Here is a 119168-nt window from a genome sequence, read left to right as displayed (position 1 = left end):
AGGGACAGAATGAAAACACATACTTCATATGTGAAGACAACACATTGTCATGCAAGAAACCAAGAGGATTTGCTGGCTGCACGGGGCTTGTAATTTAAAAGAGCGAGATGGTGCCCAAGTCACTACATTTAGTTTGGGTTTTTGCAGCTCCAGAGGTGTTGTGTATAGACTTGTACCCACCTGCAGGAGTGGAGAAAGGTGGAATGCCTCTGGGACCTGGATCCTGATGGCCCAGCAAGTTCTGTCCCCAGGACTGGAGAGACTGCTGGGTTTACATAGTAAATGATGTGTCTGGACCAAGTCCACAGCTACCTGGAACAGCATTAATCCCTTCATGCTGCAAAACAAGCTTTGATGGCCCAGGGAGAGTTTCCTGCTGTGCTCCCTCCCTTGCTGGGGTGAGGCAGAATACCTGCTCAGCTGCTGGCTTTTTGGGGTGTCTGCCACTCTCCCATCCACTGGCACAGGACAACAAATCTGGCCCTGAATCATTAAAGGAAGCTGCAGTGTTCAGTCCATCATATGGCAATCTTCTGCTCCCCAGCTGCTGGCATGAGGTAAAACTCAGTTCCTATTAGCACGAGCACTGCCTGGCCATGGGGCTTGATGGCCCCAGGGCTGATGTGTTTGCCACATCTTCTGATTAACAATCAAAATGCATTTGTCCAAGTTAATTTATTTGTGCAGACACCTGTAGAAAAGCCAGAAATGCTGATTCTTCTGCTCTGCAGCTGTTACTAACACTCTCAATGTTTCTCAACGTTTTCTTTTCCAGCACTCATTGCTCTCCAGATGACAATTCTGACCTGATGTAACTGACAGCAGCTGCCCGAGAGTGCTGCTTTGCTGAATAACTGAGGTACAGTTGTGTGATTAAAGCTCCCAGATGCTGCTTTTGCCCATCTGATCTGTGCCATATGCTTTCAGGAACCAACTGACCCTGGGGAAATTCAGACAAACTCCAAGGGCGCCAGGGATCAGATATAAAATGGTGCCACTACCCTTGCTCTGTGTTTGGCAGGAGTGCAAAAGCCAACTAAAAAGAAAGGTCAAAAGAATAATTCCTAACAAGTGCAGCAATTATTTCTGGAGCATAGGTTTGCTCAAACGTTTCTCTGGTAGGAGATCCTGGGGTGTGAAGTTGGAGTGAAAAGTTCGTGAGTTAAGTTCCCATGTTCAGCCCCCCCAAAACATCAGATCAAGAAGGCAAATACCAGTGAGTGAAGTGCTGTCTACAGACTGACACTGACTTTGGGGTTAGACCTTGGGGCCCTAAAGAGTTGCAGTGCAGACATCTGTGCTCTGAGCCTTTTGTCTGCTGTCACTTTGAGCCCACTTCAGCCAAAGGAGGAATGGGAGCAGCCAGACCTCTGAAAACCTCAGGGTTTGTGGAAATCAGGAAGGGGTTAAAGAGACCCAAACTGGGGTGGGCTTGGGAAAGGCAGTAGACTGTGTAATAGTCTTCTCAGGGGTTATCAGAGATTGATACTGAGAGTTAAACTGAGACTTGCAGCAGAGCTGTAAGGATAGAAAGCAGAAAACCCTGAGGAATAAGGGCTTGCTTGGTTCATGTGAAAATCTGGTTTTTTTCAGCAGAGGCATAAAGGGATCTCTGGTGTCCTGGTGCTTCCCCCAAACTGAGGGTAGTTTTTGCAGTGTTGTGGGGTTCACATGCTGTCCTTTCCTCCTGAAATTCCTTGCTATGCCAGTGGTGGTGCAGCCCCCTACCCCACACTGGTCTAAACTGGGCTCAGCACCAGCCAGCATTGTTCTCCTGTCGATGGCAAGTGCAGGGAGCTGAGACCTCAACCTGGCACTTCCTGACCTTGCTCCTGGGGCAGTGAGTGGGAACAGCTGGGCACCTACACTGCAAACACAGTGCTTTGGGGTGATCAGGCTCTCCCCAACCTCACCCAGGATTCTGGTGCCTGGGAAATGAACCCCAGACCCCTCCTGCTGGGGTGACATCCTGCTCTGAAAGGTGCCACAGGTCACCTGCCTCCACTTGTGGCCACCATGGAAAAACACCAACCCAAGCCAATCATCTTGTGACCCTATAAAGACAGATCCTGCAACGAGGCCCTTTGGAGCTCTCTGGGACTGCAGCTGACTGCTACCCCGTGTCTCATGAAGGGAGTTGGGATACAATGGGAATGAGTGAGTAGTCTTCTACTTCTCATTTTGCAGCAGAAAGAGTGAATTATAGGCATTTACCATAATTCCTATTCACAGATCACTTGCAACAATATTTCTGCAACTTTTTTGTGCAGCTGGACAATCATTAAGCACCAAAATTTAACCTCTTACTGTAGGTTAACCCCTATATCTCTGTGTGTGTGAGCAATTGATTTTAGAAACTCTGTAAACTCTTTAATTGAACTGCTGTACCTGATTATAAACAACTGTTGACCATTGATTAAGTGTTGCCAGAAAACTATAGAACCTAATTTTGTGATTTGTTATAATAATATCAATCAACCTCAAATTGCTGCTGTTCCAAATCACACCAGACCCATAATTACATCTTAAAGCACTACACTAAAATCCCTACACCTAAACCCTTTAGTCATCAAGCATTGACCAAGTCCAGGACTAGGAGTAGATGTAGCTGCACCCAGACTCCTCTGCAAAGCAGTTTAGAAAGCAAGGGGCTCTACTCTGACCCTCATGACTCCACGGGAGGGCTTTCCTCCTTCTTTTCCCTGATTCCTGAGTAAATCACCCTAACCCCATCCTGACTTGGTCTCCCCTTTCCCTGTACAAATCCTGTCCTCCAATTCCTAAGTCACTCCAATCCAATCCTGCTACACATCACTTCCACTTAGCATGTCGCAGAGTGAACCTTGCCAACAAGTTCCATTCAGCTGCACTTCCATAAATCAACATTAAATCCACTTTTTCCCTGCTTTCTTTCTCAGTGATTCTTCAAGTGACCTTCAGACCTTCCACTCCCTTCCATGGCAGCTCGTGAGCTGGTACCACCATGCAGAGGGGGCTGAAGCACAGACACTGAAGCACGGGAGCAGCTCAACCCTCTGAACTTTGAGCATCTCCTGAGCAGTTGCAGTACCTGAGGGCTGAGTGGTACCTGAGTGGTGCTGCAGGGGATGGGGAAGTGCTGGCTGGTCCACACAGCCAGAGCCAATGCTGCCCTGGAGAGGACTGCAGCTTGCATGGCCTCAAGTGCAGATCTGGATGGAGCCAAAAAGGTGACAGAGCTGTTGCTGGGAGCTTCTCCCCATGGCTCCCATTGCCTACACGGAGCTCCCACACTGATCATTTAGGGGATGAATGCAACCCCGAGCTGTTGCATCACAGAACTTTCATAAATCCCTCTGTTTAAGACTGAGCCAACTCAGGGGTGATTCATCTTTGTTCCTGCACACAGATGCTGGTTTGGGCACTTTTTGTGTGCCCTCTTGGAACGATGCCATTGGGACATTTTTCTTGGTAAACAAGCCACTCCTTTTCTAGCTTCACTGTGTAAAATGGGTGTTCTTAGTCTGTAGGCACCTGACAGTCCTTCCTGGCAGCTCTTCCCATCTTATTCAGTCTTTTAGCACTTGGGAGACCGTGACTATAAGAATTATTTTACCTGTGTATTATTTCACCCCGTGAAATGTTGTTCATAGCTCGAAGATGATTCCTCTTCCTGTGGGATCTATTCCACTCCATCCCCATGACCCAGAGGGATGATTTTCACTTACCATTTGTTTTGGCCAAGCTGTCATGTATTATTTCCTTTTAGTGAACCACGTCACACATGGTGTTCTCTTCTCCTGCCTTCTCTCCTGCAGAGCTCACACAGCAATAGCTGCAATGGAGTCAGTTCTGCTCCTTGGTGCTTTGGGCTTTCCTCTGAAGTCTTCTTTTATATATTCTATCTTATCACAGAATCACAGGATGGTTGGGTTGGAAGGGACCTTTCAAGATCATCTAGTCCAACGCTCCTGCAGTGAGCAGGGATGTTATCAACTCCAGCAGGGTGGTCCAAGTCCCATCCAACCCGTCCTGGAACGTGTCCAGGGATGAGGCAGCCACAGCTTCTGTGGCCAATCTGGGCCAATATTTCACCACCCTCACAGGAAAGATTTTCTTCCTAATGTCGAATCTAAATACCCCCTTTTTCAGCTTGAAACTTCTCCCCCTCATCCCATCCCTCCAGCCCCTTGTCCCAGGTCCCTCCCCAGCTTTCCTGGAGCCCCTTTAGGCACTGCAAGGTGCTCTAAGGTCTCCTCAGAGCCTTCTCTTCTCCAGCCTGAACACTCCCAGCTCTCATCTTGTCTCCAGAGCTGCTCCATGTCCATCTGAGCATCCCTGGCCTCCTCTGGCCTCACTCCAACAGCTCTGTGCTCTCTTGTGTTAGGGACTTACACACCAGGACCCTTCATTGATAAAACACATCAGTTGCTTTTGCCTCTTCTAAGTTATCTCCTGTGGTGGCTTCTGGGCTGGAACACCAGCCAGCTTTTGGGTTTGCCAATGAGAAAATACCCACTTCCCAGTTGATATGCACCTAATTTGTGTGGGCTACAGGAGTTCCCATCACTTTTCTTCAGGATTCTTGGGTAAAATCTGCTGTTGAATTGAAGGGTGTTGCTATTTTAATAAACCCCTGGGAGAAAGGTGCTTCCTCTTTGTTTACTAGCTTAGAAAACCACAGATTTTCCTAGCAGGCTGGATTACTGTGGGTATCTTTCAGTCTTTCTGCTGCTGACTGGCAGAAGACAGCTTGAGCTTTCTGGTCTTTTATGGAAGTCAGCAGCAATCTGCATCAAAAATGGAGCCATCCCAGATCCTCCTCTTTGGCTTCAGAGGGAGGAGGGAATAAACTGCACTTCAGATTTCTCTGAATGGCTTCATATGTCAGAAACTTGCTTTACAGGGAAGACAGATCTCTTTCTGACAAAGGAAATTAGCTTTTCTCAGCTCATTGAAAGATTATATTCCTGCTGCCAGCCACAGCAAACACTTTCCAGAGAGAGTTTTAAATGGAAACGTTAAAAAAAAAACCAAAAAACAACCCAAAGAGAAAAGCTGTAATTCCTGCCAGCCAACTTAAGCCAATGAATCATCTATTGGAAGCTCACAGTATACACAAGGGAGAGATGGGCTCATCCAGGGAGCTACAAACTTGCTTCACACTTCTCTCCTAAGTGCAGAAGGACCAGAAGCTGATGATGTGGGATGAACAATGAAACTCTTGACAACTGGAGTTGGGCAACGTGAATGTAGAGGGTCTGACAAACAGCACTGCCCTGATTTTGGGCTTTGTCTGAGCAGAGCATTGCAAACTACTCACCTTGACAGCAGCATCTTAAACAATGGGCTTGCCTCATCAGCTGGTGTTGACTTTGCTGTCATCTCACTCAGCATCCCCAGGGCTGTGCCATGTGAGCAGCTCCCAGTAGGAACCTGGTGATGGATCTGGCATCTTTCTGGGAGGGGCCCTGATCACAATCTCTTGCTGGTTGGTGCTGGATGGCTGCCAGGAGCCCCCCAGCTACTCCATCACTGCCCCTCTTCAGCTCCTCACTCCCCCTGGGGAAGAGAAAATACAAGAAAAAGCTGATGAGTTGAGATGAGGGCAGGGAGATCACTCAGCAGTTACTGTTATGGGCAAAAGAAGTTCAGTTTGGGGAAAAGAATTTAGTCTATTACCAATCAAATCAGAGTAGGATAATGCAAAAGAAAACAAAATCTTAAAAGTCTGTCTCCCCACCCCTCACTTCTTCCTGAGCTCAGCTTCCTGGCTGGAAAAGGGGAAGCATAACCCTAATTTTCACAACTGGAAAAAAGAAGACCCAGGGAACTATAGGGCACTCAGTTTCACCTCTGCCTGGCAAGATCATGGAGCAGATCCTCCTGAAGTCTTTGTTCAAGCATGTGGACACCAAAGGGTAATTTGTGACAGCCAGCACAGCTTCACTAAGGGCAAATCCTGCCTGATTTGGTGGCCTTTTCATGGTAGGGTCACAGCCTCAATGTACAAAGGCAGGGCAACAGATGTTATCTACCTGGAGCTGTGCAAAGCATCCAGCACTGTCCCACACAACATCCTGATCTCTGAACTGCAATGATATGGATTTGAGGGATGGGGCACCCACTGGATAAGGAACTGGCTGGATGGCTGCACCCAAAGGGTTGTGATCAACAGCTCTATGTCCAAATGGAGACGTGTGATGAGGGGGGTTCCTCAGGGGTTGGTACTGGGACCAGTGCTGTTTTACATCCTTGTTGGTGACATGGACAGTGGAATGGGGAGCACCCTCAGGAAGTTTGCTGATGACCCCACTGTGGTGAAGTCAACACACTGGAGGGAAGGGATGGCATCCAGAGGGACCTTGACAGGCTTGAGAAGTGGGTTCATGCAAACTGCATGAAGTTCAGCAAGGCCAAATGCAAGGTTCTGCACCTGGGTTGAGGCAATTTCATGCATGAATACAGGTTGGGAAGAGAAAGGAGTGAGGAGAAGGACTCGGGGGTGGTGGTGGACCAAAAGCTCAACATGAGCTGTCAGTGTGTGCTTGTAGCCCAGAAAGCCAGGCTGAGGGATTGGGGTTGTTCAGCCTGGAGAAGAGGAGGCTCCCAGGTGAGCTCAGAGCAACCTTCCAATACCTGAAGGGGCTACAAGAAAGCTGGGGGAGGGCTTTGGACACGGGGGGGGGGGGGGGGGAGGGAGAGGACAAGGGAAATGGGTTAAAACTTGAAGAGGGGAGATTTATGTAAGGCATTATGAAAAATTCTTTCCTGTGAGGTTGGTGAGACACTGAGCAGGTGGCTGCCCCATCCCTGGCAGTGTTCCAGCCCAGGTTGGATGGGGCTTGGAGCACCCTGGGCTGTGGGAGGTGTCCCTGAGCATGGCAGGGGTGGCACTGGGGGAGCTTTAAGGTCCCTTCCAACCCAAACCATTCTATGATTCTGTGAACTTCAATCCCAACTTCTTCTCCCCCAAGTGGTGCAGGGGACAAGGAATGGGGGTTGGGGTCACCTCCTGACACCTGGTCTCTGCTGCTCCTTCCTCAGGGGAAGGACTCCTCACACTGCTCCTCCTCCAGTCTGGGGTCCCTCCCACAGGAGACAGTTCTTCCCAAACTTCTCCAACTGCTCCAGCAGTTGCTCCAGATCCCTTCCCAAGGGATCACAGTCTCCCCCAGGCCTTCACCAGCTCCAGCATGGGGTCCCCATGGACTGCAGGGAGGTATCTGCCCCACCATGGACCTCCAGTGGCTGCTGGGGAACAACCTTCTTCACCCTCCTCTTCATCACAGGCTGCAAGGGGAAATCTGCTCCAGTGCCTGCAGCATCCCCTCCTGCACTGAGCTTGCTGTCTGCAAAGTTGTTTCTCTCACATATCCTCACTCCTCTCTCTGCTGCTGTTGCTGTGTAGCAGTTTTTTCCCCCTTTTTAAATCTGTTATCACAGAGGCACTGCCACCATTGCTGATGGGGCTCAGCCCTGGCTCCCTCTGGGTCCCTCTGCCTTTGGCTTGGTCAGGCATGGGGGAAGTTTTGGGCAGCTTCTCACAGAATCATAGAATGGGCTGGGCTGGAAGGGACCTCAGAGAGCATCAAGTCCAACCCTTGATCCACTCCCCCCGTGGTTCCCAGCCCATGGCACTCAGTGCCACATCCAGGCTCTTTGGAAAGATCTCCAGACACAGAGAATCCACTACTTCCCTGGGCAGCCCATTCCAATGCCTGATCACCCTCTCCAGAAAGAAATTCTTTCTCATCTCCAACCTAAACCTCCCCTGGCACAACTTGAGACCCTGCCCTCTTGTCTTGCTGAGAGTTGCCTGGGAAAAGAGCCCAACCCCCCCCTGGCTCCAACCTCCTTTCAGGGAGTTGGAGAGAGTGATGAGGTCTCCCCTGAGCCTCCTCTTCTACAGGCTGAAGACAGCTCTGCAGCCCACTATCAAAACCCTGCCATGCAAACCCAGCAGTATTGCAATGAGGATTGTTTGTATCAGCCTTGGGGAAGTTCATGGATTTTGATGTTGGTTTCACTTCTCAGCCTTGTAGCTGCCTGATGGAGTCATCTGCTTTGCACTTTGTTGGCAAGTCTGAGGAAAGACCACAGAGTAAATGTGATCTTGCAGTGAATCCCAGACTGTTAGGTTGGAAATGACCTCAAGGATCCTCTGTTCCAACCCTTCTAATATTATTGTTTCTCTGAGATGTCTCAGCACCCCATTGAGCTGAGACTTCAAACTTTCCAAAGTGGGGGAATCCACCACTTCCCCTGGGAGAACATCCCAAGGTCTGACTGTCCTCATGGGGAAAAATGTCCCTCTTGTGTTCAGTTGGGATCTCCCCAGGAGCACCTTGTGCCCATTGCCCCTTGTCCATGGGATTCCTGGTAAACAGGGAGTCTCCATCCTCTTTGTAGCCACCTTTACATACTGAAACATGGTGATAAGGTCTTCCTTAAGCCTTCTCTTCTCAAGGCTGATCAGACCCAGTTTTCTCAGCCTCTCCTCAGTGGGTGCTGTAGGGCTGTTTAATAGTGTAGCAGGAGGAGCCTTTCTTGCTCCTGAGGCTCCAGAGCTGCTGGCCTCTCCATTGCCTTGCACAGAGTGAGCTCCTCTCTGTGGGTGTGTGTCCCACCTTTATTGGCCCCTGGTAACAGGGGGCCTGCCCTAACCAGGCACAGGTGGACTCACACCCACTCTTTGGCAACTCGAGACACCTGGTTTATCTTGTTTCTCTACATAATAGGATGAGGAGCACTGCAAGTGTGATGAGTTCCTGGGTCTGTAGGGCAGCAGGTCAGAGTATTTCTGTCCCAGCACTTCTGCAGGGCTTTGCTTTTCCACAGTCTGCACATTCAAAGGGTTTGTGAGGGGTCTGTAACCCCCACTGGCCAAGCAGCCAAGGACTCCACATGGTCTGTACCAACCTGTGCCATGATCTGTGCCACTGAGGCAGGAGCAGAAACCCTGCTGAGGGGGGTGGGTGTCCAGCAGCTGGGCTGGAGAACAGGAGGAGAGGATGCAGGGGATGCACTGCTAATGGGCAGTACACACTTCCAAATCTGTGTGATTTTCTTACTCTGTGATGGACTCGGTGAGGTGATTGAAGCCAGTGGGGTGTGATGGATGGAGAGGGGTTTGTTGAAACTGGATGTGCTTTTTGCTTTGCCTCCTTCACCCCACATGAGGAAAGGGAACAGGAAGAGGAGGGCAGGCAGAGAACACACTGTGAACCTGGGAGCTTGTCAGCTTTTTCTGGTTAGATCTAACCCAACTTATTCACCTCCATCTGGCATCTGCCACACAATCAGATGGGCAAGAAGTGAAAAGGGATCAGTCTGGGCATTACCAAGTCTCTTTGCAAACCACACTTTACCCAGGTCACTGCCCTCTACCCTCCTCTGATTTTCTTGTCTGTCTCACTTGATCATTACAGGAGCAGTCTCTTTTCCCCTATCAGACCTGTGCCATGCTGCCTGGCTCACCTTTTCCAGCTCTTGTGCTTTGCCAGAGCACAAACAACCCCACTGCAATGGGGAATCACAGGCAGGGTGTTTGCTGTTAGCAAGTTTGAATGAATTCTGTGTAGTTGTTTTGTCTCTTTTCAGCTTTGGGAACAGTCCAACCAGAAGGAAATTATTAAGCATTGGGAAAGAGAATTCAAGTGTTTAAAATGTGGCTGTTTACTGGGATGGGCTGTCTGCAGCATCTGTGCCAGGGACACTGCAGCTCTGCCTTCTGATGGAGGAGTTTTCATGGAAAGCTGCCTGAGAGCTGCCACAGGGCCCAGGGACAACACGTGAGCAGTTGCAGAACCCACTCCAGTTTGTCCCCAGCAGCTCCCAGGCTGCGTGTCTGGAGCAGTGTCACATCCTCTGGTTTGTGCAGAGCCATCCAAAGCCTTGAGCTGTAGGTGACTGTTCCAAGTACAATCTGACTGCTGCTCCAGAGGTTGTGTGACTGTGAAATGGAGGCATTTGAACAATTACATTTGCACAGAAATACCAGGAATTAAAGATTTTCTTTTTAAACAATTAATATAAAAGTGCTGAGCCCACAAACCTCATCTCTGTTGTCTCCTCAGCTAGCAAAAATTAGGCTATGAAGGGACCCTTTTTACACAGCACCTCTCAAGTCATCAGTTCAAACTCAGCCTCAGCCTTGAAGCATAGAAGAGAAGGTAACAGGAACACACCAGGGTCCTAAAATAGCAGTGGGAATACTGAGCATTCCTTGATAACCTTGTGGTGCAAGGAAAAAGATGGATACTTCTCTAGTGGAGAACTTCAGTGGGCAAAGGGATCATGTTATCCAGATGTTATAATGCTGGTTAGCAGGGAGAAACCCATCCCATGGACTTACTCCTGTCTCCCCTTCTTTGCATGGGGGCACTGACTCAGAAGTCAGTAAAGATGGTATTGAGGCTTTTCCATCTCCAGCTGGTCACCCATTCCTGATATAAGTCCAGGTCAACCACCTTCACTGATGGGCCCTTCCAAGACTGGAGAGGCTCTGATAATTCTCAGACTGCAGGCAAAAATGAAAGCAACTCAGATTTTGTGATCCAGTCTTGGCAAGGGTGTCTTTGGAACAAGGCTTGGTGAATAATAACACCAACCTGAAACAGAGACCAACCCAAGCACTCAGTGTAGAGGGATTAGTCCAAATGCAACAGCTCCAGGTCACCAGGAAGCCAAAAACCAGAGAGAATTTCTCCAAGGACAGCTCAGACCCTTTCTTTCAAGAGTTAAGACAAATTCCCACACGGGAAGGATCAAGGAGCTGAGCTGCCTCAAGATACACATCACCTTTTTGTAGTTTAAATAAAAGAAAAAGAAAGCTGTGAAAAGAAACAAGAGCAGTGAGACTGCTGTGGATGTAGGTGACTGCAGGAGCCAGTGATGAAGATGTTGGCCAAGTTTTTCATCAGAGCAGGGGGTTCCATGCAGTCCCTGCCCCTTTCCATCCCCACCCCAGAAGCTCTGCAGTGATTGAGCCAATCTTGGTTAGAAAGTGACCTCTCAAGAGCTCTCTGGGGTTCACAGACTCCTGGAATAACTGGCACTTTAACATTTTTTTTCAAGTTGCTGCTCTGTTATATCTAGAGAAGCCCTGAAGCTGTTAATGCTTTTGCCAGCAAGGGGGTCACACATTTGGACATGACATTGGATGCAGATTAACCTGGCTAATGAACCACTAATGAACCATGTTGCTATTGACCCCTCCCCCTCTCCTTGCTGTGGGCAATCACTTTGTCTTTGCTCTTTGACTTCTGCATAGCTCTCTGGTTTTCCAAGAGCCTCACAGCAGTTTGAATGTGGCAGAAAATTGACAGGAAGATCTGCATTATTCTGGACAATATTTTTGCAACTGCAACAATATAATACTATATTGTATTATATTAGATAATTATATTATAATATAATATATATTATATATTATAGTATATATAACTATATATAGTTATATAATTATATAATTATATAAATATGTTATGTTATATTATATTATATATAATAGATAATAACTTGTTGTTATTCTAGATTCACTCATTTGCAACAAACACATGGGGTTTATTCTGATCAAATGGAATATTGACTTTCAAATCCTTTATATCAAAAGGCTGAGGCAGATCCAGGAGGCTGAGGGGACAGGCTGAGCATTCACACCCAGCAGCCCTGGTTCCTTCTTCCTTTTCAAGCAAAAGAAAACCAGGCAGGTTGGAAACAGCTGCTGCAAGGAGAGGCTGGAAAGACAAACTGGGCTTTGAAAAGCAGCTCTGTGTGTCACACTCTCTTTTATTGTCCATTTTCTCCTCTGTGGGGGGCCAGAGGTACCACAGAGCTTGGGTCAAGCTTGGGTCTGAGGGGGTTCTGTACCCCTCAGCACTGCCCCAGCTGAGGGAGGAGCTGCTGGTGAGAGCATGGAAGGAAAGCAGAAACACAGATGGGCTCAGATGGGCTCCTTCCAGCCCCCTGGTCACCTTTGGAGTGCAGGAGATGCTGCTCAGCCCTGTGCCCTCCCTGGCACTGCCCCTGCCCCTCTCCTGGCTGTGCACAGGCAGCTCTGGGGGAGCACTGCTGGTGTTTGACACACATGGATTGTGCCTTTAGCTGCCAGGGTGATAAAGCAGTGGGTGTGGATGATGGATGCTCCCTCTCCTTGTGTGTTACAGGGAGTGCCACGGTGTTTTAAGAAAACAAAGCTGAGTTTTGGCCTGCAGCTGCTGACCTTGTGCTGTTCCTCTGTGTGCTGTGGGGAGTGCTAGAGCAGAGTATGTTTTTAGCAGTTTCATTTTGTTGCTTTCAAGGCAAGTGCGTGTTTTCAGGCCCTATGAACAGCCCCACTCTGGCCCAGGTGCTGGGAACCCATTCCCATTCCATCCTTGAGCAACCAATCCCCCCCTGCACCACTCACACCCTTCTCCTGGACTAAAATTCCTCCAGGCTCAAGGACCAGCTTGCACATCAGGATTTCCAGCAGAGGGGTGGAAAAAAAACCTGTGCCCCCTCTCTGCTGACAGGGGCCTTGACCTTGGTGGGATTGCTGTGTGGTCTGTGTGTGTCTTGGTCCCCTAGAGCACCCAACCAGATCTTCCCTGCATCAGGTCCCCTCAGTCCTCTGCCAGCATCAGCTTCTCATGCCCAATTCAGCCCCAGGGCACTGTGGTAGAGATGGATGAGAGTTTCTCCTGGTTTTCTCCTTATCTTTCATCAGGAACATGGAAAAAAGGACGTGGTGTTGCACAGTGCTGCCCACCTCAGACACTGCAGAGGTTTCCTGTTCCGTGGGCCAGTGTGGAGGGTGATGGGGGCTTCAGGCCCACGGGGAGTGGAGTGGCAGAGCCTGATGCCGAATTTTGCCCCAGAAGGCGAGAATAAACTGCCTCAAAGACTTGGTTTGAGTCAAATAGGCAGGAGGTATTTTATTAACGACACGCGTCGGAGAAATCGCAAAGGGATTTCTGAATTCCCGTGACAAATGCAAGCCTTTTTATACATTTTGATTACAGAATTACATCATAGTACATACATAATCATACATATGTATATAGAGGCGTGGTATAGGCGGGGCGTAGGGCGGGGCCTTTCTTTTGAGGAGCATCTTGGTGGTCGTTCCGGTTGCCTTCATCATTGGCAGGGGGCGTCCCGTGAGTCTTCCTCCTTTAAACTTTTGAACTCCTTCCTAATTTGGGCAATCTCCGATGTACTTGGCTTGGCCCCCATAGCTTGGCAGAGGCCTTTGGGTCAAGCCGACCTTGTTGGCTCTGAAATGCGCTGAGCTCTATCACTGCCTGTTCCTATCTCTCTTCCCTGCCATTGTGTTCCATTCCTTAACCAATTTATTGCTCTATGTGGTTTCCTAAATGCTGAGCTTTCTCCAGATGCTCTATATCCTATGCTTTAACCCATTATCTCTTGAAAGTAACTGTTTTAGGGGCTTCATTTCCCTCCTTTTCTTATAACTTACGAATTCTTTCATCAAGTTCTAATCCTAAGGGGCGTTGATACGCCTGTACCATCGCCCAAATCATTTGGATCCTTTTCATCATGGATTTTAGCTTCCACCACAAGCATCCCCTTATATGCTAGTATGCTGGGCTGATGCCATACTTCTCTCGCGTATGGCTGATTATTACGTAGGGCATAAACCTCAAAATATGGTCCTTTCGGGTCCCTGTCCAACTCCGGATGGATACACTGGTGTGTGTTAGACCATGGGTCCATTGGGGCAGGGTTTTGGGGAAGAACTATACTTATCAAGAGTCCAATGATCAGGATGGTAGAGGTCTGAAGTGGAGTCCGGGTCATGGTGTCTACTCCTCTTGTTTACTCTCTGGTGCTTTCTTGACCCGTGAGTAATGGATCCACGTAGGTCGCTCCTTGATCCAAACCGCGGTGAAGGTGGTCAGCAGCACTTGGAAAGGTCCCTCCCACTTCTCTTGTAGGGGTTTTCCTAAGAGATTCTTAACATATACGCAATCACCGGGATTAAACGGATGCAACTTACAGTCAGGTTGTTTAGGTTGGTGATCAATCACCACCGTAGCATTTTTGTCGAATTGCTTCCCCACCATAATCGCATAGTCATAAATATACTGATTACCTATTTGATCTACAGCGTCCCCATTTACAGTTTGCATAGCGTAAGGTCTGCCATATAGAATTTCAAATGGGCTTAACCTTTCTTTTGACCTTGGTTTGACTCTCAGCCTAAGCAGAGCAATAGGCAAAGCTTGATACCACTGCCAATTAGTCTCCTGGCATATTTTGGCAATCTGCTGTTTGATAAGATGATTCATCTTTTCCACTTGCCCACTAGCCTGTGGACGGTAAGGCGTATGTAATTGCCATTTAATCTGTAACGCTTTGCTTATCGCTCTTACCACTTTTGCACAGAAATGTGTACCTCTATCCGAGGAAATACTCTTCGGTACCCCAAACCGTGGAATAATTTCATTCAATAGCACTTTAGTTACTTCTCTTTCCTTGTTCGTTCTGCAAGGGAATGCTTCAGGCCACCCAGAAAATGTATCAGTTAACACTAACAAATATCGAAACCCTCCTTTTCTTGGGAGTTCAGAGAAGTCAATTTGCCATACCTCACCTGGGAATTTACCTCGATTTATGGCTCCTTGGTGTATCTTAGTTCCTGTGTTCGGGTTGTTCTTCAGGCATCTTTCACACTGGGATGTGACATGTTTTACAGTGGTAAACAATTTTGGTCCCGCTACCCGAGCCTGCAGATACTGATATAGCGGGTCTAAACCCCAATGGGCTTTCTCGTGTTCTGCTTTCACAAACTGCCACATCATATTCCCTGGTATTATTAACTGTCCTGTTTCCAATTGACCCCAACCATTTTCTAACATTCTACCTTTATTTTTCTGGATCCACTTGTGATCTGACTCCTGATATTCTGGCCAGAGGTTAGTGTCTAACTCACCTGGTATTAGAGCTGTTATTTTTATTTCCTCAGTTCTTGCAGCGGCTAATTTAGCCTCCGCATCCGCTTTTCGGTTCCCTATCTCCGGGGTAGTGTTTCCCTTTAGGTGTCCCTTACAATGCATTATGGCCACCTGTACTGGGAGTTGGACTACCTTTAGCAGTCGCAGGACCTCCTTTGCATGTTTGACTGCTTTCCCTTGAGCAGTCAACAGTCCTCTTTCTTTCCAGATGGCTCCATGAGCATGTACGATGGAAAAGGCGTACTTGGAGTCTGTCCATATGTTAATCTGCATGTTCTCCGCCAATTCCAGGGCTCGGATCAAAGCTATCAGCTCTGCCTTCTGGGCTGAAGTCCCTGCAGGCAAAGGATTCGACTCAATTACCTTTTCTGCGGTGGTAATTGCATAACCAGCCATTCTTACTCCCTGCCTCACGAAACTACTTCCATCCGTGAACCAGTTGTCCGCATCTTCGAACGGTTCTTCTTTGAGGTCCGGGCGACTGGAGTAGACGGCTTCAATTGTTTTCAGGCAGTCGTGCTCGATTGGTTCTGCTGGGGCTCTCCCTTCTAGGAATGAAGCTGGGTTCACAATGTTAGTCACCTGAATAGTTACGTCATCTGATTCAGCCAAGATGGCCTGGTATTTTAGGAATCTGGAAGGTGACAGCCAGTGGTTACCTTTCTGCTCTAACACAGCTGAGACGGTGTGAGACACTAGCACCATTACCTTTTGGCCCAGCGTGAGCTTCCTGGCCTCTTCTATATTGATAATCACTGCGGCCACCGCTCTCAGGCAGCCAGGCCATCCTTTGCTTACTTCATCCAACTGTTTGGAGAAATAGGCCACAGCTCTTTATGTGGCCCTAACTGCTGTGCTAGGACTCCTAGGGCCATCCCCTGTCGCTCATGGGAGAACAGCCAGAATGGTTTTGATACATCTGGGAGACCTAAGGCTGGTGCCCTCATTAACTCCTGTTTCAGCTTTCTGAAGGCCCCCTCTGCTTCGGGAGTCCAAACTAGGACACTCTTGGTCTCCTTCAACAAATCATACAGTGGTTTAGCGAGTATCCCATACTGGTAAATCCATAGCCGACACCAACCTGTCATCCCCAAAAAGGCGCGCAGACCTCTTACTGTCTCTGGTTTAGGCATCTGGCAAATAGCTTCTTTTCTGGCTGCTCCCAGGGATCGTTGTCCTCGGGAAATTTCATATCCCAGGTAAACCACTTCCGTCTGCACCAGCTGTGCTTTCTGTTGAGAGACTCGATATCCACTTAAACCCAGAAAGTTTAACAGGGAAATAGTCCATTCAATGCATTCTTCCTTTGTCACTGTTGCTATCAGGAGGTCGTCTACGTACTGCAGAAGAGTGCCATCTCCCAGTGGCCTTTCCCACTGCTCTAACTCTTTGGCTAACTGATTCCCAAAAATCGTGGGGGAATTACACCATCCTTGGGGCAATACTGTCCAGGTAAGTTGGGTCTTTCTTCCTCTTTCTACAAATTCCCATTCAAAGGCAAAAGTCTTTTGACTCTCGGGAGCTAAGGGAAGGCAGAAGAATGCATCTTTTAAATCTAATACGGTGAACCATGCCAAATTATCTTTCAATTTGGTTAAAAGGGTGTATGGGTTAGCAACTACCGGGTGTAGTGTCTTGGTTATTTCGTTTACTGCTCTCAGATCCTGAACTAGCCTATAAGCCCCATTGGGTTTCCTTACTGGCAGGATGGGTGTGTTGAAATCCGATTCGCATTCTACTAGTAACCCCAACTCCAAAAACTTTTTGATTATGGGCTCAATCCCCTCCCTGTCTTCTATCCTCAGAGGGTATTGTTTTCTTACCACCGGCCTTGCCCCAGCTTTCAGTCCGACAATAATGGGTGCTGCCTGTTTTGATTTCCCAGGTACATCAGTAGCCCATACTAATGGGTATGCTTCGCTCAGGATTCGCTCGATGTTGTGATTCTCAGGCTTTGGTTCCACACAGCTGATCGTCAGGCTTAGAGCCGCGATCAGTTGTTCCTCGTTTACTTGGAATTCCAATTTATCTTTGTTAAACTTTATTATGGCTCCCAAGTTTTCTAGCAGGTCTCTTCCTAATAAGGGCTTTGGCGAATTTGGTAAATATAGGAACTGATGGATCCCCATCTGCTTCCCAATTTTATATCTAATGGGTTTCAAAAAGTAAGCCTTTTCTGGTTGGCCTGTTGCTCCCACGACTTGTACAAATTCATCACTCCTAGGTACCAATTCCCGATTCAAAACTGAAAAGGTTGCTCCCGTATCAGTCAAAAAGTCCATTTCCTTTTTACCTTCCCCTAGCTCCATTCTAACCAGTGGGTCTGCTAGGGAGCGGCCCACCGGTCCCCCTCATTCGCTATCCTGACGTGTGGTAGTAGCAGTGCCCATTAGTTTTTCCCTTAGCTGGGGGCATTCTCGCTTCCAGTGTCCCATTTTCAGGCAGTACGCACACTGGTTTGGCCCTACTCTGGCTGGGTGGGGTTGGAGCCTCCCTCCCCCTTTTGCTGGGATGCCTCTACCTCTTCCCCTGATCTCTGGTTCCGAGTGGTTTGTATTTTGGGCCGCTACTGCTACTGCCACCACTCGAGCTATCCTCCTATCCTCTTTTTTCTTTTCCTCTATCTCTCTATTATTATATACGTTCCATGCCTCATTCAGCAACGTCTCTAGATTTTTATTTTCTGGATGTTTAAGCTTTTGCAATTTCTTCCTGATGTCTGGATTACTCTGTTCCATCATCAATCCTAACAACTGTTGTTTCCCTTCTTCTGTTGCCGGGTCTAGGGGTGTGTATTGTCTCATGGCTGCCCTAAGTCTATCCAGGAACTCTGATGGGGTCTCATCCTTTCCCTGTCTAATATCGTATAGCATTGACCAGTTAATGGCCTTGGGGATTGCATTACGCAAGCCCGCCGCTATCAGCCTTCTATACTGTTCCAGCAGGTTATAGTGATCTCTGTTACTTGGGTCCCATTCTGGTTTACTGCTGGGGAATATATCTTCTATCCTTCTCCCTGGTGAGGTTAATAATTCTGCATGTCGCCTCCCTGTTTCCAACACGAGCTCCCTTTCTGTATCTGTCAATTCCGACAACATTACTTCTATGTCCTCCCAGTCAATGTCCAAATTCTTTGCCATCAGCTCAAACCTCCTCGCTACTCCCTCTGGATTCCTCCTGAAGCTCCTCGCTTCATCCCTCCAGTTGTTCAGATCACTCGTTGAAAACGGCACCTTGATTCTACCCTTTTCCCCTACTATCGGCATAACTTGTCGGAGAGGAGCTATCGTATGGTTCCCTTCCTCTTTTTCCTCTGCTTCTCTCCGTGCCACAGATCTGGTGTAGTACGAGTGACTGGTCCCTTCCCCAGGATCTTCCTGGCCCTCAATGTCTTCCCGATTCTTTCTCTTCTCTTTTCTTTTTCCCTTCTCCTGCTCTTCACTTTCACCATCTGTTTCTATTAGCTCTTTCCCCACTATTTCCCTTCCACCTCTCTCATCCTTTATCTGAATTACTATATTCAGCCTTTGTGAGCTGTTCTCTGCCTCTCTCATGCATGTCTCATTGTTATCCTTCTCACTATACCCCAGCTTAGAGACGTCATCTCCCAGTGGGTTACTTCTATCTCCAGTCCTTGGTGTGCTGGTTTCCCTTTTACAGCCACCTCCATTCCTGGGTGTGCTACCATCCCCATATGGGCTTAGTTTGGGTAGGCTACGCGTCTTCCCTCGGCTCTCTGCTCCCGGCGGACTGCCTCCCTCTCTCTCAATTTCTAGTCTAAGTGGGCTTCCAGCATCCCTGTCACTCCCCGATCCCTGCGGATTATCCAATCCCTGTGGGCTACCTTTTCCCCCGTCGTTCCTCGACCTTAATGGGCTAACCCCCCCCCAACTCTTGTCTAACTTATCAGGGCTACACCCAAACTTAGATTTCCAAAATCGCTCCAGTTCCTTTAATGGGCTAGCTTCCCCTTGCTCTTCTTCTGGCCTGGGAAGAGGCCCTTCCCGTCCAGGGGCAAACGGATGGTACTCCCATAGGCTTATTTCGCTCTCCCTTCCACTATCCTTCCTTGTTAACTTAAGACACTGCTGCCCAATGCTACATGCATCACAGCAACGTTCCTTAGGCTTTGAACCTTTTTTATCTTTCTCCAGGGCTAGTACTAGGGGGTCCTGAGGGGCTACATTGATTCCGCACTCTTTTTGCCATTCTGGTTTATTCCTCAGAGTAAAAAACATATCTGCATACGTCACCTCATCCCATTTATTGAGCCGGCGGAGGAAAAGCATCAGTTGTAAGACTGTATTATAATTAATTGTCCCCTCCGGTGGCCATTTTTCACCATCATCCAATTTATACAACGGCCACCATTGCGTACAGTATTTAAGGAGTGTCTTTTTACTTATACTTCCCCCCGGAACCCCCCCCAAGTCCTTCCAGTGTTTTAAGATACATCCTAAGGGGGTTTTCATATTTATATCTTTACTTGGTTGATTCCCCATTGCTATTTCCTGGGTCCGTGTTTTCTATTCAACTGAGTCAATCTCCTTCCCGCAAGCACTGTATGTCAGTCTATTTTAGCACTTCATTCATACGATATCCAATCGCTTCGTCCTTTTCTGACCTGGCCTCTCGCGAGGAACAGGAACTGCAGAGCCGGACTCCTCTTTCGCTTCGCAGCAATGCTGCGTCTCATGCACACTCACCCATACGCAGTGCTAGTTTATTTAAACTGTCCTACCTTTCCGGTCTATCAGAATACACTGCTTTACCGCGAGATGCCGCTGGCAGACCGTAAGGTACCGATACTGGTCGGCTTCGGGCTGTCACACACCCGCAAAACAGCTGTAAACCAAGGTACGGTTTTGCAGATAATATCACAACAAATTATAGACAACACAAAAACACTAAATTCGTCTCTTTGCAAAATTCCTACAATCAGTACGACAAAGTCAAATAAAAGCATACGACAGAGTTAGACAAAGGCATAAAACGTATGTATCCTTTCAAAGTTCCTCCAAGGGAGTGGAGAAAATTGGACAGAGTCCCGGGCTTTGTTGAACGTGCTGCCGGTCAGCCTGGAACTATTCCCAGGTTTTGGTTCAGAAAAGAAACAAAAGACCAACCGCTCTTTTTAACCCTTAGATCATAGTTTTAAACACAGTTATAAGAGAAAAACAAGTACCCTTAAGCAAGGTAGCAACATCAAGACTGTGGCAAAAACAGATACCACTTCTTAGCAGGACTCTAACCTGCCTGCAGGACTCTCAACCTGCCTTTGCCTGGGCGTCCCCACGGCTTCTTTTCAGGCGGTCACGTCTGACCCCGGTTCCTAAACAAAGCTCTTTATCCAAAACCTATAGACAATAATAAATACCTCTTAATTTGAAGCAGGAGATGCAGAGAAGCCTTCGTCCACCAAAGAGCGCTGTTCCGGGGGGGGGTCCCTCCTTCCGACAGAAATTCGTCAGGGGTGCCCAGAGGGTCCCGTTCCCCGGACCCGGCTCGGGAGGACCCCCTTAGGGTCTGGATCTCCTGTCTGGTCCCATCTGGGTCGCCAGAAATGATGCCGAATTTTGCCCCAAAAGGCGAGAATAAACTGCCTCAAAGACTTGGTTTGAGTCAAATAGGCAGGAGGTATTTTATTAACGACGCGCGTCGGAGAAATCGCAAAGGGATTTCTGAATTCCCGTGACAAATGCAAGCCTTTTTATACATTTTGATTACAGAATTACATCATAGTACATACATAATCATACATATGTATATAGAGGCGTGGTATAGGCGGGGCGTAGGGCGGGGCCTTTCTTTTGAGGAGCATCTTGGTGGTCGTTCCGGTTGCCTTCATCATTGGCAGGGGGCGTCCCGTGAGTCTTCCTCCTTTAAACTTTTGAACTCCTTCCTAATTTGGGCAATCTCCGATGTACTTGGCTTGGCCCCCATAGCTTGGCAGAGGCCTTTGGGTCAAGCCGACCTTGTTGGCTCTGAAATGCGCTGAGCTCTATCACTGCCTGTTCCTATCTCTCTTCCCTGCCATTGTGTTCCATTCCTTAACCAATTTATTGCTCTATGTGGTTTCCTAAACGCTGAGCTTTCTCCAGATGCTCTATATCCTATGCTTTAACCCATTATCTCTTGAAAGTAACTGTTTTAGGGGCTTCAAGCCTGTGGGCATCCATGTGCCGAGTCTTGCTGATCTTTTGCCTCATAGAAGCTCAGTGTTGTTTTAAACCACTGAAGTATGAATTTAGTTTCTGAGTTCCTTGGCAATAAAGGCAGGAACAGCACAGAATCCACCTTGCCGTGTGCAGTTCCAGTTGCACTGAACACACTTCCTGGTTTAAAGCAGTGGAATTGCATTTCCAGCCTGGCACAAGTTTTCTGTCCATCCCTGCTGTGTAACACAAGACATCAGTGCTGTCCTTGGAGCAGGGAGCAGCCCTCTCCTGGAACTCCAGTGCTGAGTTGAACCCAGCTAAGAGTCTGCAGCAGTATTTTTCCAGTTATTCCTCAAAACGGCTGGGAAGGAACAGGCTACACCACAACCTAAAAGATTTAGGCAGGTGAGTTGCAACCTTCTCCACAAAACTTCAACCAAACCTGTGGACAGGTTGTTCCTGATCAAGCCCAATGCAGCAAGCCCAGCTCCAGTGAGTGCAGCAAACGGGGTCCTCTCCACTGTTTCCTAACCCTGGGTGACACCCAGAAGTTCTGCTTTTCCTCCTCCACTGCCCCTGGGGGGCTTCATTCCCATGGAGGACACACTGCCTCTCCCTGGGGGTTCCCCACAGAAAGCTGATTTGGGGGCTGATTCCTGGGAAGGGTCATTTACCCACCTGGGCTTCCAGCTGCAGGGATTAGATCCAGCATGAGGAACAAAGAAGGCCAGAGGTAAAAACATATAAAAGGAGATGTAAAGCCTGGCTTACTCTGCAGTTGTATTTCCATGTCCCCAAGGGGCTGAACTGCTGGGGGGCCTGTGGTAGAGGGGACAGGGAGAGGTGTGTGGCAGGGACTGGTCACCCATCAGCTGGGATGGGCATGGGCTGGGGCAAGGAGAAACAAACAGAAGAGATCTTTCACAAAGGGTTGTAGAGCTCTGCTTAACTGTCAAACAGCTTGTTTTCAACAGTAAACTTTTTGAATTATGGATTTATTTGTCTTTTAAAATGTGTGCCTCTTTTTTTCAGGCTTGAGGAAGACTCAGAAGGGCCAAAACCTGATTTTTTCCTCTTCAACCAAGGTATTACCTGTCTCTGAAACCCCACCTCTCCTGCTTCCATATAGATCTGCTGAAATTCCCACTGATTACATGCCTGTCACAACCACAACACTTAATACCTCTTATTTTGTGGGCTAAGATGGACTGTACATCTCTCCCATGTATTAAAGTTATCTGTTCCATATATTCTACATATTTCTTCTGAAGCCCAAGTACACCAGTGTCCTACTTCTGTCCTCTCTGGAAAGGGGAAGCAAAGGAGTGTCCCCAAAACTATGTTCCCACATAAAGAATCCTTCACTGGGGATACTTCTGTCTTCTTCCTCCTGGAGGAAAGGGCTGCCCCTGGCTTGGAAATACACTAATTTTTTAATTAGAAAAGTTTGCAGGCCAGGCTATGGCTGGGCTGGCACTTCCCTCTGCCCAGGCCACCCTGACATGCCAGAGGGTGGAAGTTTGGTCCAGGTGGGCCAGTGGCAGCAGGAGGGCAATGCCTCAGGGAGCAGGGCTGGTGCTGAGGACCTGGTGCTCAGCCCTACAGTGACTCAGCTGCTCCCCTCTGCTCCTCCCTGGGCCTGACCCTGAGGCCATTCCAGGTCATGCACCAAGCCTTCGGGATGCATCACTTGCCCGGCCATGACTCTGTCCCCACTCCAGAGGCTCAGCATGGCTGCTGGGTCCTTCAGAGAGGAGTCACCCCTGGGCTGTTGGTCCTGCAGGACCCTGCTCTTTGGAGTCCTCACCCTGTCCCCTGCTGTGTGTCTTGAATGCCCCTGGGACCCTTCCCTCGTGTCCATCACTCCTTGGTCTGAGCTGCTGTCCACAGCCCCCCCTGTGCTCCCCTCACCCCATGTTGGGGCTGCAGGGGCAGGACCTGGGGTGCTCAGCCAGGCAGGTGGCTCTGCTGCTGCCTCCCAAGGAGGTGATGTCCCTGAGGACAAGGCCCTGACATTGTGCCCTGAGTGAAGGGAGTGTTGGGCATCTCTGACTGCATGGGGGTCTCACCACCCGTGAGCACCTCTGGGGAAGCAAGGAGGCACCTACAGACAAACATCTGGAAAACTGTGTCCTACTGATCACCACCATGCCTGAGCATCCCTGCACCCAGAGCTGCTGTGCTCCAGCCCTGCCCTGCAGCCCAACCCTGGCCCCACCAACCCTGTGGAGGATGAGAGCACTGGGGTGCACCATGTCCCTGTCTCATTGGGGTACACCCTGTCCTGTTGGGGTGCACCCTGTCTGATTGGGGTGCACCCTGTCCCCTCAGAGTGCACCCTGTGCTGTTGGGGTGCCCTCTGTCCATCTAGGCTGGGCCATGCCCCATTGGGGTGCACCCCCTGCCCATCTTTACCCACAATGGCTGCTCCTGTCCTCACAGGGAGGGACTCTGGGGGGAGCAGAGCATCATCCCCCCCAGGGTCAGGGCACAAAGCCTTCCCCAGAGGATGTCCCAGACTGTGCCAGTGCCACCCCAGCCCCTCTGCCACCCCCCAGTGCCATGCTCCAGAGATGGCTGGGATGTCCCCCAGTTAGCCATGGTGGTTTGAGGGGGCCCAGGGAGGATGGAAGCAATCTGGGCACTGGACCCCCAGCCTGGTACCTCTGTGTCCCCCAAGTGGACTCTCCCCACATGTTGCAAATGGCAGGTGGGGACTGTGCTGGGCAACACAGCAGGAGGACAGATGGACAAAACCCCTGGGTGTCCCCATTGCACCTCTCACTTTGCTGCTCCCCGTCAGCACTGGGTGTTTGGTGGCCGTGGTGGGGAGGCACATCCAGTGACCTGGCCATCAAGGGATGTGCAGGGTGTTGGAGGAAGTTCTGAGGAAGTGCTGTCCCCCTCCCAAACCTGTCTCTCCAGCTCCTCACCACCCCTGGCTCTACCTGCCCAGCCGGATTGCTCAGACCGCCTCTCCCCAGTTTCTGTCCCCAGGCTGATCCCTGCTGTTTGGCCACTGCCCATCCTGGTTTTGCTGCCTGCTCTCATGAGAAGAACTGCTGGACACAGTCCTTGGTGTCACCCTGCTGTGCCCGTGTCACCCTGCTGTGCTGGTGTCACCCTGCTCTGGCAATGCCACCCCACCATGCGGGTACCATCTTGTAGACCTGGTGTCACCCTGCTGTGCCAGTGTCACCCTGCTGTGTCGGTGTCACCCTGCTGTGTTGGTGTCACCCTGCCATGCTGGTGTCACCCTGCCATGCCCACCGTGGATGGGAGCAGAGGGGATTTGGATTCAGGTGCTGCCCTGCTCGCTCACTTTGCCCTGGTTGAGCTCAGGGAAGCCAGGCAGGGGTGCACTGCCCTCCTCCAGGTTGGTGAAATGAATTCATCTTTGTTCTGCTCCAGCTTTGTTTCTTCAGATCACTGACAGGAAGAGGCAGCAATGAAAACATCACCTTTAGTTTCTTGGTTTTGTGGTGGCAGAGGAGCAGGTGGAGTCTCACAGACTTTGGAGGCTTCCCCAAGAGGAGCTCATCCTGGAGCAGCAGCAGCCTCTTGATGATGCCAGCCCTGGTGGTGGGATTATGATATTTTGGCTCCATCCCAATTTGGGAAGCTGAACCAAGCACTTTGTGACAACCCAGAGCATGGTTTCTGCCCTCCCAGCTGCTTCTCAGTTCTCTCCTCACCACAGGGATGCCAGGCCTGGCAGGTGGCTCCATCTCCAGCTTTACCTTCACCCCAGTTTGGTAGATGCCCTCTCGCACAACACCCCGGGCAGGAGAGGGAAACTGACCCTGTCCTGCCTGCAATCCCAGCTGCTCTTGCATCAGCTCCTCCCTGGCTTTGGTGTCAGGAGAGCAGGAAGTGGAAAGGGTGTCACAGTCCCGTGCAGGGCAGGTGAGGATGGGAATGCCTGACACGGTTTGTGGAGCTTATCTGTACCGTGCCATGACACAGCTGTTGTGAAATAAGTCATTAGGAAGGTCCTTGGCATCAGGGAAGATGTGGTCATAGACCTTGGAGGTGTGTTTGTGTTTCTGCTGTTGCAAAAACCACCTTCCCCAGTGGCAGCAGCTGGGTGGCTGCTGGGAGCAGGAGCCCCAGGGAAGCACTTGAGCTCTGAGGGCAAACGCCGTGGGGAGCAGAGCCTCTTCCCATGCCCCTGTGCTGGGCCAGCTGTGTCAGACGTGCCTGGCAAAGTGTGTGCTTACCCAAAAAGCCATTAATAAAATTCATCTGCATCACCTGGTGGAGCCAGCCTCATGCTCCAGGCCTGACTTTGTTCCCCAGAGAGACTCAGGTGCCGCAGGTGAGGCTGTTTCTTGGCAGCTTGGATCTGCTGCCAGCACCTTCCTCCTGGGCTGCAGTCAGGGGCCTGTGAGGACTTCAGAGGATCTTGGACCTTTTCCAAGGAGACTTTCCTAGCACATCTCAAAAAGATAGCAAAGCTTGGCCCAATCAGACACATTTGATGAGTTTCGTTCTGCCTTTCTCTCAGTCCTCATGCTGAGGGGAGAGATATTTTTAATCCCAGGTGCTGGTGAGCAAAAATCACTACATCTCAGATACATGCACAGCTGCTGGATCTGCTTCAGTGCCTGTCCAGAGCTCTGGAGAGCTTCTCCTGGGAGACCAGTGTCTGGGAGCCGCCTGCATGGGCAAAATTTCCTTGGTCCCCCCTTCTGCCCAGCAGTGTTCACCTCTGCTCCTCCTGGCCCTGCTTGTCCTCCTTGGCAACTCACGTGCCTGCACCAAAATGGGCAGAGGTGGCACCTCAGTGGACCAGAAGATGGAGAAGCTGGGTATTTCTCAGGCCACGATGCCAGCAGGGGTCTGGCAGGCTGCAGGAGAAAAACAGCCCCCCTCGGACATGGCTTCACAGCCCCAACCTGGGCAAGCATTGACCCAGTGGTGACCACTCACCTGCAAAGTGGTGAAGGCAGCAGCACTGCTGGGTGTGGGGGCTGCTGCTGGGCTGCTCCCTGCCCACAGAAGGTTTTGCAGCAGGTTGCAGGGATGAGGGCAGGAGGAGGCTGTAATGCACCAAAAACCTGGAAGGTTTCCCACTTTGCTCTGTAAACAGAGCAGACTGACCTCAGGTGGAAGGAGCCCTTGCCTGCTCTGTCCCCACCCAGTTAAACCAGCAGCAAAGCCTTCTCTGAAGTTCAGGGTGATTTGGGCAATCAGGGGAGATGAATCTTGTGCAAACTGCTGTCACCTGGCAGTGGCAGCAGCAGGGCCAGGCTGATGTCACTCCCAGCAGGGTCACCAAGCCCCTGTGCCTTCAAAAAGCCAGTGTAGATTTGCTGTGGAAATCTCTGCCACAGGAAACATGTTCCCCTGAGACTGGGGCTGTACAGAGCCTGGGCTGGTGCCTCTGCTCTGCAGGCAGAACTTCTGCCCCAGGAGCATCTGCAGAGACAAGGATCTTGGTCACCACTTCTGGAACACCCCCAGGGCTGTGGCAGAGTGACGTGGAGCTGTGTCCCACCAAAGTATCTCTCCAGGCTGAGCTGAAGTTCTTGAGTCAGGGTTCTGAGCCTGGAGAAGAGGAGGCTCTGGGGAGACCTTAGAGCACCTTCCAGTGCCTGAAGGGGCTCCAGGAAAGCTGGGGAGGGACCTAGGACAAGGGCCTGGAGGGATGGGATGAGGGGGAATAGTCTTGAGCTGAAAGAGGGGAGATTGAGATGAGATCTTAGGAAGCAATTCTTTGTTGTGAGGGTGCTGAGCCCCTGTCCCAGGGTGCCCCCAGAAGCTGTGGCTGCCCCATCCCTGGCAGTGTTCCAGCCCAGGTTGGATGGGGCTTGGAGCACCCTGGGCTGTGGGAGGTGTCCCTGACCATGGCAGGGGTGGCACTGGATGATCCTGAAGGCTCTTTCCAACACAAACAATGGGATCTATGAACATGCTCTGAGCACATTAGCTGGGACAGATGTGGACCTTTAAAAGGTCTGTCTGTGATGACACAGCTATGTGCTGGGCTGGCCAGAACTGCAGCTGGGGGATGAAACTGTTTTGTTTATACTTAGTACATTTTTCAGATAACCCTCTCATTCTATTTTTGGGACATGTAGTGACTTAGGGCCCCTTTTTTCTCACACTCAGCTGTATCAAAGTCTTTCTGATTTTGGGTTCCTCAGATACTCAAATGTTTTGAAAGGGTTTGAGAACGAGGTAGGAAAATGGACTTTTTTTATTCTTTATTAATACCCTAAAAAAAATTAGAAAATAATTTTTGAAGCATTTTGGCAGAGCAGTTACTTTGGGAAACCATGATAGGCCTTGGCCACTTTCCTTCCAATGAGATCTTCAGAGGAACAGAAATCTGAACTTCATGTGTGAGAGAAGGGGAGAAGATGTCAGGGCCATCTTCTGCCTTGGGTGGGTACTGAAGGCTTCATCTCCACGTGCATCATGGAGTGAGCAGAGGGTTCTGCGAATGGTTTCAGTGCTGGGTCCTTATAAGGTTACTACAAGGCTTGATGAGAGCTGCCCTTCTACTGGGACAGCTTGGCCACAAGGACCAGGGCACCTGCCAAGACCTGGTGGAGATGCCTATGAGCAGAAACTTTCAAAGCATCCTGTGTTTTGCTCTTTTTAAGGTCAGCTTCTTGGAAAGCACCATGCTTGGGAAGGCCACCATCTGAGGAGCAAAGTGACAGGGACATGTGTCCCCCTTAGACCCGTGCGGGTGCCGTGGGTCCCCGTGGCTGGGCCAGAGCATGGAGCTGGGTGCTGGGGAGCTCCAGCCCCTCGAAAGCACATTGTGCTCTCCCTCCTACGTCAGAGCTCTCTAAATTTAGTTTCAAAAAGCAGCTCTGGCTCCTGGGGCTGTGGGGAGCAGAGCCACCACACTGTGGTGTGGGGTCAGGCACAGCCAGGGCTGTGTCAAACCAGAGCAAGTCCCACCAGGGGCTGGAGCCAGGGGATGCAAATCCTGCTGAGCCAGGTATTGCTGTGTTTCCCACCACACTCTGTGTTTCATCTGCAGCTGGGACCTTGACAGCATGATTCAGAGGCACTGGCTCAGGGACTGGATGTATTTTAGACTCCTCTGTGTGTCAAAGGCTTTGGGCTGGTGGCCAAAGAGCAAAAGAAAAACTTTCCCCTTGTCCTCTCCTCAGATTTGGAGTCCCATCTCCAATGTCACTCTGATCCCACCTCCTCTCCCAGCTCTGGGGAGGGTGACACAGTTCTCCAGCAAGGTGCCAAGGTGCACACAGCAAGACTCCAGGGGATGATTTTTACAACACCGAGTCCTTGAAGTCCCTCCAGTGCTCTGTCCCCGAGCTCTGCAGTGTTTATTGCCACCCCAGCCACCCAACTGAGGTCAGCCCAGGGCTGTTGTCTCTCTCCTCTGATGTGGGGGTGACCTCGGTCCCAGCCTGCAGCACCCAACCCCGGTGGCAGAGCCCAAGGGAGGTAGGACCCCTGTCCCAGAGGGTCCCTGCCAGCATGGCCATGGCAGCACCCAGAGCAAACACAGCTGCTAGAGCTGCCCACCCAGGACTGCAGGAGGGTGGAGGTGGCTCATGCCCAGGCTGTCAGGAATCTGCTGCTTGTGAGGGGCAGCCCTGTGTGGAGGGGCTCGCTCGTGGTCCTGCAGATGGCAGCAAGGATTTGAGGAGGTGGTTGGTGGCAGAGCCCAGCCATGGGAAAGGTGCAGCAGGAGAACCAGAGCCACAACCACAGCCAAGCTAAGAGCAGGACTCAGCCTTTCTGCTGGCCCTGAATGTCCTTCTCTTTTGCCAATTCATCTGGGACCTCTAGGGCTCACAGCCCAATGCCCCTCGGGTCCTCTCAGGTCAGGTTCTACGTTCACAGCAGAGGGCTGGGAAGTTTTTCTGTGATGGCCCCAGTGTGGCTGTGCCCTTGGTGCTGCTTCCCCTGGTCCCACGCAGGTGGCTGTAGCTCAGCTCAGCTGACTCTTCAAACCCCAAACATCCCAGGGAGCACAGGAAAGGGAGCATGGCCCCTCACAGCCCCTCTCTCCAGGTGCCCATCCTATTTCTGGCTGTCCCGAGTTTCAACCAGTCCCCAGTTTCCCCAGTGTGGGAGCTGTGTCCCTTCCCTGGGCGGTGGCCATGGTCATGGCACTGGTGTTCCCACCCAGCACTGCTGCTGTTCTGGCTGTAAATAGCTGGAGCTAATTTTAACCTGGGAGGTGTTATGTTTTTGAGGTTGCTGGGATGGGGGTGGGAGGATGGGGCAGGACATGCAGGGACACGAGCACCCCAGGGCTTGCAGAGACATCAGAACTCAGGGGTGGCCCCCGGGTATGGTAACAGGGGATCTGTTCCCATTGCCTCAGCACAAAACCAGACTGTGGATTAAGAGGAGACTTTAGTGTTCCCTTCCTCCCCTCAATATAGCGAAATCTGCCCAGGGCAGGACATTTATAGCTGCCCTCCCTTCTCTGGAGCATTCTTGGGTTTCACTCTGGGTGACACCTGGGACTGTCCTGGTGCTGCACAAGGCAGCTGAAAGGAAGTGGCAGAGTCCTGCCCAGCACAGCTCTGGGTCCTTGTGGTCTGGAGCAGGTGTCGTGCTAAGTGAGGAGTGTCACTGTGGTACCAGGGTCACACAGCACCCACATGCTCCTCAGGGCCACCCCATTTCTCTGGGAGCATCAGGCAGGGGACATCTCTCAGCCTGGTATCACGGTGCTTCTGGTGGTATCTGTGCCATGAGACTCTACAGACTTTGTTCAGTTCTAATGTCACCTTTACTGCAGGCAAATGAGCTTCACAAGGAGGAAAATCCCTCCTTTGAAGAGATGCCACATGCAAATTGGGCAACCTGCTCCAGGATTTCCATCAGCTCCCCAGGTCCCTCTTCTGTATTTTTCTCTCCCAACTTTACAATTTTGCTTCAAGAAGGAGATAAACAGCTGCTCAACAGGGTCCTAAGAGCAAAGGGCTCTCTGAGGAGAGACTCTGAGCCCAAATGCCAAGTGGGCAGGGTCCTGGGGGTCAGGAACCCTCCCAGCATCACAGACCAGCTCATGGGCAGTACTTGAGAAAAACTACAGGCAGCCAGGTATAGAATCCTAGCATGGTTTGGGTTGGGAGAGATCTTAAAGATTATCCAGTTCCAACCCCCTGCATGGGCAGGGACACCTCCTACTAGACCAGGTTGTTCCAAACCTCATCCAACCTGTCCTCGGGATGCCCCCCAGGGATGGGGCACCCACAGCTTCTCTGGGCATCCTTGGGCCAGGGGCTCATCACCCTCACAGGAAAGAATTTCTTCCTAATATCTCATCTCAGTTTCTCCTCTTTCCTCCTCCCAGAGAGAGCCATCCCAGGGCTCAGGGCTGCAGCAGCAGCAAGGTCCTTTCTTGCCCCAGCTGCAGAGAGCAGATCCCTGCCTGGTCAAGGACAAGGACAAGGAGTCCTGGGTGCTGAGACACCGTGGTGGGAGCTGCTCTCTCTCCTAGCTGGCCTGTCATGGTCTGAAGAGACCATAAAAAGGGTTGAGGTTACTGATCACAGGGACATCTGTCAACACAGCTGAGACACTGCTGGAACAGATCCTCCAAGACTGGTATTTAAGGCTGAGCATCACACTGAGTGCTGGGTAAACCCATCCTTGTCCCAGGGATCCTGCTCTGGCACAAACTCCTTAGGTTGTAGAAAACTCACCAATGAGAAAAGAGAAAGCAGAGCAGAGCTGATGAAATCCAGCTGCCTGGGGCACCTGAGTGCAGGGTGGCAATCCCAAAGCTGAGTCCTTTGGCTACTAATGGCACAAGGCTCCCAACCCCTTCCTGGGATGCTCTGGGGCCCTTTCTGTCCACAACAGGACAAAACCAAACTGCAGGACAGGAAAATCCTCCAGGGGGGGTGATGGGTTCACTTTTCCCCATTTTACTTGGACTCATCCTCTGGGATGAGGATGCTTGTGGTGAGGCTTTGACCATGCAGTTTGGATGGGAGCAGCCAGAGGAAGGCCCAAGGGAGCAGCTTTGTCACCAGAATTGGACTGGCATGTCAGCAGCTGCTAGGGAAGGTGTGGTGTGACCCTGTACCAGGAAGCACAGGGACCAAAGGGAAGGGGCATCCATGTCTGGATGGCACCAGCAAAGAGCAGGAGAGTTGATCTGCCTGGGACATACTGCTCTGACCCCTCTCCAAAAAGCAAGCAAAGCTGGGCACCCATGGAAGAGTGACTTTCTCTCCTATAATTTTCCCATCCCCTGAAATGGATGACCTGGGTGTTATTTTATTTGCTCATAACTGTCCTGGCTTGAATTTGAGTGTAGGAAGTTCCTGCCTCTTGTCCTCGGGGGTGATTGAAGACAAACTGATATAAATCAGTGTGCCATGAGCAGACCAAGCTGATGCAGGGTGGAGGCTGCTGTGCTGCTGCTGCCCACCCTGGGCTGGATGGGTGCTGCTGCATCCCCCATGGTCACTGCTGCATCCCCCATGGTCACTGCTGCTCTGAGCCTTGGCCCAGCTGGGTTTCCCATGGAAGTGTGGGCACCCCTGGGTCTCCAGTTCAACCAAATCCACCCTGAACCATGGAGCAGTCTGGCTGGGCAATGGAGAACAGAAGAGCAGTTTTTCCATCATCATTATTTGATCTTTTATTCACCTGCAGCCCAGCTCCAGGGTACCCACCACAGGAAGGACATGGAGCTGTTGGAATGAGTTCAGAGTCCTCCAGAACTCCTCCAGAGTTCAGAGGAGGCCACGAAGATACTGGGAGGGCTGGAGCAGCTCTGGAGCCAGGCTGAGAGTTGGGGTTGTTCAGCCTGAAAGAAGAGAAGGGAGCAATGGGGAGACCTTAGAGCACCTTCCAGTGCCTGAAGGGGCTCCAGGAAAGCTGGTGGCAGAGTTTTTAATAGGGCCTGTACAGATAGAACAAGGGGTGGTGGTTGCAAACTGTAAGAGGGGAGATTTAGACTTAGTATTAGCAAAAGATTTTTTACAATGAGGTGTGAGACAGTGGCCCAGGGTGCCCAGATGCCCCATCCCTGGAAATACGCCAGGTCAGGTTGGATGGAGCTCCGAGCAACCTGATCCAGTTGGAGATGTCCCTGCTTACTGCAGGGGCACTTGGGCTAGATGACCTTTAAAGGTTCCTTCAAACCCAAATCATCCTGTGATCCTCTGATCACTTTTCACCCTTGCCAAGGGAGGGTTGAGCCTTCCCTGCCCAGATGGATGCCCAGGGCTCAGTGCTGTTCTTATGCAGGAGTGGCAGCCCAGACCTCATCTTGCACAAGACAAATATGTGCTAGGAGTCAAAAGAGACAGAGATCCCCTTGTGTGAGAGCTGCCAGGTTGCAGGTTCCTCTTGGGCAGCATTTAACCCTGAACTTAAAGAGACCCTGAATGCTGATTCAAATGCTCATCCTCCTTTTGGAACACATGGCTGAGTTCAAGGACTTGAAGGCAACCAGGGAGACCCTTGAGTCTGGGCAGAGCACTGGCCACCTCATGACCCCCATCTGGAGGGGGCAACTTCCAACACAGGAGCAGGCAGAAGAGCCAGAGCCAGAGGTGATCCAATCCGTGGAAAATTCAACTGCCCTACAAGTTTGTGTCATTGCTGAAGGTGCTCAAGGGTGTCAGATATCTTGGAGGGGGGTTGCTCTACAGTCCCAAGACACCAAGTGGCCTCCAGGCTCCTTGTCCAGACTGGCTGGGGTCAGTGGGACCAGAAGAAGAGCAAGCCCTGAGCTGGGGTCCAAATCTCACCTCCCTCGCACCAGGTGCCCTCTGGGACATCACCCTCCACTGCACACTCACCCTGTGGAGTACATATTCTCCTCTATGGAGAACAGCCACCCCTATGGAGCACTTCCCACCCCTGTGGAGTACTCCTAGGGAGCACCCACCAGTGCTGTGGAGCACATCCCACTCCTCTGGAGCACCCACCAGCCCTGGGAAGCACATCCCTTACAGCACGAGCCCTTTGGTGGTCCAGGGGGTCCTGCAGGAAGCAGGGTGCTGGCTCAGGGGGTGCAGATCCCCTTGGGGCAGGAGGGGCTGGACACCAGGTCCTTCTCCTGGCACCCTGGGGAAGGTGGGTGCTGGATGCCAGCCACGTTTGAGGGGATCCAGCCCTGAGACATCACTGGGGAGGAGATGACTCAGGGCTGGCCCTTGCCTGCTCTCCCTGCCTGTGCAAGCTGCCAGCTTCAGGCTCAGGGACTGGGGTGGTGGCTGTGTCAGGGGTGACAGGGCACTGCAGGGACAGTGACCCTGGCTGCCTGCACCCAGGCTGCTGAGGTTACTCCCTGCTGAGACACACACCCCAAAATCGCCCAGGGTCAAATTACTGTGCTCATCTCCCCTGATGCCATTTCCTTCTGTCCCAAAGCCAAGCCAGGAGCTTGTAGAAAACAAGAAGTTGTCAGTCAAAGGGTGCAGTGAGTCAGGGAGCTGCTGGGCTTGGGTCATGGGTGGCAGATGATGGCAATGGGCTCTCACAGCGTCCCCAGCTGGGAGGGACACCCCATCCAGGCTGGGTGCTGCTGGGGAAGGCAGCCAACTGATGACTCCCCCAAAGTATCTGCCTCCCCGGGCAGCCTTCCCAATGGGACATCACTGCCTGGCCAAAAGCCAGCTTGCAACCCTTGTTTTCCAAAGATGTTTTGGTGTCTCCTGGCAGAAAGCTGCCGGTGACCCAAATTCTAAATATAGAAGTCCATTTTTTCATAATGAATGTAAAATGTCCATACCACGAACATCTTGGGGAAACTGGTCTTTTTTTTTTTTTTTTTTCTTTTGTCAGAGAAGCATAAATATAACACCCAGATTTCTTTCAGGTGAGGTCACCTCCTGGCTGTGGTCATTCTTGGAGTGCTCCCACAGTTATTTGCTCCAGGTAATTTCCCCCTTGCTCCTTCACTGCTGGAAAGTCAGGCTCTGAGTCTCTGACAAACCTCAGGCCTGGGGTTGCAGCTCTTCATGTGAAGAGCTCTTCATGTGCTGGCCCAGCCCTGCCTCAGGTGATGGGCAGCACAGGTTGAAGTCTCTGCCCTGCACCCTTGTGTGGCACGTGGGCTGTGGGCATCTACTGGTGGCACAAGGAGATTTCTTGGAGCTGGAGAGCTGTGGGTGTCCTGTAGGCATGATCAGCACCCATCCCCTCTGCATCTCTCTCAGCCTGGAATCCTTTTGCCCAGCTCCTGCTCACTGCAGAGTGCATCAAAGTCCCCATCCCACAGACACACGAGGTGCCCCCAAGGAAGGATGTGTCCCCAGCATTGAAATAAACACAGATTTTTGGAGTGTCCTGTGCCTCAGAGAGTCTAAGGAGCCTCAGAGCTCTTCCCTGGGGGGAGGCTGGGTGAGTGAAGGTCTCCAGACCATGGGGAATGGGGGTGTCAGTGGAGCACAGGCAAAGCCCCATGCTGAGAGCAGAGGGGTTTCAGCCACCTGGCAACAACCTCCAGGAAGACTCCACTGACGTTTCTCAGGGGCTGGTAATTTTGTCCACCTTAAGTGAATTTTGACAAAACTGAGTAGAGGCAGAGCTGACACCCACAGGCAACACCTCCTGTCCCTGGTGCCACCATGTGAGGGGACAGCACTGCTCACCAGGGGAGCAATGAAGATTTCTAATGATGCAAAACAGCACGTTGCCTTTTCTTGGTCTAGGACACAGAAAACCAAGTTCAGGCAGGTGCTCACTGGCAAATCCATCCCAAGGGACAGGCAGCAGGAAAACAGTAGCCAGAGGAGATGAAGCTGGAGATGGTGGTTATTAGTGGCACCTCCCTGGAGCTGGGCAGGTTTCAGGGCTTCTGGGACCATCCCTGAAGTCAGGATTCCAAATGCTGGCAGTGGGTTGAGGGTCTCTGGGACAGGGTGTCCTGGGGAAGGAGAAAGAGCAGCTGCTGCTCATTTTGTTGTCCTATTCTCTGTTGCTTTGCTCAGAGTGGGTATTTCAGGACTGTCTGTATACCCTTCACATTCAGTTCCCCACTCACTGCTTTTCTCAGCATGATGGATGAACACAACAACTCACAAAGTGGCAGCAAGACACAAGGCTCCAGCAGGAGCTCCTGCAGACACCTGGGAGCTGCAAGGACTTCAGCCTGCTCCTGACCCACACCCTCAGGGCATCCAAAGCCATGGCTGTGAAATGCTTCCTCACGTTGCTCAGCACTTACCTGTGTCACCCCAGCACCCCCCATGACCAGCCACCCCTCATGACCAGTGCTCCCCATGACCAGTGCTCCCACGCTGCTCATGCCAGGGATGTCAAGAGCAGCATCTGCTGGGGATGCAGTGAGGGAACCCTGCAGGGAAAACCAGAGCAGAAAGCTGGGCCTGGGAGGATCCTTTGGGACATCCTTGCTCGGGCCAGTCTGAATGCTGCAGACATGCTCTTGGGGGGCTCTGCAAAAGATCTGGTCATACTGTATTTCTGGATCAGCATCCTTTTCTTTAAAATAAGGGATGGATGAGAGCCCTGGTTGATTTGCATGTCACTTGTTGGGTGAAAGAAAGGCTGTGCATTGCATGGCAGCTCTGCACCTCGCCAGGAGCTATCAGTGCTACTTTCCAAACCCTCCTGGGTGAAGCAGAAGCCAGTGTGATCACCAGCCTATTTCCCACAGTCACCCAAACACATGGAGTGCTCCTGGTTATGCAGCTGAGCAGCAGAGCCCCAGGTACCCACTGGTGCAGACTCATGCAGTGACACACCAAGGCCACAGGTAACTCCATCCCCTGTGGGCAGTGATGTGCAGTCAGCTGCCTGCTCACCCTCTCCAGGGACAACCCCCCGGGGCCTTGTGGGTCAACAAACTGTGCTGTGACTTCCCCCAGTGACCTGATGGCCAGGGCCATCCAGGACCCAAAGCCAAGGACATCCCCTTTGTTAGGATGGGTGTCCCTGACACAGAGAAGTCCTCTGGTTTCCTTTCCCCTAACTTAATGAAGTTCAATCACGACAAGTGTGGAGCCCTCCCTCTGGGTAGGAGTAACACCAGGCACCAGCACAGATTTGGGGTCGTCCTGCTGGAAAGCAGCTCCATGGAGAAAGTCCTTGGGGTCCCAGTGGACAATCAGTTTTCCATGGGTCACAATGTGCCCTTGTGGCCAAGAGGGCCAATGGTGTCCTGGGGGGCATCAGGAAAAGTGTGTCCAGCAGATCTAGGGAGGTTCTCCTCCGCCTCTACTCTGCCCTGGGGAGACCACACCTGGAATACTGGATCCAGTTTGGGCCTCCCCAGTTCAAGAGAGACAGGGATCTACTGGAGAGAGGCCAAGGGAAAGCTATGAAGGTGATGAAGGGACTTGAGCATCTCTCCTATGAAGAAAGTCAGAGCCCTGGGGCTGTTTAGCCTTGAGAAAAGCAGGCTGAGAGGGGATCTTATGAATATCTCTAAATATCTGAGGGGTGGGTCAGTCAGGTGAGGAATAATGAGTATAAGGTAGAGCACAGGAAGCTCCACCTCAACACGAGGAGAAACTTCTTGACTGGGAGGCTGAGGGAGCCCTGGCCCAGGATGCCCAGAGAGATTCTGGAGTCTCCTTCTCTGGAGCCTTTCCAACCCCCCTGGATGTGTTCTGTGTGCCCTGCCCTGGGGGATCCTGCTGGGACAGGGGTTGGACTGGATGAGCTCCAGAGGTCCCTTCCAACCCCTGACATTGTGTGGTTCTCTGACTCAGTGCCAACAGACACTGCTGTCCCTGGGGACCAGAGGGAGGGTCCCTCCTCCCCCCACAGCCTCTGGCTGTCCCTGCAGCAGGGACAGGAGGCAGAATGATGCAGAGCCCAGGGCAGCAGCTCGGTCACTGCAGACTTGAGGCACACAGGAGTTGGGTGACCACAGCTTCCTGACAGCTGCTGCCCGTGCTGCCAAGATTAAGTTCCTTCGGTGCTGTCAGGCAGGCTCAGCTGTCACCCACCCCTGGAACCCTCCGACCACTGCCCCCAGGGCCAAGCCCAGCAGCTGCTCCGGGATGCTGCACAGCTCACTCCTCTGCTTTGTGGTGTTTGCAGCATCTTAATACCAGCAATAAATCACTAAAAACTGCCCCAAAAGTGGGGCTGCCTCCCTTTTGTTGCAGTAAAAGACCAAGGCAGGGTGCAGCAGCAACCAAAGCATTTCCCATCCCAATGGGGACAGAGGCACCAGCCCATTAAATTATCCCTGTGGGGGACATGCCAGTGCAAATGGGACGAGTTACCCTGGGATAAGTGTGACTCTAGTGAGCTTTCTTCTAACGCATTTATTTATATCTGCTCCTGGTCAGCAGAGGGATTAATTTCTTCACTTCTGCTGCAGCTGGTAAGAGCCACATTGCAATCACTCCATAAGAAATAAGAACCAATAAAACCAGCAAAATGAAACCCAGCAGCAGCAGCAGCTGCTGCCTTCAAGCAGGGACCAGGCTGGGGTCAAGCTTGAGTTGGGTGCTGAGGTCTGGGTGTCTCCTGCAGAGACTCCACTTTGTGGCACGAAGTGAAATTGTCATTGGCAGCTGGAAATGTCCTCCATGGACAACCCAAACCAGTGGATTTTCTGCTTAGAAACATTTCAAGCTCCTGCTTCCCTCCCAGCAAAGCGGGTAAGAGCTCTGCCAGGTGGCAGCTCTCCTCCTGAAATGGTTTCACACCCTTCTGAAAGACCCATTACAGAGGACTAAATGTTATTTAATTTGTGACTGTGGGTTGAATAAGACTCAATTGAATTCTGTCTCTTGTGAATTTGCAGCAGGGAATTCTCACCTGTGATGCCAGATGAGTCCTAACTGTACCATGTGTGAGTCAGACACTTCAACTGCTCCATTAATGACTGTTTTTAAAAAAAAATGTTCCACCTTTATACGGACAATTTCCTGCCGTGTGACAAGCTTGGCACGATGTCAAACCAAACCTTGGTGCCATGGCCAGCCCGTGCTGAGGATGAAGGCGAACCTGGTGCTGCCTTGCATGCCGCGGGGCGGTGTGTGGGGCTGCACCACTCCCGGGGGGTGCCCGGTTTGGGATGGGGGGTGCGGGGTGCATCGGCCGGGGGGGTTCGGATGTTCTCTGACATCCAAGCCCTCTGTCCTCTCTGTCCCACCAAAGTTTCTCTTGGAACGAAGGACAAGGACGAGAGTGTCCAGCAGGAGCCGGGCCGCTCCTTGCTCCCCCAGGTCCTGCTCCGGAGCTGACGCCTCCCGGCACACCCGGGGCTCAGGGCAGGGGGTTCCGCCCGGGCCACTCGTGTCCCCTCAGTTCCGGACTCAAGGCTACCCCGCAGCGGGACCCCCGCCCGCAGCCGGACCCCTGCCCCGGCCCCCCCTCCGGTTCGGGGCCGCCCCTTCCAGGGCCATGGGGGGGAGGACAAGGACGGAGCCCCCCGGGGGTCCCACGCCACCCCCCGCGGGATCCCGCGCGCACGGGGGCGGGGCCATCCCCCCCTCCCACCGGCCCCGCCCTCCCGTCACCTCCTCCCATTGGCCGGGCCGGGCCGGGCAGGCGGGATGCTTTGTGACGTCACGATCAGCTGTCGGAAGGTCCCGATTTGTGCGGGGGAGCGGCGGGTGCGCGGCACAATCGCCCGATTGGCACCGGCACGGGCACCGCCCCGGCCCTGCACCGCCAGGCACTACCTCAGCGCCCGCCGCCACCTCAGCGCCCGCCGCCGCACTGGGACAGGTGAGTCTCGGTCTCGGTCTCTCCCAGCGGGGTCGGGATGCGACCTCGGCGAGGACTCAGGGTCCTCCGGTGAGGGGGGGTACGGAGGGGTGGGCGGTGGTGGTGTCGGGGGGGGCCCCGCGAACCCCCCCTCGGCTGTTGTTTGTTTCTTCATCACCGGATTAAGATCCGAGGTTGGTCTCCGCGCCCATTGGCTCCTCTAGAGTGACGTCAATTAATTTGCATATGACATTGAGACGTCATACGGTTGCTTCCCCCCCCCCCCCTCCTTCCCCGGGTTCCCCCCGCGGGTTCCGGTCGCCCTGTCCTGCCCTGACCCCGCCGAGCGCAACCGGGCCCGGGGACTTTGGGGCTCCGGGGGGGTAACACGAGGGCAGAGCCGCCTGCCCGGCCCTCCGTGTCCCTGCCGTGTCCCTGCCGTGTCCCTGCCGTGTCCCTGCCGCTGCTCGGCCCGTCCCGTCGCGCCGTGACTGTCCCCAGGCAAGCAGCGAACGCGGACGCGTCTGCCAAGTGTTTGTTAGAAGCTGTTTGGGTGAGAAACGTGGCTGTTTGGAAAGGGTAAAAGTAGACTAAAGGGTATCTGTGCCACAGAAATAGCTACAGCCGTATTTTGTGTTTAAATTATTTGCCCAGCAAGTCCTTGAGGCGTTTGAGTGCCTCCATGTTTAGACCTCGGTTTATTTGGTCAGTCCCAGCGGGTTTAATGAGAGTTGGGCGTGGACGGAGATGTTTTTATGGAGTTTTACTCTGGTGGGAGGGAGGGAGCCGGGGGCTCACCCTGCGAGCAGGTGAAGGATGCTGGCAGTGCCAGGGTGAGGTGCATCTGATGGCATCCCGTGGTGGCATCCCGTGGTGGCATCCCGCAGCATCACCGTGTCCCGGGATGCTGAGTCGGGTACCACGTGTAAGGGCTGCTTTTGTTATTAGTGGTCTAAGTGCTCCTGCTTGGGGACAGCTCAGGAGTGTCCTGAAAGGTCAACTTCCCTATGGATTTCATGCCTCTTGGCCTCGGGATCTCAGCAGCTTGGCTGAGCCTGGAGGGCTCTGAATCTGCTCTCATCTGAGGGGATCATCAGCTGATAAACTTAATGGGGTGTAGAAATGTCTTAAAAATCCATAAGCCTCTTGTGTGCAGGGAGCCTGAGGGAAGGCACTGGCACCCTGGGGTCCCACAGCTTAAAATGCCTCTCGTGGGACCAGCAAAGCAACCCCCTTCTGACAGCAGCACCAGGCAGGGCTGAGCTGGGTGGCTGCCAAGGGCTGTAATTTGGCCAAAGCTTTGCTGGGCTAGGAAACCATCCCAGAAACAGGTGTTGGGCTGCAGTACAGGGCTGTGCTGTACCTTCCTTCCCACCTGGCTTAGGCTACAGAGTGCTAGGAGGAAATATTTTGTTGTTGGTTTTTTTTTTTCCTATAAAATAAATATTTTATATTCTCCTCCCCCCCAAAAAAAAAAATTGAAAACAAACAAACAAACAAAAAAACCCAACTCAACCCCCCCCCCAAAAAAAAAAAAAACAAACAACAAACCAACCAAACAAAAAGCCACAAAAAGCTTTCTGCTGGAGCTCACTGTCTCCATCAGGAACCCGTTGCACCAAATTGGTTCTTATCTGGCTGAACACAAAAGGAAAAATATAATGGGAGTTTTACCCCTTGAGAATAAACCGATATCAGCTGCTTGTCACCAAACTGGAAAAACCTGAGATGTGAACTCTTAGATAAGAGCTTTTTAGTGCTAATTGCACAGCAAATGTTGCAAGTCTCTCCCTGGCACACATGTGGCCCCAGGGGGGATGGAGCTGGTGGGGAGCGTGGGGCTCCTGTGGTACCAAAGTCCAAGCTGGGGGTTAGTTCTGAGCCTTCTGTATTTAATGGTAGATGTCCTGGTGGGGCTGCTCCCCTCTCCCTGCACATGCTCCTGGGAATGTTGCATCTAATGCATCCCAGGTAGGAAACTTCAAATATGTCACAGGACAGCTCACGGCAAAGCTCAAGCTTTCCTGTTTGCTCAGGTCCTGCCAGCCACTGACAGGTTTTCCAGGGCTCTTTGAGATGACACCAAACAGCAGAAGGTTGGGTTTGTCCTTGGGCAAGGACCTTCCTGCAGCAGTTACACAAGGGAGCTGGTGCAGATGGGGACACCAACTCCAGGAAGAACACCCTGCCTCCCCTGTTCTGTCACCCGAGTCCACTCCTTCAGGTGGGACTTGGAGGAGCACTTGGGGACTTCAGCCCATGCTGAGCTCCTGGGCTGGCCAAGGAAAGGGCTTCCAGGGCTGGCTTGGGCTGTCATTACAAGCCTCACAATAAAAAGGGTTTTAGTCTGTCCATGCCAGCAGCAGCTCTGCCCCTGTGCCCAATGCTCCCCCCAGACACAAGGCTGCTGGAGAGGCAAAGGGGTCAGCAGGAGCTGTTGTGCCATTGGTGAGTGACCAAATGCATTAATCCAGCCCTAAAAACTGTCCTGGGCAAGCCCTGCCAGCTCTGTTCCCTTCCTCTCTGGGAGAGGTAGAGGACAACACAGGAATGCTTCAGTGCTCATTTTTTTCAGGGTGATGAGCAGCCCTATCCCTACCCCCATCCCCCCCAGAGCTTCCCAGCTGATGGACCCTCTTCCTCACCTTGTGTTTCTGTATTGGGTTTAGGATTTTGGGACTTTGAGCACGGTGAGAGCAGCCTGTGAAATGCTTTTCTAATTTAAGTGAAATGAAGTGAAAATAACATTTCCTAAGCGGGTCTGGAGGAAGGCACCTGATTTGTACCTCCAACGCCTGCTGTGCTGACTGCATTGGGGTATTCTTAGCTCTGCTGAGGAAGGACCTCTTCTGCCACTTGTCAGCAGCATCCCTCCTGCTGCTGAGTATTTATGGAAAGTTTCAGGGAGCCTGTTGCCATTTCCAAGCAGAGTTGCTGTTGTTCTTGCAAACTGACTTCTGGGAGCTGCCAGCCCTACCAAGCTGCAGCTCCCAGCTCCTGGCACATCCCAGGGCTTCACTGCCAATCCTTTTGCCTATTCTTAGCTCCCTGGGGTTATTTGTAGTGATGGTGACTCAGAAAACTAATTATTGTGTTGAGGTTTCTGAAAAAAAAAAAAAAATGCCTGGCTGTGTTTATGGTTTCCTTACTTTCCTGCTTTAACTTTTAATATTTAATACCATCTGGCTGCTGAGCTTTTTGGAAGGGTTCTGATAAACTTCATTCCTCTATCCCCAAGTGAATGTCACCCATGGGCTGTCCCCTGGTGCTGGCAGGTGGCCTGGGATGGGGTTGACATGCCCAGAAAGGGGGTTTGTGGAAGGTGTCCTGGGGTGGTGACCCTGGCTCTGGTAGGGGACAGGGGACTGTGGGTGGGTCTGTGACTCCTGGGGCAGCTCAGCCTAAAGGATGTGGGCATGGGCAGTCAATCCCCTTGTGGCCCAGGGCTGGCCATGCCTCCTCCATGGTTGTGGGATGTCTGGCAGATACAGGTGGGCTGGAAGAAGGCACCAGACCCCTCACCATCCCTGGCTCCTGGAGCCAACGTCCCAGACCAGCCCACTCCTCTGGTGACAATGTTCTGCTTGGGCAGCAGTGACTCAAATCCTCAGGCAGGGACACATTTGGGTCCCTTCCATCCCACAGTTCCTGCTGGCCCCAGTTCCCCAGGTGTAAATAGGACAAGTGTTTGCTGTAGGGGAAGTGCAGCCTTTCAGGAAATCTGTAGAAATTCTGAAGTGTGGTCTGCCAAGAAGCTGTCCCAGACAGAGAGGAGCTTGGTGGAAACTGCAGGAACTGAGGTGGCCTCTGGGTGCTGTTGGTAGGAGCTAACCAAGGAGCCTTTTGCCTCATGAAGTGTTGAGACAGTCACCTCATTGCTCCATGATGGTGATAAAGGAGGTGATATTCCTGCTGGCTTGAAGGGAGAGTCTAGAGGGACCCGAGGATTAATCAATGATCACGTTGGCCAGGAGCCAGTTTACCATCTAGGGGAAATGGGAGATCCCAGATCACGACTTCACTGATGTTTCAGTACTTAAAGGTGGCTACAAAGGAGATGGAGACTCCCTGTTTACCAGGAATCCCATGAACAAGACAAGGGGCAGTGGGCACAAGGTGCTCCTGGGAAGATTCTGATGGAACACAAGAGGGACGTTTTTCCCCATGAGGACAGTCAGACCTTGGAATGGTCTCCCAGGGGAAGTGGTGGATTCCCCCACTTTGGAAAGTTTTAAGTCTCAGCTCGACAGTGTCCTGAGACATCTCATAGAAACAATAATATTAGAGGGGTTGGACCAGAGGATCCTTGAGGTCCCTTCCACCCTGACAGTCTGGGATTCTATTATTCACAGAATGGTTTGGGTTGGAGGGGACCTTCAGAGACTGCCTTAATCCACCCCTCTTGCTAGGGGCAGGGACATCCTTCACTAGATCAGGTTGCTTCTAGCCCCATCCAACCTGCCCTTCAACACTTCCAGGGATGGGGCAGCCACAGCTTCTCTGGGTTCCCTGGTTCCCTGTCTCACCACCCTCACTGTAAAACACTTTTTCTAACCCTGCCCTCTTTCAGTTTAAAACCCTTGCCCCTTGTCACTACAGTCCCTGGTAAAATGTCTTCTTTCTCATAAGCCTTTTTAAGTATTGAAGTGCCACAGTAACATCTCCCCAGAACCTTTATCTCCAGCCTGGCTCCAAGGTGCTGCTCCAGCCCTCTGATCCCCACTGCACCCGCTCCAACAGCTCCGTGTCCTGATGGGGACCCCAGCCCTGGACCCAGCACTGCAGGGGGGCTCAGCAGGACAGAAGGGAGAAGGGGACAATCCCCTCCCTTGCCCTGCTGGTCAGGCTGCTGGGATGCAGCTCAGGACACTGTTGGCTTTCTGGGCTGTGAGCACACATTGCTGCTTTGTCACCCACCCATATCCCCTGCTCTCAGCCCCCAACTCCCCCACTCTGTGCTGCTGCTGGGGATTGCCCTGACCCAGGGGGACCTTTCCCTTGGCCTGGTTGAACTTCGTAAGGTTGACCCGGGCTGACTCCAGGCCTGCCAAGGTCCCTGTGGTGACATCCATCCCTCTGGGGAACCAGCCACACCACACACCTCCGTGTCCTTCAGACCCGCTGAGGGTGCAGCTTGGGGATCAAGAGCCTGATCCCACCTCTTTAAACCACTGCTGCTGAGGATTTGGGAGCAGACAGGATAATGTGAGGGTGAGGATTAAAGCTTGCTGGGCTCTGGCTCCTGCCTCCACCCTGCAGGTTTGATCCGGGAGGCTTCGTGCAGGATCTGCCCAGCAGCTCCCTAAGCATGGCCAGGGCTGACCCCATAGTTTTGAGCAAGGAACTGGCATCCCCAGGTCCTGTTTGGGATCGAGGTGCCCTGGCAGCAGGAGCTTACAGGGTGAGGCTTGTGTTCCCTGAGGGGCTGATCCTGCCTGCACAGCCCACCCCAGGGCAGTGCCAACCCCCTGGACCACACTCCCCCTCCCCAGGTGTGGAGAGGGGGATAGCTGGGGGCTGGATTAAATTCCTAGGGGAGTGATCCATTGATGTGATCCATCACTACTTATGCTTTTGGGGGAGATTTCCCACTGCCCTTGGAGCTATCGCTGTCCCCAGCCCTCCCTGCCCTGCTGTCCCCTTCCTTTCCCTCTGTTTTCCCAGCACACCAGGAGTTTTTCTGGAGCAGGACAGCCCCTGGCAGCCCCTCTCATGGTGTTGGCTCTGCCTGACAGGACCATGGTTACCTCAGGGCTTTTCTTCATAGAGATGAGGACAGTGAAGCTAAATTTCAGTGAGGGCAAAAATGAAATGAAGAGAATCTGCTGGGTCTTGTGTCTTCCTGAAAGGAAAGTAATTGGATAATGTTGTCATTGGAAAGTTCTCTGCTGTGGTTGGAAAAAAGGGGGAAAAAAGGCTGAAATTGGCAGGTAGGGGCCAGTGACCATGGCAGGCCAGGAGCATTGCCAGTGTCCTCCCTAGACAGTCCCCAGCCCCTGTCTGTCACCCTGGGAAGCTGCAGGGTGATGCTGGAATCAGTCTTGGCTCAGCACTTCCATAAGCCTGGGAATGCTGCAGGCAGAGCTGTCCCAGCTCAAAAAGGGCATTAACCTTCTTCTGGCCTTCTGCTGGGCCAGGGCCATGATGGCCTCAGGGACTGGAGCCTCCTGTCTTACCAGAATGAAAGAGATGCAGAGGAATTTAAAATATGCACTCTCTTCATTTCTGTGTGGTTTATTTTTCATTATCAAATTTTTAAAATGCAGGCAAACAAGCAAACAAAAAGAAAACAAATCCCACCTGGCTTCTCTGCCTTCACTGGTGTACTGAGATATGGACTTGATGAATTAGAATGTTAATATAATTTTTTTATATATATATTTTTTTTTAACAGCATCAGAGTTACCTGCCACTGTCTTAATATATAAGGAGCTGGTTCCTCCTTTCTTAAAACTACTATCTCAAGCCTGGAGGGCTGCCAGGGTTCCCTGTCCCCATCCCTCCTGCCTGGGAGCCCAAAGACATCCCCACCTGGATGGTGGGGAAAAATATATCTGAGAGCAAAGAGGTTTGTGCTGCATTCAGTGCATATCCAATGCACTTGTTAAAGAAATGATACTATATAATATTAAAAGATATTTAGACAAAAGGCAAGTGCTCCAGGCAGCCAGAGAACTGTACCAGAGGCAGGGCTGTGTGCTGTGCTGGGTGGACTCTCCTGGGTGCTCTCTGCCAGCCTGGGAGAGGATGGGTGCCCAGGGGAGGATGGGTGCGCAGGGGAGGATGGGTGCACAGGGTGGTCCCATGGTAGGGAAACCTCCACTGTGCTCAGCACCCGAGGGAGCCCAATGGACCCACTGCCATTCACTGCCCTTTTCATGGTGTTTCCTTGACTTACATGGTTATGCTTTAATGCTCCAGGAAAGGGAGGATCTGGATAATTTGAGTGCCCTGTAGGGTAAGAGAGAGGCTGTGGATTTGTTGCAGTGTATGGGAGCTGCCTTAGCTGAGAGAGTTGGAGGGGGTGACTCTGCCAGCACCCCAAACCCTCCCCTCTGCTCCAGGAACCCTCACAGGGCACAAAGCAGTGGATCCTCACTGACCTCTGATTTGTGGTGAGAGGCTCCTTGAGCCTCAGCCAGGTCTGTCCCAGGCAGCACCCAGCTGCAGCCACTCCCCAGGGCTGGGGCTGGGCAGAGGGATGTGGGTGGAAGGGGTGAACCCCATGGTGGGGGGAGCAGGAAAGGGGGAGCAGGGTCTGGAGCCAGGCACAGATGTAGCCCCATGGTCTGCCCTGCACCTCTGGAGTTGTTCCCTTCAGAGCTGCTCAAGGGCCATGGCTGGGGGCAGAGCTGGGGGGTATGGAGCTGCTTCATAGGATCACAGGATCACAGATAGTGAGGGGTTGGGAGGGACCTCAAGAGATCATCCAGTCTAACCCTCTGCCAGAGCAGGGTCCCCTCTGGCAGGGCACACAGGGACACATCCAGGTGGGGTTTGAATGTCTCCAGGGAAGGAGACTCCACACCCTCCCTGGGCAGCCCGGGCCAGGGCTCTGTCACCCTCACAGGGAAAAACTTCTTCCTAATATTTACATGGAACCATCTATGCTTCAGTTTATAACCATTGCCCCTTGTCCTAGTGTCAGTCACCCCTGGGAAAAGCTTCACTCCATCCTCCTGGCACTCACCCCTTACATATTTATAAGCATTGCTGAGCTCAGCCCTCAGTCTCCTCCTCTCCAAGCTGCAGAGCCCCTCAGCTCCCTCAGCCTTTCCTCACCAGGAGATGTTCCACTCCCTCCATCATCTTGATCACTCTGTGCTGGGTTCTTAAGCAGGTCCCTGTCCTTCTGGAACTGGGGGGCCCAGAACTGGACACAATATTCCAGATGCAGCTTCACCAGGGCAGTGTAGAGGAGGAGGAGAACTTCTCTTGACCTACTGACCACCCCCTTCTAATGCCCCCCAGGAGCCATAGGCCTTCTTGGACACCAGGACACATTGTTGGCTCATGGTCATCCTTCCATCCACCAGCACCCTCAGGTCCCTTTCCCCTGTGCTGCTCTCCAGCAGCTCAGTCCCCACCCTGTCCTGGTACCTGGGATGGTTCTTTCCCAGATGAAATATGCTCCAGCACTCCCCCCCTGCACCCCACGGCAGCAGAGACACAGGATGAGTCCCTAAAGCCCAGGGAATCCCACCCATGGGGAAAGGCTCCCATGGTGTTTTTATAATTCTCTGCCTTGTGGAGCAGCTGTTGTATCTCCTGAGGCACCTAAGAGAGGGCAAATGGCACAGTGACCCCTCGAGTGTGCCTGAGCCCCAGAACTGCAGCAAGTGCCCTGGCCAGCACCCTTCCCTTCAATGGTGAGGCTGGGGAGGGCCCTTCCCTGGGGCTCTGAGCTCTTGTGCACTGTTGGAGAACTGGCAGGTGCCTGGAGCAAGGCTTGGACACCTTGTGCCTCCCTGTGCCTTCCCTTTCCATCTTGCCCTGAGCAGATGGGGTTTCATCAGGGTCCGTTGCAGGCTCTGCCCCCACTTGGTTGACAGAGCTGTGAACTGGGGGGGTTGTCAGCAAAATGCACTCACAGCCATGTGCCAGGTGAGGCAGTGCCTGGCTGTCCCCTCTTCCTGCATCCAGCTCTTAATGCTGGATCAGTATCTCTGGACCAAAAAGCATTTTCTCTGCACAAGCATCACTGTGCACCTTGTGGGGGTATCTGTCTGTGCATCTCTGGGAGCTTTGCAGTCATTAATCAAATCAGTGAGTCCCAACCTCTCCCTGAGCTGTGAGGAATGTGTTTCCTCAGGGATAAATAAACAAGGAGTGTAGATGGAGCAAAGACTCTCCCAGGGCTACTATAACTCCATCCTTGTCCTACCCTGCTGCTAGGAGGTGGCAGCTCACTGCCCTTCCCTCCTGCACACTGACCAAGACACAGCCTGGAGCCAAGCACTTTGTCCCATGGCTCCCTATGAGGTCCTTGTAAAGGTGACACAGGTGACAGTGGCATCTTTGGGGCCCTGGGGGTAGCAGTGAAGTGTGTCTGCATCAGAAGAGCATCCCTGCAGGTACACACACATGGTGAGAGTCACAGTAATGACTTCCAGAGTGAAACCAACCTCAAGCAGGTATTGGCACAGGCAGGGCTGGAGCAGAGTGCTAGTGAGGGCTTCTTGAGAGCCAGCTCAAGGAAGGGGTGGCCTGGCCATCACTGGGCTGGTGGAGGACTTTATGGATGGCTCGTGCCATCAGACCTCAGGACAGCAGCATCACCCTCTTTGCCCCTGCTGCAAAGCTGCTCATTCAGTGCCAGGGAGACAGGTCTGAATTTGGGACAGTGACTCTGTACCTGAAGGGGTTCTACAAGAAAGCTGGGGAGGGAGATTTTACAAGAGCAAGTCTTGATCAGAACAAGGGGTGATGGCTTTAAACAGGCAGAGGGACATTGTTGGACATTAGGAAGAAATTTTTCACTATGAAGGTGCTGAGCCCCTGTCCCAGGGTGCCCAGAGAAGCTGTGGCTGCCCCATCCCTGGCAGTGTTCCAGCCCAGGTTGGATGGGGCTTGGAGCACCCTGGGCTGTGGGAGGTGCCCAGTTCCCTAGAGGGGTGGATGGATGGATGGATGGATGATCTTTAAGGTTCCTTCCAATGCAAACCAGTCTGGGATTCTGCCATTCTGCCCCTGCCAGCTCCAGGAGATGGGTCCCCCAGGACACACCCCCTGTGAGGAAGGGGACACGACATGGGGCTCTGTGCAGGTGGGAGGGTGTGGGCACCCCACCCTTCACTGCAGCTTTTGGACACTGTGCATGGTGTCTTTGCAGACGCCAGCATCTGGGACAACATATGGCACAGATCAGTGCTGGAGCCACCTTTCCAGCATCCCCTCCATCCCTGGGACAAAGGAGGGTGACACTACCAGCCAGTTCCAATGCTTTATTCTTTTTCCTTTCCCTTTTACAGGCCTTTGCACTGAAGCCAAGTGAAGAACCTCAGAATTGCACTGCACACCATTTAACTCAGCTCTGGTGTCACTAGCAGTAAAGCATCTCCACCACCACTGACACCTCAAGTGCTGTTGTTTCTCTTCCTGCCTGTTTCTCCCATCTCCATACCTGGAATCCAGTCCTCAGCAGTTGCTCTGCCTCACCACCCATCCTGCTGGACTGCTCCCCACCATGTTTCAACGTATCACCAGCCTCTTTTTCAGTGACAGTACCGCTCCAGAGGGTCTGGAGGAGCCCAAACCCTTTGTTGAGGAGGCGGAGGAGGAGGATGGGTGGCTCATCATTGATCTTGCAGGTGAGAAAAACAGAAGAGACTGGTTTCCCACAGTCCCTGTTGTACCTTAGCTCTCCAGAGCTGAGCAAACCCTGTGACTTGACATCAGATAAGCTTCCAGCATATATATCAGCTCTGCTCTCCATCCCTCCTCCCCTGGCCCCCCTGTCCTGCCCATGGTGCCCAATCCTGTGGTCACCACAGCCCCTGATATGCTCTTCCTCTTTCCCTTTCCTGTCCCAGTGGTGGTTCCCAACCACAGCAGCAGCAGTTGTGTTCCTGGCTGGGACTGCTGCCTGAGAGGCTCCAGGTGCCTCCACAGTGGTTTGGGACCCTGGCACATCACCAGCTTGGGGAGGTCACCCAGGGTTTTGGTGCCCTCCTGCCCACTGGGGCTCAGTGGGGAACACCACTCCACCAGCAGTGGTGTGGCTGTGACCAAGCTGTGCCATGGGCAGCACTTTGCCTGCAGTAGGAGGATTTGGCCACTCCCCACTGTGTCCCTTTTCCCCTGGGAAGCTCCAGTCCCCTGGTTTTCCCTAGGTGTGGGCAGGCAGTGGTGGTGCCTGCCTGTCCCAGCTGGTGACATGCCACCAGCAGTCTGGCCGTGGTTGGGTCATTTGAGTCCCTCAGGGGAGCAAATCTCAGCTCCAGAGAACTTCTCTTTCCAAGTTGTTCCCAGTGCCCACTCCAACAGCACTCAGACAAGGGATGTTTGGATGTTTGGTGCAAAGTCCCTGTGTCTAGAGAGAGAACCCTCATGGGTTCCCCATTCCCAGGGGTGGAGACAATCCTCTGGAGCCCTGTTTGACTCCAACCAGGCGGGTCAAATTCCTTCTGTGCCAAGAGCTTCTCCAGTTCCATTTAGATCTTGGCATTGCTATTGTGGAGTGGATGACTCAACCAATTGCAATGATAATTTTATGACCTTTTGCTTGCAAACAGAGCAGCAAACTCAAACAAGCCTGCCTGTCCAGTCCAGGAGCTCCTCTGTGGCCATGATCTGTTTTTCCAACCCCTGGTTAACTCTGATGGCACAGCCCACGGGACCACAAATGTGTCCTGCAGGTTTAGGAGGAGGTTTTGTCCTCCTTCTTGCAGGCATCTGTTCTTTAAGCATGTACTGAACAGAGCTCATTTTCATTATGTGAGTCATTCATTAGGGCTTTTCCTCCATGCAGTGAGCTGGGGAGGGGACAGAAGCATGGGCAAGCCTGGGATGGGGGACAGGAACAACCCCGTGCCTGGTGGGAGCACTATGGATGTGGATGGGGTGTGTGGGGATGTGCAGCCATGGAGGATTCCCTGTCCTTGGGGCTCTCTGGTGATTACCTGGGGAGGGTGACAGCAGTGACATGGGAGGGGGCCAAGAGCAGGGGTGTCTCTGGAGCAAAGGACATGGAGCTGCCATGTGTTGGTGCCAGCGGGTGGCAGCTGCAGCATGCCCATGGCAGGAGCCAGGAGTTTCCTCAGACAGAAACTCTGGGCAGTGCCCTGATCCCTGGGTCTGAGACTGCAGCTGACCCAGGGATAACTTTGGTACAAAACACCCATTTTTTTTTCTGATCAAGCAGGCAGGCTCTGGGTGCAGAGCCAGCTTTCAGCAACGTGTCTGCCTGGAGCCTGCCACCCTGCAGCTAATCCTCACTGGCCCTACTGCTCCTTTTTCCATAACATTCCCTGGCCAGTGAGGGACTGATTTATTTCAGCCCTATTTCTGAGGCTGGAGTTATGCAAAGCACTTTAAAAATGAAACTGGCTCCCATCCTTCACCTTCAAGCCACAGCAGCTGGCAAGCATCTCACAGCCTGGCTCCCTCCCAGCAGTGAGGCAGCCAAACCAGCCTCCAAAATTGTTCCCTCTCAGCCAGACCTTTGAGCCACACATTGCAAAATACACCTGAATTTACCACTTCTCCCAGGAGTGTTCCAGATTCCCCTTTTTCCCCATCACTCAGCCAGGCTCTGCTGAGCACCTGGAGAGGGAGCAAAAAGAATATTTCCTTGTGGTTGGTGATACAGCTGGAAGTCACCCCAGGCTTTGGGGTCCTGGAAATATTCCTTGTGACTTTAAAAACCACCTTTGGCAGAGGCTGGGGACAGGAAACCATGGGTGGCTGGGACAGGGTTCAGCAGCTCTGTTGTGGGAGTGCTGCTGGAGCAGGAATGCTCCAGCCAGGCTCAATGGCTGTCTCCAGGCTGACAAATGATGTCCAGCCCAGCATGTCAACAACTATAAATAGCTTGATATCTACTGACCTGAAGAAAGATGGTCTTCTGTTTGCAAGGCTAATTGTGGCCTGCCCTAAGCCCTGGGCTGGGGCAGCCTCTGCAGGAGGAAAACAGTGCTGGTTTTCTCCACTTCTGATTTCTCCTGCACCCTCAGCTGCTGGGTCACATAGAATCATCATAGAATCATGGAATTGCAAGGAGGGACCTTAAAGCTCCCCCAGTGCCACCACTGCCATGCTCAGGGACACCTCCCACAGCCCAGGGTGCTCCAAGCCCCATCCAACCTGGGCTGGAACACTGCCAGGGATGGGGCAGCCACAGCTTCTCTGGGCACCCTGGGACAGGGGCTCACACGTGTCCATACAGACACTGTACTGCATCCCAACCACCCTGAGACCACATCCCTTGAATCCCCCTGATGAGGCTGGGAGCAGATCCGAGTTATCCCCATGAGCCCAATGTTAGGGGCTCTTGTAATACAGCCAATAATTCCAGCTTGGGTGGCCCAGAAAGGCATCAGCCCAAGTGCTGCTGCTGGGTGGAAGTGAGGCAAGGAAGGTGAGAAATGCTGGGATGTTGGAGAAGTGTGGAGGGCAGCTCCTGGAACCCCCACCCAAAACTCAGCCTCTAATGGACTGAAGCTGAAAGTGCAGCAAAAACCTTTGCTGGAGAATTTATTCCCCTGGTTTCTTCCAGGGAAAAAAAAAAAGGAAAGAAAAAAGAAGGTGTGAACTGTTTGGTGGGTGGTTTTTTGGTTTGGTTTTGTTTTGCTTTTTTTCCCTGTGTCCTTGGTTTCGATGTTTGCAAAGTGCCGGGTGGGGTTTGGGGTTGCTGCCGTTCTTCCGGAGGGGCTCGGCTCGGCTCAGGTGCCCTAAGAAGAGGCAAGAGCAGCGTTTCTTGCTGCCTCAATTTATTTCTTCGTTTTGAGAAGAAAAAAAAAAACACCCCAAAACCCCGATGGTTTACCCCCCCCGCCCTTTTTGTTTAAACTGCTTAACCAGGGCCATTTCCATCTCTTGCTGGCTCGGCAAGGCCAGAGCTGCCCCGGCAGCCGCCCCAGTGTGTAGGGTGCTGGTGGGGGTGCAGCTCGGGGGGTTTCTCCCTTTCAGGTCCCTCCGGGGCCGTTCCCGTCTCCGGTGATGGTGGTGGGGGGTGTCTCTCGCACTAATGATGCCCCTTTCTCTCCCCCCTCCCCTCCCCACTGTACATGGTATGTGTGTGTCCCCGCTGCTGTGCCCCGCATGGCTCTGTACCCCCCCGCCACCCCCAGGCAGCCGTGCCCGTCCCAGCCCAGCCCGGCGAGCGGCTCCTGGTGGTACCGGGCGTTCGGCGCGATCCCGCCCGGCACCCCCCGGTTCCCCACCGCCGCCCGCCGCTTCCCCAGCTCCGGCTGGTCCCTGCTTGATGGATGAGAGTTGGTTTGTCACCCCTCCCCCCTGTTTTACTGCAGAGGAACCAGGCCCCGGCGATGTGGGGAGCAGCCCCATGGAGGACCTGCTCATCGAGCACCCCAGCATGTCTGTCTATGTCACCAGCACCCTCGAGGTGGACGGGGAGGGCCCCGAGGATGATGCTGCCGGGTGAGTATGGTTGGGGATGCTTATCAGGGGCACCCGCTGGGGGACCAGTGTGGAGGGTCAGTCCCCCCATCCCAGATCACTGCCTCTGTGTCTGGGAGTGTTTTGCCCATGGACAGAGAGGGGCTGTGGGGGACCTCGGTGTCACCATGTACCACCTCAGGGACCATCCGGGGGGGTGCCCTGGCCAGTGTCCTGCAGGGGTGGCAACCTCCGTGGGATGAAATGCTCTGCCAAGGGGATCTCAGTGCCGTGGTGAGAGCCATGTGTGTAGGGCCCTGAGCTGGGCTGAAGTGGGAGATGGCTGCATCCCCCTGCCTGGCCCTGAGCAGGCAAGGCCGTGTCCCCCAACCCTGCTGTGACCACTGTGATGATGTTTCCTGTCACCTGTCCAGGGGGGTTGTGCAGGTATGGTCCAAGCCAAGCAAAGCAGCAGCATAAAGTGGATTTTGGCCACAGTGATCCCCCCAAGACCCCTGGCTCTCCCAGGCAGGAGGGTGCAGCAGCCACTCCGCCTCCTCTCTTGGCTCCATGCTGGCCCAGCACAAGGGGGTCCCAGTATTGTGGGGGAGTGGGATGCCACCTGCCATGGATGCAGACAGTTCTCCCTGCCCCAAAATCCATCTTAGTGTGGGAAGAGGTTGAACAGAAATGCCCCACGTGGCCCCACTCTCATCTCCTAGCCCAGGAGCTGTGGTTTGTAGCCCCGGCTTCTCCTCCCCATGGCTACAGCTGTCCAGGGAGCTCTGCCTCCTCCCTTGGCTGCCCCACACTGCCCCACAGCACTGGGAAAACTCTGGCTTCGTGTCTGCTCAGCCCTGCTGGTGCCAGCTGAGCATCAGGTCCCACCCTGCCCCAGGTCCCAGCTGCCCCCCAGCGTCTCCTCTGGGAGCCCCACACTGGGGCAAGGGAGGAGGAATTGCCTCCCTCCCTGGTGCAGCATGGATATTCACACAAGAATTTGGGGTTAACCTCCCCATGGGCTAGAGAACACCCTTCTTCCAGGGCTTGTGTCTTTGCAAAGTCTCCTTGATAGCCATAGCTTGATCCAAGACAAGAGGGCACGGGCTCAAGTTGTGCCAGGGGAGGTTTAGGTTGGACAGTAGAAAGAATTTCTTTATGGAGAGGGTGATCAGGCATTGGGATGGGCTGCCCAGGGAAGTAGTGGATTCTCCGTGTCTGGAGATATTTAAAAAGAGCCTGGATGTGGCACTGAGTGCCATGGGCTGGGAACCACGGGGGGAGTGGATCAAGGGTTGGGTTTGATGATCTCTGAGGTCCCTTCCAACCCAGCCAATTCTGTGATTCAAGAGCTGCAGAGGAATCTCAGCACTGGAGAGTGCAGGAGAGAGGACAGTTAGGAAAGTTAGGAGTGGGCTGGGAGACCAAATGGGTCCCAAGCGGGATGGAAACGGGGCTAAGCTTGGGTTTCCCTCACTGGGGGGGTCTGCAGGGACAGGGGTGCCTGGATTCACCCTGGGTGCCCTGGAGCCACCCATGGCAGAGCCTGGTGGGGTGGGAGGGAGCTGGGGCCCTTCTGGTGGAACAGCATTGATGAGGAGGAGGGGGTTTGGAGACCTCTGTCCCCTTCCCACCAGGGTGGCCAAGGGGCACTGACAGCCGCTCTCTCCGCAGGGAGGTGCCGGAGCCGCAGCTGGAGCGGCACATGGGGCACCACAACCGCTCCCTCTCGGTGAAGGCCGCCATCCTGGAGAAGGTGGGGCAGGCGCGGCGGGTCCAGCGGGCCCGGCAGCGGGCAGAGAGGCCGCGGCTGAGCCAGAAGGCCCTGCAGAGGCAGAACCGGGCCCTGCAGCGCCCAGCACGCCGGGCTGGGCAGCACCCCGGCACCTTCCTCCATCAGCCCTGCCAGCGCCACTGCAACTACTGACCCAGCGCCGGCCCCCAACACCGCCGGGCACGCCGGGCTGCGGGCTCACCCCACACCCCCACACCCGCACCCCCGGCCCCCCGCTCCCCATCGCCCGTCCCCCCTCATCCCTGCTCCCTTTGCCCCCAGCGCCGGCCAGGCCGAGATCCCTTCGGAGCTGCCGGCATGGAGGGGGCCACATTGCCCCCCTCGGCCCTCTCAGCCATGCCAGCCTTCACGTGGGAATGTTGGTTATTCCTGGTGAAATCACCCGTTTCCGAAAGCCAGAGCTGAGCCTGTTTGTCCTGACGAGCCTGTGACATCAGTGCCTTTCTTCCCGTGACGCCGTGACTCCAGGTACAGCCAGACTGGGATGTCAGACGCAGAGACACTGAGCGGGTGTGGGGAGAGCAATGAAGCAAAAAGCTTTGGGACTTGTAGGAAAATCTCATCCACGACACTAAATAATGCTTCCTCCCCCCAAAACCAGCAGAAACCCCCTTCCCCCTCTCTCCTTGATTTCTTAATCCCATTTTTACCATAATAGGACAAAAAAAAAACCCCACTGGCAGTCCCGAAAGGGCTTGCTGTGGAGGCGAGAGCTGGTGGAAACCTTGGTGGCAGAGTCAGCTCTGTGGCTTGTGGTGGCTCGTGGTGGCTCGTGGTGTTTTTTTTTAAAACCTTCAAAGCAAATCTCAGGAAACAAAGCACCGTCCAGCCAGACCCCCTGGCAGTGTCCACCCTGGAGCCAGCACAGTGTCACCACCACCCAGCTGAGCCCTCCTGGAGCCACAGGTCTGCCCAAGCCCCACCTGCACATACGTATGTACATAAATATGGCTGTGTATGTATGTATCATCCTATGTACCCCTGTGCTTGGGAGAGGCACCTCTGTTGAAGCCAAGAAGCATCATCTGCCTGGTGTGAACCTCAGGAGGGGAGTGGATGCAAGGAGCTGAGCAGCTCCTCTGAGCTGGCAAAAAGGATGTTGGAGCTGGTGGTGAAGGGATGGCAAAGAGGAGGCTGGAGGGAAGAGGCTGAAGAAAAAGCAAAGGTGGAGCTGAGAGCAGATGTGAAGGGGCAGGGCCGGGCAAGAGGATCACTGGCAGTGGAGCTGTGATGGGACTGCCTTCTTCCCCCACTACAAATTGCACCCTTTCCTCTGAAGAGCCAGATTCTGTTATCAGCAAAGCTGAGTTTTAATACTGTTCCCTCCCCATGATGAATTTGCTCTGCCTGTCAAGGGACATACTCCAGACTTTCACTGGCCCCACCGCCAGACAAGGTGGCTCCAAACCCAGAAGAAATTTGCTGATTTTCCCCTCAGTTCCCTCCACTTAGGGACAGGTTTTACACCTTGTGCCCCAGAGGCATCCTGCTTGTGCCAACCCCAAGCCTGGATTCCCACCCTCTGAGACAAGAAATACCCTCACGCTTCCTCTAGAAAAATGCTGATTTCACAGGAGTTTCTTCCATTCATCTTGTTACATCCCTTAACATCAGCTTGGGACCTAGGTGGAAGGAATCATGGTAAACCCAACCTCAAAACAGCTGATACTGATTTAATTTTTTTTTTTTTAATGAGATTTAAAACAAAACAAACCCTCTTAAGAGCACCAGCTGGGGAGCTTGGGCTGCAGCGTGGATCTTTCACTCCAACAGCACGGCGCTCCAAACAAAAGATGGAGGATGAGTTCCCACAGAATGAGGGAAGAAGTAATTTCAAATACCTCTTTTCAGTTTTTTCCTTTCAGTTCTTCCAGGCTGGTTGCTTGTTTCAAGTCCTCCCAAGACCTGGTGCCCTCATCACCTGAGGGATGTGACATGAGCGCGGTGGTGGCTGCTGTGCTGGTGGCAGTTTCAGGCTGTGTTCTGCCACACTGGTTTGTCCCAATGCTTCTTCAGCCTTTTGGTGAATCTGGTGGCACCAGAGCTGGTGTTTCACAGCTGGTGGTTTATCAGCAAAGAATGTCCTGAGGAATCCCTTGGCATCATCTCCCACCACTCCTTGGGCCTCACTGCTGAACCCAGGACCATGCTGGAGATTGTTCTGCTTCATCTCTGGTGTCTGCTTGGTGAAGAGGCTGATGACTTCCTGACTCCAGGGGAATGGTTACATCCTTTGGCTTCCTGGGCTTCACGTGAAATGCCTTTTTCCCACCTTGAAGTGCTGCCTGGTGCAAATTGGGAGCGTGGTAATCTTAGGGAAGCTGGCAAAGGCAGGGGCTGTGCCCAAGCTCTCGGGTGCCCAGTGGGTGGCTGATGCTGTGCTGCCTTCCCTCTGCTGCTCTTTTCCACGTTGCTGGGTGTTGTGCACTGTGACCAACACCATTAGAAGTATTTTCTCTCTCCCCCAAACACATATCAAGAAGTGGACAAGCAATGTCCTCCCAGCCCATGCTCCATTGCAGATTCTCCTTCAGCACATCTGAGGTGCTGCCTGTCCCTCCAGAGCACTCCTGAAGTCAGAGTCTGGCTGTGACAGTCCCACCCCTCCACAGCTCCTGGGAGAAGATGGGCTGAGAACAGCATCCCTGGGGCACATCCTGACACCTCTCACCTACCAGCCCCCTCAGGCTCACACGGTACCCCTGGAGGAGAAACCCTCAGTGAAATCCCCTTCTGTGTCCCACTCCTCCCTCAGGAGCCTGAAGCCCTTGGCCCTGCTCCCAAGGGGCTCAGCACCCATTTCAAATGGCTGATTCCATCCCAGTTTTCAGAAGTGAATGCAAACTGTTTCCTTTTTCTGTCTTCTTTCCGTGCCAGTCTGAGACATCTTTCACCACACTGTGCCCAGCCAGCACAGGACATGAAGCAGAACTATTATCACACTTCATATAAAGAGTATGTTTATAAAAGATTAATAAATTATTAATAATGTTTTCATGAAGAGGTTAATCCCGAGTCCTAGCATCCCACAGGTCCATGGAGCACACTTACCACAGCTTATGTGCTCCTGTGACCCCTGCTCTGTTGTTTGCACACTTGCTTGTGTATTAACATCTAATAATCACCTATTAACCCCCTGCAAAGCCACTGTCACCCCACCAGCGTGACCAACCCTTCTTGTGCAAACTGTGCTTGCAGCAGCTCTGCAATGCTCCTCTCCTGCCCAGCCCTGAGCACAAGACCTGGCCTGATACCAAATCTCCTGCCCAGTGTTACCAGAGCAAGAAAACCTTTACACCAAGGTCCTGAACCTCCTTGAATCTTAAAACAAATGAAAGGTGCTTAAAAACTGACAACTTTTTCTATGTGTGCACGCATGTGCATGTGTAGATATTTTGCAATGTGCCGTGGGTGTTTGGTAGGTTGTTTTGGGGTGTGGGGGGTTTAGTTTTTTAAAGGCATGTTGGGATTTTGTTGGGTTTTTTTTGCACCCAGTTACTTCACTCTGTGAGTAGCTGTGTGATGCTCTGGGTGGAAAGGTGAAGCAAACCCGGCCCTGCCTGGCAGGGAGGCCCCGGGCTCTGTCCTGCTTGGATTCCTGGGATGAGGCTTGCTTTCTTTTCCTTGCTTGTGTGGGGAGATATTACAGCACGGACTCAGGGACAAACAAATATGCTGGGGTCTTTAAAAATGTGTATTTTCTGGGCTTCCCTCTTTGGCTGTTGGGTTTGTTTCTGCCTGTGAGTTTGCTGGTGCTGAAGGATGCTGCAGGGAGGTGTCTGAAGGCTTTGGTGAGGGGCTGTGCAGGCTGCTGCTTCTTGGTAGAGCTGCAGGATTTGATGCTCCAACAAAATGCCTGCCTGGAAAAGGAGCTGAGGCCACTTGGAGTGAAACCATCCCTGAGCAGCAGCCCCTCTTCATCTGCCATGTCCTGAAAATTCACCTTACAGCTGCAAGAATGTGGCTGGTCCCTCTTTGGGCTTGTCTGTGAACGACCAGGTACAGATTTTAAGCACTGATTCCCTGAGGATTTGGGAAGTGAAGTAGAGCTGTGTGTTCTGCATCAGCCACAGCCAGACTGGCTCCCACCACATCCCTGGGATCAGAAGGCAGCCAGGATGGACAAAGCTGTCAGAGCAATCACATGGAGAAATGCTGATGCAGGCACCAGGCAGACTTGTGGGAGGAAATTTTTGTTTTTCTTGCAATGAAAGCAGAAAAAAAAAAAAAGAAGAAAAAAAAAAGGAAAAAAGGAAAAAAAAAAAAAAAAAAGGAAAAATTCCCTGATGGAGAGACCTGGGCAAGTCTCTGCTCAGAGACCACCAGCTGGGCCAGGCAGCTCCCCAGCCCTGCCCTGGAATCACAGCAAGGAGTGGGCAGGGATGGGCAGGCTGGGGGCCGTGGGACAAGGCTGGACAAGGCAGGAAAGATCCTTCCCAGTGCTCAAAGTCTCCTTGGTGCAGGGGATCTCTGAGCAAGGCAGGAGAGCACTGCATCCCACGGGGCAGCTTGGTTCCCTGCCAGCACAGTGGATGAATCCCTGCAGTGAAGCCTCCCCAGCCATCAGGACAAGAGCAGGAGAAGCAGCCCCATGAAGAGGTCTCTGCTCAGGAGATGGAACCCAGATGACACCTGGACATGTCTAAAGCCCCTGTGTCCCCCCTGCCACCCACCTCCTGGGGCAGCTCCCCACCAGTTGGTGGCCTTGGTGTAGCCACAGCACATGCAGGAACCTCTCCAGCAGCCACAGCAAATCCTTTCACCCAAGTTTGGCTCTTGCCTGCACTGCAGGGCTGGAGGGAGCTGCCAGGGGAGGTGGGGCAAAAGTCCTTGTCACCTGAGGCTGATACCTGCACCCAAAAATGTGATTTCAAAAAACCCCTCTGCTGTAACAGCTCTAGCTGGAAGGAAACTGATTCTTTCCATGGGAATCAGCTTTTCTTTTTCATAACATGAAAGTGTGGCTCATCCCAAAGATCACCACCATGGCAGTCCTCACTCTTCCTTTAGGCATGTTTCTAATCAGCAGATAATTTTACATTTACATCTTACTGATACCTTTTCCTATTCCAGCCAATCTCACTGGGGAGAAAAAACCCCAACCCTCTAGGTGTCGTCATATCAGTCAGAACAAAAAAAAAAAAAAAGAAAAAAATATGAAAAAATATTCCAGTGAGGTTCTGGACTTGAAGCCCACAGCTTTTCAATTACTTCTGGGGAGGATAAATGTCAGTTCCAGTGCCCTGCATAATGTGGAAATGAAATTTCAGGTGAATTTATTGAAAAATAAGTGAGTCCCCAAAGATCAAATCAAATAGCAATCAGAAAATGGCCATTAAAAGGTGACAGGACACCTGGAGTCAAGAAAAAGGGTTCTCAGTATCTGCCTGTTGGTGCCTGGCAGTGCTGAGCCCCCTTCCTTTGTGCTGGGGATGGGGTGATGGCAGCTCCTGAGTCTTCCCCCTGTGTCCAGGTTTAAAACAAGAGGCCACTTGTGTCCAGCTGGTGCCACGGGGACATTTTGGCCACGAGGGATTCTCAGCATCCACTGTGTCCACAGCTGGCCCAGCAGCACCTCCAGTTTGCTGTTCCTCCTCTGCTGTCTGCACTCAGCTGCTGGTGCTGGGAGGGACATGGCAGCACCCCAGCTTCCCACCAAGTCCTGGTGACCTCCTAGCCAAAGCTGCCCACAGGGACCAGAGCCCCAGGACAGACACCACACTGGTGGCCTCTCCACCATCAGGCCAGCTGGTGACATTAAAGGGCCTTAAATGAGGTTGATAGACTCGGGGCTTATCTTCTTCAGGTGGAGCTTTCCATCTCTGCCCATTTCTCTCAGATTTGCTCAATGCAACAGCAAAGTCATCAATAATTTCCTGGCATCCTCAAGGGCTCAGTCCCCATCCCACTGACAGGACCAGAGCAGCTGCCACAGGTTGTGTGAACATGGAGGCAGAAGCTGGGGGAAGTGGTGGGAGAGGCTCTGCCTGGTTGGCAAGTCCCTTTTTTGGCCAGAGGTGTTCTCAGACCTGGTGGAGACTCCTTCTTGACTCCAGGATGCCAGTGGCAGTGGGACACCCATCAGCCATGAGTTCCAGACACAGCTTGGGCAGGGAATGTCCCCATGGCTGCCCCTTTTCACTGACGCATCATCCAACAGCCTTTCCTTTTCCTCCTTAACAGAGATCCACGTTGTTAACTAAACCCATGCCTCCCTTAGAAGGATGAGGATGACCAAGATGAGCAGCTCCATGTAATGACAAGGATGGCTCTTACATGTGGTAGTTTTAAAAATCCTTTTTTACAGAGAGGTGACACATAGGTCTGTCCCCCTTCACTGGCTCTGAGCTAACCCCTCCTGGGGTTGATTTTCCAGCCCTGTACTCCCAGCACACCCAAAGCTCCATTTAAAGGATGCTGCCACGTGCCCCAGAGCATGAACACTCTTGCAAAGCAGCACAGCAAACTGGAAGTGTAGTTTAAAAATGAGCTGCCTAGGAGAGCCCATGGCTTCTCTGCTCTGCCACATTCACCTTGTGCATCCCCGTCAGAGAAGCAGGGAGCAGCTGTGCCCAAATCTCACTGAAATCTTCCTCTCGGTTTGGTATCGGCACAGTTATGGTTTTGGGAAATCTAGGGATGAGGGGAGAGCACAGATGTTACAGTAAAATAGTAATATTTTGTCTTGTATCATAAACATATCCTTAGGGAAGCACTGAGCACTGCAATATTTTATTTGTATGTATCAACCCGAGGTATTCTGCTTGTCAGACATTCAGGCCCATAATCCACTTCCATGCTGGACTGACTGTACATGTGCCTTTCACCCTTTGTCATGGTTTTTTCATCTTTTTTTAACACAACTGCAGAACTTGAATCAATCAGTGAACTATACAGCTACAAGTCCTATGCAAGTGATGACTGGGGAGTCAGTTTTTGGTATTTCTGTGTTTCTGTGTTGCTTTTGAAGTAGCCACTAGGATTTCCAGAGAAACCTAACAGGATTAATGACCTGAAAAGCATTTAGCTTTTTTTTTTTTTAAGCTAAAAATCCTTTAACATTTTAGCTGTTAAACCTCTTAGGCAGCTTTGGAAAGCCCAGCCTAACCCCCAGCTCCTCACTGGTGTGTGTGTAGAGACTCAGCAGCAGCAAAGCTTGGCAAGGACAGGAGGCCTGTTTGATAGCTGGTGTGTCCTTTCCAGAGAAAAGGAGAAAAGTGGAAAAGGTTGCCTTAAGCCTGCCCTAAAACCGTGAGGGAGCAGGATACTGCCCCAGCACCACCGGGGCAGAGCAGCCCCTGGTTTGCCCAGCCCGGTGTTGCAGAGACCCCACGGCCCCAGTGCCCACCAGCAGTTCCAGTGCTGCTGGATGCCTTACAGCAGTGGGACACCAAACCCCCAGGAGATTGAGAAGAGGGGTAAAAAAAGAAAAAAAATAAATAAAAGAAAGAAAGAAAGCCCCACATTTTTCTACATCACTTCCTATGCTGTAGGACTGAATCCTCGTCCAAACCTCGAAGTAACAAAATGAGTCTTTGTTTTCATGTGTGTGTGTTATGTGTTCAGTGGGTATAAGCAAGGTTAGTAGGGAAAGGGTGTCTACTTGTAGGAAGTTGTTTAAACATTTGCTGTGTGTCAACAGACTGAAGGACATGACTGCCTGGAATATGTTATGTGGTGTGGGTGTGTGTATGTGACCTGGTTTTGGTTGTTAGGTTGTAATGCTGTCTTTTGACTGAGAAAAAAAAAACTAATATAAAGAAAAAACCACAAGAAATAAAAAGAAAATATATTTAAACTCCTATTTTATGTGTACTCTTCTAAAGCCTGCAAGTAAACTTGTTTGCAAAAAGCCTGGGTGTTTAAAATAGGCTTTTAAATTGATGCTGAAGAGACAGAGGCCTCTTCATTCCAGAGGCAGGATGAGAGGCACAAATTGAAGTGAAAACAGACCAGAAATCCCACTTAAATGTAAGAAAACTCTTTTTACTAGGAGGGTAATTGCCTGCAGGAGCAGGTTGCCCAGTGAGGCTGAGGAGTCTCCATCCTCAGAGGTACCTGTAGCAGGAGGAGCCTTTCTTGCTCCTGAGGCTCCTTGAGCTGCTGGCCTCTCCATTGCCTCGCACCAGAGTGAGCTCCTCTCTGTGGGTGTGTGTCCCACCTTTATTGGCCCCCTGGTAATAGGGGGCCTGCCCTAACCAGGATCAGGTGGACTCACACCCACTCTTTGGCAACTCGAGGCACCTGGTTTATCTTGTTTCTCTACAGGTACCCAAAATAAAAGTGGGCAGGGATGTGAGGATGGGACAGGGCTCAGCCCAGTGGCAGCTCCCCCAGCAGAGCAAACCCCTGGGAGTTCTGGTGTTCACTCAGCTGGTGGGAGAAGCACTTGAAGGAATCATTAGGTGAGATTTCAAGAATAAAGAAATAGGTTAAGACTGAGCTTTGACAGCCCTTTGCATGGGAACACCCGAGTTTCAAGTGGGAAACAAAGTCCAGGGTCACTTGGGCTGGGCTGGACCTCAGGAGGTTTTCAGTCCAACCTCCTGCTCACAGAAAGGTAAATACTGAATCCAGACCATGTTGTACAGGGCTTTGTCCATCTGATTCTTTAAAATCTCAGAGAGCTTTTCAATCTCTGAACCCTGGTCTAGTGCCCAGTTGTTCCCAGGGAGTATTTTTTTTTATTTTTTCCTACCAGAACCTCCTCTCTTTCCATCTCAATGGTGTCTCCTCCTTCCAGTACCCACTTCCTTAAGAGCCTGGCTCCACCTCCTTCTCCATCCAGTACCTGAAAGGATGAGGAACCCATCTCCCACAGCCATCACAGTGCCCCTCTACATTATCAACATCATTCTTGCACAAGGGGGGGGACTAGTGGAAAACAGGTGATAATATTACAGATGTGGTCTACCAAGTGCCAAGAAACAAGGACCAGTGACTTGGCTCAGCACAGGCATGGCCTGGGGCAGCAGTGAGCCCAGGCTGTGTGCTCAGGCTGCAGAGCTGCCAAGTGCATCAGTACAAGGGTCCTTGGCTCCTCTCAAGGCTCCTTCCCAGCTGTAGCATCTTGCACTTGTCCTTTTCTAAGGTCCATGTCCCTGGGAGCAGTGACCTTGTCCTCAGGCTTAGCCACTTCCCCCAGCATAGGGGAAAACCTGAGTGCATCCCCTCCCTGCCCCTGGGTTACTGGTACAAGGACCTTGAATGTGAAGATGACTTCTCAGTTTTGTCCCAAGCAGGGATCCTAAAAGCCCTTCCCAGCTGAGCACACACAGCAGTGATGGGGCCATGCAGTGAGGAGGGTCTTGACCCAGTTGTAGGACACCAAAGAGCAAGAGCACAGCGGGGCCTCTCCCCCCAGCCCATCATGGCCTTGGCAGGCAGCTCTGCCTTGTCCTCAGCACAAACTGGCACAGAGAATAAAACTCATTTTGTGAACTGGCCACCTAACAACCTGGGTTAAAAACCACAAGGTGAATGGAGCAGCAAACCCAGGCAGTGTCAGAAACCCCATCCCAGTGACTGTGTTGGTCTGTGAGAACAGAACCAGTCACCATCTGTAGTCCCACATGTCTGCAAATGTCCTGGTTTGGACCCATGCTCCTCCAGGAGTGCAGATTGTGCAGAAACCAACCCCATCCTGACCCCCAGAGCACAAGAGGTGTGAGCCCTGGGGGCTGCAGAGGGGACAGGAGGAGGTGGCTGTCCCCTACCAGCAGCAAACTGCTCCCCTGCAAAAGACAGAATGTCCCAGCTCTGTCAGGGAGGACTGCAGGCATCTTCCCCTGAGCACAGATTGGTGATTTATGTCATTAGGGGACAATTTATCACAAAACCCCACTGTTTGAGTTGGGAAATTAAAGCTCATTCAGTGCCCACCCTGCCATGGTCAGGGACACCTCCCACAGCCCAGGGTGCTCCAAGCCCCATCCAACCTGGGCTGGAACACTGCCAGGGATGGGGCAGCCACAGCTTCTCTGGGCACCCTGGGACAGGGGCACAGAAAAGAATTTGCTCCTCATGTCTAATCTAAATCCCCCCTCTTTAAGCCTGAAGCTCCCTCGTGCCTCATCCCATCCCTCCAGTCCCTTGTCCAAAGTCCCTCCACAGCTTTCCTGGAGCTCCTTCAGTCACTGGAAGGTGCTCTAAGGTCTCCCTGCAGCCTCTTCTCCAGACTGAACAACCCCAACTCTCAGAGCTGCTCCAACCCTCTGATCATCTCTGGGACCTCCTCTGGACTCACCCCAACAGCTCCATGTCCCTGTGCTGGGGACTCAGAGCTGGATCCTGCAGTGCAGGGGGGTTCTCCCCAGAGCAGAGAGGGGCAATGCCCTCCCTCACCCTGCTGGGATGCAGTGCAGGATGCAGCTGCCTCTCAGGGTTCCCAGTGCACATATTTTATATTTAATGCCAATTTATATTTAACCAGCCTCTAGATACGCACTTTTTAAAACTCCCCAAGAACAGAAAAAAAGGTGAAAGTAGCTACTGGCACCAAACCCAAGGTGCAATCTGAAAGGACCTGCTGATCACCCCCAGAGCCTGCCCTGTTCCCTGGCACACACCCAGCGTTGATGGCAGTGCAGAGAGCCACACAAGTAACTCCAGGCAGGCACATTTCAGACCATTTCATGGGGCAGTTTTCTCCTGCAGAGCAGTTTTCTCTGTGGGGAGCACTGTCCCCTGGCTCTCCTCACCCCCTCTGCACTGTACCAAACCCCAGGGTGGGTGTTTTCTTGCTTTACCTGGGAGGTATTTTCTTGCTTTTGCAAGAACTGCTGCACCAGTTCATTCGTTTGTGGTTAAACAAATTCCTTTCCAAAGCTCCATATAAGGAGCTTGCAGGCCTAGATCTCTACATAATCCCTTCCATCTTCCTGTTTGGAATGATGCTGTTGTTGCTGCTAATAATAATACAACCCCAATTATAGGACAATAACATTTATTTAGAGCATAAGGGATTCCACATTATACAAACCCTTAAATTTTGTGTTTGTTTCACTGGTCCATTTCTACAACAAATACATCAGATCTACTATATAATAAAATTATTTACATTTCCAAACAAGATCAGGTTTGTTTATAAACCCTCTTACTGCTATTCACATACAGTACTTAAAACAACAGCACAATACATTATTTTAATACCTAAAAATGACAACCCTGTATTCTAATCTGTTTATGAAAAGTGGAAACAAATAAATTTACAGTTGTCTTCCCCTCCCCTTCCATTTCATACAAACACATTAACCTAATGTGCTAACCCTGGACTTCACTCAGTAAATCCAGGGGGGTTTTCAGAAGAACCTGGTTTTTATATCTATTTATCTGTTTTTTAGAAAAAAAAAATCATTTCTTGGGAACAGCATAATCTTAAAATGACTTACTGTACAGAATTTTATTTAAAAAAAGAAAAATCACAGCTCAAAATTGCTATTGGTAAATTCACACTCATTTACAAGGTTCATGTTTCCATGCAGTAATTTACTTGGATTTTCTTCTTTTTGACTGCATTGCACTGGCACTCGTTTCTGAAATCAAAAGAAAAAAGCATGGATAGGGAGTTGGTAAGCCATTCACCAGAGGTGCACAGATTGCCCTTCTATTTCTCCAACACCAAAGTGCAAAGCTCTGAAAAGCAGAGTTTCTACAGAAGGGGATGGACTCTTCCCGAGAGGCAAAACCACCAGGCCCATCACCCTGACACAGTGCTTGGCAGCCACACAACCTTCCCCCAGCTTCTCTCAGGACACAATTTCTAACTGTTACGAGCTAAACATTTATGAAGTCCCAAAAGAATGGTCTTAAAAATAAAAGAGTTGTGTTATTTTTAACTGTTTTTTAACTTCAGTATCCACAATGTGCTCCATGCCATGGAGGGACTTCCCTGTGAAACGCAGCACTGGGCACAAACAGAAGCAATCAGACCCAAGCATCATGGAAACTGTTAGAAAAAAACCCCAAAACTTTAGGATTATGTTTTGAAGCCTGCCACACAAGTTAAGGATCTCATTGAGTCATTGGAAAATCAAGTCATGAGCAAACAAGTCTCTTCAGTGTACGTTGTGTTTCACAGAAAAGGCAGCTTATGCAGAAAGATAAATATTCTAATCCTGCAGCAGAAGCACTTGGAAGAAACTGCAGTGACCAGAGATGACATTTTCAGTGCACTTACCAAGGCACTAGGTTTCTGTCTCAAAACAACAGGAGTAAGGACCAAGGGTATTTATGTCTTTAGAAATTTTTAAAATGTAATTTTAAACATCTTTGGCTCTTTACAACATTTTCCAAAAGCTAGTGGAGCTGCATGCATTTTAAGAGTGAAAAGGGAAAAACTTCCTAAGATATCTAGCACTAGAAAAGCAACAGTACAACTCCACTTGGTTTTTAAATGTTGCATTAAAAATAAAATAAAAAACTCTTCAACATTAAAAAATTTAATAAACTTGAAGCTACAGTAGACACTGAAACAGCCCTTGCTGGAAAGGTATTCCAAAAAGCAAAAAAAAAAAAAAAAAAAAATATCCAGTACACCATCAGTTTACAGAAGTGAAACATCTCAGTGGGCAGGATGGCACCAACAGAATTCCTGCCAAGCTGTAGAGCTCCCTCTGAGCAGCCTGGCCAGGAGCTGCCCAACCTCCATCTGTGGGAGAACCGAGGGGGCAGCAGGCAGAACCTGGCCCAGTCCTTGTCAGTATCCCCAGATCCCCCTCTCCTGCTTGGAACCCAAACCTGCACACCAGAGGGTGCTGTGTCTGAGCTCCAGTGTGGCCTCTGCTCCTGCACCTCCCCTCCTGCTTCCTCCCTCCTTCATACCATGGGAATTCCTACATGGACTGGCTGAATCTGCTTTTCCCAAGTGCCATTTTTCTAGGGATTTTAACCAACCTCTGTCTCAAAGGTGACTCTTTCCAGCCCCTCCCTTCTCTTTCCCCTGGGTAAGTCAGTTCCTCAGGACACTGATTCTGTAGCCATGGATGCCCAGGAGGCCAGAGGCACACAAACAAATGTCCTTCCCTAAGTTGTGACCAATAACAACGTAGAACAGAGTAGGCACAAGTGGCAAACCTGGTTACACTTCTGCAGCTACCTCACTAATCCTCCAGACTGTCCTCTTCTACAGGACTCTTGTTCTGCTCCTTTTCTCTACAACTTGGGAGCCAGGAGTTGCTCACATGGGGACAAGGTAATCAAAGTCCATGGCAAGCTGGACCTATGTTTTCAAGCAAAACCCTTAGATACTGCAGCAGTTTCAGACATGTTTTAAAAACAATTATTTTACTTACAGAGGTAAAGGAATAATACAGTCAGTACAAAACCCCTAAGTGTGTTCTGGTATGGTTTAAATGTGATGTCCTTTCATGTTCCCACATTTTGAGACTTTGAGGTGCCACTGGTTGTCATCTTTAGGTTTATTCATTACAGTATTTGAGGCAGGTCATTTGTTCCAGATCCCTTCAAACTCAGGGAAGTATCACCAAATCAGCTTTACATTGGCTTCACATTTTTCAAACTTTTCTCCACAAGCATGAAAGAGAATTTATTTTTACAATACAGACTTAAATTCTTCTGCACAATCCTGCCACAAGAAGTAAATTTAATTAAATTCAGCAGCCACAAAAGTGCAGAACTTAGAGGTCCCTCCATATAACCTTTGAGAGTCACTGCAGTTACACACAGCTGGAAGTCTTCTCTGAAACTCTTAAAATACAAATGTTCTTACCAGCACACTTTAGTAGCTTCAGTATGGAAAATGGTTGCTGAATTCAACTTGACTTCCTTTTATTATCATTTTATATTAGTACTTCTTTGTTCTGTAGGTGATCTTTAAAGTATTGGTTGAATGTTGCCTCTTGAAAGTCTCTCTCTACCCTCTGGCACAACTTTTGGCCAACAGAATATTTTTGACCTTTAAACATAAAGAGCTGACACCATTAGCTTCAGAAATGCAGAATGGCACCAGGACCTGTGCACTCCAGCCATGACCCTGTACATCACACCAATGCTGCAAAATTTGTTAAAGAAATAAGGAAATAAGGCCTGTCAGCAAGTGCTGATGCCACAGGTTGGTGTCTGTAACTTCAGGACTTCACATGTTGTGAGAAAGAAGAGCTGAGGCCCCATGTGCTAGCACACAGCTCAGTGCCCCAGGCTGCCATCCAGCAGCATTGAGTGTGCCTGAATTACAGCATTTGGCTTTGCAAGAGCTGACCATGCACTTGGGAACACTTAAGCATTTGTCGTGTGTCTTTCAGGCTTCAGGAAATCAAAAAAAAAAAAAAAAAGGTCATTTTTTTACTTGAATGGCAGCATCAATCCTTTTAATGACAACACGTTTCTGACAGGAGAATTCAACTCCAACGAGGCAAGCTCGCTGAGCACTACGTTGATGAGTGCTGCAGAAAGCAAATTCCACAAATTTAACAACAGGAAACTCAGAGAGGATTTGCTGCCAGGACAGAGGTCGGGATATCAGCACCGACCCATGTCTAAATCCTTGAAACCAGAGTTAAAAGCACACAACACGGACAAGCTGTAAACCACCAGTGATTGAAAGGGTTACTATTTGGGAAGTATGTTACTCCCAGCCCTCTCCAGAGAAACAGGGCTGTGCATTTTACCTTTTGCAGTGCTGGATGCAGATGCTGGCCTGGAGGATCTCTTGCGCTGTCCGTTTTCTACAGATTCCTGTGAAGCGGCAGAATCCTCTGCTCTTGAATTTCTTCTATTTGGAGTTTTAGACTTTTCACAATTCTCTTTTGTCTCATTACTAATAAAGTGGGACAAAATATTTCTGATGAAGTGTAAGAAGAAATAGGTTTTTCTATGCAAGTCAGACAAGCTGGAGGATGGACCAACACAGGTACCAGTTCCGGACTATTAGCACTGAAGACATGAAATGCTAGAGATACCAGAAGTTTTATCAGATGAAGAATGACCTGAGTAAGCCAGAGTATAGTCCATTTCTATTAAAAAATTATCAGAGGATACAGAATTGAGAAGTCCTCAAAGAGAATATTTTCAACAATAGAAGACCAAGAAATTAGATGCATTATAAATTGTCTGCTCTGTTTTCCACAGGCGCCACCATTACTGAGGTCTAGGAAAAGCAAACAAGTTACATTAGAGACTGCTGCAGGATGGGAACACAGAGTAGAAATTGCAGATAAACACAAGGAGGAGTTACCAGCTCTTCAATGAGTCTGCCAGTTTTTGATTTTACTAAAAAGACTCACTCTGCTGATCCAAGTGATTCCTTGACATATTCAAAAGCTTAAGGTTTACTTAAAATTTCCTTCAAGCTTTAAAGCTTGAAGTTGTATCTTTTCCTTATAACAGGAAGATTTTTCTGCTATAAAAATAATTTTAGGTTGTGTGTAAATCTGTTTCTTGTCACTGAGACAATAAAGGGAGTGCTGCATTTGTAATTAAACTCCTCTTTTATCACTCTTAACCCTGTAAATCCACCCTGAGGTCTGGGTGTTTTCTCCTCCATACATTAATGCCAGACAATTTCTGAGAAGGGGTTTCTGAAGATTAAGCTAAACTTACCTCCTGTGAATTCAAAGGTAAGTCATTAATCAAACAAAGTATTTTGCCAATAATGGAAAAGGATAAAGAAAACTCATTTCATGCCCTTTGGGTTATACTTGCAAGATTTCAGGAAAGATTGCCTTAAAGAACTGCCTGAAAACACACACAGCAGACCTGGGCATTAGAGGGGTTCCACTACACTGTCAGTGTTCCAGAGAAAGGTCTGCTTTGAGAGGAAAAACTACTAAAAATGCTTGAGATTTTAAGTAACAGATACTGGAAATAAAAGTTTTTCAACAAAAGGAGAGACAAACATTCTCAAATGAGGAAACACACAGCAGAGGACAATATGGAAGCACCTGGATTGCCTCAGATCCAAAACAAACACTGAATTCTAACTTCCCCTTAAGTCACTATTATGAGCAATCTATAAACTGACTCCTCCAAACATGTCACAAACTTTTCTTCTGCCAAATAACCTGGGCAGCTGAAACAACAGCAGAGGATTCCTGGAGGTGCATCAGCTGCTGCAGTTCAGGTATCACCAGTAATTTCTACAGATTCTTGTGACTAATCCGTGGTTTGGATTGTCTCACAGTAACCAACACATCACCTCTCTCCTTTTATAGGAGGAAATCAAGTTGGCCGAGGCAAAAATATCTGTAGTGCTTTGCAGGCTGCAAGGCTCCTTGAAGGTTTGGACTGTCTGGTGTTTAACTCCAGGAGATCACAGCTGATGGCTTGAGATACACAATTTGTCCAAAAACTTTCCTTCTCTTCTGGTTTTGCTCAGAAAAGTGTAAACTCAGAAAAAATCCAAACAGAAACACACTTGTGCTGATCTGATGTGGTAAATGACTCTGGAGATTGGTCACACAAGAACACCTCATCTGAGGATCTGCTCATCTGCTGAGCTTTTTTTAAAGATCCTACCCTAAAAAAACCCTACCTCATGAAGTTTCAGTTTGTTTTTTTACTACTAGAAAGATGCCAATCCATGGGAAGGTAAATAATAGTTAAATATTCAATTTTAAGTAATTCCTGAGAAATCTCACTGTGCTTCCTCCCTCCCTATTTCCTGTGGCACCCATGGGTGATTTGCTCCTCTCACCTTGGCCTGGGGGATCACAAGGGCAGCATCAAAACCAACCCAGTCTTGCCAGCAGTTATTCAAAAACCTTACCAAGGCTTGTCAGCACAGATGCCTAGACTGACTTTAAGAGCCTGGTGGGTATAGAATCTTACAGAAATAGATCTTGGAAACCATATTTTCTTGTGGCAGAACACAAATCATTTGAAATGTAATCTTTTAATTACTGGATGTCTAATGGGTAGAAGATGAAGCTTCTACCTGCTGCCTTTCCTGTCAGGTTTTGGCAAAGTGTCAACAAGAAAACACAGAGGAAATCTAGAGTAAACAGTCACAAAGGTACAAGAAGACCAAACTTTAGAAAGACCAACTTTCAAGAAAATAAAAATTCACAGAACAGCTGAGATGCAGGCTCTGAGGGCTTAGTTTCAATTTCTGATTTCTTTTTAGAAATGGCAGAACAATCAAGACCCTTCCATGATGTGAAACAGTCAGGCCTGAAGGGTAAGAGCTCAAAGCATATAGACAGACTCAGGAGAAAGTTACCTTCTATTCTGCATTTCAGCAATGTTTTAAAAAATTCAGCAAGCCAAATTGTTTAGCAGGACAGAAAGAGTATGGAGGAGAAAGTGAAGAGCAGAAGTTGAGCAATTGAAGCAAAGAGAAAGGGACTTCTTCCCATGAGAGCTACATCTATTCTGAATCTACATAAACTATCTCCTTACCTTTGACCAGCAACTACTGGAGCATTTGTTTCAAGTTCTACAAGAGAAAAAGATAATTTTTAAGTCTGCTGTAGAAGTACATACTGACACTGACAAGGCACAGCTATCTCACATTTCTCTCATTATCTACAAGGTCTGAACAATAAACTTCTCTCATCTATCATTACTGTCACAGCTAAAATATCACAGTCCCACACCAGCCAAGGACTCTGCCTGAGCCCAGCCAAGCCAGAGCAAAGTTAAGAGGAACCCTGCAGAAAAAACTATAGAGAAGCTTCCTGACAAGGGTGACAGTCTTCTCCCTTTTAAAATTTCATTTTAGACAGTTTGTTACTTCCCAAACATCTAAGTTTTAATGGTTTTAAACAAATAAAATATTGATATTGATATGTAACAATTTGCCTCAGCCCAAGCACCTCTCACAGCAATATCTCCTAATGCAAAGGAAGACAATTTTCTGAAGCCTAATTGTGTTTCTCCTGAACTGGAAAAAGCCTCTTGGAAGATGCTGTAAAGGGCCATCTGACCTGCCTTCTTTCTCCCCCTCTACTCACAGGCATTTTATACCTACAGATCAGGTTTCATTTTGAGTCCTCACCACTACAAACAGCTCTCCTTTTCATCATGCAACTTTTCTAAGCTTTTTCCTGCTCATCTTTTCAATTCTCCTCCTATCTAACAGAGCCTGTCCAGGGCAGGGAGGTTGGAGTAGGTGATCTCTAAAGTCCCTTCCAACCTAAACTATTCTATGATGATTCTGTAATCCCTTGTGTGAGGGAGTCCCTTACACAGCCCCCCTGATGACAAACTGTCACTGTTTTAGGGATTACCATCACACAGTATGTAGGAACTCACATTAAGGGTTTGTCTCATTGCCCGTGGAGTTCTCCATCTCACTCTGACCACTCCACAATCCTTGGGACAGTTCTGCACAGAACTGTGATTTTGCCATTAAGATCAATTTAGCACAAGGAACAAGGGTGTAAAAACCCCAAGAAAACAGGTAATATCTGTCCCCTTATAGTAAATACCCCTACAGTTTCTGTTGCTGGAACATCAGACTCTTCAGTGTAAGTGTATGGAGCACCTTCTGGATGCTTTAGAAACTAAAGAAAAATAGACTAAACAACATAAGAAGAGTTATTTTTTCTTCCAACCCAAATCTGAGCAGGGACAAAATCCAAAAGTAAAAATCTATTATGTCAGCAGAAACTCCCTGATACAGCCACATCAGCAACAGGGCAGTGGGATGTAACTAAAGAGGGTGCATGAACAGGGGCAATGTAGGTTTTAGGCACAATGGCTTTAAATTAGAGAGGAGCAGATCTGGATTGGATGTTAGGAACAAGTTCTGTGCCATGAGGGCAGTGGAACAATGGCACAGGGTGCCCAGGGAGGGGGTTGAGGCCTCATCCCTGGAGATGCTCAAGGTGAGGCTTGAGGAGGCTCTGAGCACCCTGATCTGGGTGAGGGTGTCCCTGATACTGCAGGGCTGGGACTGGGGGACCTGGAGAGGTCCCTTCCAACCCAAATCATTCTATGATTCTAACATCTGTGTTTAAGTGGAAGTTTAAAGAAAGCAATTTAGTGCAGTTTTTACTTTCTGAGAGCTCTAATTGTATTAGAGATGGAAAATGCATGGAGAGTGTCACTTCCCACACACAATGCAGTGCCTTTCCATTTTCCCTACTTATCTTGGAAATGACTTCTTTAAAACACCACAGAAATGATGGTGAAACACCATCATAATAGATAGTAGCAACTAAAAGCCATCTCCATTCTTGAAACACTGCTGAGGGTTCATTAAAAGCAGAACAGAAGAGGAAGGGTTACAGATCTAAAACTTACCATTCCCAGCATGGTTTCTGAAAATATTTTCAGAAGTGTCCCATATAAAAGAAGAAGAAAAAAATCCCATTTGTTCTTAACAAAACTTGAAAACCCAAACACATCCTTACAAATCCAGCCCCTCCTGCTTATAACTGAATATCTAAAAACTGCCCTGGTGATTTTTTTTCATTTTACTTGATCCTATATTGAATGTCTAACAAAGCTTTGAAGACTTCTAAACAGAATATATCTAACACAGAAAAAAAAACCCAAAAGCAAAAGTAAGAAAAAAACCACAAACCCCCTAGGGGCACATTAGTGACCATTAAATACACATTCAAACAAAAGCATTTTCAGTAACAAATATGAAGAGTTTAGTTCACCTCTATTCTGCTTTTCCAAAGTAAGATTTACCTGTTCTTTGAACAGTACTTTCTGATGTTGCAATTGAGCTTTTTTTCTGTGTTAACTGTTGAGAGGATGCTAGAATAAAAGTGGAGGGAAAAAGCATTATTTTCAAAGGCAGTCACAAAGATTTTGTTGTATGATCTGTCTGCTTTTATAAAACGTTGTATTTTCCAACTCAGTGCAATTTTTCATCTATGGATGCATTTTTTTTTAACCTCCCCTTGCCCCCCACCCTCCCCAGTTTAAAACAAAAACAACAAACTTGGGCAAAACTATCCCAAGGAAGTTTTCTTAACTAGAGTAAGTGCTGAAATTAAGTATTAGGAAACACATTTTTTAATGTAGGTTTTTCACCACATGGAGAAAAGTCCTAGAAATTAAGGAGTTTAGTCTCCCTTGTTTTAATGCTCCTTTCATCTGAAGTTTTGAGGAAAAATAGTTAATGAACCAATGCCCTCACTCTTCCAGTTACATTGCAGGAGTGTGTCCTGGTTTGGGCAAGGATCAGGGTAATTTTCTGTCTTGTACTTTTGCTTTCAGCTCAGTCTCTTGTAAATAGCTGCACTTGCTGAAATGAACAGCAAGTTTCTCAGACAGTGGCTGCTGCTGGGACTGATAACTCCATGTTTATAGTTACAGCCAGAGACTGGTGTGCAGAACCAAGGACACTGCTCAGCTCTGAGGAACATTTTGTCCTCCAGAAGGAGAGAAGGAGTAAAAAGGTCACACCTGGAACCCTCCTTTGGGGAGGAACAGACAAGATTGATGCCAAAATTGACCAAACAGAGGATTCCATCCCAGACACCTCACACTCAGTATAAACTTGAGGGATCACCAGGCTCAAACCCCTTCCTGCTTCCCCTTCTTCCCCTCTCCCTCTTTGCTTCAGCATCCTGGGAGGATTCCATCCCTTCCTCTGCCTCTGCTCCTGATCCACCCCAGCCTGAATCTGTGTGTTCCTGCCTCCAGCTCCCAACTGCTGCTGACCCCAGGATTCCAGCCTGGACTTTCCCAGGGCTGCCCTGCAGCCTTGGGGTGACGTGAGAGTTATTGGGGGAAGGGGGGAGGAACCTGGGATCAATTTTCCTGTATATTTGTATAGATTTAGTAATTTTTTCTTATTTATCATTCCTGTTTGGTTAAAGCTGTGTAGTTTAGCTTCCAACCTGTGAGTCTCTCTCCCTTATTCTCTCTCCTTTTCTGATCTGGGAGGGGAGGGGGATCAATAGAGTTTAATTGCCGGGCCAGTGTTAAACCCTGTCAGAGTGCAAACTGTGCTCCAGAGTCTCCCTTGAGGTCCTTTGGTGGTAAGATTATATAATGTAACATTTCATAGGCTGCCACGTTAAAAAATAAGATGGAAAAACAGTTGGTTTTGGGCTAGTGCTTTCTATTCTTCTCTTACATGTGATAAGGAACTTAGGGAGAATATAAAGACAGAAAGTTGAATGTTCCTGTTTAAACAAAGAATATCCACTTCTGTTTTATCTCCTGACACACCAGAATTCTTTCTGGTCAGCAACAGTGATAGCCACATTCAAGTTGAAGTTCTCAGTTCCACTGACTTCTGTGGATTTTACCATCCATGATTTTATTTTCTGTCTAAATTCTGGATATTCAGCTTACTTATTTTCACACCATTGTCAACAGATTAAAAGTGGCATCAAGAGATAGGTGCAACGGGACAAAGTCTGTCAGATGCTCAAATTAAAACAGTAAAGGAGTAATAGTAAAAGTAAAATTCAGATGTGAAAGTAATTCTATGTTTTTGAATTGGGTGCAGATCATTTTTTCAGGTATTTCTCTGAAATGAGCATTTTAATTATTCCCTAGATATAGGTGGGTTTGTTTTGGTTTTTTTTTCTTCTGATGGTTATTCAGCTATTTCTCTACAGGGTTGAGGTTATTCAGACAGCTAAGTAGTATTATTAGGATTAACTCTATTATCATAATTAAGCCAATAAACTGAAACAAAAAGTCTCTGGAAAGACTGCAGCAAAACAAAAGTGTATAAGGTACCTCGATGACTTTTGTCAGAGATACATCCACTTTCTCCTCCTACTTCTAACAGCTGCTTAAAGTCACTCCTCTGACACTGCATCATCTGTTCCTGACAAATACCCTAGTTCAGCACTAAATGGAAACCAAATTAAAATATCTGAAGTGTAAATCTTAGTGAAATGCAAGGCTGTTTCTTGCTCAGATACTAGAAACTAAAAGCAGTTTTCAGCCTCAGCTACAGGTGTCTGAATTTTATTATGTTCATGGAAAAAAAAGCACCTAGGAAGTTTACAAAAGCAACCCTGCTTCTTCATGCAGGGGCTTTTCATAAGAGTGCTCAGCAACAGGACAAGGGGAAATGGTTTTAAACTGAGGGAGAACAGGCTGGATCTTAGGACGTTCTTCAGTAGGAGGGTACTGGAACAGAATGCCCAGAGCTGTGGCTGCCCCCTCCCTGGAGGTGTTCAGGACCAGGCTGGATGGGGCTTGGAGCAACCCTCTTCAGTTGAGAGGTGTCCCTGCCCAGGGCAGGGAAGTTGGAGTAGATGCTCTCTAAGGTCTCTTCCAACCTAAACCATTCTATGATTTTATGATTTACTCAGGGTAGCACCGGACTCACCTGCACTTTGTAGCACCTCCTGCTGTGCTCCTGCTTTTTCCTCTGCCCCAGCACCCCCTTTCTGCTCTGCCAGCAAACCCCCATGGCTGCTGCCATTAGTGCTGGGTGCTGTGGGTGCTGGGGGTGCTGGGGGTGCTGGGTCTGGGGTGGCGGGGGCAGCTCCAGCTGGTGGGATGCTGGCAGGAGGAGTGCTCGTGGAAACAGTGGGAGAGGCAGAGGCAGGAGCAGCAGCTGCAGTGCTGAAACTGGAACTGCCAGGCCCAGAAGTGCTCTGTTTAACATTGCTGGGTGCTGGAGGTGTCACAGTTTTATTATCTAGTTCTGCTGGTGGTTGCTCTGTTCCCAAACTATTTGGGGCTGGAGTTTCTAGTCCCTGACCTTCTGCTTCTCCATCCAAAGCATACTGCTCCTCCCCTTTCTCAAGGGAGCCAGTGACTTTCTTGCATGCTTTAGTCAGCAGGAGTTGGCCGATCTTGTCCACCTTTCCCTTCCCCTTACTCGATGAAACGGGGCTGCGTCTGTTCCCAGACCCAGGGCTGCTCGTAAGGAGAGGTGAAAGCACCGGTCCTGAGGGGGCTGCTGGGCCAGAGCCCTGCTCACTCGAGCCACCACTTTGAGAAGAAGTTTCCTCTGGGCTGAAGTCTTTGACTTGCTGAGCAGGAAGATGTGAAGGAACACTGGATGCAGTTGTGGCAGGAGAAGGCAGCTGAACGGGAGGTGCCAAGGGGTTAAGAACGAGTGGTCTGCTGGTGGGGATACCAGAAACAGGGCTGCTGGATGATGTGCTGGGGGGAGGAGTAGGCCCAGAAGAGAACTTTATATTCTGTGGTAGATGCAAGGGACCAACAACTGCGACTGACTGAGGCATGAGGCTGGAGCTGGAAGTCATCGGGGCTGCTGGAATTGTACTTGATTGAGAGCCCTTCATAACCTGAATTATTGATGATGAGTTTATAAAGACAGGTGTGATAAACTGTGGCCGGGCACTCGACTGGGCTGTTGACTGTCCCTCAGAAACCATAACTTTGTTCCCTACATTGGGCATGGTGACAACAGTTGACACTAATGCTGGTTGCAAGTGAGAAGGCAAGGATGCTGATGTGTTAGCAGAAGATGTAATAGGGTTTGAAGTTACAAATACTGTTATCTGGTTTGGTGGTAAAGGACCTGAAATAGAGGAAGAGCTGACAGGCCTCTGCATGACTGGAGGAACACTCTGTGCAACGTTTGAGTTTACTTCTCCTGGTTCCTGGTGTCCTGCATTAGCACAGGGCTCACTGTTTTGAGGCAAGCTCAGTGAATTAGATGGCTCTTTGCTGGAGGATGAATCCTGCAGTGGAGGAATGACAGCAATCTTCTTCAATTCCTCCCCCGTGGTGACTATGGGTGCTATTTCAAGTCCAGTCAACCCAGGAGGCTTAATGGTTACATTAGGAGCTCCAGAATTATCAAGAAGTTGACTTAAAGAAGTTGGTGCCTCCCTCATAGCTGGAGATACCATGGTTTTACTTTCCTCTGAGACTGGAAGCTTACTGGTGTCTGAGGCCTGCCCGTCCTTTTTCAACTGTTCTTCTGGAACTAACATTTTCACTTCTGGAGTAGGGATACCTTTCAGTTCAATATTGGGCTGGTCTTTGTTCCCCTGGACACCTTGTGCACTCTGACACTCGTTATCTGGAGGCACACTAAGGGTCTCTTTATTATCTTCAGGAATGCCAGTCACTGCAGATACAGAAATTGCAGGATTCTGATTATTTACCAGGTTATTATTTTGAAAACTTGTAGTCACAGGTGTAGGCAAAGAAGAGGGACCAGGGATCATATTTCTTTGCAATTCCATGTTCTGCAAGAGAGATGGATTCTGCTGAGGTGTCAATGATAATTTAGCTGCTTTTGAATTCTGTCTGCCAGGGCTTGGTGTAGTTTTCCTACTGGATCCAGGACTGGACCTTCGACTATTGCTTGGACTTGCTCTCTTTGTTCCCCCAGTGTTGGTTTGTTTTCCTGAATTCATGGCTGTGCCTTCCAACTTGTGTGCCTGTGGAGCAGGAAAACTTGACTGACTGTTAATGGTGAGATTTGATGGGGCTTGTCCAATGGCCTTCAAAGTAGTGGGATTAAGACCCTGCTGATCAAATCCTCTATTGAGATTAGGCCTGGGAGGTAAAGGAATATTAATCTGGGGAGGGAAGAGCCCAGCTATAGAAGCATTGAGCCTCTCTGGAGACAAGCTGATTTCTGATGGTTCTGTGCTAGGTGGGCGGTTATTAGGGGTCTGAGGGTAGTATGGCCTTGGGCTTGCTCTGTTAGGAGTTTTAGGCCTTGAAGTTTGTGATGGGGTGGCAACATTTGGAAAATGGTGTGTAAGAGCAGTAGACAGAGAATTAGACTGCTGCTGGGGACTTGCACCTTGGGCAGCTGAAAGTGGGGATGGTCCAGGTTTGGGTCCTGTCATCATTAATTGGTTCTGTGAAACTACTAAATGAGATGTCAAATTATTCTGAGCTCCTGATGCTGGGGGGCCTTCAGTTCCACCTCCTTCTGGAAGAGAAGCCACTGATGAAACCTCTCTAAGGGGTGAGCTGGAAGGGTTCTGCACATTATCTTGATAAACCATTTTTCTTGCATTATTTCCCAGTGGAGGATTGCCTGGCAAGGAAATTCTTTGTTTATCAGGAGATGGAGGCACTGATCCAGGTCCCTGGAGGTTAACCATCACTGGCATGTTACCACTCTGCTGGATGGGCATTCGTTGAGCATCTGGATTCAGAGGCCCTCTAGGTGGGTGAACTCCCTGTGGCACAGGGAGCCTGACAGATTTGGGATCCTGTTGCATCATCAGCATCATCATCATCTGCTGCTGCTGCTGTGGGGTCTGTGGTGGTGCCTGGGCTTGCTGGGGTGGTGGCTGTGGCTGCTGCTGTGGCTGCTGCTGTGCATGTGGCATGAGCTGAGGTGGCATCTGCTGAAGTGGCCTTTGTTCCACTGGCTGAGCTGGATAACCTAAGGCAACAAGATGATGCACTCATTAAAACCAAACCAAGATCAGAGAAAGCAAAATTTCTATAACAAACAGGATCAGACAAAGTACATGGCCAGGAGCCTGCTTATCTTATGTGAGCCTTTACAAACAAGGACAGAAATTTTACTTAATTCTTAAGAATATTTTTAGCTTCACATACAAACAATGACATTTAATTGGAGGTCTCTTAATAGGAGATCTCAGAGTACTGCATTAGCTATTAGTCCAGATTCATGCCACCTGAAAACTCTCTGCAGCTGTCCATGGGCTTGCTTTCCCTTACTAATGCAGAGCTGGAGTTATAAATATTCCTTAAACGTAAAGAATGTAACAGGAGGCCCTGTGGCACATGGACTAGCAGACCTGTTCCAGATCTGACATCTTCTAGTGTACAAAGTAGAATCTGCCACTTATTCGTTGGCCAAAAGTGGTGCCAAGAACCACCTGTGTGGTTCACCTTTGTGGAGTTTGTACTGAAGCCTCCCTATGTTCAAAGGGTATTTCCAAATGGAACCTTTATTTCCTAATTCTGGAAAGTCACCGACTGGTTAATGCTAAATTTTCAAGGCACCAGTCTGTGCTACAGCCAGAAATGCAGAATTTTTTAATCAATTATGTTATTGCTGAATAACTCAACAGTATTTAATATGACACCTACAGGACAATACACAAGAAGAATTAGCTCAAAATGAAGAAGTGGCCACAAAGAAGACATTTAAACAGGGGTAAGAGTTGGTTTTGGACCTGGATGTGTGGTAACACAAATAAAACTGTCACAAAAGTCAGTAAAAGCTCTTCTTTAGTTATTATATTCAGAAAACCCACAGAAAAATGCTACTACCTGGTGGCCTACTTGCAAAATCTGAAAGTTTAGGTCCTGAATTATCTAAACTCATTCCTTGTTCTCCAGACATTGATGACTGATCACTCTCCTCCAGGCCTGCTGGACGTGGTTCTGAAGAACTGAAAGAAAAATGATGGCAATTAAGATTCATTCCTCACATTGATGTTCAGCCTCTGCTTCTCTATCTCCACCACTAACTCCTAGCACTTTTCACAGACCTGCCAGCAGCTCACTGAAGGGTGCCACTGCTTCTGGAACAATCTGACAGGCCTGCTGACAGTCACTCCTGCCACCAAGAGGGAAACAAGTTGCCTGGTGCTCTATTTACCTGAAACAATTCTTTCCTTTGTTTCTACCCTGAATCTGAGTTTTATAACTAAGAAGATGCCAATGGATACTTCAACTACTATAGATACCTATATTTAAGCTAAACAGGCTTCCCTTTAACACTGCTGTGACACCATTTTGTGTGTCACAGAATTACTTTGTGTTGGAAAAGCTGTATTTTTGTGAAGACTGCAGCACTCAATTGAGTGACAACACTTGGTAAGACACTTTTAGTTTGTGGGCAGCCATGGTATGGGGGTTTCCATAGTGATCATGGTCCTCAGCAGTCTGGAGCTAGCCAGGCTAGGAGGAGCTGCCCCATGCTGGCCAACACGAGTGTCCCAGGACAAGACTGTCACACTCTATAAATGGGGGAGCTGGCTGGGGACAGCCCTCTCTCTCTCACTGGGCACCATCCCACAGGGTCTCTCCTCTCCTTCCCCTCCCCAAGCCCACTCTCCCTCTTGCTGGGACCATTGGGCTCTTGCTGAGGTACCCACAGGGTTTGACATTTGGCACCCACTGCTGGAAGGGGGCAGCTTGTGACTGTACCACGGGCTGAGTATAATTTCATGTGCTTTGTATTAGTATTCATACTAGTTTGGTATTTTATTAAGATTGTTTCCATTTCAAATCACAGGTATATTCTTTCCTTTTCCTGATTCCCCCTCTCAGTGGGGGGGAACACCTAAAGGCTACATGAAGGCACATGTGTACAGGTAAGTATCATGGGTAGATGCACAGAAACTGGCAAGTTTATACCAAATCTTGTGAGTCACCCACCAGAGCACAGACCTTTGGTGCTCTTCGTAGCTTTGTAAGTGATCACAGACCACAGACTGGTTTGGTTGGAAGGGACCTTAAAGCTCCCTCAGTGCCACCCCTGCCATTCTCAGGGACACCTCCCACAGCCCAGGGTGCTCCAAGCCCCATCCAACCTGGGCTGGAACACTGCCAGGGATGGGGCAGCCACAGCTTCTCTGGGAAACCTGGCACAGGGGCTCAGCACCCTCACAGGTAAGAATTTCTTCCTAATGTCTCATCTACATCTCCCTTTTCAGCTCAACACCATTCCTCTTTGTCCTATCATTACATGTCCTTTGCTAAAAGTTCCTCCTCAGCTTTCCTGCAGCCCCTTCAGGCACTGGAAGGTTCTCTAGGGTCTCCCCAGAGCCTTCTCTTCTCCAGGCTGATCAACCTCAACTTTCTCAAACTATCCTTAGAGGAGAGGGGGAGATGATGTGCTCCAGCCCTCTGATCCAATTCATCACCCTCTCCTGGACCTGCTCCAACAGCTCCCATGGCTCATGCTGTGGGCCCCAGAACTGGACCCAGCACTGTGTGGGGATCTCATCAGAGCAGAAGGGGACAGCAGAAGGGGACACTCTGCTGGGGATGCAGCCCAGGACACAGCTGGCTCTCTGGGCTGCAAGAGCATACTGCCAGCTCATGGGCAGCTCTTCATCCACCAGTAAGTTCATTATAGGGTGCTTGATGCTCAGGGGTCTCTCTAGAACAATTTCAAACTGTTCAGATTCAATGCCCAATAATTTCATCATGACAACAAACTTCAAAAAAAGCAAGTTTGTAATGAATATATATGGTCAGAGGATGTCAGATAAAGAGGGATGCAGAATAAAAGACCTTAACTGCTCATCAACTTCACGAATCTATGAAAGGAGATATATGCAATAATACACTGAGTTAAAATTAAAAACATCAAAATAATCCCACTGCCAACAAAGAAAGGCAGAATCATGCAGAAATGCTAAGGACAAAAGACATTTTCAGCAAGAGAAGTACATAAAGGCAGAGAGAGAGATCTGTCTTGATTTTAATTGAGAGTAACTGTGACATCTCTCCAGCTGACATGGCCAGGCCTGTCCTCACGTCCTACCACCTCCCTTACCAACGTTCAGAACTCAGTGTGTGACTTCAAAGTCCCTGAATTTATTCTGATCAAAACTGAGAAGGACATAAACCAAGAGAGAAGAAAGGTAAGAAAGAGGGCAAACACAGAACCATTCCAAGCACTGCTGCTGAGAGGACAAGATTGCCACGGAAGGGATCTGGAGTGAAATCTTCTGCCACCCATTTCTGTGATGCAGCTGTCATGGGCTTCCATACCTCCACCAATAGATTTGATTAAAATTGATAGAAAGCATAGACATGCCCCAGAAGCATTATACTAGCAGCCACTAATGAACAAAATATTTGGCAACAAGGTCACCCAGAGGAGCTGCAGCTCCTCTGTAGCCTTTGATGTAGGTGCCAGCAATGTGAACTAGAATAACTGCCTAAAATTGTGAACAGAAGCTTAAACTTCTAATTTTGCCATTTATTAATTCTTTGTAGTCGTGGGAGATTAAACCCACTACAGTTAGAGATTAGGCAAAAAGCAGAGCATCACTGCACAAAGAGGTTTAACCTAGAAAAGACTCATGGTGCAAAATCAGTTCTTAAAAAACATCTCCTGCCAGATGAGTCTAATCAGACCAAACCCTGCAAAACATACAGGAGTTCTGTTTGCTAGCAAAGAGGAGCAGCAATTTGGGAAAGACTGCTTCCTTTAATAGCTGGAAAATTTAACATAACTTGAATTTTGAATGTAGCTTAAATTTACTGGGAATATTTCACAACCAACAGTCGTAAAAGATATTCATATCCTGAATTTAACTGAGAAGCAAAATGAGAAGTTTGTGTGAGAGAAACAAATATTTCATGTTTGTTTTCTTCCATTGCTCTTGATGTAAAAAAACCCCAAAATAAACCGAAACCAAAAACCAAAACCCAACCAAAACAAACCCCAAAAAACCCCAAACCAGAAACAAAAACCAGAACCCCCCCCACAACTGCACATACAGATTGTCATAAGTGAACCCTCTGCTCCAGCAGTTCCATTCTCAAGCACAACCTTCAGATACGAAATGCTCAGCAGAGAGGGAACTCCAGAAGACAAAAAATATCCAAAAAAACCAAAACACCCCAAAAAATAAACATAAAAGGGCTGCAGAAGCTGAAATAAGGTGTGCAAAAATAAAACTACAGTACAGATGCAAGCAGAACCAACCCTGCTGAGAGGGCACAATGCTCTGCCACAATTCTGCTTCTATAGAAAGGCTCCTGTCCTTTGGTGCTAAATGAGTTTCATTTCCCATGTCTACAGGAGAACTGTCAACTCCAGACCTGCTGGTAAAAAGCACTGTCCTGGTTTGGGCCAGGATCAGGGTAATTTTCTGTCTTGTACTTTTGCTTTCAGCTCAGTCTCTTGTAAATAGCTGCACTTGCTGAAATGAACAGCAAGTTTCTCAGACAGTGGCTGCTCCTGGGACTGATAACTCCATGTTTATAGTTACAGCCAGAGACTGGTGTGCAGAACCAAGGACACTGCTCAGCTCTGAGGAACATTTTGTCCTCCAGAAGGAGAGAAGGAGTAAAAAGGTCACACCTGGAACCCTCCTTTGGGGAGGAACAGACAAGATTGATGCCAAAATTGACCAAACAGAAGATTCCATCCCAGACACCTCACACTCAGTATAAACTTGAGGGATCACCAGGCTCAAACCCCTTCCTGCTTCCCCTTCTTCCCCTCTCCCTCTTTGCTTCAGCATCCTGGGAGGATTCCATCTCTTCCTCTGCCTCTGCTCCTGATCCATGCCAGCCTGAATCTGTGTGTTCCTGCCTCCAGCTCCCAACTGCTGCTGACCCCAGGATTCCAGCCTGGACTTTCCCAGGGCTGCCCTGCAGCCTTGGGGTGATGTGAGAGTTATTGGGGGAAGGGGGGAGGAACCTGGGATCCATTTTCCTTTATATTTGTATAGATTTAGTAATTTTTTACATCATTCCTGTTTCATTAAAGCTGTGTAGTTTAGTTTCCAACCCATCAGTCTCTCTCCCTTACTCTCTCTCCTTTCTGTATCAGGGAGGAGAAGGGGATTAACAGAGAGCATCTGGCATTTGGTTTAATTGCTGGGCCAGTGTTAAACCCTGACAAGCACTCAGAATCTGGCTGAAAAAACACCTTTGTCCTGCAGTGCTCTTCAGCTCTGCACATTGTACTTCCCACTGCCCATCTCAATGCCAGGAGGGATTTTACCAAGTGCACCACTTCTGTCCTACCAGGACACCTGAGGTTTGTGGTCTGTGCACAGGGCAACATTAAAGAGCTGCATGTGCATGTATTTAATAGAATTAACTAACAGGTTTTATTTACAATCACATTTCACTTAAAAGATCTTTTCCCTCAGCTCACATCCCATTACCTACATTCTTCAGGTTCAGAAAACAGATGCAATCACTTTAGAGCAATCTATTTTTCTAGAATGTTCTTGGTTTTCATTCCAGTGCTGAGTTGCTCAAAAAAGAAAACTCTTGGAATTATTTCAGACTCCACTGGATAAAGTTTTTATGCAGATACTTATCCTATTTACATTCTCACATGGCTCAGTCTACAAAACATATTCCTAATGGCACTTCTCTTACTACGTTATTTTCTCCAACATGATTTCTAAGGAAAAAAAAAACAAAATAATTTCTAGAGTATTTATCAAATCAGTCTGATTTCCAACCAAGGTTTGCTGCTCTGAATTCTAAAATTTCTGGGGGAAAATGACAGAGAAAGAGCCAAGATGAAAAGCATCCTATTTGCTCCTGATGCAAATAAAAGCAATCCAAGTCAGAATTAAAAGGATCAGCAATTCCAAGGCAGGAAATTGCTGAGCTTGCCTAATGATGTGAGAGAAGCTGAGAGTGAAATGAGGATGGGAGATTTCTCAGCAGCTTTCACTGCAATCCCCCTCCCTTTTGCTGGAGAAGAACCTCAAAGCATTAATATGGGCAGCTCCCTTTTTAGTACTCCCACAAGGATAAATTGCTTCATAAACAGCCCATCAAGAAACAGAATGCTAATTCATATCAAGGTGCCAGAACAGCAGTTTGCAGGAGAATGTCCACTGAAAATTTAAGTGACAGAATAAGTACAAACTGGTATTTCCTTTTTAAGCACATGAAATCTGATTAAAAGCCTCACTTAAGAATTAGGAATTATTTTGAGTTGTCATAGCTCAAATGAAAAGTTCTAATTTAGGCTTCTTTTATTGTGAATTTTTTTTTAATGAGCAAATAATCATGAAAGCTCAGAGGAGAGCTTTAGGTATCTGGGTATTGGTATTTCTAGGCCATGCTGAAGCTCCCCAGTAAGACCAAAGGAAACAAAATCCTCCTGAGGCTTTTCTTTAACGATTAAAGGATTTTCTTTTCAGAAGAGAGAGCCAATTTGTCTGTTCCCTCTGGATCTTCTGTCTTTTTCATGGCAAGACAGCTCACTGCAGTGGTGGTTACTGTTATTTTATTGGAATCTATTTAGAGTGGAAGCACTTTTATTTTTTATTACACATAACACCAGATCTTTCCTACCTAGAAGTAAAGGGGCATTTTTGTCTTTGATTTGGTAGGAAAAAAACCCAAAGCAAACCCAAATTTCCCTAAAAGATGCAGATAACTAACAGTGACACACAGAATGGAGATTTTACTTTGCTGCCAATCATCAGCAGTGCCCACCAGTAATGTACAAATTGCTGCTGGGCAGCTGCTATGCAACATGGATGGTTTTGATACAAAGAAAAGTTAAGACATTGTTATTTTTTGAAAGACAAATAGCTTGGAATGTCAGGTGAACAACAGACAAGAAAATATCTGCTTGCTATTTATTTGAGACTATGCAGGATCTAACTTATCAAAAGAAGGAATGTGTATGTTCTACTGTTATGCTACTGCTATGTTTTAAAACTGGACCTTGAACTACTTTGTGCAATGTACTGTTACAAGCCATTCTTGCCAAGTTACTTGCACTTAAATTTCTGGAATGGTAAAATAAAGACATCTAGATGCCCACATACACCTGCCTTCCACGTAGTCCAAACTCTCAAAGCTAGAAAGCTATGCACACTGTCACCAGTGAAGCTGTTTTAACAGGGTTTATAACAAGAGGTTGTAACACGGTTGTAACAAGATGGGATACTTGCATGGTCTTTTTTAGTACCTTGAATTAAGAACTGTCAAGTAGAATTGTCAATTAACTCGGGATAAATTGCTAGAATATGAAATAAGGCAGGTCCCTGATACTTGCTGAAAAAATACTGAGATGCTGACTGTGGAGCTTCCCCATGCCCCTTATAAAAACTATGTAATATTAAACATACGTTGTTTGTTCTAGTTGTTGATTATTTTTCTTCTTCCTTGGAGGCTTCTTCTTCTTTGGCTTGCTGGCATTCTGATTATTTTGCTTGTTGTTCACACCAAAGTGTCCTGCTGATATATCACTTTGCAGAAGGTTAACCAAGAGTGGACTTGTGAGGGTAACATCTTTGTTGACAGGGAAAACAGAATTCTGCCCACAGGAGATCTGATTCCCATTTGGTGTTCCACTAAACCCTGCATTGAAAGGCAGCCCATGGCCTGAGAAATGGCTCCCTGAAGCGTTGTTGTTTCCTTGCATTGCTTGCATGTGGGAAGGCACCATGTTTGGCTGCTGCACAGGAACATCAGGTATCATCTGTGTCAAGTTCACATCGTTATTGGTTGTAGCTGTAGTATCCCCAAGCTGCTGAGATATGTGAGGACCAGGTCCTGTAGGTCTTAAAACTTGCCCTTGAATTCCCATAACCTGAGAAGGGTTACCATTCACAGGGCCCTGCTGTGCCATCATCTGCCCAGTGAACTGCACTATGTTTCCTTGCATGTTTGGGGTTGGTCCTCTCATCAGTTGAGCTGGCCCCGTCATAACATTGGACTGGTTTTGAGTACTAAAAGGCTGTTTATTTCCTTGCATCTGAGTGGCCATCATCTGTTCCATCATGGAGTTTTGCTGTAACAAGACCTGGCCCTGAGGTCCCATCATCTGACTGTGTGTAGACATCATCTGTTGTCCCTGCTGGGAAATCATCTGTTTGGGTGGGGTCATCCTTTGGGGAGAAGGACCAAGATTTTGGTTTTGTGGTGTCACCATCATTTGGCCTTGAGGCATGAGCTGAGTTCGAGAAAGGATCATCTGGTTTTGAGGGTTGAGTGACCCCTGAGCCTGGATGTTTACCATCTGCCCTTGAGAGGGTACAATTTGCTGATGCATTCCCATAAGCTGAGACTGTGGTCCTTGCTGAGGCTGTCCCTGGATGTTGCCCATGTTAACTTGTGGCACCCCACTAGCACCAGCCTGCTGGTTGTTCATATTTCCATGAAGTCCCATGAGATTGGTCTGCATCATATTTGGTGGGCCATGTGGTGCTTGCATCTGACTTTGGGGAGGTCCAGATCCTTGGCCACCTTAAAAAAAATAAAAATAAAAAAATTGACAGTAAGAAACCAATTGGAGTGGTGTAAGAGTTTTCACAACCTTTGATGTTGAGGAAGTACTCCAAAATTGTTTTCCTCCCTTTTCCAATGAACTGGAATAGATGACATATTTGAAGTCATGTGATGCAACATTTGATGCTACAGATGTATGTTAGTTGTCAAAACAGAACATAATGCCTCTCAAAATAAACACTTAAACTGGTACTTCCCCTGTACCCCACTGCAGAAGACACAACAGAAATTTAATTTCAATTGTTACCTGTACATACATTTGAAAACCCTCCAAACATCACCTAACTCAGCAGAACAATTCAAAATAAGCTTCAAACCTGGAGTTTAATGGGTTAAAAGATACAACACAGTACAGATGAAACTGCATTACCAGGTTGTCCATAAGGCAGACAAAAGACTAAATGGAGACATTTTTGAACTGTAGATTCAGATTTTACAGAATTAACTGTATAGACTTCCAAAGCTTTTAAAGGAAGTCATAAATAATATTTTCAAAGCAGAAGATTATTTTGTTATTCTGTTTCTAAGATACTTTTTTTTTTCCTCCTGGACATGAATTTCCTTTTGTGTTGTGTTATATCTTTACTGTCCCAATCTGCTTGAAATTTTAATGCTACTTTCATTCAGTTTTCTTAACAAATACTCTGGATCACAGTATCACAGCCCTAACCAATAATAATTGGCTTGTCTGAAGAACACAAACAGCCTCCCAGTTTTGTTTCCCCTTCCTCACTGAGCACTAGACACAGACTGTAATGACAAGGGTTTAATGTTTTGGTATCTGTGATGCACAAGGCATAATTTTCTATAAAACCAGAAAAAAAATGAGGAGACCAGTTTGCAGAGAGACCTGTGTGCTGCACGTTTTGGCTGGTTTGCAGCTGGGGTGCTCCACTGTTCCCTGCTGTTCCTGGAGCTGTGGAAGGCACCTGACCCTGCAGGAAGTTCTGGTTGGCCTGGCCCGCAGGGAACCCTGGTGGGAGCCTCTTGGGCATTCCTGGAGAGGAGAGTTTCCTTGTTAGTAAGTATGGAAAACAGGAGGGGGAATTAAAAAAAAAAAAAAAAAAGAAAAGAAAAAAAAGGAAAAAAAGAAAAAAGAAAAAGAGAAAAATCTACAATAGGAAGAATACCTTTGAGTCTGTACCAGTCATGGGTTCAAGCAGAAAATGTTTTTGCCAGTATACAAAACCCTCTGAAAACCTTTACAGTTTTTACCTGTGTAGTAATTAGCAGAACAAGCTATGAGTACTCAGTTCAAATTGTAATTTCAGTGAAAAACTTATCCTGCAAGGAAGGTGAAAAAGTTTTTCCTGATACAAAGTTCTGTGCCATGAGGGCAGTGGAACAATGGCACAGGGTGCCCAGGGAGGGGGCTGAGGCCTCATCCCTGGAGATGTTCAAGGTGAGGCTTGAGGAGGCTCTGAGCACCCTGATCTGGGTGAGGGTGTCCCTGATACTGCAGGGCTTGGACTGGGGGACCTTGAGAGGTCCCTTCCAACCCAAATTATTTTATGATTTTATGAATCATGGCTGACTATTTAAACAGTTAAAGTAACACAATTTGATGTTGTTCTGCTGCATCTTGACTCTAACCAGGCCCTGAACTTACTCCACATATGCAAATACAAATAACTTGGGGTTTTTGATACTGATGTGCTCCTCTTAACAGCTCTCACTGTACACACCAGGTACCCCCCCCGCACTGCTCCTGTGTGTACACACACTCCATAGAACCTCTCGACCCAGAGGGTGCTCAGTAACCCCAGCACCTCCTGCTTCCCACATGGAAAACCCCTAAGCCACCAGGCCCCTACCTGGCACAAGATCCACACTGTGAATGACACAACACAACATCACCCCTGCCCTGGGACACAGCAAAACCTCCCCCCTGCCCAACAGCCAGAGCAGCAGCACACATGCACCAGTCAGGATTAAAGAGTTTGATTTTGGTTGTGTTGCTTGTGTTAATTAATCTGGCCTTTTGTTTGCAATTAGTATTTCAAGATAATCAAGTTTAGAGGTGAAGCAACAAGACACATCCCCAAATACAGGACATGTACTTCTTGAAACATCCCATAGTTTTAGTTCTGCTAAATCTATCTTGAAAGTTTTGCACGTAGAAACTCTTGAACTGAGAAAAAAAAATGGCCTATTCCAAATATAATAAAAATTCTGGTTTGCTAAATCAATGAGTTGAAAATGGAAAGTATTTGAATGCATTCACTTATATTGAACTTTAAATGCAAAACGGCTTAAAAACTGAAAGGTCCATAATTACAACTTAATAAACATATTAATTGCAGCAAGGAATAAGCATGCCTAGAAGCCAGACAAAAAAAATCTCAGCAAGTGGAAGCAACACAACTCTGCTGGAATCAATGAAGTAGTGTCTGTTTAAATCAGCTGAGATTATAGGTCAGAGAGGGACTGGTGATTTTAGCAATAATGCCTCCAGTGAGTCCAAATCATGTATTTTGATAGTTTGTTTGAGGTGTCTTTTTAACTCAAAAAAATGTAGGGTTTTGTTTTTAATAGGTTTACTTGGAAAGGAAGGAGAATCCAGAGGTTATGCTATCCAGAAGTCATGGCTATAGCTACCTGGAGGGAATTATTTGTGATGGGGACATACAGCTAGTGAGGCAAAACTGTAGGGAAATATGATGATAAGTAATAACTGACTGTTTCCACAGGGAACCAAGTTAAGATGTACCAAGTATAAGGCACTGGTAGATAATAAGAACAGTCTGGAAGAGAGGATCCTTGAAATGGAGAGAATTAATCAGAATCACATTAATGAGGATTCAAATGAGACCCATAGTATAAACAGTGAAAACAAGAAGCTTGCCCAGATCAGCAGACCAAGGAATGGGTATTCCTTAAAGCTTTTTGGACAAATGTCAAAGGTGCAGGGTGAGAATGAAAGAAACTACAATAGATGTGTACTTGTGGATGGGTGGACAAAGACAATAGTCATATAAGTACAGAAAGAAAATATTTTAAAGGGATACACAAGAGCTTGTGTATGGGTGTTGGAGAGCAGCTATTCAAGAGAAAGATGAACTGACAGAGAGTAGGACAGGTCTGGCACAGAAATACAAAAGGCTCAAGGGGAAAAAAAAACCACTAAGGACACAAAGGAGATCTTGGGATCAGAAAATGAAATTCCTGCCCTGTTAGAGAAAGAATTCTAAAAGTAGTAACTAAAGGACGTGAGTGCAGAGGGGCAAGGAGAAAACTAGTAACAGAGCCAAAGGGGAAGTCAAAGCATCCACTCCTCTCCTGATTGTAGAATAGAGAGCACAACAGCATGGCAATAATAGCTTTTTACTCTTCTGTGAAAAGTAAGTAAAGGTAAGATGAAGAAGAGACGTCCACAACTTAGTAAGGAAGATGCAAAATAATGCCTCATTTGTGTAGCAGAAAATGTGAACACATTCATTTACTCTTACTACATTCCCTAAACAAAAAAAATAAATAAGTCCTCTCCCTCCCCCTTCCAGAAAAGAACATCACCATCAGACCAAAACAAAAAACCCACACCACCTTGCAATATCCTGGGACTTGGCCTAAAGGCAAAAGAATTGTAAAGAGAATGACTTCACTCATAACCAGCACCAGCACAAAGCAATTTCTTTCTGCAGTGGCCAGGAGAATACCCTTAGGTTGTCACTGTGACACTGCAGGACAGAGAGGTAGCAGAAATGAAGTGATGCTGATGCTGATTCACGCACACCCACATCTACTTAATTTATGCCTTTACTCTGTCTTTTAAAGGATCTTTTCAAATCTAATAGCAGTATTAGTTGTAGCCATTTTATGTCTCTTTTCTTTTCAAAATAAAATGTCTCAGTGCTTCTTACCTCCTAAGCCAGGGTGTAAACTTTGTGGACCTTGGTTTTGCTGCTGCATCACCATGAAGTTGGGGGGTACGTTCCCTTGTTGCACCATAGGATTACGACTAGGAGAACTGACAGGCTGCTGAAATCCCTGGGGAAGTGTGCTACTCTGGGGAGGCCTTGGTCCCATCTGCTGCTGTGTCTGGTTAACTGTTGGAGATGATGCAGGAGATCCCTGCTGGAAGGAGGAAGGAGAGGAAGCAGGAGACTTGTTGGTCAGGTGGGGTTGTTGTAGTGGCGTAGGAACCCGGGAGGGCCCACCCTGAAGGCTTTTCATTTGAGGAGCAGTAAACTGGCCAGGATTGCTCATTTGGGGAAAGTTTGAGTGAGCCTGGGAAGCTTGCTGGCTTCCAAAAGGATATGGAGGTGGAGGATGAGTGGGAGTTTGTACTGTTGCTAGCGATGGTCTTGCTTGAAGTTGCTGCTGCATTTGTCCAGGCAATGGGGCCTTTTTCCAGCCCTGGTTTACTGTCAAGGTACCCAATGCTCCCTGGGTTGGAGGAGGCTGAAGTGCTCCAGAAGGAAGCTGGTTCCAGCCAGGAGGAACTGGAACCTGTGCTGGTGAAGTAAATGATGGTCGAATGCCCTGCTGTGGCTGCTGATGTGGCTGGGGAGGACGTGTCTGCAACTGAGCCTGCTGCTGTAGCTGCTGAAAGTTGGCTGAGTTCATCTGCCTGTTTACAGGAACTGACTGCATTGAATGGAGCTGGGGAGCTAAAGATCCAGATGGATGATTTTGCTGCTGGATATTTAGTCCAGATAAGAGTGGGTCCATTGCATCTATTAAAATAGCAAAGAGAAGTATAAAAAAAAATAACCTGTTGTTGACAAACCCACCCCAAAACAAGAAAGAGCAAACTGCTTTCTTGCATTTGCTTATTCCACTTAAAAATTCATGCTCCAATGTTCCATTTTCTCCAACAGACAGAACAGGCAATGGTCTGTAAGTTTACAAGATGTTTAGGAATCCTGTCAAGTCAGGTCTTCTCAATTTCTAGCCTCTACAATAAAGCATGTTAGCTCCACAGTACTTGTTGCTGCAGACTCATGTCATGCCTTCTGTGTACTGACAGGCACAGAATCACAGAGTACCTGGAGTTGGAAGGGATCCAGAAGGACCACTGAGTCCAGCTCCCTGCTCCTCACCTAAAACTAAGCTATGTGACTGAACAGCATTGTCCAGACACTCCTTGAACTCTGACAGGTTTGGTGCCATGACCACTTCCCTGGGAAGCATGTTCTAGGGACTCATCAGCCTCTCAGTGAAAAAACTTTTCTTAATGTCCAACCTGAATTCCCCCGATGCAGCTTCATTCCATGTCCTTGTGTCCTGTTGATGGTCACCAAAGACAGGAGCTCAGCACCTCCCCTCCACTGCCCCCCTTGAGGAAGTTGTAGGCTGTGATAAGGTCCCCCCTCAACCTTCTTTTCTCCAAGCTGAACAAGCCAAGTGACCTCAGCTGTTCCTTGTAAGTCTTGCCCTCTAGACCTTTCAGCACCTTGTTCACCCTCCACTGGACACACTCTAGTGCTCTGATGTCCTTCTTCAATTGAGGCCTTCACAAGTGTCCACAGTGCTCCAGGTGGGGCCGTGTGTGGAGTGGGACAGTCCCCTCCATTGAGCAGCTGGCAGTACTGAGCCCCATGCAGCCCAGGACACTGCCAGGGAAAACTCTTTGGGCTGCCAGGGAAAACTCTTGATTCATATCCAACTTGCCATCAGCCCCTAGGTTACTTTCAGCAGGACTGCTCTGCAGTATCTCATCCTCCAGTTTGCTACCCACCCGCTGGAGCTGTTATCCCAAGCAGCTGAAAAAGTGGCACACTGGGGAATGAAGGCAATATCAGAAGCTACCATTCCCAGATTATTTTAAACACTTATGAGAAAAGCTGTCCTTAACAATAAACAGTGCAGAGCTCCACAGAAGGTGGAAGTACTACCACCATTTTATAGAGGGACAGGTAAACCCCTCCCTCTTCTTCTGAAGTTCCAAAATGCAAATAACTTGTACTGGCAGCATTCTGAGGAACAAACCCTAACCATTCCTACCCAACAGATCCTCAATCCTTGAACTTCCAGTCTACCTACCCCTCCTGGAAAGCACTTGTATTCAGTCTGTGCTTTTGCTTCCTACTGGAGAGAACTGTCTCACTGAACCAACCCTTCTCTTTCCTTTATCTAAACACAGAGCTCAGTCACAACATTTCTGCTGCACTCACTGCTGCTGCTCAACACATTTCAACAAAATACCTAGCAAGCTGGTGACTTATTAGGCACCTAAATTATTTGAAAAGTTTCACCAGATTACCAAGGTACCCTTCCACAGAAGGAGGAACTCCTAGGAAGGGCAGGGGAAGTACCCCAGGACAATCCTGGAGTTCTCATGAGTACACACCCAAGCCTGTGTGCTGAAGAATAAAAATTCAAGAACATTTTCAAGTCAGTACTGTGACTTTTACCACCTGGCTGTGAGGAAGGCCGAGGTGTTCTTGGCTGCAGCTCAGCACTAGCACCACTTGCCACCATAGAGGAGGGCACATTTCCACTCTGGGACATCATGACAGCTGCAGCATTGCTCATTCTTATTAAACCTTAAAAAATAAAAATAAAAATTACCGAGTCTTGCAGGTTTTACATAGAGAAGAATTTTAGATATTTTTTTTTAACCAGAAAAAATAAAGTTTTCAATAAAACATTTATTTAGACTTTAAGAATTGTTTAGCTGAACTAACCTGTGGGCACATCTGTCTGAAAGTTTAGATTCCCTGATATAAACTGACCAAGCTAAGGTCATGCTGAAACTTTTCCTTTAGCACCAAGCCTTTAAAAAGGGTAGAGAAGGAAACACTGCAGACTCATGAATTATTTGGGCCTGACTTGCCACTAAAGTCACCAGATGACAAGACTGTATCAAAGTTCTATATGTAAATTAGGGGTTTTGCAAAATCTGATACAAGAAAGTAAGAGGTATTATAAGAGAGAAAAATGTCAATGTTTTACATCCACAGGCCAACACTTTATAAAATGGTTTATATTGTTGTTACATTAATACCCTTTACATCTATACTGTTGACTTACAGGCAAGAAATGAAGCTCCTGATCATCACAGGGAAGATTAGAGCAGAGGCTTTCAAAGCATTGCTTTAAATGTTTTGCTTTCCTTGTTAAGCACAATGATTTAACTGCTGGTTAATCAGGTCTCTACAGAGGGGAAACGTTCTTTACACTCCTCATCAACAGCCACACATGCACCTTAAATCAACTCTGACAGAAAACACTCCCAGATTTTTTAATTGCTTTAAATCCTATTTACTAAGACACTAATTAGTTTATTTTGCCTTATGTTTCAGCTATTAAAATTTAGAGTAGCTTTCTTTTCACCCTTCATAAAATCTGAATTTTGTAGTGAAAAATGACTTATCATGCATGTGCAGTGCTCTAAAATGTAGCTGAATAAAACTACACCTTTCCACAAAAATTAAATCTCTGTGATCAGATCTCAAAAGTTGATCAGAAAATAAACAGAGTGGCTAACAAATGAGTGTCCTGTCCTTCCCATAATTATAATGGATTTAATCTAAAGTAGTTTATTACTATACACTGAGTGAAGGCTTATGGTTGTTTTCATAAAGGTAGCCAAAAAGAAAACTGTGATCATTTGTACACGTTTCAAAGTGAATTCCCAATGCTAGATTCACCTGTTTTTACAGTCTTTATGTAAAAAAATCCAATCCCAAAACCAAAACCCAAACTGCCAAACCCCCAAAAACCAAACAAAAAAACCCCAACCAAAACAATCTGCCCCACCCAAATCACTCCAATGTTTGGGGGACAAAATGCAGCCAACTATTTAAAGTAGGAAATGGTTTGACAGTACAGAAACAAGAACACACAGTAACTAAAATGGCAATTATGATTCTACAAACAATAGTTTTTTATAACCACTGCAATTTTATTATTAGCTCAGTAGCAAATTTCAAAGTGAATAAAGCTGAAGGAGTAAGGAAAAGGAATTTACCTTGTCCCCCTGGCATGGGGAACCCAGTGTCCATGCGCATGGAGTTGCTCGCTCCCAGGGGCCCGTTGATCCGGACATCCTGGCTCCTGTTTTGAGCTAAAGCTAAATTGATAGCAACTTCCCCTAAAAATAATGCAGTTTGGGTGAACTGGATGATAGGTAGAATAGCAGAAAACAGGCATTTTCACAAGGACATTTAGATATCAAGGAAAAGAAGACAACCTTGATCTATAACACAAAGTCAGAAAGACAGTTATGCATCATACTATCCACTCAGCTTCTGGATTTTAATTTTAAGAAACACCATGACAAAATGCCTTTGGTTTCACCTTGAGTGTGCTCTTAGAAAACTGTTGAGAATGGATATTTTAACTGTGAAATCCACTGACTGTTTTTTAAGAAAAAAAAATTTGTTTTTAAGGAAAAAAAAATTTGTTTTTAAGAAATTGTTTCCTATGAAACAATTAGGGGGAAAAAAAGAACAGGGCACCTTTTGCTGACACTCATAAAACATTTTTCAGGAGGTTTCCTGATGCTCAGAGAATTTCAGCTCTCAGTTTTATTATTAAACCTACCCTTGAAAAAGTCTTCAGCTACCTTTTCACTGAAGTCATTCTCCAAATTACTAAATTAGAAGTTACACAACATTAACCAAGGGAAAAAAAAAAACAAATCACTTGTTGAGTATGCTCCAATTTTACCTTTAGAAGCAAATTAGGTGTGAAATACCTTCAATTTGGACTGAGAGAATTCCCAGGTCCCGAAGCTGTTGGTTGTTATTCTGAGCCAGAATTCGCAGCCGCTCAGCAGCTTCACGGGGGATATTGAAGGTAACACGGACACTGTTCCAAGGCTCTATCTTCTGCAGTCTTAACTTGTTTGATTCTTAAAAAGAAGACAGTCAGAGTCAGTTTTTTGAAAAAAAAACCCAAAAAAACTACCATTATTTGCTCTCAAAATCATGGTTTCAGGTACAGGACAGGCACACAGAGACCAACGCAGCCAAACCACTTCAAGTGTGTTCCAAAAATTAGCAATATAAACCCCACCCCATTGATAACCAGCCAACACAATCACTTCATAACAATACTCAGAATTTCAAATATTCTGTGGATAAACTACTTTGGAAAGGTATGAAAATACCTGATAAAATAGATACAGTAAACCCGTTAATGAACCAGATGAATGTGTGAAAAAACTGAGAGGAATAAGCCCCTCGTTGCTAAGAAATTTGGTTTAGAAATGCCTGTGAACCCATCTGGTTTTTTCTTAAAGGATACTGCCATCAGAATGCTAGCAGTAGTTCATTAATTTCTACCTAATTTTCCTAGTGTGTAATGGAGGGAAATGAAATAGAAATACAACTGAAATGGGGGAACTAGATAGGAGGAAATTAACTCACTAAGAAAAAACAATGAAAAGAACTGCAGAAACTCATATTCTCTGAGAACAGCTCCCCCACTTACCAAGAATAACCCCAACCAATTCTATTACAAACTCAAATCCAACCTATTTCTTTTGCACAACCACCCAGACTACATCAACAAACATTTTAAAGACAGTTGAAAAAGGACAAAAAGGTGTATTACCCATGTGCAAAAGGCCAGGTACATTCTCCAGTATGGTATCTAGTTTCTGCTCAAAGTCTCTGTCACCTATATTTCCTTTAAAGGCTACAAAGATTGTGGAATCCTCAGGAGAAGACTCCTGTTTCAGTTCATCTTCCTCCAGTCCTGAATCAAAATCCACCTCTAAGTCTTCCATAGCTGAGGGGTACAAGGAAGCAAATGGATCTCTGACGTTAGGTGGATCATCCAGAACCATTGTTTCCAACATTGGGAGCCTGTCAGATGTGAAGATGATACTAGGAAGAGAAAAAAAAGAATAACAGTAAGTGTGTACAGATATTAAAAAATTACATCAATGGCTCATAAGATCACTGACAGAAAAACCTACCAGGGGACCCAGTGCTGGGGTCTGTGAGATGAACTGTGTGGCTTTGAAAACAGTGGCCATTGCAGTGTCCAAGCTCTTCATCCACTAGAACCAAAAGAAGTGGTTTCCTGGCAGCATCCTGCTGCACCTGACTTGAGAAGTATTCCAGTTGACCTAAGCAATGGTCAGGTAGAAAGGAAGCCAGAAGGAAGAAAAAGAAAAAAAAGAAAGGGAAAAAAAAAATACAATTAATGACATTCATCTCCATGTTGTGCAGAGGACAGGAAAGCTCCCAGTCCCAACCCTGCAGTGACTGACTGCTGGGAAGTTGTAAGGGCAATACTTTTATTACAGAAAGAGAGGAAACCCCATCAGATTTAGTTTTAGGGACTGCAGATGAAATAGGCACTCCTTGGGCCAGCAAAGCTGGAAGACAGCCATAACACGTTTTTACCAGGAGAAACAACATTTGACAAATATTTTACCCACATCCAGGGAAATCTCAGGCCTGGTATGACTTCTTTCTACAAGTCTGTAAAAATTTAAAATGTTTTCAGCTGCTTATGCATGTTAAAACCTGAAATTTGCTCCCCCTGTGCCAACCCAGAACTGCCCCCATGCCTAGAGCTGGGGTAAGAATGAATTCAGTAAGTCAAGTGACACACCTGATGTTTTTCCCTTTACAAAACATCCAGTGTTTCCAAGAAATTTTCCTTGATATGACAGTCATCTGTTACCTGTGCAGAAGTACAGCCTATGACAGAAGTTATCCGTACACCTCTGGCAAGCAATCCCAGTGTTCAGCTGACACACATTTTCCCACTCCAGCACAAGTCATTTCAAGGGCTACAGCACCAACTCCTCCAGACAACTCCTCCTCTACTCTCATGCTCATCACTTTGTCAGTATTGCTAAAAGTTTCACACCATCTCCAACAACAGCCCAAGCTGGTGTCAGAACCAAAGGAAGGACCTGAGCACTGCTGCCAAACCCAGCTCAGTCCTACAGCCAGGACTGTCAGCATCTCATAACCCCAAAGCTGACAGCATTCAGCACACCCCACCAAAATATCATAGAATCATAGAATCATAGAATTGGCTGGGTTGGAAGGGACCTCAGAGATCATCGAGTCCAACCCTTGAACCACCGTTGCGGTTGCTAGACCATGGCACTGAGTGCCACATCCAGGCTCTTTTTAAATATCTCCAGACACGGAGAATCCACTACTTCCCTGGGCAGCCCATTCTAATTCTTGATCACTCTCTCCGTAAAGAAATTCTTTCCAATATCTAACCTAAATTTCCCCTGGCACAACTTAAGACCATGCCCTCTTGTCTTGTTGAAAGTCGTCTGGCAAAAGAGACCAACGTCCACCCGGTTACAACCTCCTTTCAGGGAGTTGGAGAGAGTGATGAGGTCTCCCCTGAGCCTCCTCTTCTCCAGGCTGAACAGCCCCAGCTCTCTCAGCCTCTCCTCATAGGGTCTGTGCTCAAGTCCCTTCACCAGCCTCCTTGCTCTTCTCTGGACCTGCTCCAGCACCTCAATCTCCTTCCTGAACTGAGGGGCCCAGAACTGGACACAGGACTCAAGCTGTGGCCTCCCCAGAGCTGAGCACAGGGGCAGAATCACCTCCCTGGACCTGCTGGCCACGCTGTTCCTGAGCCAGCCCAGGATGCCATTGGCCTTCTTGGCCACCTGGGCACACTGCTGGCTCATGTTCAGCTTCCTGGCAATCCAGACTCCCAGGTCCCTTTCTGCCTGGCTGCTCTTCAGCCACTCTGTCCCCAGCCTGTAGCGCTGCATGGGGTTGTTGTGGCCAAAGTGCAGGACCCAGCACTTGGCCGGGTGGGATGACATCCCCTCAAACAGAATATAGACTGAGGGGCTGGCACAGGTTCAGTTTCTCAATACAAATCAAAACCATGACTCTGAGATCAAAGATGAGCTGCAGGTACTGCCCAGAGAACAACCTTTTTTGATAGAAAAGATAACTGTGTTTGGGAAGCTTAGATGGAGCTTAGATTGTTCACACAATGCTGCTGAAGTGACAATATTACAAATGAAAAAACAAGGACTCAGAAGTCACAAAATGCCCACAGCTTTTGTTCAAGTTACTTATTATTATCATGAAAATTCTAAAGACAGGGAATAGAGACAAACATTTTGAAATGCATCACCAGGTGAACAGGGAGACAATGGAGACTATTTATTTATTTACTTATTTTACCCCCAGATTCCTAGCTCAGCTCTGTATCCAAATCACAGGTCTGAGTGTTTGGCATCTCCATTAATTCAACCTACACAGTTTCATGTCAGGAGAAAATGAAAATCAATTCATAACCATCTGTGAAAAGCTGTTTTAATTGATTTTCATAAATAATTTCTTGGACAGGGAACTTCCTTACCTGGCTTTACACCTACTAGCTCCTGCCTTCCTGCATTACCACATATACACTGACTTCAGGGAGAAAGGGCAGTCCTAGACAAATAATCTTTTTAACAACCAAAACCAGTCATTCTGTGCACTGAATGAGGCAATAATTCGGTGAAATATAAGCACTATTTTATGCAGAAAATTACATAAATATTATTTATCTGGAAACCTTGAGTAAGTTTTCCAGGGAAAGAGATCTCAACTCAACACACAGGCTTTTTATGTGTTGAAAAAACCACAATTACTGGTAGTGGATGGGTGTTCCACCTGCAGCAGGAAAAGATGAGCACTTCTACCAATTCTTGACAACAAAGAAAAAAACTGGTTTCTATAAGAACATTTTAAATTTTCAAAAACCAGCCTACAGCAGGCAAACTGCCAGAGCAGAGTAAGTCAGCCCATTCAGCTCCCTTCTCAGAGGTACAAAGGGACCTCTCTGCATCCTGACCCACTCCCTAGAGAGGTCTGCAGGAGCTTACAGGGCTCAGACCAAGGATATCACTTGCAGACTGCCTCAATGTGTACAGCTCACTATGATCTGCTCCTGTAGGTTCATGTGGGAGACAGTTGGGAGGAACCTGAAAGCTCTCAAGAAAGCTGGGAGGAACCTGAAAGCTCAAGAAAACTTACAGAGCATTGGGAGTGGTGGTGAAGGACTCCTCAATCCTCCCAGTCAAGGGGAAGGGGCTGGAAAGGGCCAATCTCATTGGGAAAGTCAATGAAAGGTTAAAGGAGTGGTGCCACTGTCCAGGCTTCAGCTGCTTAGACCACAGAACTCACTTTGATAAACCTGGGCTCCTGGGGGCTGATGTGGTTCATTTTAGACAGGCTTCAAACCAGCAATGCCAGGGAGGGGACCCTCAGCTCATCCCATACCCACCACTGTGAGGCCAGAGCCAGCAACAAATGCCCTGAGCCTAGAGAGGGACCCCAGGAGAGGAGGAGAACATCTGAGCTGCAGAATGTAATCCCTGCCAGTGAGACTGCTTCAGCAGGGGCACAGCCTCAGTGCCCAGTGGGAATGCACCAAGCCTGGGGAATAAACCAGAGGAGGTGCAGATGTGTGCATGCTGGCAAGGTGAGGATGTTACTGGTATCAGTGAGATGTGGTGGGATGAGTCCTGAGACTAGAATGTGGGGATGGTTGGGTACAAGCTGTTTAGGAGGGACAGACAGGGCAGAAGATGAGGAGGGGCAAGTTCTGGAGCCCCCAACATAAGAAAGACAGAGAGCCCTTGAAGTGAATCCAGAGGAGGCCACAAAGATGCTCAGAGGGCTGGAGCAGCTCTGCTCTGGGGACAGGCTGAGAGAGTTAGGGTTGTTCAGCTTGGAGACGAGAAGGCTCCAGGGAGATCTTATAGTGGCCTTTAAGAACTTGAAGCAGGACTACAGAAAGCTGGGGAGGGACTTTTTACATGAGCCTGGAGTGATAGGACAAGGGATAATGGCTTTAAACTAGAAGAAGTGAGATTTAGGGTAGATATCAGGAAGAAACTGTTTACTGTGAGCCCCTGTCCCAGGGTGCCCAGAGAAGCTGTGGCTGCCCCATCCCTGGCAGTGTTCCAGCCCAGGTTGGATGGGGCTTGGAGCACCCTGGGCTGGTGAAAGGTATCCGTGCCCATACAGAAGGACAGGAACTAGATGAGCTTTAAGGTTCCTTCCAACACAAACTATTCTGTGATATGATTCTATGATTTCAAATCTTTTTTTTGGAATGAAAGTGTAGGATGTATTCAACTTTCCCCTGAAAGCACAGAAGATCCCCAGACTGCTTAAATGGTGGTTTCAAAGGTTTCATTAAAATGCTGTAGAGCTAAGAACCAGGTGCCACCAGCCTCCCATCAATGTGCCAAAATCTGTCTGGAATTGTTGACATTATGGCCATTCATGAACATTATTAAAATATAGTTTGATAAATTTTGAAGGACCACAGGGTTTGTTTCACTTGGCTCAGAAAATCCTGTGACTGCAGGGGAAGTTTGAGTTAACAACAACAACAAAACAGACTGAATTTTAAATTTTACTTTCTGGATATGAACATGTAGCTACAGCTCCCTTTGCATTTTTTCCCCACATTATACTCCACAAGGATCCCTGCTACATCCTTCTTACCTCTCAAACACATGCAATTTACTCTGTTCCTATATTCAGGGATTATTTACCTCAACTATGACAGAAGGAAGTAATGATTTGTGAAATCTTCCTCTTCATGCAGAGCACAGAATGCCATCCAACTCAAACCTAATGAATCCCAGCTGTAGCCATCATCCTAACAAATTCTGTAATCTCCTGGTTATAGGGTTGACTTCCATAAATCATGAGCCAGCAGGTGTCCATAATTAGCAGGTGCTCACTCTACACTCCTCCTCATAAACATGAAAAGCTCTTAGCATAAGCACACACAGGAAAAACTCTGGCCATTCAACAGCCCCTACAAACTGGATGAACTCACAGCAGGCTGTAAAGCATCTCTGATGAGCAAGAACCACACCTGAACTGAGCTGCATGACCACTGCACATTTAATGAACTTGAGCCTTCATGCTCACCGGAGAGCACAAAACAGTCTCTGAATATCATTCTCTGCTCAAGGAGCACACGTGGCCTCCTTCCTGCCCTGCCCCTGTTGGGTTTGTGTTGTCAGTTTAACATTTCCCATTACACAATGGTTTCTGGGAACTCATAGCAAGTCCAATGCTTCCACGTGGCCACCATCTCCCCAGGATCCTGCCTGGGACAGGTTAGAGCAGCATGAAAAGTGATGTGCCTGCTTATGGTAAAAGTTGATTTTATTCAGTATAGCCTATTAGAACTATGTAATTGAAATAAGAAAGGTGGAGATAAGTAGCCAGATAACCAAGTAATAAAGAAAATGCACCTGCAGTGTGGTATGTGGGTAGGGGTGGCAGGCACAGCCTGTCAAGACCAGAGTGTCCAAGCAGCAGGACACAGAGCCCACCCCAGGCTGCTGGAGGCTGCAGCTCCTGGGGACATGGGTAAAACAACTGACCAACTAAAATATGCATGGTGGAGACTCTTTGGAGGAAGAATTCAGGTAGGATACAGCAAGGCCACAGTCTAGAGCAGGGCTGAGTCCCACACCACATGCCAGGGGAAACCCAGGAGGCAGTTTGTCACCAACAGCAAAAGGGAGCCTGCACAACAGACCCAGTGCCATGTGAGTGGGAAATACTTAGAAAATCCCCTCCAGTCCCTGAGAGAGATGGGATTAGAGCAAAATCTGAAGCAGGCAGTTGTCATTAGCTGAGAAGCTGGGAAGCAGCTGAACACTGAAAAGCCAGCAGGCTCTGGGGTGTCAGCACTGCCTAATGGATCTGATGGCCTCTGGGATTTAACAAAAAAAAAAAAAAAAAGAAAAAAGGAAAAAGAACTGGTAACTTGGTTTCCTCATCCCAAAATCTGCTCAACTGATCAAAACTTAAGGTTATGGCAATTTGTTCCTTAAGCAGAACCTGAAACCTGGTGTTGCCTTCATCTAACACAAAGCCAGTAAACCAAAACAAGGCTTTGCCTGGCAGCTTGTCTGAGGTTTTCTGCCACACAGAAATTTCTATTGATTCACATTTTATACCTTTCAGGCAGCTCAGAATAAACACCTTCAAAACTGACATCCCACCAGAACATGCACCCACTCAAAACAAATATGCACAGAGCCCAATTCAATAAAAAGCACTAAAATCCTGCTCTCTGCCTGAAAGAGAACTCTTCCAAATTACACAATGGACTGGAAAGGGTGAGAGCAGAAGGAAAGATGTCCTTCACTAGCAGATGGTAGAAGTTAGGAGCATGATCCTCTTCCCAATGGCCATTATTTAAAGCTCCAACAGGAAAGAGAAAGAAAAATCAGCCCAGAAATGAGGTTACAATCAAGTCCTTGGCTGAACTCAGAGCTGAGAGTGATAAAATATCTTTGATAGCAGTAGCAAAATAATTTCTGAAGGATGTACAGCCCTCCTTGCTTCTGCTTTCATTGAAAAATGGTTTTCAAGCAACTTAATACTAAAAGAAAATATTACTATAAATGGAAATAATTTACAATTATATATAATACAACAGATATAAATTATACTATAAAATAATTTAAAAATATATATAAAAAACTTAGAAAAAACCTTGTCTTGAATAATACACTTGAAACTTCTCATTTCCTTTGGTTTAGGTGCTCATGAGAAAATATGTCAAGGTATTTATTAAGTTTTTCAGGATGGGGATGGAGGAGGTTCAGCCTGGCCAGTATTATCATTGAGATCCATAACATATACACACATGGACACACAGAGCCATACTTCTAAAACATACCACCTATAAAACCCAGAAACATTTTGATCTGGTTTTACTGCAAATTTGTTAACTTTGTATTATCCTTCAACAACTATTTCAATCTTTTTGCTGCCTACTGGAGTGATCTTGGAGCTTATGAAGTCTGACCAGTGAATGAATCTATCTACAGAGCCATTTTATGATGCAAAGATTAAAATGACATCATTCCTTTTGGCAAAAATACACAAAAAATACTCCCAAATAAATTTTAGACAAGTGTCATTTACATGTGTCATTACACATGGGGATTAAATATGGCTAAGAATCACTGTTCTATTACAAAGGAATACCTAAAAATAAACACAGTAAAATTTCCACTGAAACAACTAAGCTGGGGGTAGTTCCAGTAATTTAAAAGTCCAAACTTCAGCATTAAAGAGGGGTAACACCACAAATGTGTCCCAGATGTCCTCTTGGGGAGGAAGGTCTGAGAACAGCAACAAACCTGATGGCAAATGCCATTACCCTCTTTGGCAAACTGGAAATTCATCCCTGGAGACAGCCCAGCCCTTCAAAAACACAAACATCAGGGGCAAGAACCCATCACTTGGACATTTAGGAGGAGAATATTTAGGAAGAAAAGCATTTCAAATGTATCATATGCTTATTTTACCTACCAATATAAACTCCACAACTTCAGTATTTTGTAGCATGCAACAGATCTTCAGGTGATTCCAGACTGGCAAACATGGTTAAACAGCAACTCCCAAAAATTTAATCCTGAAAAGAAAATCATCACGTTTCATCAGACAGTAATTCAAGAGAACAAAAGCAGTCAATGTAACACAGTGAACACCTTGATTTTTGATACTGACTTTTGCACCAAATCCAACTCTCTCCCTAGTGATGTAAAACCCACTTTTTACTGTACTCAAATACATTAAATAACAGCAAATAAATTTGCTGTTAGCAAAACCTGAGGATCTAGAAAAATCAACATTATAAAAACAAAACAAAAACAAAAAACTTGAATACTCCCTTTAGATAGAAATAAGATTTTATTCTTCTAAACAGGGCAATGTTTAGAACAGTGAATTTAATTAAGTCTTCAAACTCTTCTAGGTTAAACTGATCTTCAGAAAATGAAACTGGCACAACCAGGATGTACTTCAGCTCATCCTAAGCAGGCACCTAACCTGGCTGAGGTTCAGCTCACTCCAGAATCACATCACAAGCCCACAGATCCACCTCAGATGGGCTTTTGTATTGCAGGTGGCCAACAAAGAGGTGAATCCATTCCCAGAACTGCTCCTGTTCACTGTCTCATCAAGTTGCACTCAAACCTCTCAGGGTAATGAGAACACAGCAGTAAAGCTGATGGCTTCAGAGAAAACAAAACACAACCCCTCAAATCAGGGGGATTTATGTCAGCATCCCAGGGCTGGGTTTCAGGCAGGTTTTCTGCTTACATGTCAGCCTGCCCACCAGTGGGGAACAGGGCTACCCAGAAACAAACTGGGGAAGTAGAAGAAGGAAGAAGAAATACAAAGCAGAAATTTGCTATATTCTGTTTGGTTGACAAAGTTAAATTGGTTGAAAAGCCTCAGGATTGTACCACAGCCTTTGCACTTCTGCCAGCCCAGCAACTCGTAGATAAGAGAGTTCTCATTAATGTTCTCATTAAATCAGACCATATATGCTCTGTTGCACTTCTAATAATCATCTAACACTTCTCAGCCTTTGGCATCCTCCTGTGTTTCTAAGTAAGTATTATAATTCAAGAAGCAGTTTAGAACACCAAGTGGAAGACCTGAGTGGCTAAAACATAAGCAGTAACTTTGCTGTTCCCAGCTCTATGCAAACCTGCTTAAACCTCATGGCAGGACACCCAGGCAAGAAGCAAAACCAAAATCTGCAATTTGAAACTTAAATATAATTTATTAAGTTTGACCCAAAACTAAAAGAGCCTTCCATCTACAGCAGACACTGCATCAGTCTGGGCCTTTATACGGCAGGGGGAAGTGCTGACATTTAGCTACAGGGTGATGAGCTGGAGGGAAAATCAGCTGAACTCCTGGGTGTTAAGGACCTGGGGGGCTTTTTGTTCCTCCAGAGCTCCCTGTCCAGCAGCAGGATGACCCTTTCTTGCCATGGGGGAGGGTATGAGATGGTCTGCAGACACTCAGCTGCTCCAGAGAAGACAGGACTGGGCAAGACAGTCTGCCCCACCAAGCTCCTGTGAGAAACCAAGGATGGTCAGCCTGGGCTATGGAAGAGGAACAATTAACTGCTGCTGTCTCCATTACCATGGTACCCATGAGATGATACTAAATTTAGTTTAAGGAAAATAACTAATCAGTACTGGTTCATTAACTGACTTTTCATTACAATAACTTATCTGATAGACACTGGAAACACGTACAGACTAAATCTTAGCAGACAGCAAGGAATCCATAAGAACAACCCTGTGAAGTGTTCCAGCTACAGAAATAATTTTGGATGGAGCTCATATTTTCCCAAACATCAAGAAAAAAACCCAAGTAAGTCTCCAACAGGACAGGGCTTCATTCCCTCATCCTGATGCAGAGCCACTCACTGCAGCTGGCACTGTATGGCCCACAACCCTCAGGCATAAAACACCCAGACCAAGGGTTTTGAAAATTAAAGCTTGTTATAATGCTTGTGACACTACCTTAATGGATTCTGACAGCAGGTTTAGTGGAACACTGTTTTATTAAAGTTTGATAAAGCCTGTGGAAACCTACAACTCATGCCATGCTGCAATGGACACCTCTCAATTGAGCCATTAGTTTTTATATCAACAGAATTTGACCATTGAGATCATCAGGGTTGTTAAAAACCAAGATGAGCACTGCAGAATGAGTTTTAGCTGCAGCTAAGTTAGCCATGTAGGAATTCCCACTTTCAATAGCTGAGCTGCTGACACAAGAAGGTTCCCAGTCCTACCCTGAAGTCACAAGTTAACTCAGAATCAGCAACTTTCTTTACATTACAGAAAGTAATATTGGATCAACCAATTCCCATTATGTGAATTATTAATTTCACATATTTAGGTCATTTCCATTTTGAAGAAATACACCACTGCTTGTAACACACTGATCCTTTGAGAGGGCTTTGGAGTATGGAACTTCACAGAGATCCATCAATGCAACCAGCAAACAAGTACCAGGAGACACTATTAAAAATCACATCCACCTTGACAAGAAATTTTATCTTGCCTTCCATAAACTATGAGAAAACTCTTTTTTCAAGTAGCAATCTATCCATTGTTTCTATTGTTACAATCCTTTTATTTAATTTTTCATTGCTGCCAAATCCTCCCAGGCTGACATGCCCCACAGGATCACCCAATTCTCACTGAGCTGCCAAAATAACCAGTCAAGTTATTCTGATTATCAGTTCCAAACTCCAGTTTGACTGAAAATTGCACCTTTTGTTTATTGCAATGTTCCTCCTTCATACGTATAATTCAAGTCTATGAATTTTCACCAGTTTTAAAAATTCTGAAATGTTATAGTGTGAAAAAAATATTTAAGCTAAAGCAAACATCTTAAATGTAATTTCTTCAGTACATTGCACTCAATAAGGAGAATGCTTTCCTAGACCAAAAAAAAAACCCCCAAAACAAATATATGTTCAGCTAACAGGAGTAGGTATAGCTTTTGTTAAAATCAGAATTGTTCTCAGTTTCCTGACTGCATAAAAACTTGCAGATTATTTTGTACTGATCTGGGCTTCCAGAAGAATCAATTTCAAAAGTCTTTTTTATTGTCCCTACTGCTACTAAGAACCACAAAATCATCAGTCAACTTTGCACCTTCTGGTAGAATCAGGATGCAACAGAACAAGACAGAAATTTATTCTCACCAGGATGAAATAAGAACCCAAATCAGCCCTTAGAAGGAACACCTTCCCACACAGCAATCAAAATATGAGGCACTGTTTCTTGTCCAGTGTTATTCTAACCTCAGCTTCAGTTCAAAAAAGCACCTGGTAATGTTTTTACCTTGGGTTCAGCTCCTACAGCCACAGTCCCAAGACAGAAGCAGCCAACTCCTCAAGTTCTCTGGGAGAGACTCATCAGCACTGCTAGTCTGAGCCCTGGGTATCACCTCATGTGCTCTCCACTCATTGCTGGTAAAAAAAAAGATGCTATTTCAGTTGCCAAAACTTCCAATTTATCAGAAATAATGCCTCACATCTTCCTTGTATCATCCAGCAAGGAGGAAAGCTTGTGTGAGTGTGCCTGTGCCCACGTGCACAGAACACAGCTGACTCAGACTCCCTGCCCAGAAGAGAAACACAGTCTCACACCAGCTGCACAGCCTTCATTTTTTTAAAAAACTAAAAACTATAAAATTAAAATGATATGCAGAGGACTTGGAGAGTTCAATAATATGCACCTCTTGGTGGGAATAACCAGATCATCCCCTTCCACACACTGCAAACCTGGAGTTCAGGCTCCCATACAGGCAGCACAGTGCAGGCAACTTCATGTCCCACACCAGCAGCTTCCACAAAGACAAATAAACTACCCAAGGCATTTTCATCTCCTCTACTTTTCAATTTTCATCCAATTCAAACCCCTTAGGAGGGCTATGCTTCAAGATTACTTATTCCAACTGGAGAAGAGGGTGACAGTCCTCTCTTTTCAAAGAGATGAAGCCCCCTGTGCTCTCCCTGCTTCAGCCCAGCTCCCAAACCAGCCCCACACAAACACCACTGGTTATTTACTGTGACACAGCCTCAAGGCCACAATATAAAGATGACAGAAATAATTTCTTGTTTCTACTTCTAGCTCTGCCAATAGTCCCATTTTTGATGGGCTCTTCAGGCTGCAGGCAGGACACTGTTAACAGCATCAACAAGTGACAGAGGACACACTGGAAAATTACCCCTGATGCCCAGTGGACTGAGAAAAATCCCTGGACCTCTGGAAAACTTCCACTGCTATTCCCTCTGTGTAATCCACAGTTTAGATGGATTTTCAACTACAGCAGCATCACTAAAAATACTTTTTTCCTTCCTTCTAATCAGTCTGAACACCAGACAAGCCAAGCTTCATGCACCACCTTGACACAAACCTTCAGCTCCCAATGCATCCAAACTAAGGAACACCTTATTACGTGCCTGAAACACTCAGCTGTCTGCCAGGGGTTGCTCCTCGTGAAGGACATCTGTGATCCACTCTGAAGGGGACAGCAGAGCTCAAAAGGGTGTCAAGGCACAACACAAAGCACCCATGGCTTCAGTAATGCTGAGGAGAGCTGCTCACCTGCCTGACAGATTGGAAATACCCCACCTGGAGTTTGACAGTGCAACTCCCCTGCCTCAAGTCTGTGTCACCTTGGATTATTTCTAGTTCTGTGTCTGTCCCTTAACCTCTCCAACCCTCTAACTCTAATTCCCTCTGCTCTAACCCAGTGCTACACAACAAGTTTATGCTTGAACACAATTTCTGCAGTACAAGATGCTTTCTCAGGGTTAAGTCTTTCAGCAGTTCAGTGGTCTATACAGAACCTGCTTTATGCTCACTCGTATCCTTTCTGTGCCACAGCTTTTGTATTTCTCAACAGAAACCACCTGATTTTGAAACAGGCACCACTGACACACCTTTTGTCCTTCAGTAGTGACCAATAAAGTGTCACTGTTCCCAATGCAGACTGCTACAGCCACAGCAGCTCTGGGATCTTCAGCAGGAAACCCTCTGCCACTGCAGGTCTATTACACGTAGTGTGTCTGTTTAACTCATCTGTGTCTCCCTCTGTCACAGAAAAGCAATCAATAAGGTATTAAAAAATAAAAATACACTGTAAACCTGTTATCAGTTTGAAGCATTTTAACATCTATTACAAAGGCACACAATCCTTGGCAGTATTAGACCTAACCAGAACAAAGACTGTTCAGCAGAATTTACCTCTACACCCCATAATTGCAGGTATTTGAGCCACTAAAAAATGAAAACACTAACATTTAGTTTACAGATGCACAGAGGTGTTGGGAGGGGGGAGCTGGGTTTCTCAGCTTCCTACACACACAGTTGGTTTTTATTTTAAGGAAGCAGCTATTTCTTTACTAGAATTGTGTAAAATTACTGCATCAGTTGGAAGCCTGTTGTAAACAACTCTTCCCTGCAAGTCCTACAGAAGAACAAGTTTCTGGGCTGGAGAGCACAGCAGGGAGTTTTTTCAGCCAAGATCCAAAAAGCCAAACAGATTACCCTTCAGTGGGTCTAAAATATTAAAAAACAACATTTCTCAGTGCAAGATAATGTCTGTGTGCAGCCTCCCCCATTTTCATTTTATTTTTTCTCACAGGAGAGTCAGGATACAGCACTACTGTGAAAGACTTCCTAGAAAAGCCAGTAAATCTTCCAACATGGCTCAGTGAACATTTGAAGTGTCTGAATTTCTACCAAACTCCTTGATCTCTTACTGTAGTAGGCAATCCATTTAGTCTGGAGGCTGCTGGCCCTGGCCATTTTGGACACATGCCTTGAGACCTTTGTTTTCTTCTCCACAAAACGCACAGAAAAGCTGGGAACGCTTTCTAGGGCTGAAAAAGAGCTGCTAAACCCAAACGTTGTGGTTGTTGCACTTGGGGACCTTTTCTCAAAACAGCCGAATTTGTTCTCTGTGGTTGTTTTCTCATATGGGAAATACTGAAAGGCTCTTTAGCTAGAGAGGCAGCCAGAAAAAGACAACACACAGTAATTATAAATGCCAGCGTGAGGCACCATCTTTTCCCTAATGAAACTCAAATGAGAAAGGTTTTATTGCTGTTCTGAGTTATGGCACAGGGCACAAAGGTGGCTGTCCTGAAGCTGAGGGTTATGAGGAGACAAAGCTCCTAAAGCCACCATCTGCACCCAGCTTTCAGAACCGCGACCGACAGCACAGCTTCCCTCCCACTGCCCAGAGGAGCCCGGAGGAATCGGAACCAGGAGCTCCAGAACCAGATGAAATTTAGAAAAACGCACGAACCGGAGGGAAGAGGTTAAGAAGCCTTCCTCTGAGATTCTCAGAGTTACCGAGGGATTCAAACAAAAGCCTGGGTTCAGAGAAACGTCAAGGCGCCCTCGCTGACATCTTATAAAGACGTCAACGCCCGCATGAGGTCAGAGCTGAGGAGCCAACACCAGACACGGAGGTTCCGGTGCCTGACAGTACCTGGCTGCTCCTCACGCCGGGACACGAACGCTTTCCTCCCCCAGGACATCAAACGCTTCCCCGGGAGTACCCGAGCCCAGCGACCACCCCTGGGCGGCCCGGGGCTCAGCTCGGGCTTCAACCGGTTGCGGCGACCGGTCGAGATTCGAGCGCCGGGAGAAACGGGACCGGCTGCAGGGCCACCCCCGGCCGGGCGGCTCGGGGTCTGCAGGCCGCGGCCGAGCGGGCTCACCCGGCGCGGGGGCCTCAGGCCGCGGCCACCGCGGGAGGCTGACAGGTTCCCGTCCCGCCGCGACGGGAGCCCCCGCCGGGCCCGGCAGCCCCCGGCACCTCGGGGCCTGGGCAGCCCGGCTCGGGCCCACGCACCGCCCCCGCCAGGCCCCACTGCCTCTTCGCGCCGCACCGCCCTCCCGCGGCCCGCGCCCGCCGCGCCGCGCCGTGGGCCTGGCTCGCTCCCGGCCCGGGCCGCCGCCGGTCCTGACACGGCCGGTCCGCCGCTTCCGCCCCGCCGCCGGGTCCCCGCGGCCCCGGAGAGGCCTCGCCGCGGGCCCGCCCCGCCCTCACCTGGCGCCGCCGCCGCCGCCTCCGCTGGTGGCCGCCGTGACGCCGCCGCCGCCGCGCCCGCGCCGCGAGCGCGCGCAGGAGGGCGGGGCCGCCGGGGCGGGCGGGGGCGCGGGCGGGGGGCGCGCGCGGCCGGGGTTCGCCCGGGACAGCCAGCGCAGCTCGCGCCGCTCCGCCCCTCCGCCGGCCACGTGACCCTTGCGCGCGCCTGCGTCCGAGCGCGGGGAGCCCCGGCGGGAGGGGAGCGGCGGAGCGGGAACCGCCTGAGGGTGCGGGAACCGCCTGAGGGTGCGGGACACCCGGGAGCAGAACGGCTGCGGACCCTGCCCCGCACACTGCCCCGCACCGTGACCCGGACACTGCCCCGCACACTGACCCGCACCGTGCTGTTCACTGTACTGTTCACTGTGCCCCGCACCCTGTCCCGTTCCCTGCCCTGACCCGCACCCTGACCCGCCGGGACACCGCGGCGGAGGAGGCGGCCCCGAGCTCGCTGCCCTGGGGGCCCTTCCCGCTGGCACACCAGCCTCGGGCCCTCGGGAGCTCCCGGCAGGGCGGGGGGGACCCGGGCATGGCCACCCGATACGGGACCGGGACCGGTACCGGTACCGGCACCCACAGCGGGGGTGGATAGAAATGTTTCCTGCGTCAGTTTTATAGAAAAATAAAGCTGGAGGAGGTGATGGGAAATGAGCGGGAAACGCAGGTTTAGTTCAGGGGGGTTTTACTTCAGAGGGTTTGAATTCAGAGGAAGGTTTCACTTGAAGACTTCGTAAAATATCACTGGGTTTTATTTCGTCTTCCCACTGGGGAGATGGGGGAGAAGCCAGAGCATGCGAACTGGTGTGGATTCAGCACTGCTGAGTGTTAATTAAAACTGTTTATTTGATTAATGAAGAGGCCCTGGGGGTGATATTCACCCCTTGGGAAGCCCCCTCAGCTCCGGGGGTCCCCTCCGAGCAGCCTGCAGGAGACTCAGGCCTTCTGTTTGTCTTCCCCACAAGACTTTATTATGAGAAGAAAAAGTCTCATCCCACCAACCTGATTTATAAGAAATAAATGTTAAAAAATGCCCTGCAGAAATGCCAGTTCCTTCCTGCCGGTCACTGCAGTCCCAGCAAGCTGTGAAACCTAGTGGTGAAGAAAAGAAACACGTGGCAGCTGCTGTGTCAGCCTAGTAAAATAACCCAAAAGTCCTTCTGGAGGAAAAATAAAGAGTTTGATCCTGAAAAAAAAATCTGTATGGTGAAGCAGAGGAGCTGGAGCAGGTTCTGCTGGCTGCATGGAGCAGGAACCAGCCCCGAAGCCCCCAGCATGGCCTGTGCACGGGTTGCTGCAGTGCAAGTGATGTGAAAAGAGGAAAATTTTATTAGTTTTATTTTGCAAAACCTTTGAAATACACTAATCCCACATCTCAGTTGTCACTAGAGCTGGCAACGCATGGAATCATAGAATTGGCTGGGTTGGAAGGGACCTCTGAGATCACGCTCTCTGTTTAAATTGACATATATGTGCACTTTATTAAATAAAAAAACAATGAACATCATGGTTAGTATGTGTTATATCTTAATAATGAAATATTGTTGGTGTGTGGAAGGCTGTGAGCCTGGCTTTGTGTTGGCAGCTCTCAAGCTCCCTGCTGGCAGGCAGGCCTCGAGTCATTATTTGCTCAAGGATTGTTCTGTTTGTTCCTTTTTCTCTTCCCCTGTTTCTGGGACAGGGACCTCATCTCCAGCACCCCTCTGCTGCACTGGGGATGAGTGAAAAGCTCTTCCCAAGCCCCTGGAGCCCCTTGGAGGTGTCAGCAGAGGGGAGAGCATCAGTCACAGGGATGGTAATGAGGAATGTTCATTAGATCAGATTGTGTCCTGGGGAGTTCTGTTTGCATTAGTGTGGACATTTCCTTGGCCTCACTCTGCTGGGACAGGCTGGAAACAGGAGGAAGCTGAGAGGCTTTGGGACCTGGTAAGTACCTTTCCTCCCCACTAGGCTTCACACTTTTCTCTTATCTCGGGAAAGACTTCCTAACCCGGCTGTACTGAACCTCCTCCTCCTGCCTGATCTACCCCAGAAGGCTCATGCAATTCCCCCTCTGGCAGTTAGATCACGGTCCTGTAGTGGGAAGAGCCTTTCTTGCTCCTGAGGCTCGACGAGCTGCTGACCTCTCCATTGCCTCGCACCAGAGTGAGCTTCCTCTCTGTGGGTGTGTGTCCCACCTTTATTGGCCCCCTGGTAATAGGGGGCCTGCCCTAACCAGGCACAGGTGGACTCACACCCACTCTTTGGCAACTCGAGGCACCTGGTTTATCTTGTTTCTCTACAGGGTCCTGCTTCCAAAAATCACCCATTTCTCAGCAATGTTGCTCTGTTTGTCTTGCCAGACCATCGCTGAGGTTTTTTCCTTGCTTGCATTTCCATGTCTCATCTACATGAATCCCGGGCACATCTCTTGTGCCTCAGCCAACAAGAAAAAGTACAACACTATTTTTCAAAACCTGAGTTTCCTGGAAGAACAACATTGCACTGACATCTCCTCCAGCCACCAAAGTTCTTACCCTGCCCAGAGAGGTCCCATGGGAATAACTTCCCTCACACCTGGGGGCTGCAAGCAAGACAAGAAGGCAGGGTCTCAAGTTGTGCCAGGGGAGGTTTAGGTCGGAGGTTAGAAAGAATTTCTTTCTGGAGAGGGTGATCAGGCATTGGAATGGGCTGCCCAGGGCAGTAGTGGATTCTCCGTGTCTGGAGATATTTCAAAACAGCCTGGATGTGGCACTGAGTGCCATGGGCTGGGAACCACGGGGGGAGTGGATCAAGGGTTGGACTTGAGGATCTCAGAGGTCCCTTCCAACCCAGCCCATTCTGTGATTCTGTGATTCTGTGATTCTATGATTCATGGGCAGCTTGGTGCCTCCTACATCCACATAGTCCTTGGCAGGATGCTCCTTCTGGTGGCTCTTCCTTACACTTCTAGAAGATCACTGCTGGGAAAGACCAAAACAAACTCTGCATGATTAAAATCAGGCCCTGTTCTCTCAAAATAGCTTTGTCACAGCATAAATGAGGGGAAGGTAGAGCCAGTGGGACACCAGGGTGGCAGGACGCAACTGAGGACCCTCTGAGGCCTCTTCTGAAGACCAGGAGCTGGAAGGACTGGATGTGGGTTTGCCATCCTGCTCATTGCAGTGAGGGAAAGGCATGGTCTGCATCTAGGAGAGATTGGAGCTTAGAAGTATTCATTTTTAAAATTCCAACTTCAATTTGGCTTTAATGATTGGCAGTGAAGATGAGAGAATACCAGTTCTAGTCTCTTTGCAAAAGACTTTTTTTTTTTTTAAGTCTTAGTTTTACTAGTTATTTTTTGTGCTTAAGGTGTAAAGTGTGTGTTCAGTACAATGTGGTTTATTTAATTTTTAATTTGGTATTATTTCAGCAAACATTGGGGTGAATTACTAAAGGTCATCCCCAAGGCTATGATAGTAATATTACATGACATTTTCATACCAAATAGTCCCTACTGGTTTTGTGACATTAGCCAGGTCATAAAGCAAAAGAAAGACAGTAACAGTAAATTTGCTTTTTGCTTTTTTGCCTTTTTGTTGTTTTGCACATTATCAGAGGAAGAAAATGGGAAGAAAAAACATTTGGATTGGTTTATGTGTAGCATTTTGGTTGGCTTTTTTAACTATTGGGATTTTTAATTTGTTTAATAGGGTCAGTACAGTATAGAAGATACAGTAATATTATGCACATACCTATTCTAGATGAGGATCGTTACTAAATAGATTTCCAAACACCTTAAGAAAGAACCTTAAAGCTCCCCCAGTGCCACCCCTGCCATGGTCAGGGACACCTCCCACAGCCCAGGGTGCTCCAAGCCCCATCCAACCTGGGCTGGAACACTGCCAGGGATGGGGCAGCCACAGCTTCTCTGGGCACCCTGGGACAGGGGCTCACCCTGACCTCACGTGTGTGTGTCAGACACCAGCAGGCACCTGGCAGTGGTGAGAAGGGAATGATGTGGTGTGGAAGAGTGTCCAGGGGAGTCCTGACAGCAAACCTCCAGAGCTGAGGTTTCCAAAGAGCCTGGACACACGTGCTGCAGCGTTTGTGTTTCCAGACCTCTCCTGGCTGCTCTGCACCACAACCAGGACAGGAGATCATTTTGGGCTAAACTGGTCCTCTCAGTCTGTGTCTGTGGGCTCCTTCGTGAGCAGACCCTCACTTTGGGTTGGATTATGAAGCTTTGCTGCAGAACAACGCACACACCAGGACAGCGTTGCCTACAGAGCAGAAACCATGAGGGCTACACAAAGCTCTCAGAGGTGGCTGGGTCTGAGCTGCTTCATTGCCCACAAACAGAACAGGGCAAGGCACTGCAGACCATGGCTTTCAAGACTGCAGTTATGTTTACATGCATTTTCCTATGACATTATTTTCAAAGAATCATCTGTCAGGTTGGAAGGGACCCCTCAGGATCACCAAGTCCAACTTCTGTCCCTGTGCTGGGCACCCCAAGAATCACACTATGTGCCTGAAGGAAAGATACTACACAGAAAAAGCTGGAAGAGACCTGCTGAGCTTTAGTTTTTCCAAACCTAGATATTATACAATGACTTGAACAAAATAATTTCTCTCATAAGCAGTATGATGCTCACTTAGAGTGAAGGAACTCGGTGAAGGGACTCAAGCACAGACCCTATGAGGAGAGGCTGAGGGAGCTGGGGGTGTTGAGGCTGGAGAAGAGGAGGCTCAGGGGAGACCTCATCACTCTCTCCAACTCCCTGAAAGGAGGTTGGAGCCAGGGGGGGGTTGGGCTCTTTTCCCAGGCAACTCTCAGCAAGACAAGAGGGCAGGGTCTCAAGTTGTGCCAGGGGAGGTTTAGGTTGGAGATTAGAAAGAATTTCTTTACGGAGAGAGTGATCAGGCATTGGAATGGGCTGCCCAGGGCAGTAGTGGATTCTCCGTGTCTGGAGATATTTAAAAAGAGCCTGGATGTGGCACTGAGTGCCATGGGCTGGGAACCGCAACGGTGGTTCAAGGGTTGGACTCGATGATCTCTGAGGTCCCTTCCAACCCAGCCAATTCTATGATTCTATGATTCTAAGGAAGAAGACGTGTTGCCTTGCAGTCACAATCACTTCTGATCTGTGGGTTTTGTGAAACTGAGAGTGTGCATCTAAAAATGCTGTGGCCACTGGAAGGCCCTTCCTGGGCAGCCTGATCCACTGCTTGAATGCTCCTGTGCCACAGGATTTTCTACCCCCTGCATGGATGTGTTTCAGTTTTAGAGAAGGTTCTGCCTCTCATAAAACCATCTCTGCTCCCTTTTCTCTGGCTAGCTTGCAGACAGGAATCACTGAAGCATGGAAGATCTTTCCAAAACTACTGTGATAAAAATACCTGGGTGCTACAGGAGCTCTTCCTGACCTACCTGATTCTTTGCAAAACTTTAAAACATTTTCAGTGTTTGTGATGTGCTCATGACAGGGATGCAGGTTGCATCTCAGGGTGTTCATCTCAGTTATCCCTTTCTCTCCAGTAAGCCAGTGTCTGGGATCAGTCCATGGAAGGCCAGGGATGTGCAGCAGTGCAAGGAAGCTCTGAGATGGTCCAGCTGGGAGGGACCCAGCACCCACCTGGAGGGTCCCTCCTGCCCTGGCAGGAGCCAAGCAGCCAGCACTGAACAGGCACTTTGGGACTCACTGCCCCATCTGAGGGACCCCTCTGAGAGCACCCCTCAAGGCCCCAGGGATGGGGGACCCAGAGCTGCTGCCCTGGAGGTGTTTGCTCTGCCTCACCCTGCCCTGGCAGCCCCAAGCTCAGCAGCAGAAAGCAGGACACACACAAACTGCAGCTGCTCTCATGGTAGTGAGGGGACCCCCAGCACCTGCCCCATCCAGCTGGGAGCACTGCAGCCTCCAGCCACTCCTGATGCCCAGAACAAACCTGCAAAGCCAAGGGGGCTGGAGCATCCTCATTCCTGGCTTCTCCCCCATCCCTCCTCCTGCAGGCTTTTGCACACAGCAGCAGGACTGAGCACACGTGGGGAGAAGTGGGAGCCAGAGCTTGGGAGCTGTGCTCAGGAATAGCCTCCAGGCTTTGGGGCAAATACTGAGGAGTTGAGCTTCCTTCCTTCCTTCCTTCCTTCCTTCCTTCCTTCCTTCCTTCCTTCCTTCCTTCCTTCCTTCCTTCCTTCCTTCCTTCCTTCCTTCCTTCCTTCCTTCCTTCCTTCCTTCCTTCCTTCCTTCCTTCCTTCCTTCCTTCCTTCCTTCCTTCCTTCCTTCCTTCCTTCCTTCCTTCCTTCCTTCCTTCCTTCCTTCCTTCCTCCCTCCTTCCTCCCTCCCTTCCTCCCTTCCTCCCTTCCTCCCTTCCTCCCTCCCTTCCTTCCTCCCTTCCTTCCTCCCTTCCTTCCCTTCCTTCCCTTCCTTCCCTTCCTTTCGGTTTTATATTGTTCCTTAAAAAAAAAAATCTTTCTTTTGTGTTCTGACACTTTCATATCAAAGTTTCATAGAATCACAGAATCACAGAA

At 48.6% G+C, this 119168-nt stretch overlaps 2 protein-coding genes across 9 annotated transcripts; one reads left to right on the top strand and one right to left on the bottom strand.

Annotated features, from left to right (window-relative positions):
• The first annotated feature begins 38553 nt into the window (after positions 1–38553).
• On the top strand, positions 38554–61980 carry TP53INP2 (tumor protein p53 inducible nuclear protein 2). Of its 3 annotated transcripts, none has more exons than XM_030463074.1 (4): positions 38554–38725; positions 48676–49014; positions 52495–52804; positions 54437–61980. In XM_030463074.1, exons 2-4 carry the CDS (start codon positions 48891–48893, stop codon positions 54687–54689), a joined length of 687 nt encoding a protein of 228 aa, XP_030318934.1. In that variant the 5' UTR covers positions 38554–38725; positions 48676–48890; the 3' UTR covers positions 54690–61980. The 3 variants fall into 3 exon arrangements, with proteins under 3 accessions (XP_030318934.1, XP_030318936.1, XP_030318935.1); XM_030463076.1 differs by having other exon boundaries at positions 38564–38725; positions 52675–52804; XM_030463075.1 differs by lacking the exon at positions 38554–38725 and adding an exon at positions 38978–39257.
• Positions 61981–65489: 3509 nt separating this feature from the next.
• On the bottom strand, positions 65490–112714 carry NCOA6 (nuclear receptor coactivator 6). 6 transcript variants are annotated; one of them, XR_003988397.1, is made up of 16 exons: positions 112643–112678; positions 105566–105668; positions 98197–98349; positions 97830–98104; positions 96970–97125; positions 96241–96363; positions 94685–94813; positions 92186–93001; positions 89176–89322; positions 87164–88283; positions 80634–80755; positions 76771–79773; positions 74157–74225; positions 71913–71949; positions 69185–69663; positions 65490–66091 (listed from the first exon to the last, which is right to left on the bottom strand). XR_003988397.1 is itself a non-coding variant. In XM_030462849.1 (16 exons), the coding sequence occupies exons 4-16, from the start codon at positions 98074–98076 to the stop codon at positions 66045–66047; spliced, it is 6165 nt and encodes a 2054-aa protein (XP_030318709.1). In that variant the 5' UTR covers positions 98077–98104; positions 98197–98349; positions 105566–105668; positions 112643–112714; the 3' UTR covers positions 65492–66044. The 6 variants fall into 6 exon arrangements, 4 of the variants coding, with proteins under 4 accessions (XP_030318709.1, XP_030318706.1, XP_030318707.1 ...); XR_003988396.1 differs by lacking the exon at positions 112643–112678 and adding an exon at positions 112079–112238 and having other exon boundaries at positions 65491–66091; XM_030462849.1 differs by having other exon boundaries at positions 65492–66091; positions 69185–69333; positions 112643–112714.
• Positions 112715–119168: the final 6454 nt, after the last annotated feature.

This window comes from Calypte anna, chromosome 20 (genome assembly GCF_003957555.1).
Source record: "Calypte anna isolate BGI_N300 chromosome 20, bCalAnn1_v1.p, whole genome shotgun sequence".
Classification (NCBI taxonomy): domain Eukaryota; kingdom Metazoa; phylum Chordata; class Aves; order Apodiformes; family Trochilidae; genus Calypte; species Calypte anna.
The sequence above is the reverse complement of the archived record's forward strand: the minus strand, read 5'-3'. Positions and strand labels throughout refer to the sequence as shown.

Excerpts from the sequence above, each read along its gene's own strand:
- TP53INP2 (XM_030463074.1), top strand. The coding sequence starts at position 48,891 with ATGTTTCAACGTATCACCAGCCTCTTTTTCAGTGACAGTACCGCTCCA. Across the intron at positions 49,015-52,494 it reads GCTCATCATTGATCTTGCAG|GCAGCCGTGCCCGTCCCAGC; the intron begins GTGAGAAAAACA and ends CGCCACCCCCAG. Across the intron at positions 52,805-54,436 it reads CCCGAGGATGATGCTGCCGG|GGAGGTGCCGGAGCCGCAGC; the intron begins GTGAGTATGGTT and ends CTCTCTCCGCAG.
- NCOA6 (XM_030462849.1), bottom strand. The coding sequence starts at position 98,076 with ATGTTGGAAACAATGGTTCTGGATGATCCACCTAACGTCAGAGATCCA. Across the intron at positions 96,364-96,969 it reads TCTCTCAGTCCAAATTGAAG|GGGAAGTTGCTATCAATTTA; the intron begins GTATTTCACACC and ends CATTATTTTTAG. Across the intron at positions 66,092-69,184 it reads TGCATCCAGCACTGCAAAAG|AAACGAGTGCCAGTGCAATG; the intron begins GTAAAATGCACA and ends TTTTGATTTCAG.